The sequence below is a fragment of the Poecilia mexicana genome, unplaced genomic scaffold, assembly GCF_051168715.1.
Source record: "Poecilia mexicana isolate PSO_F unplaced genomic scaffold, ASM5116871v1 scaffold_21, whole genome shotgun sequence".
In the NCBI taxonomy this organism is placed as follows: Eukaryota; Metazoa; Chordata; class Actinopteri; order Cyprinodontiformes; family Poeciliidae; genus Poecilia; species Poecilia mexicana.
Genome location: NW_028263390.1, coordinates 14,613,512 through 14,753,394, shown reverse-complemented (window position 1 = coordinate 14,753,394; position 139,883 = coordinate 14,613,512). Strand labels below are relative to the sequence as shown.

The 139,883-nt window shown below is 38.6% G+C and overlaps 14 protein-coding genes across 23 annotated transcripts in view; 6 read left to right on the top strand and 8 right to left on the bottom strand.

Moving 5' to 3' along the window:
- sesn1 (sestrin 1) overlaps positions 1-33,501 on the bottom strand; it is a 58,164-nt gene extending 24,663 nt beyond the window's left edge. The window contains exons 1-2 of the mRNA XM_014993922.2: positions 33,417-33,501; positions 32,150-32,460 (exon numbers count right to left, since the gene is read on the bottom strand). Of these exons, the coding sequence (XP_014849408.1) occupies positions 32,150-32,422 (273 nt within the window). The 5' untranslated portion in view covers positions 32,423-32,460; positions 33,417-33,501. The remainder of the gene's footprint in view (positions 1-32,149; positions 32,461-33,416) is intronic.
- Positions 33,502-34,825: 1,324 nt separating this feature from the next.
- On the top strand, positions 34,826-39,111 carry cep57l1 (centrosomal protein 57, like 1). The gene is made up of 10 exons (XM_014993924.2): positions 34,826-34,995; positions 35,746-35,911; positions 35,990-36,273; positions 36,424-36,537; positions 37,108-37,185; positions 37,591-37,680; positions 37,762-37,833; positions 37,917-38,164; positions 38,259-38,403; positions 38,671-39,111. Exons 1-10 carry the CDS (start codon positions 34,975-34,977, stop codon positions 38,872-38,874), a joined length of 1,422 nt encoding a protein of 473 aa, XP_014849410.2. The 5' UTR covers positions 34,826-34,974; the 3' UTR covers positions 38,875-39,111.
- A 2,691-nt stretch (positions 39,112-41,802) lies between these two features.
- On the bottom strand, positions 41,803-55,816 carry cd164 (CD164 molecule, sialomucin). Of its 2 annotated transcripts, XM_014993925.2 has the most exons (6): positions 55,573-55,815; positions 54,281-54,349; positions 47,629-47,703; positions 47,246-47,317; positions 46,148-46,225; positions 41,803-45,029 (listed from the first exon to the last, which is right to left on the bottom strand). In XM_014993925.2, the coding sequence occupies exons 1-6, from the start codon at positions 55,634-55,636 to the stop codon at positions 44,875-44,877; spliced, it is 513 nt and encodes a 170-aa protein (XP_014849411.2). In that variant the 5' UTR covers positions 55,637-55,815; the 3' UTR covers positions 41,803-44,874. The 2 variants fall into 2 exon arrangements, with proteins under 2 accessions (XP_014849411.2, XP_014849413.1); XM_014993927.2 differs by lacking the exon at positions 47,246-47,317 and having other exon boundaries at positions 55,573-55,816.
- A 1,212-nt stretch (positions 55,817-57,028) lies between these two features.
- ppil6 (peptidylprolyl isomerase (cyclophilin)-like 6) lies at positions 57,029-61,543 on the bottom strand. Of its 2 annotated transcripts, none has more exons than XM_088001854.1 (8): positions 61,437-61,543; positions 61,267-61,362; positions 59,724-59,912; positions 58,218-58,280; positions 57,937-58,084; positions 57,584-57,643; positions 57,362-57,503; positions 57,029-57,272 (listed from the first exon to the last, which is right to left on the bottom strand). In XM_088001854.1, the coding sequence occupies exons 1-8, from the start codon at positions 61,512-61,514 to the stop codon at positions 57,161-57,163; spliced, it is 888 nt and encodes a 295-aa protein (XP_087857980.1). In that variant the 5' UTR covers positions 61,515-61,543; the 3' UTR covers positions 57,029-57,160. The 2 variants fall into 2 exon arrangements, with proteins under 2 accessions (XP_087857980.1, XP_014849416.2); XM_014993930.2 differs by having other exon boundaries at positions 57,368-57,503.
- A 25-nt stretch (positions 61,544-61,568) lies between these two features.
- Positions 61,569-69,940, top strand: gen1 (GEN1 structure-specific endonuclease). The gene is made up of 14 exons (XM_014993928.2): positions 61,569-61,651; positions 61,932-62,100; positions 63,461-63,659; positions 63,731-63,907; positions 64,283-64,393; positions 64,485-64,558; positions 64,640-64,725; positions 64,856-65,006; positions 65,797-65,833; positions 65,921-66,001; positions 66,093-66,223; positions 66,324-66,385; positions 67,660-67,809; positions 68,490-69,940. The coding sequence occupies exons 2-14, from the start codon at positions 61,940-61,942 to the stop codon at positions 69,731-69,733; spliced, it is 2,664 nt and encodes an 887-aa protein (XP_014849414.2). The 5' UTR covers positions 61,569-61,651; positions 61,932-61,939; the 3' UTR covers positions 69,734-69,940.
- A 7,043-nt stretch (positions 69,941-76,983) lies between these two features.
- msgn1 (mesogenin 1) lies at positions 76,984-78,219 on the top strand. The gene has a single exon (XM_014990811.2). It carries the CDS (start codon positions 77,361-77,363, stop codon positions 77,784-77,786), a length of 426 nt encoding a protein of 141 aa, XP_014846297.1. The 5' UTR covers positions 76,984-77,360; the 3' UTR covers positions 77,787-78,219.
- Positions 78,220-78,949: 730 nt separating this feature from the next.
- LOC106920045 (uncharacterized) lies at positions 78,950-87,326 on the top strand. Of its 2 annotated transcripts, none has more exons than XM_014990816.2 (6): positions 78,950-79,163; positions 81,072-81,148; positions 81,629-81,778; positions 81,921-82,079; positions 82,439-82,564; positions 85,996-87,326. In XM_014990816.2, exons 2-6 carry the CDS (start codon positions 81,072-81,074, stop codon positions 86,078-86,080), a joined length of 597 nt encoding a protein of 198 aa, XP_014846302.2. In that variant the 5' UTR covers positions 78,950-79,163; the 3' UTR covers positions 86,081-87,326. The 2 variants fall into 2 exon arrangements, with proteins under 2 accessions (XP_014846302.2, XP_014846299.2); XM_014990813.2 differs by lacking the exon at positions 85,996-87,326 and adding an exon at positions 83,516-84,565.
- Positions 87,327-87,591: 265 nt separating this feature from the next.
- On the bottom strand, positions 87,592-89,429 carry mrps10 (mitochondrial ribosomal protein S10). The gene is made up of 7 exons (XM_014990812.2): positions 89,303-89,429; positions 89,072-89,124; positions 88,584-88,653; positions 88,342-88,481; positions 88,147-88,255; positions 87,970-88,059; positions 87,592-87,875 (listed from the first exon to the last, which is right to left on the bottom strand). The coding sequence occupies exons 1-7, from the start codon at positions 89,372-89,374 to the stop codon at positions 87,795-87,797; spliced, it is 615 nt and encodes a 204-aa protein (XP_014846298.1). The 5' UTR covers positions 89,375-89,429; the 3' UTR covers positions 87,592-87,794.
- A 1,131-nt stretch (positions 89,430-90,560) lies between these two features.
- tulp4a (TUB like protein 4a) lies at positions 90,561-114,284 on the top strand. Of its 4 annotated transcripts, none has more exons than XM_014990821.2 (15): positions 90,561-90,724; positions 92,142-92,247; positions 92,805-93,819; positions 99,807-99,935; positions 100,338-100,499; positions 101,350-101,530; positions 102,633-102,740; positions 102,876-103,045; positions 105,353-105,577; positions 105,721-105,955; positions 106,396-106,540; positions 107,093-107,237; positions 107,347-107,440; positions 107,524-110,882; positions 111,564-114,284. In XM_014990821.2, the coding sequence occupies exons 3-15, from the start codon at positions 93,568-93,570 to the stop codon at positions 111,678-111,680; spliced, it is 5,322 nt and encodes a 1,773-aa protein (XP_014846307.2). In that variant the 5' UTR covers positions 90,561-90,724; positions 92,142-92,247; positions 92,805-93,567; the 3' UTR covers positions 111,681-114,284. The 4 variants fall into 4 exon arrangements, with proteins under 4 accessions (XP_014846307.2, XP_087857928.1, XP_014846304.2 ...); XM_088001802.1 differs by having other exon boundaries at positions 92,142-92,257; positions 92,802-93,819; XM_014990818.2 differs by lacking the exon at positions 92,142-92,247 and having other exon boundaries at positions 90,563-90,724.
- A 496-nt stretch (positions 114,285-114,780) lies between these two features.
- Positions 114,781-121,170, top strand: tmem181 (transmembrane protein 181). 3 transcript variants are annotated; one of them, XM_014990825.2, is made up of 17 exons: positions 114,781-115,055; positions 115,980-116,083; positions 116,847-116,914; positions 117,394-117,484; positions 117,581-117,699; positions 117,812-117,928; positions 118,028-118,108; positions 118,209-118,308; positions 118,642-118,772; positions 118,859-118,950; positions 119,035-119,092; positions 119,182-119,284; positions 119,375-119,426; positions 119,506-119,588; positions 119,674-119,763; positions 119,846-119,912; positions 119,997-121,170. In XM_014990825.2, exons 1-17 carry the CDS (start codon positions 114,922-114,924, stop codon positions 120,079-120,081), a joined length of 1,575 nt encoding a protein of 524 aa, XP_014846311.1. In that variant the 5' UTR covers positions 114,781-114,921; the 3' UTR covers positions 120,082-121,170. The 3 variants fall into 3 exon arrangements, with proteins under 3 accessions (XP_014846311.1, XP_014846310.1, XP_014846312.1); XM_014990824.2 differs by having other exon boundaries at positions 117,809-117,928; XM_014990826.2 differs by lacking the exon at positions 114,781-115,055 and adding an exon at positions 115,587-115,748 and having other exon boundaries at positions 117,809-117,928.
- dynlt1b (dynein light chain Tctex-type 1b) lies at positions 121,163-123,388 on the bottom strand. The gene is made up of 5 exons (XM_088001718.1): positions 122,545-123,388; positions 122,320-122,361; positions 121,941-122,064; positions 121,789-121,866; positions 121,163-121,356 (listed from the first exon to the last, which is right to left on the bottom strand). The coding sequence occupies exons 1-5, from the start codon at positions 122,569-122,571 to the stop codon at positions 121,286-121,288; spliced, it is 342 nt and encodes a 113-aa protein (XP_087857844.1). The 5' UTR covers positions 122,572-123,388; the 3' UTR covers positions 121,163-121,285.
- Positions 123,389-123,509: 121 nt separating this feature from the next.
- gtf2h5 (general transcription factor IIH, polypeptide 5) lies at positions 123,510-124,830 on the bottom strand. 2 transcript variants are annotated; one of them, XM_014990827.2, is made up of 3 exons: positions 124,699-124,830; positions 124,331-124,423; positions 123,510-124,069 (listed from the first exon to the last, which is right to left on the bottom strand). In XM_014990827.2, exons 2-3 carry the CDS (start codon positions 124,363-124,365, stop codon positions 123,889-123,891), a joined length of 216 nt encoding a protein of 71 aa, XP_014846313.1. In that variant the 5' UTR covers positions 124,366-124,423; positions 124,699-124,830; the 3' UTR covers positions 123,510-123,888. The 2 variants fall into 2 exon arrangements, with proteins under 2 accessions (XP_014846313.1, XP_014846314.1); XM_014990828.2 differs by lacking the exon at positions 124,699-124,830 and adding an exon at positions 124,544-124,653.
- A 227-nt stretch (positions 124,831-125,057) lies between these two features.
- On the bottom strand, positions 125,058-131,763 carry serac1 (serine active site containing 1). The gene is made up of 17 exons (XM_014990822.2): positions 131,629-131,763; positions 131,104-131,214; positions 129,786-129,822; positions 129,541-129,683; positions 129,053-129,142; positions 128,396-128,527; positions 128,191-128,312; positions 127,958-128,086; positions 127,758-127,871; positions 127,489-127,651; positions 127,263-127,413; positions 127,028-127,169; positions 126,734-126,834; positions 126,413-126,510; positions 126,134-126,316; positions 125,905-126,048; positions 125,058-125,830 (listed from the first exon to the last, which is right to left on the bottom strand). Exons 2-17 carry the CDS (start codon positions 131,195-131,197, stop codon positions 125,694-125,696), a joined length of 1,980 nt encoding a protein of 659 aa, XP_014846308.1. The 5' UTR covers positions 131,198-131,214; positions 131,629-131,763; the 3' UTR covers positions 125,058-125,693.
- A 708-nt stretch (positions 131,764-132,471) lies between these two features.
- myct1a (myc target 1a) lies at positions 132,472-135,571 on the bottom strand. Its single transcript, XM_014990830.2, has 2 exons — positions 135,201-135,571; positions 132,472-134,211 (listed from the first exon to the last, which is right to left on the bottom strand). The coding sequence occupies exons 1-2, from the start codon at positions 135,253-135,255 to the stop codon at positions 133,664-133,666; spliced, it is 603 nt and encodes a 200-aa protein (XP_014846316.1). The 5' UTR covers positions 135,256-135,571; the 3' UTR covers positions 132,472-133,663.
- Between the last annotated feature and the right edge of the window lie 4,312 nt (positions 135,572-139,883).

Here is a 139,883-nt window from a genome sequence, read left to right as displayed (position 1 = left end):
TGCAGTGGGACAACGAAAACAAGTAACGAATAAAATAGGAGTTTATGTGGGTCAAGATAAGAAAACTTAGACTAGTTCCTCTGTGCTGCAAGAAAACCAACATTTGAGCAACGATGGAGAGGTCGTAAGCAGACAAACAAAAGCTAGAATCAGTCTGGAGCTGCTGTGAGTGGAGGCCAGCATGAGTGCTGGAGATATCAGGGATGCAGTACAAAGTCTGTTCAGGTGGACCTGATAAGAAAGGTGGAAGGGCAAGGGAAGCAAAGACAAAGTCTAAGTGAACACAGACATGCTGGTTTGTGACAGGAGTTTCACAGGCGCTGACATCACCGCGTGAGAACTGACTCGATGTTCTCTTATCGGTCTCTGACCTCAGGGCTGGATGTCGTGATTGTGCGCACAGACCGTGGATCGCACCAAAACACAGCAGAGGAGGTGCATGCCCTGTTTTCATGTGCTCTCTCAGCACCTGCTTACGTGCTTGTTTCAGGCTTACATGCAAGCTGCAAACACACACATACGCACACGCACGCACACACACGGTAGGTTTTGTGAAGCTGGAAGACATTTAGGAAGCCTGACTGAGATTGTGGCAGGACAGGAAGGAAGTGGAGCACGCCCCTGGCTCTGAACAGGAAGAAGCCAGGAAAGAGGACACACACACACACATACACAGTAAACATACACACACACAGGCATAGAAAGATATAGCACTAATGGTTATAAACCATATCTACTGCATTTCATTCCATTACAGCTACAAACTTCTAAGTATTTTGGGGGATTTTATATGACAGCACAACTGAAAGTAGCAAAAGATGCAAATGGGATGGAAAATTAGACAAAGTTTTCAGCATTTTCATCATCTTTATCAAAGAAAAATATGAAACTAAAGGTGAGGCAACCATTTGTATTTAACCCTTTAGTAAATATTTTGTAGCAACTCCTTTGGGATTTGACTCTAGCAGCTTTTACAAGTCTAGAGAGAGAGTTTTTTTTTTTTTGCCCATTTTTCTTTGCAAAAACACTAAAGGTCATGATTAGATGACAAGCATCAGTTTTTAAACCTTGCCACAGATTCTTAAGACTGAACTTTGATTAGGCCATTCTAAAACATGAATATGCTCTGATCTAAACCCCTCCATTGAAGCTCTAGGTGTAAGTTAAGAGCTGTTCTGTTGAAAGATCAGCCTCGGGCCCTGTCAAACTGTTTCCTACTTCTAACAGGTTTTCTTCCAGCACTTTCTTCAACATGTTTACTCTATCCCTAACATGATTTTATCAAACCCAAAACATCTCAGTTGCATTTCGGTCGCTTGATAATTGCTCCCAGATCATCTAGCACGGCACTAAATTAGTCTATTTCTTGGTTGAACAACTTTTACAATACCTGGAGGTGTGCTTGGGCTCACTGCCCTGAAGAAAAACGAGTCTTAGTCCTACTAATAGTCCTACTAATTTGAACACAGATGGGAAAGCATGCAGCTGCACATTGCCAGCTGGAAAAATGTGCCTTGGATTTTGAAAAAACAATAAATAAATAAAAATCCACTGGAGCATCTCCAGCCAAGCACCACATACAATCACATCTCCTCTTCCATTCTTCACGGTGAGAATCATGTAACTGGAATCAATCAATTCCTATCAAAAAGACATGATGGGTGGAACTATAATCTCTATTTTAGACAGGTCTGATCTTTGTGTCGTCGCCCAGGCAATTCTCTATTTTTACTTCTCTTCCTTTGCATCAGTTTTACCATGACAACCTGATTCACTCTTCTGAATAACAGATTTTGAGGTGTGTTTGCTACTCAGCTGTGGTCAGGCCCCAGTAGAGCCAGTTTCTACGTAGTAAGTCATGGATTTTACGACTGTGCACAAGGAAATCCCTTCATTACTTACCTTCATGGTTAGATCTTCCCATAATATGGATTGTAACAGTAATCACGGGATTATTCACTGAATAGACTTGAGTGCTACTTCTGCACAGCACAGCTGATGGTGTCAAAAAAAATGAAGAGACGAAGATGTATGTGGAATAAGTCTTAACTTAAAAGCTCTCCAGTTGTGTACCTAAATAAAGTGACTGAGAGAATATCTAAAGCATGCAAAGCCGTCATCAAGGTTCACTAAATAATTATAGCTTGGATCTCCTAATTATTAACCCACAATGCAGAAAAAAAAAATAAAAAAATGCGATGTGATGCCACCTTTTGAGAGAATCATCATGTTATAGTAAACAAAAACTTGTTACTTTTGCCATCTACCGTATTTTTTTTTCTTTTTTTTGCATTCAGCTTTGATAATACCACAAATATTTAAAGTGAGTCTGAGCAGGACTGGTGCCCCAGGGGGGGAGTGGTGCCCCACTTCAAAGTGGTTGTTCAAAGTCAAAAAGCATCTCAACCCCCCTGAAGCCAAACCTTTTCCTCATCCTATTTTGGGACACTGCAAAGTCATTTCAAACATTAAGCTTCCTGCATCCATATACAGGGGGGGGAAAAGCAAAAGTCTGAGCAATTAAGTATATTATAACAAAACATTTTTGACAGAAGCTGCACTGAGACCTGTTAACCAATTCAGTTGATGTGTCACAAGTAGAAACATAAGAGCTTAATCATATATATTTTTGAAGTATGTACGGTCTTCTTCACAAAGCACACAACAGCCATAAGACAACTGAGCGTCTTAAATACTCACATTTATTAGAGCAAAAGTGTTCAGTTGCTAATATTTTACAGGTTTGGTTTTTATCAAATGTTTTATTCACCATTCTAAAATAGGAAGAAGTTACTTTACTCATCTCCCAGATAATCCATCCATTTGTTTTTCTTCTCTTTCTCAGCACTGCGGTTATTTGATAATTATGTCTCTAGCCCAACCCTCGTCTTGAACCAATTTAACATCTGAGCTAAATATGATTACGTGACTTGCTTTGACATACTTTACAGCTTATTATGAGTCTTCGTGTGATGAGGAAGCAGAAACATGAGGATCTATCTGTTGAGGCCAGTGTAGAATCTTGCACTGAAGTCTCAAAGTACAGAAATAAAACCCCATGCAGCCGTCATTCTTACCCTGGGGCGGCATAACACCGAGGAACTGCAGTGGGGGTGGAAGGGGCTCATATGACCCTCAGCAGGTTGCACTTTGGGTCATTTACCCTGGTAATAAAGCTTATGATGTCTGCTGGCATTTGTGCAGGGAAGACTAAAGCAGTATGCAGGTTTTCAACTGTTAGCAGTAATCTCTGTCAAACATTTACAAAGTCTTGTCCACTTGCTACAATTGAAGCAGTGACTCATAATCCAAACACACTGCAATGCGTTTTTCAAGGAAAAAAACAAAGAAATAAAACAAATGCACCAACGGAACTGGTTCCAAACACATTTCAAAGACCTGTATAAAGTCCTTTACTTAAATTTAGGTCTTTCCATAAATTAAAAAAACGATATTTGCATACACCAACTAGTTCTAACTAGTTCACAAAATCTATGACTTAATGTTTTGTGACTTTTGACCTAGCTTAGCAACTAACTATTCAAGTTAAGGTTGCTGACTAATAGGTCAGCATGAAGTTGTGATGTTGTTGGGAACATCTCAATTATCTCAGGTACCAACAGATCAAATGTTTCAGGTCAAGTAAATTTAAAACCAATCAAAGAAAACCTGATTAAATACAAAAATCAGTTTTGAAGTGGTCATATATGCAAATAAAGCATAATTGTAAACTATTTGTAATTACTGCCACCCATTATTAGAACCTATCCGACAATAATAATAATAATAAAAAAAAGCTAAATGACTTCAAAAGCAACAAGTTGTGGTTTGAGCTGCAGACATTCAACAAAGTCATTGACATTTATTAATCCGAAAAGGGTTTTAAATCTATTTCTAAGGCTCTGGGAGTATAATTGACTACACTGACAGTCAGAAATGCAGAAAACATGTAACATTAGCTCAACTTCCCAAAGGATAACCAGCCTACCAAGACGACTCCAAAAGAGCACACATGACTCATCCAGGAGGTCACAAACAAGCCCAGAGCATCTAGAGCACGGTAGGCCTCACTTGCCTCAGTTAATGTCAAAGGTCATGATTCAACAATAAATCAGAAAGTTTGCAAAATTCGCATATACAGGAGAAAAAAACTCTCCTTTTGTGACCAAAGCGACACAAAGACCATCTCACATTTGCCAATAATTGCCGTAATGATCACCAAGATCATTGACATCATCACAAATACTAGTGCTCTCGGTTTCATTTCCCATAGTCCTGCATTTCCTGCTCCAGCCCCTCCCGCGCCGACCTGAGGATTAACTGGTGGTCACCCCACTCTATTCCCATTCTTTCTCCCCAACCCTTTCAGCTCTGCCACCTCAGCGTTTGGCCTGTTTGGACAGGAAAGCCCTCCATCAGCTGCCTACAACAACAAGCCGACCTTAGTCACAGTGAGTGGTTCTGAAAGTGTATTTGTGAGTGAGAGAAAAAAAAAAGGAATATCTGTGGGGGGAGAGATGAGTGTGAGAAAGATTAAATCAGAATGAAAGAGTGAAAGTAATGCAGTAAAGCTGATATGTGAAAGGAGATTAAAAATATCTGGATCTGAAAGAGAGAGAAGATAAATGGCATTAGTACGTATTAGGTAGAGAAGGATATCTTGACAGCTTCATCTGTCTACATTTCTGTAAGTAAAACCACAACAGTAAAAGTCAGCCAATTAAATGCACAAACACTTACAAAGATACCTTTGAACGAAGGTATGAATAAATCTGTTTTCTTTCTGCATAACTGAGCAAAATTGTAAGAGGAGATGATTTTAGCTATATTCCCTTCAATTTCAGTTGTGAGTCTTTTAAGGTATGTTTCTAACAGTTTTGCACATAAAACAATATTTTTTGCCTACTTGAAACATTTGAAACAGACTGTATGCAGAGCGTAAGTGAACATTCATTTTTAATTCTCACCACAGGAAGATTGGAGTCCGTTCTGGGCTTTAACTGGGCCATTTTAACGTAAGGTACCCTAGTGTCAAGTGCCACCACCGTGTTTCACTGGGGGAATGGTGTCTTCAGGGCAATGTGCAGTTAGTTTTGTGGCACCTACAGTTACACCTGATTAGAGATTTTTTTTTACCTTGACATAGATTGTATCAAACATAAAACAGGACTTTTGTTCAGATTTATTGAGTGACTATGTCTTGTCATATGCACTTTCTTTCTGCTGTTACACCCCCAAAAATAGAGAAGTATTTTTCTTCTTTATTTTGTGCAACATACCATTATGTTCATGCTAAAATTGGATGAAAACTGAAAACCAATCAGAAAATATGATAATAATGCATAAGCTAAATAACTGAGAAACAGGATTGTTGTTACAGATCATATATGCAAACCCCAGTTCACTATGCACATATAAGGTCATGATAATTGATAGATGTTTAAAAGACCAAAATCAAACACAATGTGAACCCGCTAAATGTTTAAAGAGTTTAGCAGATCTCTAACAGAGCTTTTGAAACCTTGAGGAAACTTCCCCTGTGGGCTCCGACGACCTCTTACCCACTCCATCTACTTCCTGTGTGGGGTATCAAACCATAAGCCTCACTTCCTGCCTGAGACACAAAAACTTTCCCTCCTAAACATTTCTGCAACTCTTTCTCTCTCAGATATTATGCATTGCTTGAGTTTATTTGTAACTGTCAAACCAGTTCCTCTGGCTTTGATATAACTAAATATAATCATAAGTAGCCTAATGTTGACCATAAAATGTTTGTCTTGTCCAAGTTGGTAGCCGCTTCCAGTTGAGCTTAATGTTGATTTGAGGGCAGCGCTTCTGTCGGTGATAGACAACTCATTTCGCTGACCATGAAAAACCATGAAACTTTTCAACCTATTAAAAATATGCAGACTAAGCAAAAGAAAAACTGGTCCGTAACAGGAAACCAAACAATTTAAATGGGATCTATAAATTTAGCCAAGAGGAGAGGTTAAAAGGTCAGCCAGAGTTATGCCAGAAGCCTTTTAATGACTACGAACCGCATGTGGTCAAGCCAATGTGACTTGCTAACCTTCTACAGAATTCCAGAGGGGTTTTATGTACATACTGGAGACTAATGCACAAACTTCTGCTCTATAAATCTATAAAAGTAAGTAGTGAGGTGAATAAAATTGCTTCAAAACAATATTAAAATATGCAAACATTGTATAGAGAAATTTTTCCTCACTCATTGCTGCTAAAGCTACTACATACTACTGTTCACTCGTGGGTTTAGTAGGTGCTGCTTAGTTTAGTATTAGTTAGATATGGACCAGTATGTAAAATATTAAAAAATATTTTATTATTATTACTACTTATTTATTAAATGGATCACAACTGGCAGTAAAAACAGAAATGACAAATTTTCCTTTTAAATTAAAAATTAGCTCCATTTTTAATATGCTAAGTATACTAATATGCTAAGTATACATAGCATATTAATGCATCAGGCCTCAAGGGAAAGGAAAAGTAGAAATTTGCCAGGAAACACCTGAATTGTCTCCTGTGCAGTTTTTGCTCTCTCAGAAAGTGCAACCATTAAATTAAATAATTAGTATGTAAATTTTAACAAAAGTGACAGTGCTTCACCGACATCCTTCATGTTCAGCCAATACAAACCACATGGACCACAGGCCTCTTTGGAGTATGCAAAACCTCCTTGCACAGGGACATGCGTAAACGCACAAGAATAATGGCCTTTACTAACACTTTGTTGCTTTTCCTCAGATTTAACCAACTTTTTTATTACCCTAGGCGGAGATTTAGCTGCACAGTCACACTTACAGAAGCTCTTTAAATTACACATCTTTGTTGCCAATCAGCCAAACAAGCAGATTATTCAATGCTGAACCATGATTTAAAGTATATATCCACATTTCTGTAAAAAAAAAAAAAAAAAAATCAGACAAAAAATGCAGACAAGTGAGTAAGTCACTCACATCTCCACTTTTTTTTTCTTTTTTTTGGTTTTTACTAAGGTTGTTGTCAACAGAACATGTTAAGAAATGAAAAGGAGAATGCAGCATTACAATAACATGTCACAACATGCAACGCTCAGCAAAAACAACCTTTAACTGTCTCCTGCAGGGGTTGATGGGAGGCTGTACGACACCCACAGAGACGCACATGTAACTTGTTTAGTCGGTTGTTTGTCTTTTATGTTATTAAAAGGCTCAGGTGAGCTTTACATAAAGCTTGGAAAACAAAACCCTCCTTATAACAATCTGGATGAAGCTTGTTAGCCAGATTGTTATAATCTGGCTGGAGTAAAGTGCACTTTACCCTATATTTTTTTATATAGAATAAAGTGTACAGGGATTGCTATTTCAAACAGTACTTGATAAATACTGCCGTATGTACATAATAATCTGTCAAGTATTTTCCAGCTATGTCCTGAATGAATAAACACAAACGGGACACATCTCATCAAATCTGAATGGTTAATTTTAACCTTTGTTGTCTAAAAATAAAAGATAATATCATTAACAATATTTGTCTTTCAACACAAGTCTGACACAATATTGTTCATTCCTTTGGAAAGGAATGTTTTGATTAATAGGCCCCAGCCGGGTCATAATTTGTTATTTTTCAGATAATCACTCAGTTGAAACCAGGCTGGCTTTTTGTGTTGTAATTCATTTGAAATCTGACATTTTTGTTTATACATTTTTCAAATTGTTTCAAACCAAGACATATGTGAAAAAGTAATTGCCATCTAACCTAACAACTGTTAGGTTAGATGATTTTCTGCAGATGGCAGTAGGAAGCTTGACTTTTTTTCACAGATTACTTGTCAGGACAAAATGACAGATTTAACAAATATGTAAATAATATATATTTTTTTAATAAAAGCTACATAAAGCATTTTTAAGTTGAACTAAACCGCTGTCAATGTGACTTTTTGTGTCCTCAAAAATAAATCTGTTCTTCTTCGTTACCTGTGCTTGAAATCTTTTAAATACATAAATACATTTCTTATAAAATATCTATAGTAAAACCTGTTTGCACAAATATTTAGAGCACTAATAAATTTAAAAATGCTCTGAAGAAATCTCTCAATATGCGGTAATAAAATGAAAAACGAAACTTATGAATAAGATCAATTTTGATATCAACTTTACAGTAAAAAGAAATGTGATAAAGTACAGCAGCCTGGATCCTGAAGACAAACAACAGTGATGTAAGTGGAGAAGTTGTGACAACTCAACGTTTATCTTATCTGTTGCTTACTGGACGCCACTCTGTTTTTGTCACATGATGTTCAAAAGAATGAATGCAGCCTACGTAAGTGACCCGAGCATTTAGTAACCTTATAGCCTTTGCAGAAGCCATTAATGCCTCGGAGCTCGTCCAGGCACTTCTCATCAAATACTCAGAGTTATGGTGAGACGGTAAACAAGGAAACAGTGGCAAAGTTCCAATCTCTGCTTTCATAACCAGCACAAATAAATGGGCTAACACACAATCTGAATTCAAATAGAATCAATGCAAACACTGTTTTAACCTAATTTCAGTCTCTTCAGTTGTTGATAAGTAGAAGTAGTAGTACAAAATTAAAATGTATATTTTCAAAATGAAAGGCTCTTTGAGTAGCAAAGAATTAATATGTGTCAAACATAGAAAAACAATTGTATTTTGCCCTCTGCTGAAGGAAAGGAGGTGCCCTAGTGGCGAGCAAAGGAGCAACAACATGTTGACTTGATTGAGAGATAAAGATGCCATTTTCTATCTGGGCCAAGAAAGTTTTTTTTTTTTTTTTCTGTAGCTCTCAGTAAACTTTCTGGGAAGCTCATAAATAGTGCAACTACATCAGGCCTGCTTCTGCAGCCCACAAACAGTGTGGGAGAGAAACAAACAAACATCCTAGTTTCCTAGAAGTTTTGGAACAAGCGTCAGTAGATGTTGTCCAGAGAGTACATGTTAAAGCCTCCCTTCTGTTCTTTCAGAAAATCTAACCTCTCGACAACCCCTATTGCAAATTACAACCCCCCACCCTCATATCCCCTTCCTCCATCTATCCACCCTGTGTTGTACTGAACACAAACAGATTCTGGAGGTGTGACCCTCTCAGCCAATAGCAGCCACCTCAGACAGAGCGTCTGGACCAATGAGAGCAGCTGATTGGAGCAGCCGTCTTGCCTTCTGTTAACGGCAGTTGTTGTTTTTCCTCTTCTGCGTTTTCTGAATCTCTAGTTATGGATGGAGGGAATAAAGAGGAGGTCAGGTAATGCTTTAATGGGCTCTGAGTGAAATGTTTGTGAGTGTGTGCGACTGTGAGAGCACAGAGTGTCCAAACAAACACTTTGTTTTTGTCAAAAGTTACATCATTGACAGTTGCGCGCAAGAGTATTCGCACCCATTTCTCGGTGCTGCAGTTGCAAACTTTAACCCGTTTAACATCACACAAAACATACCCAACTCCAAACATAAACAGACACAGCTGGTAATTTTACATAAACGTTGGTTCCTAACACACAGCTTACAGTTTCTGGTGGGGGATGGGAGGTTGCTGACCTGGCAGTAGGGGAGAGATTATCTTCCCAAACAAGCAGAACACCTTCTAAACCAACCGAAAACAGATAGAGACGGATGTATGTGCACCTCCCATATCAGCATCAGGACAAGCTGGTGTGCAGCACGCATAAAACAAGCAACTTTCTAAGAAATTTTAGTCCTGGATCATTAAAAAGATAAAACATATTTCTAGATCCAATCCCTAAAAAAATGTCGACAGTAGACGTAGGCCGGTTACCAGCAACAAGGTATCCCAAGACATTTTAAAGCCACCAAAGAACTACATAAAAAAAACAATCAGGTCTGACCAACAATCAGATCAACAATAGCTGCAGTGTGAATGTAGCCTGAACCCGAGTGTTGCGTTATGATGATCTTAACAAAAGAATATTGCACAATCAGCACTTTAAATTTAGTCGGCAGCACTAGAATATGCATCACAATTTAAACAGGGAGCATAGAGAAAGAGCTGCACAACAACTTTAATCAAATCTCTATTTATTTGTGCGATAGTGTGATCATAAAAAAAAGCTGCTTTGATGCAATATTCTGTAGATTGATATCTTCTCATCCTCTGCAAACCAATGATTTGTTTGAATAAGTCAACAGAATTTTTGATGTAAAAAAGATGTAGATTTTTGCTACCCAGACACTAAAGCTCCTAGAAACAAAGGGGGGAACCATTTAGATGGGAAAGAATGAGAAAACTGAGGATAATTGTTTTAATCTAAATAATTAACAATAACTTCACTGACGGCTATATTTTCTCCTGCAGCTACATTTGTAAATACTATTATAGGTTAAAAAAAACAGTATATATGATCAGTAATAGGATAATCATTGCATATCTGTTTTTAATAAAGCAATGTTACCATGGAAAATAAAGTTATTTTTAGAACTTTATTATACTATGAGAAATTCACACGGTTTTTAGACAAATTTATCATCCACCCATCATTGGAAATTGCATCTGGGGTCGAAAATGTTCTTTCATGCCATCCTTTATAACAGTAAAAGAGCACTATTTATATTTGTAATGTTTCAGTTCTGTTTCTTAGGTCATGCGAAGGCATTTTACAAGAATATTAACAAATCCACTAACTGTTTATCATGCTTTTATGCTTTATGAAATGTGCACATGGTTTTAACATATGCAGTGGTTGTGTATTTTCAGAGAACATGAGGTGAACTGCAGCTCCATTTCATGTTTGGCACAGAAATTATCTGTACAAGAAAAACATTCATGACTTGTTTTTCTCCCTCTTTCCTCCCCTCCTATAGCCAACTTTATGCAATCAGATTGCACAAGGAAGGAACTAAGATGTTTTTCTCAAAACTGCTAACATGTAACATTTCCACAAAAAAAAAAAAAAAATCTAAAAAAAAAAAAAGAAAAGAAAAAAGAAGCCACCCTCTTTAGGTAACATGTTATTGCTCATACCTTCTGAGATTGGCAGGCGTGAATTTGATTTTGCCAAAACATATTTTGCATATTTATGAGTTAAGAACACACTTTTTCCCCCTTGTGCACGTTGGGGTTTAAAAACTTGTGACGTCTTCGCAGTCTTGCATTCAGAAATGGACAGTATGTGTGATATTTCACAGAGATTCTTCAGTTCAACAACACCTACTAACTATTTTTACAAACATGCTGCATAAGCAAGCTCTGAAGATGCATATTTGTACAAAAGACTGTGAAGCTTTGCTTCTTGGAGTATTTCTAAGCTTAAATATTTTAGTTATTAGTGCATCGATTAGAGATTTTTTGGTACAAACAACTCTGTGGTTTCTTGATTGAGCAACAGATGTTGCATATATGTGGCTGTGTTAGAAAGAAGTGAAGCAGAGAGAAAACAAGTGATGTTATCCTGAAAGTATTAAATACAGCTCAGCTAATCATGGACTTTTGATAAGAGTGTAAAACGTCAGCATTATAATCCTTTTTTAAAGTCTAGGCCTTACTTCAGTCTTCTTTCCATCTACATTTCCACAAATAAATCCGAAAGAAAAGTCAGGCAGTCATTGTGGACATTTATCTCAACATTTAAGCTGAAATTACAGATGGAAGTGTATTTTTTCTACTCCACATATTATGCTTGTGAATTTTCAGACAGATAGGACATTTAAAATACAGTGCCATGCAAAAGTATTCACACTCTTTTCCGCAATTTCCGACAATGCAACTGCAAACTTCAACATATTCAACATATTTTGAAGGATGTTATATAGCAATTATATTTACATTTTGGTCTGACTTTCAACAGGGAAAACCAAATATGATTTGGTGTTGGCTGCATGTTTAGGACCATTGATCTCCATTTCTGTCTGATGCTTTCCTATGTTTTCCCACATGATTGCCCTCCAATGAGCTCCATCCATCTTCTACTGAACTCTGATTGGCTTATCTGTCCCCACCACAGCAAAGTAGCTCCACAGCATTATGCTGCCACCATGTTGCAAAATGTTTTCAGAGTGATGAGCACTGTTGGTTTTCCACCACTTGTGTTTTAAATACCAAATGCCAAAAAATTCAGCTTGGATCTCATCTGAGCAGGGCACCTTCTGCTACATGCTTGCTGCGTTTATGATTTTATTCTTCCTCCAATATGGACCAGATTTGTGAAGATAATTCCACCTGAGCTGTGTATTTCTGCAACTCCTCAAGAGTAACTACAGTGAAAATCAGAATTTCATAATTACTAATTAGGAGAAAGATAGAGATGGGAATAGGAATAAAAGAGGCAGAAAATAAAAACCTATTACACTTTTTAGATTTACAATAAAATAAAAACAACACATCATTCTTTATTCACTTTGCAATTATGCCCTACTTTGTGCTGGTAATTCACCTCAAATTCCAGTAGAACAAATTGAGGTTTGTGGCTGTAATATGAAAAATGCGAAAGAAAAAAAAAATTGTAAGGCGCATGAATACTTTTGCAAGGCATACATGCCTTGCAGCACAATTACCTTTTAAAACCACAGAATACGTGACTAAAACAACTTGTTTGTGTCACAGTTTCGATCTAAAGCATGTGACATACCGCCTGACCAGCCGCCAAGCGACTGGCTTCATATATCTCGCTTCACAAACAAGATATAAAGCGCAAACAAACAGGGGCGAAGCGGATTCTGCAGCAAGAGAGCACTGCAAAGAAAAGCCAGCAGAGCATCCAGACGATGATAAGCAAACACACAAGACTGACAAAGAAAATGACAGATGGGCAATACAGAGAGCGCTAAATATGCTGTTGCGTTTGCATATTTGATTACGTTAGCATGCTAACTGATACGGCGGGAATTGCTTATCTGTGCTCCAACTCCAATTTGCAAACTCAGCTTCATGTCGATATTCTGGGATAAGATTCAACCTAAAAGGAGTTAAGTATACAAACCTGTTTAATAAATTTGAATAAAAACCTTATTATTTCAGTCACTTTAAAAATAATTGAACTGCTATGTAGATTAATTACACACAGTTGGAAGTTTGAATGCCTGATTATTATCTGCTTACAGGTTGTGATTTTCAAAAGGTACTTTTAATCTGACAAGCGGGTCTCATCTCAAAAAAACAAAAACAAAAACAAAAAAAATCAAATTTAATGAATATGACCGTACAACAAAAAAATCTTTAGACTCGTCTGACTTGGAGACTTGGTTTAACTCAAAATGGCCGAGCATCAGAACCATGAAACTGTTGTATAAGGTAGTTAATACTGCTTGTTTGCTTTCTGTTCTCGCATCACATTCTGCCCTTTGCTGCGTGAAATTTACGACAAATGGCCCATGTAGATTTCCTTCCTTCCCCTCCTTCAACCTTGACGTCAAATGAAGAGAGTCACACTACTACTCTACTCACTCCGTGTGAACGAGCCAATGAAACTGCGGCGTATTGCTTTCCCAAGGGACACCTTTATACAGAAGAATTGCACAAACAGATAGATTTGAACATCCTGTCTTTAAATTTAAGACTGAAGTTAGGCATTTAGAAACGTGAATATAACACTTTCCTGTTTCATAGCATGAGAGAGGGGGGAAAACAAGCTGACTGAATGACTCAGGGGGGTTTTGTGTATATTTTGAGTTGGTTTGCTGCCAAGCTATACATGCCCTTTTTTTTTTCCTGAGGGCTTCGAAGTGTTTACTTCAACGTGACTGGATGCCTAGAAACCTACAGAGGAACAGACAAGGCATGGCAATCTGCCAGGAACAGACTATTGAGGAACCAGATGGAGAAGTTGATTTTTTTTTTTTTTTTGGTCTCTAATCATCAAACCCCCTTTGGCCAAGATGCTTGTGCTGAGCCAAGCTTGGTCTATATTGCTCTTGTACATCTGGCTTCAATGAAAAGCTGAAAAACACCTCTTATATATACAGCTTTTCTTCTCTAAACTTCTTGGTAATGGACATTTGCTTTTAAACTACGCACAACAGAAATTATTTGCAGTTTGCCTTTGATGCAACGCAATATACATACTTTTTTGTCATTGTCTGCTATAGAGTCTAAACAAGAGACTAAAACGTTCCTGTTTTAGCTCAGAATTACTAGGTTTTGGATTAGGGCTGTTTGGTAAATGCCAGAATACTCACTAAAAACTATAGGGTGACCAAAATGTGTTCCTTCTGCAAGCTTCTCGCAAAAGTTGGCTGAAATTTGGGCCCCTCTCTTCCATGTCCAGAACTGTTGTAACCGAGCTGGGTGTGTATGACTGTCTTCTACCTTTCTTGATTCTGCCTAAAAGATTTCAGTAGGCCTGAGATCAGGGCTTTGTTATGGTCCCCTCAAATCATTGACATTGTTGTTCTTAAGCAACTTTGCAACAAATTTGAAGGTATAATATTTGTGCCAAAGCTTTCACTTCCAGGTTGCTGTCTTGACTTGTTACTTCAGTATTTCAGTTATTTCCTCATGATGCCATATGTTTTGTGAAGTGTAACAATCTCTTTCTACAGCAAAATATGAAGCGTTCCCCTTTTTAGTCAAATGTGATCGTCATAAAGGCCAAAGGTCTGTGTCCATTAATGCATTAAATTTAACCAGTAATTTTGTGAAATAGTGGCTCCTTCTTCCTTGAAGAAGCAACCATTCTTCTTCAGAAACTGATTTATTGATTTGTTTACCTAACAAACGTGCATGTATTAGAAAGGTCAGCCTTTTCAATAGAAAAGCACACAGACTATAATGCAGAGCTGTGTTCTGCAGCCTGGTATTCAGTAACATTTGCTCCCATTTTTGCACTTCAGTCGCATTTCACCGTCCTTTATATACCTTTTCCCCTAATTACTGCTACAGGTAAAGCTCAAAATACAAAAGTGTACCTAAATATTTCAACTTCATTTGATCTGTCTAAGGTGCTTTTCGACCTTAAACTGTTCAATGTGGACTCTAACATTTCTTTGCCTCAGAATTAGTAAGATAAATAAATATAAAAACATATACCAACTGTATTTTTACTTTTATTAACTTGGCTAACAGACAATAACAGGCTTCATAAGTTTACAATTAAGTGCAAAATTGCTTCATAGTGCTTATAGAACAACACTTAAGAAAATTGGAGATCATCTTTGCTATATTTTAGAGGCTGTTGTTAGTGATTCCTGCCTAAAGGGAAGGAATGAAAGTGGAAGTATTGCGTTGTGAAATAGCTGATACAAAAATAAGAACATCTCTATTTACTTGTCCATCTATGTCTCAGTTGCGATCATGTGATTTTGAAGTGACCGGAGGTTTTGTGGTATTCCAACCGGATGAATGGATGGCTGCATCATTTATTGTCCTACGTTTCATTATTGTCTAATCTTGTAAAAAAAAAAAAAAAAAACTATGCAAGATGTAATAACAAGCGTCCTGTCATTCTTAATTAATTTCAGAAAGAGACGCACTCCCATAAAGCTCGATATTGTAGTTTTCGACTAGACTAGGAAAATATTTGGAGACTCGAAGTTTTGCAAATAAATGCCACTACATCCTACATAACACTTTTTGAAATAGTCAGTGCTAACGGTAACAGAAAAACTTTCTGCAGAAGTTTGTTTATGTACGATAATTAGAGAAGAGAAACAACAAACTCATCTGATGACAAAATTGGGTATTGTAATGACTATCTATAATGTAACTAACTAACAATGTAACTCTTTTCCTCTTTCACTTCTGGTCTTAGTTATCAATATGTACGCCCCACTCACACTTTCATAAGGCTGGTGTCAAGTTTCAGTTATGATTCTTTGAGTGCAAAATAAGAAACTGGTTTGCATTCCTTTAAGCAATCTTCCTTAAAGCAAAAACAATTCCTCAGCGGAGCATGATGCGTTGCTTTTGGAGATCTTTTAGTCTTCTTATCTTTTAGCCTAAGAATGTGATTTCTATGTTTTACGGACCAGTCGTCAGAAATTGGTGTGGTTAGTTAAATTACTGTTTACCTTTAATCTGTGATTTAATAAGAAGGGTGATCACTTTTTAACATGGGGCCAGGTTGGTTTGTGCAGCCTTTTCTCTTTATTAAATGAAATGACCATTGAAAACGTATATTTCCTCAAGTTATTCTTGTCTGATATTATTAGTTTGTTGATCTGAAACATCCAAGTGTGATAAAAGATAAAAATAAGAAATATGTATGGGGAAAATCTTTTTTAATAGTAGTGTATGTTAGATCATCTACAAAAAAAACATAAATATTAGAATCAGCATCTTGAATTATTTAAAAAAGGAAGCAGTCGCTATAACTGGCACTAGCACAGAAACACTGACCTCATTGTAGATATACTGAGCTAAATGATTATCTACCAGAATATTGCCTGTTAAACAACATCGTAAAATGTTACAAAACAGTGTGGCTGTTAGGTAATGTGTTTAGAGAATCCCAGGAATGCTAAGTGGCATGACATGAAGATTTGAGTGTCACATTTAGTGTCTGAATGCAGCTGGAGGTCTAATAAACCTCTAAGCTATGATGGGTGGCACATGATGTAACTGTATCTCTTTTATTTACCCTGTGAGGACTTGAAGTACAACTCTGGGAGGACGTAGATAAACAACACTTCTTTGCACCACTGAGCCAGAGTTTCCATTCTTTATTCAGCGGTGAACTTTAAAAACCGTTGAACTGTTAAAAGACCACAAAAAAGGAACATCTTTATTTCCCCTTTGACACGTGAGTCCTCTTTTAGCTCAGACACGAGGACCTGAAGTGACCAAAAACAACCTGCGAAGTTCAGCCACACACTGAGCAGGCACACAAACACTTTCAGGTCTCACCACAGAAACACTGAGACATAAAAGTGTGAGAAAGCCGATCCCGACGAGGGGCAGAGCGCTACAAAAAAAAGATGCAAAGCTGTCATCGCTTCAATTACTGGGTATCATCTTCAACACTCACTCATATTTTTAGAAGATTTGAGAACAAATGTTATTTGCAGCCCTTTAATTTTGCCATTTTCACTCTCAAACGGCAAGTATTTTGGTAAGAAAAGATACTGATTTATGCCAGCCTCTTGACATTTCTAAGCTCTGATTGAGAGGAAGGTGATGATTATATATATATTTTTTTGTGAACCACAAAGCAGATGTTTATGTGTTTATTAATCCGTAGACAGAAACAGCAACAGATTTGCTGCGTAGTCACTCCATTTGAATGGAGGTTAAAATGGCTGAGTTAAATGGTTGGAAAAAATGAATGGAAAAGAACAGGAAGTTTAAATAATAATAATAATAATTTAAAAAAAAAAGAAATCCCACCAAAAAGACTTTAAAATCAAAACTGACAGTATGATGCTCGTTCTCAAAAATGCTAACAGTAAAATATTATAACTGTTGATTCTGTGTTGATGCCTCAGGAGCTAGACGACTTACTGTACTTGACACAAATATGAATTTTGCTCTGCACCAGGAAGTTCTCAAGGAGAATTTCATGTCAACAGGTCAACACCTTAAGCAGATCTAAAAGACAACATCTTAAATGGTTCAAACTAGTCCAACTCAGGCCTTAAATACCCTTATGACACTGTGGTATGAGCTTTAACAGGCCATTCATCCACAAACAACCTCCAATATGGCTCAAATAAAACAATTCTGCAATGAAAAGACGGCCAAAGCTCCTCCACAGCATTATAAAACACATTGCCAGGCATCAGAAATGGTTGTCGGCAGACCGCCATGCTGGTTTGTATAACTTTTTCCTTTAATAAAAAAAATAAATAATTTGAAATCTGTCATTTTTACTCACTTAGGTTATCATTGGTTGTTATTAAAATTTGTTTAATGATCTGAAATATTTAAGTGTGACAAAAAAGACACAGCACTGAGAGATTTGTCAGAAGAAATGACTCACTTTACCTTTACTTTGCAGCAACATCCTAAAGATAAACGGAGGCAGAGTTACTGTGACACTAGTTGAGTTTTTTTGTGAACTTCTTCTCTACATAGCGTATCTCATCAAATTAAATATTCAGATCCACCAATATTCTTAAAAATATGTAGTGTCAAAGAAAGAACTCAGAGTTCTGATCTTGCATGGATTTGTGGAACTATGTGAAAGCTTGAGAAGCAGACACTATTTCCAGCCTATTAGGTAATATATTTTAAATTAAAAAAATATATTTTTTAAAATCTACTTTGGAGAAATACTCCTCATTTAAATAGGTTAGTGATAGGGTTACTTTTTTTCGAAGAGAAGTCCATCAGGCATTAAGCAACTCTGTGCCAGATTTAATGATGGATTAAAAAGCAGAATAATTATTTGCAAAATAAAAAGTAATTACAGTGAAATAAGCAACAAGTAGTATTTGTCTAGAGCCATTTCCATGCCAATTCTAGCAGAAACATGCTATGATGTAATTCATTCCTTTTACCATGGTGTTTCGTAGCAGGAAACCATCAAAAACATGTAGGACACTTTGCACCCAAGGTTGGGAAACACTAAACTGGCTGTCTAAATAGCTTTTGAGGTATGCAGGGGAGCTGTGTTGTAACTTTACATCATACTTCTCAGTTCTGAATAGTTTCTAGTGGCTCACGCTAAGAGGGCAGCATGCACGTGTTCCTGATGTGAACATACGTGCATAAATTATAAACATAAAACATATTCAGAAACCTTTAGACTGAACTTTTTGCAGTCCTGGATAGAATGAGCACACTGTTATCTTGTAATTAAATATTTAGTTAAATTAAAGACTTGATTGATGTAACTCAATTCAATGGAGGATTTAGTTTATTTATCAATAAACATTCCTTAATTATATAGTACTCAAAAGACAACAAAAAGAAAGAAAACAACTTATCTTTTATTGCTCAAAACTGCGTCTTAAGCTAATATTTCTCCCTAAAATCCTCATATCATACTGATGTGGTACAAAATAAAAAATAAAAAAAATTCTTGAGGTGAGTGTTTGTATCCACCAGCAGTTATTTTGTGTCCATAAAATGTGTGGAAGGTGGATCAATAGCAAATGAAGTATCTGAGAACAGCGTGTTATTACACTTACAAATTTAGAAGCTCCACGACAGCTGACTGCAACTTAAAGCCAGAAATGCCATTTAGGTGAGTGCAGCACAACAAATACCATATATGATCAACATAGAGGTCAAACATTTCTTTCAAGCACAAATTAGTTTCAGACAGCAAAAATCTACCCATCCGTTTATCTAATTTAACATTGATAGTAATAATAATGACGATGTCAGAATGTTTCTTCAAATGTTTAAATGTCAAAGGAAACAATTCATTAATTAGCACCAGTACTTATGAAGGTGGTTTGCTGGCTGAATATCTATAAAATTCCAATTTAGAAACCATGGCTGTGTTAACACTTAATGTTACCATGTATCCTGTGTGATCCAATGACAAGTGAACAGGTTAAGGCATGTGCTTATATCTGAGGTTTCAATGGCTACCCCACGAGCCTCCTGAGTGACCACCTGTAACTGGAGCTCTCAAATGAACTGGCTGCCTGTCACATAGTCAGCTGAGCTACAAACAGGACGTCAGCAGGTCATCTGAGGTTGCCGTGAAATCACAAATACCCCATACCATGCTTGGTGATGGAGCCAGTTCTTTACCGTTTCTGTAAGAGACAAATAAGTCAGATCATTACAGATGTCTCGTCCAGTTCATGTTTGATCCTCCTCTTTTATTCTGTTTTTGTGAAGGATTGTAGTGTGGTAGTATAGCTAATTTAGACGCACATATATTATGTATTCTATTATTCCTACAAACAGATGCCTTAGTATGGCTACCTTAGTTCCTTTGAAATGGAGCTGGGTTTCTACCAGTTTTTCAGAGCTGGGACCAGATCTCAGTGGAAACAAAAAAAAACTGGTTCTTTGTAAGCGCATGAACCGGTTTGGTGGCGAATGTCCCTCAGTGACATGATCTATGTTATTATTTAAACACTGACATATTTCATATGGGTCCAAGAAGCATTTTCATAATCTCAGTTGTGTGAAGAGTTGTGAAAAAAAGGCCACAACCATGCACAAGCTGTGTCTTTCAGCAGCTAGAAAAACTAACAGCGCATTGGCAGGCTGTCAGCTGATTTCTACATATTTGATCTGTATTCACAGGTGCTGCTTAGGATGAGTGAACATGTAATATAACATTGGGAACCTGAGATTCTTGACACTTGTTGTTGTAAAGTATGTTGGCGCTACAACGGGAATGGCATTCTGTCAAAAATGCAGCAATAAAAACTAGCCATCTGTAAAAGCCTCCTACTAATCCCCTGACTGACTGATTGTTTCTGGGGGAAAAAAATAACTTTTTTAAGGGCAAGATGTTGGACAAAGAAAAATACTAAGTAAGTAAATGAATCCTCCAGTACTGTCTTTCTAAGCATTTGATACTGTAGCATACAGAATAAATTCTCCAGACAAGGCAGACTTCGAAGGATTTGAATGTGAACATTTCGACGTATGCTGCACGTGTGCACGACTGTACTGACAAAGTTACATTGATCTTATGCAAAGCTTTCAGGAATGTCTTGATGATATCACCTCTTCTCGTGCATTGCTATGCAGACAATGAGCAATGGCTCACCTCTGCATGCTGAATGCTTGGAATGGCTTCACAATGCAGCAGACTCTGCTCCGTCTTCTCATTTATTAAGCTGATAATGACTAAGAGCACTCAGACTGTAAATGACACTAAACGTTCAGCCTAAGATGGCTAGATATTCATCAGCTTGGTCATACACTGCTGAGGGACGGCATCTCATTTTTCAGCCAGCATTTGTGGCAGATCAATGTGACTGAGTTGGTCACTCTAGCATACGCAGCACAGCCAAGCTAATCTCACAAGTGTCCAGTGTGGTTGAGGTCACACTCGATCCTCTCCACGCACAAATTCTAGTAAATAAGTAAACTGTACTGATATAGCACCTTTCATGAACAAAATCACAAAGTGGTTTACAGAGTGCAAAAAAAAAGAACAAGTTAAACTGCTTCTCAAAAACAATAAGAGGTGCATTTAACTAAAAGCTTTTCTAAACAAAGGTGTCATGAGCTGCTTTTTAAAGGATTTAACAAAGTCAGCCATACAGAAAGACAGGGTCAAGGCATCCCACAGCCTAGGGGCACCTGCTTGAAAGGACAGGTCCAACTGAGTTTTAAAAGGGTCTTAGGAGCCTTCAGGAGGTTCTCAAGTGAGAAGACCAGAGGAATTAAAAGGTCTGATGTTTATGGGAGCCTGTCCATGAAGAGCTCTTAAAGACAGGACTAACATTTTAAAAACCAATCCGAAATTTGACAGGTACCCAATGCAGAGGATACAACTGGTGTGTTGTATTATTCAAATAAGAAAACCACTTAAGAACAGTCCCTGAAAATCCTACCTCATTTTCAAGTTGAAGCGACAGATGTTTGTGGTCGACTGTGTAAAAAGCCACGCACCATACTGACCGGAGTCTGCAGCCATCTTTATATCATTACACATCATTAGGACAGCCTTAGTGCATCTTACAGAAACCAAACTGAATCTTATCCAGAGATTGATCTAGTCTACTCAGAAGTGCGTTGGCACCACTCCGACCTCAAACCGTAGATATTCAACAACTTGGATTGTCTTGGCGCAACATGTCCCCCAAAGACAAACCACCAGGCAGCCTGCTGAATATGACATTAGCCAATCAGAACGAGAGATGGTGGAAACATGCAGGGGAATCAAAAATATCCAATATAAAACAATCAGAAAGTCCAAAGTATGTCGGAGTCATTCTTTTGTATTTTTTTTTTCTGTTAAAAGAAGTCCACAAACCATCACCATTCCTTCTTTCTCATCCACCATGTTTATTTACTCTGAACTCAGGTTCGATATTGAGAGATTTTGTCTGGCATCTGAATGTTTGTGAATGAAATCTGTTTGTGTGGTGTGTTGCTGTGTGGCTGAACACCACACACTTTAGGACCCAACTTGTTGTATATCATTTTGTTTAAATCATCATTTGTGGGGTCTTTCAAGTTGTGAAAAATCAACTGAAAATTTTAAAACTGTGCTGTGTGAACCAGGCTTTACACATCCCTATATGCGTCATCAGATAAGAAACAGTGTGATGGCAGCTTAAATTCGCACATATGACTCATGTTGACATGTTTTCTTTTTAAAATATGGCATAAGCTGATGCTTGCATGGAGAAAACATGGATCTACAATTTGTACCAGGATGCATGAATGTTTATATCAAAAACAAATTTTGTGAAAAGCATAAAAAAATTTACTTCTAAATGATAAAACACATCCAGACTACATTCACACATATCATCTTTGATGCATACTAAAATAAAAAGTATGTTTTTTTCTCATGTTTCAGATGCCTTCTTTAAGATACAAAGTGCTAAAAGATTGTGACAACTGATTTGCGACAGTCAGTTGTCACTTCACTGTAAATATGGCTGTCAAAAGTCAGTGCGGTTGTGAAATGGCCCCAAACAACTCCCAACATAAATGTGCCTGTCCAGATTTAGGCCAGACATGTCGGTTGACCTGCAGGAGTGTGTAAACACCACATGTCAATCACATACACAAACATAAAACTCTGAGTCAGCCGGTCTCCACCACGTACGCTCCAACTTAGGAGTAAAAGAGCCGGGGTCAGAGGTGAAGATCTGTGGGAATGCAGACGTCCTGCGGCGCTGGAACTGTCACCGCTCTGAGAAACTGGTCTGCAACATAAATAATCACACAGTGATCAGCCTGGGACAATACTCTCGAGGAGAGAGCACAATACACTCCACCCCAATGCGACCGGGCCTGAAACAATACCACGCAGGCTAAAACAACATCCCAGCCAGTTCTGAGCCGACTCTGGTGTTTGGGTAAGGCCCAAAGCAACAACTGCTCGGTGAGCAGCACCACACAATGACTGCAATGGGAAATGATCCATCAGGGGCTGACGCAGATCAATTCAAGCCTGAAATGTGTGAGGTCTTTCCAAGAGTTTATGGGGTTTATGAATCTTAATGCATCTGTGCATATTTTCAATTTTTGGAACATGTTTTTTTTTTTGCTACCAGTGAAGAATTTACAAACCAGTCTGATGGTACATTACTGACACGGTGGCACTGGGAAGAAAAGAAGCTCCACTAATTTATAGCTAAATAAACTGTCGACTTTAAATGTTGCGAATTTTTTTTTTGCCAGGTTTGCTTGCTGAATGACTTTAAATCTGAGAATTATCGCTATTAATCTATTTCGAGTTAAAGTACACCAGCTCTCAACATGGACCTCTCCATTTTAACACTTGTCTAGGAAAGAGCAAATGCTCACTAATATTTTTGTTTGTGTATTCCAGATGGCTAAGCATGATGTTGAGCCTCTGACTGAGGCCTGGACCGCAGCCACCAGGCTATTCATGCTTTGCGACCTGATCCACAGATGCCCTTTAAATCCTGCATGCTCACTGCTATAAATCTCTCAAGTAGTGTAAACACAGACACACACGTTTAAAACAGACCGTCCGGTACACAAATAAACACACAGGAAAAGTCACATCGCTTACTGGACAGACGCCCGGTGACCAGGGCGAGAGGAAAAAATTATAATCATGCAACGCATTGCATGCATTCAGCTCAGGTTATGGAAAATTCCCAGTTAAGCGCCAACTGGACAGAGAAGCTTGAAGTGGTGCAAAAAAACCGGTGTAGAGCGCCCTCCTGTGACGGAACAGCTGAACTAGGAATGCTGGGTGATGAAATCACTCAACAACCAATTACGCTTCCATGGCGTAAAAGGATCAGCATTAAAGTGGAGAATAAAAGGCAAGTATTGATTTTTTTTCTAAATGATAAATCCACTAGCCAATACCTCTCATAAATCATTTATGACCCCAATCAAATTTGTTCTGAACAGATGGCACTTAAGCTCATAGAAGGAAAGTGTCAGAGACTGATAGACTAATGCAAGTGAGGTTATATAAAGCAGCTTTTATATATTATGTCATTTTATTGGGGGGTTATTGATAAAGGTGTACATCCACATTTAGATAAATAAGTGGTGAAGCATCTCTGATGCAACAGACAACACTCATTAGATTTGTGACAGAAAGTCTACTCAAGGAGATACAAGCAAGATTTGTAAATGTTTAAAACAAATGCAAAAGATTAAAACAGCAGAGGCGAGTGTGGAAATATGGGTCCCTCAGTCACAACCAGAACAACATAGGAAATCCTCCCCATGACACCAGAGTCGAACTGCATTTTCACAGCTAAGTATTGTAAGTACATTATTGTAAAAATGACATCTTTCAGCCATTGGGAACAATATGAATGCACTCAAAATGGTGGTGGAACTCACTGATTTATATAAATGCATGCTGCTTTGCTCACTTCCATCAATGCACGCTGGCAGATCCTTCCATAAATCAAACAAACTAAACACTGGGTCAATTAAATAAACTGGGGCAGGTCCATGTCCACAATCCAACCTTAGTTTTAGTCCAATTGGTTGATTTTTATTTTAGTGTTCATATCCCTAAATATTTCCAGCATTTTATGGCATTAGAACCAGATTCTTCAAGGTACTTAGCAGAGATTATGGATCAACATAAAGTAGTTCCTAATGTTGCAAGAGAAATGCAGCCATTAAATATGTTTAAAGACCATGTACGGTAATCTGATTAAGCAGATTAAAAAAAAAAATGCTGTATTAATCTTATGACTAAAAATAATAATTTTCTTTTGAAACATATCTGCAATGGTTAAGATTCTTTAGTGTATTGAAGAATAATAGCACTGGGTCAGGCAGCTCTTTGTACTTATGGGGTGCTGGTAATTTTCCACTACAGATTACAAACTGGAATACAGTCCAAGACTGAGTTTGTCCCACCCCCACTCCTTTGCTTTTAATGCTTCCATTCATCTAAACCTAATCGCTCTAATAGTTCCAGATTAATAAAATAGAATTTTAAAAATGGGCACATTTATTAACGTGTCATAATGTCTCAATAACTGTTTGATAGCACTTTGATCCAACTGCATAGGCAAGAGCCCCACCTTCCAGTCAGTGCAGTTAGCTGCTGGTTGCACGCTCAAGACAAGAGACGAGGGGGGTGCAAGTGGGAAATGTGCAACTAGGTCACTGTCAATCCTGTTGCAACCATAAATACATGATTTTTTTTTAAAAGCATATTTCTTTCTTTTCTTTTTTTTTAAAGATAAAGCCATAATGTCCTGCTGAGAAACAAACATCAATTTTTCTACCCGTTTCTGTCAGTCAGCATCAACAGTTTTCATTTAACTGAATTATTTATTGTTTGTATTGATCTGTCACAGAAGGAGGGATGACTGGATGTTTGCTGTGAGCGTAAGTATGAAATAAACAGTCGTCATGGTACCAGCGGGATGAGGTGCAATGACGGGGTCTGCTGGCTGGCACTTGGCATGGTAGCTCTTGGGGTGGGGGTGCCGGCTGGCTCTCGATTATTTCTGGCTCTGCTATTCAAGAGCTGAAAGTGGGGGTGGAAAGAAAGGGAAGGAGATGGGAGTGGAAGGAAGTGTAGCAGAGAATGTGACGAAACAAACTGAATTAATAAGGGACACACACACAAAAAAGAAGATGTACACCAATCGGGTCACGTCCAGGACAACAACCTCTATTTTTCACGTGCGGTTAAAGGTTAAAGGTTAAAGATTACACGTGGAGCTCCACTGGGAAAGCGGCAGTAAAATCAGCTGAAAGGCCAACGCTGAAATCATTCAAATTATGAACATCCTAGACGGTACACAGACACAATGCCAGACAAATCTGACAACCACCCACCAAGCTCCAATCATCACTCTGTTCAACCTCCCTACCCGGCTGGCAGGCAGCAGAAAATCCGCAGCTTTATTCCTCTATCATGTCCTCCATGTCTTTAGAGCGCTTCACTGTAACGTCACTGTGCTAAAGGTCACTGCTGCTGCTGCTTTCTGCCCTGTTCTCACCATACAGTCTGTCTGTCCTGGGACATCCAGATACAGCAGTGCATGCATCATCTTCTTTTTCATTTTTACTACTTATTTAAGGCAAGGTGAAGTTGACTTATTTCTTGTCTCAGTTTCAATGTTCCAGCAAAACCAAAAGTCTGAATCAAAATAGAATCTATTGCAAAGTTATAATTTAATAGAATAATTGTGTTAAAAACGTATACATGCAGGGTAAAACTAACAAGTATACATATTGCATCAAAACATTTCCATGCAAGTCCAATAATTCAAATACTGAGATTGGAGACGAGTCTTGAGATTTGATTTACTGTGCAACTATGATCTCTAAAAATAAAAATGTACAGGACTGAACATGAAAAGTTAGTAAAAGTTGTGAATTTACACCTACCTATTATACAAACTAAATGTTTGAAAAGAGAAAAATATGTCACAAGAAACCATTTTTACACAAATACTGTTTTAACAGTGAAGCTCAGCTTAGACATGAATATATTTGTAGTGATTTTATTGTAGTGCTTAAAGTGGTTCAGATCCTGCTTCACCGGTTAACAGCCCATTGAACGAGGGTGTTTTACCTACACACTGTAGGTCTTCAGCACTTTTCCCCAATACTGTATTTTTATCTTTAAAAAGTAAACAGCAGCCCTGAAGGAGTGAAAAGAAACTGTTGGTCTGTCCAGACCAAAAAGATTGTGAAGGTGCAGATATTAAACTCATAATTTATGTATAATTACTAATTAAAAATACTAACATTTACATGTTTTGACTAAAACAGCTCTAATAATAAAAATACAAGACTCAAAATTAATAAACCTTCTTCTTTTTTCTTATAAATAATGTAGAGAAACAATGCTGAACCAACACGTGCCAAATCTTTAAAAAGATTTTCATTTACAGTCATAGATTTCAAGTGTGTATATTTATTTATACATTTAGATGTATTTTTTTCAGATTCCACTTCCGATTTCCATCTGCTTACCTCCTGCTTATTTTATAGACAAACAAAACTAATGTTTAGAACTCCACAGCCTAAAACGTGCAAACACAGTGAGCTTCCAATCCCCGTGTTCATCAGGTCAGAGTTCACGGTTAAAAATCGCTGCTGAACTCGCTGAAGCAGATATATGAAGGAATTCACACCAACCGGAACAAACAGTGCACAAGCAAAGTCAAAGGTAGAAACTTGGAATGTTTGCATTTGTGCTTAGCAGCAAGTCATAAAGAAAAACTAGGTTTTCCGTCACTGTCGGGGTAAACAAGCGCTTAAACTGTTCTCTAAACAAATGATGCGCTTTACGAGTGGACTCTGATCCTGCCTTCGCAGAAAAGCCATTCTGCATCTGCCCGCACTCCTGTCTGTCAAGTCAGGTTTATTTGTGCAGCCTCAAAACAGATATAACATCGACTGTTCCAGAAATCAAAGTGCAGGAAATCAAACTAATCCACATCTAATCGAACCTTATGCAACAGAGTCAAAGAATCCAGTCGGCTGTAAGCTACCAAACAACACTAACGCTAAAGGTTGTCAACCGGGTGCTCGAAGAGCGGGAACATGAAGAGTGCTCAATCATACATATTTCAGTCCTAACACCCAAGTTCAAAGGCAGGGCATGCCCTTTAAATCACTTATGACAGATGCCTCGTTTTTCATCTTCCATAAATAAGTCAGACATTTAAAAAATATTTTTTTAAAAAGTCATCCGTATGTGATGTAAGCTCAGAGAGCCTGGAGGTTCACATGTGTTCTGGGCTATTCTGGGAAGAGGTCAAATTCAGCCGACCAATTCACTTTATTTATTGCTGGGACTTGCTTAGTCATTATTAATAACTTCAATTAGTCGAATATGTTTTTCTTATGTGTTGATAAGAATGCGTGAGGTTGAGAGTTTTAGTCTTGAAAAACAAACTCAAAACTCCGCATTTGCACACTACACTGAAAGTGAAGTTATGTTAAAGTTACTGAAAACAAAATCTAAATTATGTAAATGTACCTTATTTTCCCATATAGGTATCCCAAAAACTCTTGATGTATTTCTAGCTTTTTGTCATCGCAAATATCTCTTTTGTGCCCTAACAAAAAGCACTGAGATGTAACTCTACACCTTTGGTTCATCTTATTTACACAAACTGAATGTGCAAATCAGCCCCACCTCTATCTAGTCTTCAACTCTGCACAGCACTCAAAACTCTTCAGCCTGAAAAGGTTAGAAAACAGCTGACGATGTGCTGTGATGCCAATCTGTCCTCTTGAAAAGCTTCACTTTCAGGTTCACGATGTTTCCCTGCAACAATTGGTTCTAGGATCTAACTGGGTGCTGTTATGCTAAGTAAGTACAGATAATAAGAAAAAGGATTAGGGTAAAGAATGACCCCAGAAAGAGAGTCTCAAAGTACTACTTATGACCCCAAGCTAATATTTTCACTGGCGGATTTACTCCTTCTGGCTCCATGTGCAGCCAAAACTTAAAGTCTGTCATGGAAAGTCTAGTACAGTTCACGTTACCAGAAAATATGCACCAAACACGAGTCTGAACTGGGATTACTAACACAAGAAATTAAAGCAAATGTTTAGTATGATCCTTTCGAAAAGCTCCATGTCATCGGTTTACAGTAATATCATGTAGTACCCCAACTGAGCTCTGTTTTTGTGGGCAAATTTATACCCAAAGTATTTGTTTTTTAACCTCTGTATGATATGAAAACTGAATAGCAGTAAAGAATGGTCCAGAAAACTTCCGTGGCTCCTGAAAAAAATTATATGGGAAAAGAAATATGTGGCAAAATACTTTCTTAACTCCATCTGCCAATTTTCCTGATCTCCTTATTCCTGAAATGTCGATGTGGAAAAGAGTTTGGGAATTAGAAAAATGCAAGGAAACAGGATGGATTTTGGAAGGCATCTCTTACTTTAAGTACAGGCGAATTGGTAGACACACCATCACATACGCTCCCGTATGAACCCGATGAGTTAGGCTCAGTAAAGAGCCTGACACTAACAGCATCTCTTTGCGCTCACCATACTTGTTAAACTGCACTGATAAGCAATTTTGACCCTTGTTCCTTTCAGCAGACCCTCACACTTCGGCAGTTTATGGAGAACCTGACCCCTTGTTAAACACACAACAACCCTATTTCTGAATCTGACCCTGTGAACCCTGACCTCTGTTACTCAGCAACATTACAGCAACACAGCATTTCAAACTTTAAAGCCTCCAGAGCCAATGCAATGAAGCAGTTGTACTATAATGTATTTTAGATATAAATAAATAATACTTACTTTTTCAATATTTTTAATGAAAATGACATGTGAGAAGCATGCCATGCCCCTAAAACAACAATCTGCTTTCAGAAGTTGCATAATTCTTAAACAGACTTCAACTGTTTGCAATTTATTTTCATTATAAATAAATGTGTTCTGTGAAAGCTTCGTGGGTTTGGTAGAGAACATTAGTTGCAAAAATATACATGTACCGTCTTGTGTTTACTACCTCATGTTCTTACTGCAACCTTGCAATTTCCACGATGTTAAATCTCTCAAAATGAGCCTTTTCTTAGATGTTTTTCCACCTCCACTAATGTAAAAAGACATTAGCTTTTTCCACAGTTGATAGAACACATTAAGGAGCGAGAAATAGCAGAAAATTGCTTGAAGCCTAAGTTTTATGAGCTAAGTACATTACTCTCACCTAGCAGGGGGCCTTCCTGTGCTAGAGGACATCAAGGAAAAGCCTTTTTTTTTTTCCTTTTGATTTTGTCTTCAATATAGGATCTGCTGGAATTTGAGTCACTTATAATTCATTAAAGTGTGAGAACGGTGCATGGTTTGTGTGTACGTGGAAAAGGTATTAATGCATGAAAATCACAGCAACACTGAGATGTATTTCCACTACGCTCATAAATGCACTCTTTGGCAAGCGTCGTGCAAACGCAGCTTAGCATAATTCAAAAATACCAGACGGCATGTACTGTGGCGCACCGCTAAAACCCTCAAAGCAGCTTTCTCCCCATCTTTCAGCTCTCTGCCCCTCTCCTCCGTCTTCAGAAAACACTTCCGCGTAAACAGGAATCCTGCCACAGTCGAACGGCCTATTTCCTATGAAAAACAAACATGCCCCGGCCACCTAAAGGTAGGGTTTGTTTGCTGCTGGAGGACTCATTCATTAGAACAGAATGAAACAAACTTAACCCGGGATTCAGAATAAAAAATAAATAAATGATTTCAATTAAAACCTTTAATTGTAGAGCTTCTAGGGATCAGAAGACAGCTGAACTCAAGGATGTGACACAAACAATATCTCTTTCAGCAATGGTCAAAAAAAGAAAACCCACTCATGGCCATTTTGCATGGCTATGACATTTTTGTAATTTGATACAGTCCTAAGCATTTGGTGCTTTCCATTTAACCTGGCGCACCAGCAGGTCTGTAACACTGACACACGAGGAATGTTCTTCGTAGAAACTTTGTTTTAAAAGAGGAATGCAGTTTAAGCAAATAGTATCAAAAGTGACAGATTGGAGAATTACAAGCAAAAAGTAACCAGTCAAATTAGTCAGTGAAAAATTGCTCCCTGTGTGAACTCTTACTGCAGCATAAGCCAGTAAGTACAAGGCAAGGCATGTGTATAGCGCCATTCATACAAAGATTTAGAAAAAAAATCCTTTGCAACACAAAGGGTCACATAAAACCAAAAAAGATAAGACATAATCGCATCAAACAAAACATTAAAATGATAACAATCAAATCACCAAGTAAGACTAAAATATGATACAGACAATAAAGAAATCTTTTACTTCTACGGTTAAGTTGCTGTAAACAGTAACGAACACTAACTGGTCTGAACATTTTTGTTTTGCCTGCAAACACGCAGCATGAAGCCAAGCAAGTTGAATTCACACATGAATGCGAACTTGCAAGAATGCAGCAGCTTTACAAAGTAAGACTACATCCGCTGTGTGACAATAAAAGCAAAATACAAGAAGTAAGATACAAAAAAAAGATCATTTTGGGAGATGTGCTGATAAATGATATTTTAGTGAATATAATTCTCTTTACAGATTCAGTTTAATGACTTTTACTGGTAGAAAATCCTACATAGACTTATGCATACAATTTGTGGCACACCATCAGTTCTGTCTAAGTTCACCCAAAACGAGACTTAGTTCTGAGTTCAGTTCAAACAGCCTAAAACTATGTTTAATATGTTATAATCCCATGTTGAATTAGCCTACAGATTATGATATCAGTGTTTACAAGCTGGTCTTCAGTTTCTATTCATCTGTGCAATGTGTTTTTATTCTCTAATATGGGTAATTTTTCCATATCACTGCCCTCATTAACATATTTAATTATAAAAATCTGAACATAAAATAAAGTTCCAACTAAACACAAAACGGAAAAGTTTATATTTTTAACTGTGACAATTTTAAATGCGCTAACACAAAGCTTCTGATTAAATCCAGATTAAATCACATTTGAGGGTAAATATTGTGTCTCCTAAAACAGCAAAACTGTTTCTAAGTTTACACTTGTCATTCACTCTTGACTAAAGTGCTGTCATTTCAATCAAGAGTGACACTTCAAGTGTTTTATGTAAAACAGGCGAGTTTGAAGCAATCAAAACATTTTAACTCGTGAATGTGGTCTTTTGTACCCGGCCATGGACAAACTCTGCCACTGTATGCAATGTATGCAAACCACCTCAAATGTTGGCACTGTCAGCACCTTCTTTTGTTACACTTTTGCTCTCCAAGTCAATATAGCTATTTAATTTTCTTTTTACAAAACTACATTAAACAAAATACTACATACTAAACCTAGAGCAAGTAGTATTTATTTTCTTTCCAGGCAAAGATCATTGACTGGAGTAGTTTTTTTTTTTTTTCTTCTTTTTTTTCTGGTGTTGTGGTTTGTTTAATTTAAATTGTGGATATGCTCTGGTGCACCAAAATACTCACCTCTTGAGAAGATTAGAGAATAAGAGGAAAACGGTGCTTTGTAGTGCTACTGAAAACATCGACAAATCTCACAAAAACATACTGTAGTCTTGCAGAGTGTTGAGTAAACCACAATGTTTGCAATGCTTATTAAGAGGTGAGGAAAGGAGGATGACAGGTGGCAGCAGCAGCAACAGTAAAGCAAACACTGCACAATAATAAAAAAGCTCATCAGGCTCGTCATATCTCTTACCTGGATGTCTCGCAGGAGCTGAGTGCAGCGCCCTCTGACATCTTCAAACGGGCACCGTCTGGAGAGCATGAGAAGGTGAACCAGGATGTCGTTCAGGTCGCTGTTGGGAGAGCTTCCTAGGGCAGGGGTTGCGGCCTTTTTGGGTTCGATAGCTTCCACTTTCCTCATGACCTCCTGGCAGATGAACTCCATCGCTTCAGCTCTGGAGGAGGCATCCCGGCTGCTCAGCCCATCCCATCTCCCCAAAGACTCCTGATGCTGCATCTCCATCATTTAATATAGGACTACTGCTTTTGCTGCCTTACAACGGGCTGAAAAAAAAGATATTAGACGTGTTTATATTTATTTGTTTGTTAATTATTAGTATCAATAATATAACATTTGATTAGTTCTATTTCTCAGTGTAAGCATGAATAAAAAAATAAATCAATCAAAGTAAAATATGTTAGTTGGTTCATTGGTCTGACTATCTAGGGATAGGCAGTGCTCCATTACCTTTCACAACATTAACATGTTTTGTGACTGGAAATATTTTAAATCAGCCAAATTTGTATTTACAGTAAGTAAGGGGAAGGATAGAAGCCGTCTATTTAGCTAGCTGATTGGCAGTGTCCAGCAACAGGTCAGTGAGGGGCAGCACTGTGCACTGTGGCAACTTATTACTTCAAACAGTAGGAGCAGCGTATGGGAACCCTTAGTGTACTTAGTATATACATGCCCAAACATGCGAAACATTTTTTGTTCAGTGTTAGTATTTCACGGTCCTTCAAGTTAACATAAAGTGAGACTCTCTTACTGGCCTGAACCTAATTAATGAAGCATCATAAAATAATTTATTAGATGTTTATCACCATTTGGTCCATAATAAAAAATCTCGGTCAAAATTCTTCAACGGGCTGTTTTAGACGAAGAAGATTACACAACAAAAACATAACAGGAATTATACCTGTCTGCATAATAACAAAGACCATCATCAATCATGTTGCAAATCTTTCATCAGTGCTGCATTTTAATTTAAACAGATAATTTAAAATCATAATTTATACAAAACTATGCATTTCATCCCAATATTTTTTTCTCATTTTCGCGTATTATTCGGGTCCATTTAGTCTGTCTGGGTGTCTGCCATTCATGTCAGTGTTTTCAAGCTGACCGTTAACAAAAACAACCAGTAAAGTACAACAAAAACTGCGGTGAGGTAAAATACCCCATGTACTAAACCGTCACCGGGAGTCAAAAAGAAATAGTGTCAGTAACAAATACTCACTTTGTACACATTCTTCGGTGCAGCTTTACCGCTACTTTACGCCTTGCCTGTCAGCACTGACCAGACTCCCAGGGCAGAAACGATAAGAGGTAGCAACTTGAAGGGGAGGGACGCCTGGGCTGGAAATTTGACAGGCGGAAGATTTCAACCAATCAGCGCACGTGTACACCATTCTAGGGCGTTATCTTTAGGATCCTAGAAAGTGATTGGTTAGTGTGAAATCACTTTGACAGTTGGTAAAGGGTGTACGGGAGTTGAAGTTTCTTTTTTGTTGCCTCTATTGGCTGGGTCCTTTTATAAACTACATATCCCATCATGCATTTTGCTAAGAACAGTTACCACCATAGACACCATCCCCCTTGTCACTTGTTTATCAAAAATTACAGGCAGCAAAAAAAAACAGAGGGGAGAGGAAAGAAAGGTGGGAATGTTGTACATTTCCTCTCAAGTTGTTTTCTGTTTAACCTCAATGATATTTAATAGCGTGTCTACAAAAAGTCATCCATAGATAGAGATAACTTAAAGTAGTCTGTTTGACATTAAGATTGTATGATAATAATTTGTAGATACAATACTTGTACGTTGCCGAACGAGCTCTTTTCTGCAATTCACGCTATTTAAATATCCTTTTGCTGTGTTGACAGCTTATTATTACTTTGGATGTTAAATTTATTATCCAAAGACTCAAAAAGCTTAAGTGTAGGAAAATCCACACGAATTTCTCTATGCATCTCATTTAACCATTAGTTGAATATAAAAAGCTAATTATATCACAATTAAGGCCACTGCAGTGGTTTAGTTAATAGTAATTGTATTTGATATAAAACTATATCATTTGGTGTCTTACACTTTTGTTAATATTTTTTAAGCAAATGTGTTCTTAATTATTCTTTCTAGAGCTCATTACACATCTGGGTATGATGATAAAAGTATGTGTCGACTTTGTATTGTCTATACCCTTTGAAATATAACCTAAACTGTTAATATTATATTAATATTATCCGTGAAGATTATTTTAAGTCTTGCTGCAGATTCTCACCTGGATCTGGCTGTCATTCTAACATATGAATATGTTTTGATCAAATTTCAGTGCTTCATAATATATTACAACCTCTTGGCAGATTTTCCTCCACGATTGCTATGTTTTTAGTTCCATTCATTTTTCATAAACTCTGACCTGTTAAAATGTTTTGGCTGGACAAAAGCATACCCACAGCATGTGTCTCCATGGAAAGACTTTGCTTTGGATTATGCTTTTAGGAACCAGTTATCGTGATTATTTATTTATTTGCTTGTTTAGAGTTGTGTAAAACATTTATTACTTTTAAAAAACCGTCTTGTGGGTGTGTGCCCGAAAGATCTAGTATGTCTAGAATAGTCCACGAAATAGGAACCATAGCGAGCGGAACAACTTAATGGAGGGAAATTTAAAAAGGGCGGACCGCTCGTCTGTTGTCTGTTGTTGACAACTAGTGAAAGAAAGACGTCAACTTTGAGTGAGAAAGCAGAGTGTTACTTGTATATAACTATCTAAGAAATTTGCTTTCATTGTTACAAAATGGAAACACATCACGACGAGGTAACGTTACAAAATAACCGTTAGGCGTAAATGTGGTTAGCTAGCGTTAGCTTGAATTTGTTTACTCTTAGAAAATATCGTCAGCTCTTTGTGTTTTGGGTCATTTATCTCGATCGCTCCTTAGTTTAAACAGTTCTGGTATGTGCTTTGTAAGAGGTTTCTTTAGTGAGCTTATAAATATGTTTGCTTGCAAACGGAAGCAGACAATTTTTACGTAGTTTAAAACAGACATATGAGACATTTACATTTTTTCTTACATTTGGTTAGAAGGTTAAAAAAAATTGTTTCTTGTTTTTGTGGTGTCCCTGAGGTTGAATAACCTATTTACGAAAGACCACAATATGTAAAGAGTTCAGCTTTTGATCGATGAAATATAATGTCCCTTCAGCGCTTAGCCATATTATCGCAGTAAAATGTTGATGAAATGGATAAAATTTCTACTGACTGAACTGAAGAGTCAAATCTTAAGCTTCTTTTTATTTTCTAAAGCTGGGAGTTGTTTAAAGTAAGTGGTCTACAGCATCAAATGTGGCAGCAAGTAAATGTTTCTTTGCATCAAATCGATGCAAAAACTTTCACCAAATAATCCTGTACTAGTGCAAAGTACATTATGACAAAGAGATGGCACGAGGATCTCCTGTCCTCAATTTGCTGTGAAAATATTTTGGATAATCTTTTGTTTTATCTTATGGACCACAAAATATGGTTCTGCCTTTTATAGTCTCTAAGTGAAGACCCTGTTGTGTTCAGATTTTAGACACACCTTCCAAAAACAGTTACATTGGGAGCTACTACCGGCCTCCAGACAGGATTTCATTAGTACCAAAACATCTGGAGTCTCCTCCTGTTTCACCTCTCAACATGGACCAGACCACCAGCAGTCTGTCTTGGACCACACATAGTATAGACAACAAAGGTATGGCACAACTTTTTGTCTTAAACTACACGACAGTTTTCTTTTGCTCGACTGTTTTTCTTTAATTACCTCTCTCAGGCGTTGCAGACGCACTGAGGACCCTCCAGGAAAAAATCAGGAGGCTGGAACTGGAGCGGAGACAAGCGGAGAGTAGTTACACTCATTTCTTTCAGGATGCTCGTAAGCGTCAGCAGGACTTCACATCACAGAGTCGGACTGAAGCCACCCTGCCTGGGACAGTGGTGGACCAGAAGCTGCAGTCTGCAGAAGCTCGCTGCAAAGTTCTTGAGAAGCAGCTGGAATACATGAAGAAAATGGTCGCAAATGTCAAGAAGGAGAGAAACGTTCTGATGGAAAATGAGGTAAAATGGTAACCATCCAAAAGACCAGACTTGTAAAAACAGCTTGATGACTGAAAATATATTCAAGGTTCATTTCTAGGAAACTTTGATATGTAGTGATATGATTTCATTTTTGGTATTCTTGTTTGTTTGGGGGGGGGTTCACTCTAGGCTTCACTGCAGAAGCAACAGCTGAACAGCCCAAACAACCAATATCAGCAGGAGAAGCTGGAGAAACTCGAATTGGAGTATCTCAAATTAAGTAAAACCCAAACACTCGCAGAGGTAAAATATTTTCTATTTTATGATAAAGACAACTCTGTCCGGCTCTGTACTTCTTAGTTTTCTATCAGCTACTAACACTGATTCTTTTCTGACACCACTCAGATGTAATGATTCTGAGCCACTACATTAGCTAAAGCGGCCCAATATGTGGGGTCATGAACAATTACAAATGGAACAATCAAGCAGTCGCGTCATAAATGCAAATTTTCTGAAATCTGTAGATCGGATATCGAAAAATGTTAATGTTTTTTCCATATTCATTGTATGAAAACTAAGAATTCCTACTATTTCCTCTCTTTAATCGCCTCGACCTGGAGCATGTACTTTCTTTTTAATTGCTAAAAATTAGATAATTTAGGGAAATGTCTGTTGACGCACAAATTATTCCGTTGATTTCTAAACTATTTTGTCTAAGCTCATATTACACACTATACTCTATTAGGTCAAAGTACTCCAAACATGTTGCAGCATGTAATACTAAAATACTCTTAATCTTAAATTGTCACTTGAAGATAAAAATCATTAAAGGCTGAGCTTAAGTTATTGTCACGATTGTGTGTTTACTTTCAGATGAAGCTTTCCATCCTGGAGCAGAAGCTGCTGAATGAAGAGCATGAACGTAAACTTGTGCAGGAGAAAGCAGATGAGGTCAGTCAGCCTCTTCAGATAAACCTTATTGAGGCGATTTTCAGATTCCGTTTCTCCACAGTCAGTAGACTTTTTTCGTGCATGGGTTCTGTACTTGCTCGGTTTTGCAATGTTTAAGGACAAACTGAACTGTGCCTGCGAGGATTCTGGCTAACATCAGTTTCTGAATCACCTTAAATGGATTCATCTTCAGAATGGAGAAAAAAATATGGGACTGTTGTGAAATGATCCTTCTAAATATCCGGAAAGTCTTTCAGAGTTGAGCTCAAGTGGCCATTAGAGGAATTGAGTTTTCCTGTACTTGTGTGTTGACTTCATTCTTAGTTTAAATATGATGTTGAACAACAGCTGGCAAGTCTCCGATGTATTTTTTTGTTTTAATAATTTATGTTTTTCACGCCACAGCTGCAGAGGGAGTTGGATATAAACCTTCGTTTGTCTGTTCCACCTACTGAAGAAACGAGGCCCAAGAAGAAAACCAAAAAGGCAAACAAGGTGTAATAAACTGCTGGTGCGCGCATTATCTGAAAGATTTATATACATCACAGTGCTAAACAATCTGACTTCTTTTTCAAGAAAACCCTGAAACGGAATGAGCTGGCAGCAAACAGCCTGGGGCACAAAAAGATGCCTTTTGTTATAGGAACAGTAAGTCACCTCATGTTGTGCACAGATCATCTTCTTTCATGACTTACTCAGTCTTAACTTCTGCTTGCTGTTACCCGTCATAGTCGACAAGCCCGAGCCATTCAGTGCACGCCAACGTTCAGAGCATCCTCCACATGATGAAGCACCACCAGCCTCAGCTGTGTGAGCGAGTGAGCGCCCTGAAGACGTGTGGATGCAGCGTCAAGAAAAACCTTCACACAGACTTCTCTGATAGCGTCCCAAAGCCTGGCAGTCCACCTGCAGATCAGTCACTGACTTTACTGTCCGACCTGCTGCTGGCCCTGCAGGATGAGCTCGGACAGATGAGCTTGTGAGTAATTATTTTATTTTGTGTGTGTGTGTGTGTTTTTTTTTTTTGTTTTTTATTTATTTATTTATTTTCTTTTTGCAAATGTTTTTGTCAGTGACTATCAGGAATTGGAGCGTCAGATGGAAGCAACCCGAGAACCGGAGCAGCGTGAGAACCTGCAGAAAGAACTGGAAAGACTCACTACCAAGATGGAGGAGAAGGGAGCCCAGATCACCAAACTCCGCAAACATCAGCAGATGGTACTTGACTTAAAAAGTTCAGATCATCATGGCAGATTTGCTCTTAATTCAATTAATTGGTTATTTATTAAGAAACCAACTTCTGCATCATATTTTCATAATTTGTGCAACACGATAAATACTTATTTTCTAATCAAATATTCAGAATGTTTCAAAAACCTTCCCAAAAGAAAATCTAGAAGTATTAAGTTTTGAAATGTAAAGTTATCTTGAATCCTGGAAATAAGTTTATTATTCTTTTTTGTTGTTGTTGTTGTTTTTTTGCAGGTTCATAAGTTGTCCCGGCAACGTTCGGAGGAACCGTCGGTCAGGAAGACGCCTGGGATCAAGCTGCCTGTTCCCTCACCTGTTCAAGACAAACGGAGAGCGGGAAGAAAAGGCGTTGCGGGTCAAAACAACCTGCAGCTCCTCAGAGAGACCCAGAAGTTCAGAAACGGCCTAAAGCAAGACGACCTGTCCTGGGAAACATGAGTCTCTTTCTTTGTCCTGCTTTTGATACTTCAGCTTAGTGGAAGACGAAGATTTCTTCTTGTTCCTGTCACAGACTTTTATCGGTATAGAAGATGCTTTACGCCGGACTCAATGGATTATTATGACACCAACAATAGTCTGCAGTTCTGAACGTCTCTCACCTCAAATAGAAATGAGTTAGATTATGTTTTAATGATCACTATATTTTAATAAAGCTTATTCGTGAATAGCTTGTAATGATTTGTTCGTATTTTAAATGCACACGTTGACTTTTTTTTTTTTTTCAGAACTTCATAGCAGGCACCACTAGATGGCAGTCCTGCAGGACAAATTTGAAGATTTTTTTTCTTTTTTCCACTGTGAAATCATGCAGTTGCATGATTTAATATAGAATTTGTTCTGTGCAGATTTTGATTCAGTAGTTATTTTTATTTATCAGTGAAAAGCTTTAAAATATTTTGATAATCAGGAAACTGTGACCATAGTTTTTGTTAACTTAAGCAGGAAGAATTGGTTTTTAACCTCAGTCTTTTTTTTTTACTTTGAATGTGAAAAAGCCATCAGCTCCTGGCTTGATGCTGGCCACATGATTATTTTTTTCTCTCACATTTCCAACAGCTTTACATTCATCTAGGCTGGTCAGTCGCCATTTATGGGCTGAAGAACAACATGTCCAACTCCCTCATAACATTTCCAGATTTATCTCCCTTGTTTAATGTGTCATCAGGTTTCCACTTTGACCCTGCTGTTACAGTACAGCAAGGAAAGAAAAAGGCCCAGGGATTTCTGCTTGTTGTGCAACAGCTGACATTTACTGGTCCTGGTATTCTTGGCTTGATCAGGAGTCGATTGCATGACCAACAGAGACTGAACGTAATCCATTGTTTTTCTATATTAGATTACAGAGCGTGGCTGGAGACGACAATCAGGTTAGTGGAGTCGAGATCCCTCATTGCCCCTCGTATGTAGCGTCCATTCCTCTCCTGACCACGCAACTTTGATACCTTGTGACTGAACTTCCAAGTTTTTGTCTGAATGGCAGCGGTGTGTCTTGACAAAACAAAAATCCACAGCATTTTTGGTGAAAGTATTTTTTCAGTGCGGACAGGAGCAAAATGATAACTCAAGGGATCTTTTTTTGAATAAAGTGGAAACATCTGTCCACAGTTTAATTCTTTAAGATAGAATTTCCTTGAGAGAAAAGCTTACTGGAGATGTCCTTGAGAGAGGAACGAGAGATCTACTGAGGACCAAACATAAACTCACAATTCCTTTAAGAGACACATGAAGAACAAGAGTATCAGCATAACTAAAGGAAAACAGGCTGGAGGACAAGAAGTTCAACAAACAGGTAAGATGCCGCACACATATCCTCTCTACTGTTTCCATCAGTACAGAGCAGAACATTGCCGGGTCACAGAAAGTGTCCTATTTGGAGGTGCTTACATTTTTTTTTTTTTTAAACAACTGGTTTTTGTGGATTTTAAAGTTTTCTATCTAGTTTGAGGGTGGTAAGCTTTGCACTTTTTAGCTTTTCAAAGCCCGTTTATTGTGAGCAGATAATGGTATCACTGTACAGATGACCTGAAGGTAGATTAATGGCTAAAAGCCAATGAAACCCCTAAATTCAGGAGGGTGGGGGGCTTATTATAAGGCATAGAGAGGATTTTTAATAAAACATTGTTTTGACCACGTTAAACTTGGAGAGGGTCACTGACGTCAAGTAGTCATTAGCATCGTCTACAGGGATAAGTTACAAAATAAGCCGGCTTTCCAATGTGCCAACTATATTAATGGAAGGTTTAGTGGAAGGAAAAAGTGCAGAAGAAAAAAGGTACAATCGCAACAACTGTAACTGGGGAAGTTCTTTAAGCTCATTCAACAATATATGGGAGAAGATTTATGAGGTTCGGTCTGCAGATGCAGTTCTTCCACAGACAGTGCACAGCTAAGACAACAGATTAACTGGGTAATGTCACTCCTATACCGCAGAAAATGTCAGAATGGTTTTTATTTCATCATCTGAGGTTAATCTACTGATTTATTAAGTAAAGAATCACATGGGCCATACTGAAAAAGTTTAGAACATTTCATAATGGAGGGGGGGGAGAGGCATATTTCTTTTGGTAAAAAGTTCCTGATTCCCAAGATTTTTTTTAATACAAATATTAATATTTTGTAGCAGCAGTTCAAAGAACCAATATGCAGTCAAACAGTGTTGAAAGTGTGATGGTCCGGGGTTGTTTTGCTGCATCAGAACCTGGAAAACTTCCCATCTTTAACAGAGCCATGAATTCTGCTCTCTACTTGAAAATCCTGAGGAAGAAAAATCACTTGTGAAACAACAAATGAGGCTTTTGGCACAGCCTACTCAAAGTCTGGACTTAAAGCTGATTAAGATGCAGTGGCTTGACCTTAAAAAAATAAAATAAAATAAAAAATTGTTCATGCCCAAAACCCACTCAATTTGGCTAAATGAAAAATTCTGCAAAAAAAAAAAATTGACCAAAGTTCTTCCAGAGGCATTAAAGACAAGTTACCACAAACACTTGTGTTAAATGTTTATACTTGAATAGCTTCTTTCAGCTCAGATCATTTGAAATCTCCATCGTCTCGCTCGGGTTCTCTTTTTCCGACATGCAAATTTGTTAGTTGATCTAAAACGCGTAAAGAAAAGCAGGATGCAAACAACTTTTCCACAGCGCAGAATATTGCAGACTCACTTCCTCTGCTCCCGGCGAATCTGTTGGGTCAGTATTAAGTTGCACTAAAGACAAAGAATCAGTAGAACTTGATACGACACCTTTCATCATCAGGGCAGCTGTAACCACAACAGTGAATGCATCCTTGTCCCACTTAGGTAAACTACACACACACACACACACACACACACACTCACAGGTTTCATATGAAGAGTAAACGCAGAGATTTGTTTAACGATATTCAAACTTTATTGGTTTAACATTGTAAAACTAAAGGCAACACCAGAAAACAAGGCCAAAAATAAAAACCCCAAAAACAAAAAAAAACAAAAACACAACAGAGGCACAAAAAAAAAAGTTGGGTGGCACAAAAAGAAGCAAAGACCATTCAAGGGGAGGCATTGTGGCACCGTTCAGTGTCTACATATGGCTATATACGTTTCTGTGTTAAGAGTGGTGAGAGAGAAAAGCCAGAAGTTGTACCAACAAGACAAATGGACAGTGAAAGACACAGCGCTACAATGTGTGTGTGCAATTAGCAATAAAGCGACAAGGCAAAGAAGGCCAACACTGCCTGGTTGAAAACTGAATTGTGATCAGATGAATCTTAATGTGTCGCACTTTGAAATCCTTCACGACAGAAAACGTCAGCAGGTTACAACTGAAGTGGAGTTCAAGTCATCGTGTAAAGGGGTGGAGGGCATGTTGAAATAGAGAACACCAGGCCCGTCTGTGGTTACTTCACCACTGTGTTTCATCACAAATAGCTGCCGAGAAGCTGTTCAGGCTACAGCCACACTGCTTCAGCCGAAATATACGACTTACTTGACGTTTCTCCATCCTGACAAAAGCAGCGTTTAAGCTTACACCGAAACAGAAAGTAGCCTACGCGTGTTGCCTGAACAGCTTGTCACCTTGCATCAGCTCTGTGGGACTTGATCGGAAAGATTAAGGCTGAGAGCAACAAACGTACGCAGAACACGGGAGAGCACTTCACAGGAGCCTTAAAGTGACGAGTCGGGCTGACGTTCGAGTCACCGTGACATCTCGTTTCACAACAGATGGAAATGGATGATAACTGAATAAGGCACTTTTGCTCGAGACGCGGGCACGTCGGGACGTCGACGTGCCGTTCGCAGAAAGCGGAGCGTGCTCAGCGGCACTCGAAAATATTTCTCTTCACTTGTGCAAATGGACTCGGCATGCAGCAGAGAGGGAGACCGAAGCGGCGCAGCAGCGCTGGGAACGTTGCCGGCTCGTGACGTTAAAGCAAAAGAGAGACCATGCAACCTCAAAATATACAAGCATAAAACAAACATCTGCATTCATTAACTGCTGTGTGGTCATAATTGGAAATATTTCAAACAAGCCTCTGATTTTATTTGTGAGCTAAACCTGAAACCATTTACCAAAAAAAAAAAAGGGAGGAAAAAAAAACAAAAAAAAATAGGGTTACAAAACATGCCAAAAACTGAGGGCTTTGGCTTCATGTACACGGTTTCAAGGCATCCTTCCATTAGCATATGGACTCATCACAAATAATCAAGTGGTTTTTGAATGTGTCTAAGGTACTAGTTGCATATGCAATGAGAACAGCATCCAGCATGCATTAACCGGGGCGGAAGAAAGCCATTTATACAAAATTAGTAGAGCCACCGCAAAGCTAAACGCTCCGACCAACATTTTGCTTCTCTTTCAGCAGGACAGAAACGGGACGTGGATATTTACAGGTTGGACAAAAGCTGAGAAATCCAAAGGAAAAAAAGAAGTTAGCAGCTAGCTAGTAAGAAGACTAGGCTCCAACATGGCCACTCGGCTGATATTCTGAACTTTACACTACAAATCGATTAAATAGAAGTGAAATCCTTAACCAGGTCTACCTTTTTTTGTCTCTTCTAGACACTCATCTTGAAAGATAAAGTCCAATATTTTCACAATCTTTTTGTATAAAGTACACACCATCATGCTCGTTCGCCTATATCAAAATATTTTCCTGCCAGCTCACTTGGATTTGAACCATGATGTAGCAAAGTGGAAGGAAACTCTGTTTAAATTATTCACTCCAAAAGTCTGTAGTAGCGTGATCTTGCAGTCGTCCTGCCGCATTTGATCTTTCTGCCGCACCTACGAACCAAACGGCGGCCCTTCAAGGACAAAAAAAAGAAACAAATCCTGTTTTCTTCAACAACAAAAGGCTCTTCAGTCCAGCTGGGACATTACAGCTCTAAGCAATATCAGCGCAGCGATACTGTTACTTCTCACAATATGGAAATAAAAAGAGAAAACAAAAAAAAAAAATATATATAAACCCTTTACTTGCTTTCACTCACACTGGACATCAAAGGCACTTCACTGTCCACATCAAGAAAGGCGCGCGCCACACCTCGTCCTCTTCTGCACAGTAAAACTAAATAATTTGAAAATATTCTAAAAATAATTCACTTTGACCCGGTTTAAACACCAAAGCAAACGACAAGGACGAGTCACCTGCGGGGTTTTAACGATCAGAAAAGGAAAAGATACGGGAGATTCGTGGTTCTGAAATTAGCTCTATACATTATTTATTGCGGCGGGCTGCTCTTCTGGCAGTTGGCGTTTGACATTTTTAAACATCTTGTACTGGGAGAGAGGTTTCCAAAAGGTGGGGTGGGGGGTGGGAACCGAACAGCAGAAACACTCCACACTCAAATAAGACTTATTTTCCTCCTGTTTGACGTCAGATGATTAATTGTCACTTTTTTTTTTCTCCCTGATGGATCAGATGTGTGGAGGGAGAAAAACATTTCACAAGCTAAAAGCAATCCTTAATCATCTGTTGCCACATTTAACACGAGCTCAAACAGTGTTTCCAAATCAGGTAAAAAAAAAATAAAAAAAATTATAATATAGATATTCAAGCCTCAGCAGGAAAAAGCTACTCCGTATACATGGCTAATTGTTTTTCTCTCATGTGGTGCATTTAATTGGGGAAGGCATAAGAAGAGGGGCTGTAAATAACTCAAGCCCACTCAATTCGCTGGAAAACGCTCTATGCAGGATGACTAATGGCACGATGGAGGTGGGGGTAGCTGCTTGCTTATGTAATCTACATGCTTCAGACCTAAATGCATGTTGGAGGAGATTCACTTTGAAATGAAATGACTCGTTCAGTCATGCAGGTCTAAACATTTAAAGAAAAAGAAACAGGACAAAAAAAAAAAAACTGTATGGAAACGCTGTTTGAGTCCACCCCCCCTATGAGTGTGTGCTGAGGGATCGAAATCGGTGAGGACGGCTTGGATCCTAAAGTGCGGCCGCTTCAGAGGGTGTGGTAGTTACGGTCTTTGGATTTGCAGAACTTGTAGAGGAAGAAGATGACGGCCTGAAGGCCCAGGACGAGCACTATTCCACCGATGAAGCTCGCGGCGTCAAACGTCGAGTTCTTGTGGGGGGCCACCGTTGTGGTATTCGGTGCTTTGAAGGGAACATAAAAGAAAATGTGGTATTTAAAAAAAAATAAAATGTATAAACGGAGCTCCATTTATTTTGATTTCCTTAAGTTTTAGCTTTAAGAAGTCAAAAATCTTCCAAAAATAATTTTCAAAGATTTTTTGTCTTTCGTTCATTTTTTTCCCCCCCAGATTTCATGATGAACCAAGTAAGATCTCATTATGGCACTGAGGAATAAAACACTACTCCTGATATTCAGATGGCTTCAGTCTTATTATTTTATACATGACAAATTTATTTCACAGAAACTTAGAACCTGCTGTAGGGAGCCAGACAACAGCACAAGGCTGGACTAGATCAAGTTTGTCGTGTGGAGTATCACAGGGTGCTGTGCTTTGGCAACAATCATTTAACATCTCTGGCAAACTTAAGTTTAAGGCAAGTTTTTAAATTTGGCCAAAATGTTTCTTCTAAATGGAAGAAATACGAATGTTTCAAAGTTTCCAGCAACATTCCTGACTTGAAACTAATAAAGACGCAATGAAGGGAGTTAAAAATGAGGGGGAAAACCTCAAAGACGGAGCTCAATGTCAAAAGACAACTTTTTAAAACACATGTGGAAATGCTGGCATATTCAATAAATTAGAATAAAAGTCTAGATGAGTCTTCTCAGATTAAAAGCAGCTCCTAAAAATAACATTTAGGTATTAAGCCCACATTTTTGTTCTTAAATACCTATACAATGTGTTTTCATGCAGCCCTTTTAATATTATATTTTCTCAATATTCAACTCCAATTTCCATTCACAGTGGTTCTGATTCACTCTTTGGGCCCGTCAGCTTTTATTAAATATGAAATTATGGCCCTGATCAAACTAAAATAAGAATGAGTCACTTCCTATAATTTATAGGAGTCACATAACCTCATTGCTTTACAAGTTGACTGAGTAGATTAAAAAAAAATGCTGTAAATCAAGAGGCAGGATGAAACGCCCCAGGTGGGTAAAAAAAAAAAAAAAAAACAATAAATAAATAAAAAAAATCATCCAGAGGCGTGAGGAATAAAAAATTAGAAACCTTTCTGTATGCTAAAGTGAGCTACAAGACCACCGAGACGCCTGCTATTGTAAATGTCAGACCTACCCAAGGTGGAGGCTGGAGTTGTAGTGGTGGAGCTGTTGCCACGGTGAGTCGGCGTCACGGTTACCGTCGTTGAATTCACTGAAATGGGGTCACAGCAAGAACAAACCCTTAACAAATATAAACAACCGTAATTCTTGCAAAACTGTTCATTTGGCACGTTTAAGCACATAAGCTATATATATATATATATAAGCTATCGAGCATTTATTCAAGATAAAAATCGACGTCGGTTACTCTCCACCTCACAGGATTCACAGTTTCACTCACAACCACAAAAGCGGCAGAGAAGAGTGAATGTTAAACTGTTGAAGAGCTGAAGGTGTCAAGCATGTGCTTCACACCTCGCTCTCCTTTTAAGAGTCACTTCTGGCCTCTACCTCACAGCAAAAGCTCCCTCGTGTTTCATTGACTTACAGTTTCTAGAATAAAGCAGGTTTGTGCACTTTAACTTAAACATATTTAAAAGTGAGGGCAATCGGATAAAGAATTTGATATTTAAAGGACAGATTATAAGTATCCGCTTAATAAAAGCTACATTCTGCTACTATTGAAGGTACAATTTATATTTAGCTTCTACCCTCCCAAATAATTCGCTTGTATAGGCAGCGATAGATTTCCGCAGGTTTCGTTCTACCTTTCCATTCTGTCTGGTGGGCCATGAACTAACCGCTGAACATCGCTGAGCGAATACATAATATCACCTAGTCTTTAAAATAACAGTAAAACCCTACTTTACAGCTACTTTTGTAACACAGTGCAGTAATGTTACAAAGCTAGCTAAAATATTTTAGGGTTGTTCTTATAACATTTTATACTGTATTTAAGAGAAATCACAAATTGGAATCCTAGATCAAAACATCAGCAAAACCAGTTTAAATCCAGCTTAAAGCAGTTTTAACTAAATAAATCACCACTTAATGACTGAGATGGCATTGTATATCTATTGCACTTTTCTTTAAGTGGATGTGGGACCTTACTACCCTAAGCCTGATAAAATACTTCTGATAACACAAAAAAAACAGAAAACGTCTGTTAATAAAACCAGAGAAAAATGGACTCCACAGACTAGATAGAGCTCGGGTATTAGGCAGTGGTTACCTGTCGTATGGGTGGTGGGGGCAACAGATGAATGTTTGGAAGTAGGTGCAGCCGAGGGTGTAGGAGTAGGAGCTGGACAAAGAACCAACCAGCACACAACATACAAAAGAAAGCCAGACAAAACACCAAAACATCTGGATTATAGACAACAGACAAGAGGAAAAACACCCAAATAGCCCTGACTGACCATTAATTAATATTTTAGTAAGACAATAATTAGACCCATCAAGAATCTACAGAAAAATAAGAGTCTAATCATGAAGAAATACATCATTTGTAAAAAACAATAAGTGTCTGCTGATTCTCTTGGGTCTAAAATGTTATGTTAATGCCAGAAGAATACAACTGTTATTCATTTAGCTCTAATATGCAGTCAAACTTACTTGAACAGGTTGCGTTGCTGCAGTTGCCTTTATCCACCAGGGTAACACTGACACAGGAAACATTCGCTGGAGAAGCTAATAATAATAATAATAATAAAAAAATAAAAAAAAAATCAGCAATTTAAGTCTTCAGGATTTACAAAAACATCATAAATTTGCCAAACATCAGAGTACATAACAAATTCTTCCAACTAATGGTCCAAGATGGAAGTGATTCACAAATATACAGAAGCATGTTTATAGAAAGCAGCACCACGCTGAATCAGGGCGCACAGCTTGATACGCAGGCGAGCCACTCTGTTCTCGCCTCCTCCCTACAGGAAGGTAGGATCAGCTGCTCACACAGACCTACATCCTACTTCCGCTTCCTGCAGAGGGAGGATGAACCCTCTCTATCCTGCCTGCCCCATCGGGCCACCTCATTACTGTGCCCTATAGCTGACATTTAGTTTTAGCAAAGAGCTCTTGATACTTCTTTATTTTCAAATGGTAGAAATGAACATTTTAGGAATCCAATTATAGTTAAAAAAAAAACTGAGCTATGATCATTTACATAGATTACTGCTACTCTGCGTGTCTTTCATTAAAAGATTAAATATGCCACAAAAAAAAACTCCAGTTGTGTAACTAGCTTGTTTTTTGTTGTTGTTGTTGTTGTTGTTGTTTTAAATACACTGGTTTTGTGCTTATATCTAATTCTGAATTTGATAGTCTAATGTAAGTGAACAAGGTCTCATCTGCACATGCACTGCCCATGGAAAGCATTTGGATGTTTTAGATTTGCCCCTGCTCCAAAACATACCCCTACCTATTTATTTTTTCTCTTTTTTGCTAGACGTACAAGTTCCTCACAAGCACAGACTAGAGGTCATCAGCCATTTCTTTCGCAGGGGAACAAGGACTTCATTGACAACCGCAAACACTGAAACTGCTTTTGGCATGGATTTTCTTTTACCGAGCCAAATGTGACCCTGTTCGCCGCATTTATACCAAACCTACTCTGTTATCATTCGACACCCAGGATATGAGCAGCAAGTTTTATCACACATTACCAAACAGGAGCCGAACAGCGAAACATTACCATAAATGATAGGACAGGATTTTAATGCAAGTAGCGTCTACAAGTGTTAAATTAACACACTGGAAATATTGGTATCGTTTTTTTCTGTAAAATTAAAAAGGAAAAAAATGGGAGTGTAATATTTAGTTATAATCACTTAGGTGCATTGTTTATTATTGTGCAGTCTAATCATTTATTAACCATGAGAAAGGTGAACTTTGCCCTGTCGTCAAGCCTGATCTTGGCTATGCTTCATATTAAGGTCAACAGAGAAAAATGCTCCGTTTTACACCCAGAATCTACAATAATTCTGATTTTTCACTGATTTTCGACACGTTCCTGGCTTTGGTCATGGTGGAGAAAAGAAAGACAATAAGTGATTGTGATAGCAATAATTTTGTGACTATGCATTCCCCTCCACACCCATTTATTGTCCTATCTACGCGTAACAGTTGTTGTTAAAGTTTAACCATGAAACAAAAGCAAACAATTACATAAGATGTTTTCCAGACATAAAAAAAAAATCCTCAAACTTTATAATTACTACATTTTGATTAAAGAAACCCAAGCTTAAGCTGATGAGCTGCTGCTGCAGAAATGTGCTTTACCATGTTGAGGTGTGATTCAACTGGGGAAAAAAATTAATAAAAATGTTTGACGTAGGTGAGAAATGTCACAGTGACATCCATGTGGTTGTCAGGACGAATGCTTCATACAGGAAGCGGGTTGCGTTGTTGTTTTAACACTATAGCTCCTTTGTGCGATGGACTGCTTTCGATAGGCTTCATTCAATGCTTTAGGAGTGGAAGAAATATTTCTAATTAAACATACATCAGCTGTTAAATCTGATTGCAGAGACGTTCAATGCAGAACAGAAACGCTCCTTAATGTGTTTTACTTAAAACCTGTGGAGATGTTATGAATCTGAAATGCACAGAGAACGGAACAGGTCTCTTTAAGGGCGATCAAACCATTCCAGATGGACTCCCATAAATTATATTAAAAAAAAAAAAAACACCAGGTTTGCCAAAGTAAGTTTTCAGCCTCACTAGCTTTAGCCTGTATGAGATTTTCCACCGCTCTGCAGCAGATTATACATTAATCAGGCACAAAGTTTTAAAAAACAAGTAACTCCCAAACAGCTTTTGAGGTGTAATTATCAGTTTGTGGAGCTCATGATGCAGCAGGAGTCTTTTGAGAGTTTGCCACTTTGCTGTTGGTTCAGTTATGCGAGGCATTCGGTAGCTATTCACTTAGACGTCAGCGGCTGTCATAAAGCACAGCGCTGCCACTCTGCAGCTTTTCTCTGACACGTTTTCAAACTAATTGCCCCGCTGAATAACATGATTTAGCAGCATTTCTCTAACTGGTCAGAAAAGAAAACTAGAAAGGAGGAAAAATCTACAACAAAAATGTAGCTTTAGACTTTGCCAGCAGTGATTTACATTAATAAAAAAAAGAAGGTACATTCAAATGTTAGAATAACACTGAAAAGTTCATGTATTTTAGTCATTTGATGCAAAAAGAAAAACGCATGTAGATGAATCACACACAGTGACGTACACAAACACTTTAGTTCTACTGATTTTGTGAATATGCCTTATAGCTAGTTAAAACTAATTTTCTCAAAAGCACTTAAATAAAAGATTTAAATGCATTTGTGATACAGATATGTTGGTGAAAATAATGTCCACGAGCTTTTCGGTTAATGTACTCAGTACTTGGTTGGGCCTCATTTTGCATGAACGTAATCATTAATGCGGCACGGCACGGAGGTGATCAAACTGTGGCTCCGGTGAGGCGTTGAGGAAAATTAAATCAGCATTTGCATAAAGCTCATCAGCAGCGGGAAGCAGGAAGTGCTCGAAGATTGCCTGTTTGAAGGCTGAGATGACATAGTGAACCAACAACACCGGGGAATGACATGGCTCCCCCAAATCATCAATTAATGCAAACCTCACTCTGGGCTTCTAAAACTACCCTCCTCCTCCAGAGTCTGGGACTTTAATTTTTCCAATATCGTTTTCTAATATTTTCAGATTGAAGTAAATTTTGGACTTATCCGCTTAGCATGTTCAATACAATGCTCAGTGGCGTATTTGTGCAGATTCATGTGGACAAAAACTTTTCTGAAGCCAGTCCCATATGTATGATTTCTTTGTTTTTTTATTTTTAATGATGTGGCAGAGATAACAACTGTGCTACGTGTGTACAAGGCCCGAAACACTGCCTCCACCCTAAAAAACACTCGAGGAATCGACTCTGAAAACCTCAACTTTACAATTTATGCAACTTCTTCAGAGATTTTTTCCTTCCACTCAACTTTCCATCAATAAACTTGTAAAGTGAACTGCCAGCTTATTAGCAATTACACTTATTGTGATGTGTATGACACACATTTTTAGGCAATACTCTGTGGAGAATGACCTGTTCTCCATGCTGAATCCTTGATGTATGAGCTTGCAGAAGAGTCAGTGAGTTGAATTCATGAATTCCATTTATTAATACCAAAATACAGCTGGTCCATTCTGAGCCAACAGTCAAAATGGCATCCCAGAAGAGGCTCCCATTCCCTTTGTCTCTCTGAGCTACGCCCCAAAGTGGGCGTTACCTAGTGTGCCATCCCATACCCCCGCTCTCATTTACATTTCCTAACATGTGATTTCCTTTAGGTTCAGCTTAGCTTTAGCTTAGCAACCAGCTAAAAGAGAGCGAAGGAAAACACAGAATTATTTATTCTCAACAACTCTTAGTTTTTGTTAGCAGCAAGTTAAAAAATAGAATAAATATCCTAACCAACAGAAATAAAACACTTTAAATATATCCCTGTGGATGAAATAAGTTTTATTTTACCAAATAAATTATGTTTTTGTTGATATTCTAATCTATTGAGATGTGCATGTAAATTTGATTAAAAAAAAAAAAAAGTATAATAGACTTTTTTCCCCCCCTACAACTTTTATGTAACCTGATACTGTAGTCTGTGTATGTTTTTCCTTCTCCGTGTAGGTCAGAAGGATGTTATGTCACATGCAGCTGCAAAAGGTAGGACCCACTCCCACACTTTGCCAAGATGGTGACATTATTATCAGTGTGCTGAACAGCCTCGTGGTCCTGAGAGTCAGCGCTCCCAGCAGGCTCCGTCACAGTCTGCACTTAAAGCTCCTGAGCGCTCACAATGTACACGTGTAAGCTTTGGGAGCGTTAAAGCCGGAGACAGCAGGGAAACATGTTCTTGGTGCAGAGAGTGCTTGTTTACAGAAAATCCCTAAAACCAAAAGTAAACCTGGTGATAATGTGGCGCTGAGTCGCTGCCCGCAGCGTGCGGATACCCCTCATTACAGAGCAGCCGTCTTAGTGGACACGGCTGGCGTTCCAGCTGCCTGCTCTGTTCATTTTCAAATGGGTGACCCCTTCCTGAACATGGTCGGGTTTTATTTTCAGAGAAAATCCCTCTCAGGATTCCTTCATGTCGAGCAGGCACACGTGCTGGATTTTCAGGGTCATTCTTTCGAAAGAAAACAACGAGGCTTTACTTTATATAAAACGCAAGAAAAATGTGTTTAAAAGTCTTGTTTCGATACCACAATTGTACAGACTAAATACTGACTGAATCCACGCTGGTGTAATTGTTTCAAAGTTATCGTTTTTGTGGGTGGCAAGCTGCCATTTCCTACTGAGCACAAAATGTAACAGTAAACCGGGTCAAGCTTCTCCCTTGGCTAAAACAACAAAAACCGAACCATCTAGTCTTGCAGCGCCCCGAAAAGGAGGCAGACACGTGTTGTTCTACCTGTCCTGCTGAACCTCTGGATGAATCACTCAGCAATGCATTATCAGAGAACCTTTTTAACAGTCATTGTCAAAGCAGGTGGAGGGCGCGGTGTCGCGAAATCTCAATATAGTCTAGCCCGGGAAAGAATCAAAGCCGCAAATACATGAGGTTGTCAAACAGGTCGGCTATCGTGACGGTTTAAACACCTGCGGCTTGCGGGTCTGTTGAGGGAATTTGGATTGTTCAAGTTTCCTGGAGCTGCTTCTAACAAATTCCTGAGATCCAATATTCCGATATTCAAGTGTGATTTACCAGATATTTTGCGTCTTGAGCTACAGCCAAAAGCTCAATCCAGTAATTGACAATCGTAAAGCAGATCTTTTATCCTCTCAGCACACTTTCCTCAGACTTGTGTCATTATCTTCTCCTTCCTTTCATTTAACCTGCTTGGGAATATTGCCTGCTTCCTGCCACACATCCCTTCACTCACTTCCTCTGCTGTTTTCTTCATCTTCAAAATGACTAGAGGCGTGCATCATGTCAAACTGAACTTTGAAGCCTTCCAAAAGGCGCGTTTAACAAGATCTCTTGACTTACTCACAAAAGAAAAGAAAAAAACCTCCATAGTCAAAAAAAGATTATGCAATATTTTGGAAAAAACAAGAAGCTGAGCCGTTGAGTTAAAAAGAAAATCCCCAAATCGTAAGAGGAAACGTTTTAACCAAATAACCGTTGGTTGACTCTGGAGACAATTTATCATCCACATTTCCTTCGGCAAGCATCTAACTGAATGAGGCGTAACTGAAATAACCACAACAGCCAGAAGACTGTGAAACATGCTTTAAAAAGTCACTGCAACCACATTGCTACCTACAATTTTTATACTGCAGAAATTGTAAATCTCATTTAGAGGGAACTGATGTTTTGGGGAAATCCAACTTGTTATTCGCAGTTAACTTGTGGTTGCAAAAGTAAAGAGTTCATTCATTGGTCAATTTGGAAACATGTTGATGTCTTTCTGTATTTTTGTGGTAAGAGATCTTGAATATTGATATTTGCTACATTTATGTTGACTCACATGAGACAAGCTGTAAAAGTTTTAGTTACAATTAAATCCAGGAAGATAGGGGAAAAAAAAAAAAAGGTCAAGGCAGTCCTTATTAGAATTTATGTGATCTGAGCTCAACCTCAATCCAAAGAGAACGCAGAGAATACAAAGGAAATCTGGTGGGAAAATGGTGATGAATTAAAACATTGGCTAGCTGAATATCGACAGGTTAGCAGGAAACAATTTCAACAATTGAAATATTTATTAAAGATGCACAGAGAATTTGAATTTGGAATCGGGCTATTTTCAGCTTGCACATACACTAAAGTCCCTTTAAAGTCATTTGTTCCAAGTCAGGCAGCCCTGTAGATAACAATAAATAAATGATAGAAATTAATTGTGCAAAATTTAGGTGAAAATTTTACATAAGCCATCAATGCACTCATGATATATATATATTTTTATTTTTTTTTTTTATTTTTTTTTTCTGAGTCCCCAACTCGCAAATGTGAGCAGGCCTCCAATCATCTGCCTAATTCATTCCAGCCTTATCTTGTTTCCATAATTTACTGCTTAACGCTGGCCCTGAGCTGGCCAGTGTCGACACAAGACTATGGTTTAGCTCGGGCTTTTTGAGAAGCCAAAATGAGCCCTTCCTCCACGGCAAGGAATCCAACTTCCAATAAGTTCAGCTGTCTGCACAATTAAGGGCACAAAGGCCAACCTGTGCTCCTTGGTTCCACAACCTGCCACATACTGAGACACTTACTTGTGCAGTTGGCCCACGCGCATTGAGGGTTTTTGACACACACTTCACATGTCATAGAGGTACAGCCATCTGGAAGGAATTCAGAAATGCAGCTTAGTTATGGTTATTTGAACATGAATGACTTCTAAGATATAGATTTTTATCTACATCTTTGTAGCATTAACACAGACAGCAAGAAATGAACTTAAAATAAATGCGGAGTGTCATAGAAAGGCAATGCAACAAATAATTTGTCAAAGACATATTTACCTATGAAAAAATGTTGTAAATGCACTGAATTTTATATATAAAAGTCTTATAGAAATGTGTCAACTGATTAAATATGCCTTACAGCATAAATCTTACAGACTAGTCAGACCTGGCCTGGATTATCTCATAATAATCAATAACATCCTAAAAATATTTAACATTTGTTTAAATTGTGTTAGGGGAAGGCCAACACATTTGTATTAGGGGAAGGCGTTTATGGAAGGCTAGGCCCAAAAAATTGCCTTTTTTTCCCCCTAGCCTACCATAAACGCAGTTCCATACAAATCTCACAATCCTTTGTTTGGTCAGATTAAGACTGGATTATCCTAAAATAAATAATTGTTTAAAACACAAGTTTTATCTTTGAAAACTTCATAATTATTGCGTAAATGGATAAAACTATAATTTCAGTGCGCTTACATCATCCTAGATCAGGTTCTACACAAACCTCAATATTAAACTAGTCAAACTTGGACTGGTGCGTTTATGAAGCTTTTGAAAATTGGAAATTTGGGGAAAGGTAGATCGACTTGAACATAGTAGCCTTTCTAAACTTTTTTAAATATTTGTGAAAATCGAAAAAGGTAAACATGGTTTGTTTAAAGTGTGACTGTACTACGACAACCTCTTCCGGATTCTCAAATCATCATGTCTGCTTCCGATTATATTTTTACAATCCATAACCGTGTTATCAGATAATTAACATTATGACACAAACATCGCACTGATCGTTACACAATACCAGTGTAATTCCAGGTCGCAGTGCTTATTAACAAGCTAAAGCGCTAGCATTTTCTGGAAGCACGACTTCCTCTCGCCAACGTGGATATAAAACTGGTAAGTTCCCAGAAACTGGATAAATAATTTATATAAACCAGAACATTGATGTGGTAACTATCAAACTAAAGAAGCGAGACACCTAGCGGGTGTCGCAGTAAGCAGATATGAACGGACGATGTTTTAAAAAGTCTTGTTTTTGCCGGGGGGGTTTCTGGCTGCAATTAGCCGCTAGCTGTGCTCGGTGAAGAGGTCGTGAAACTTACCTTCGGCGGCTGCGGCGCCAATCATCGCCAGAGCTGCGGCGAAAAACACCACCTTTACGTACATGACTGCGGCCGATTTACAGCTCGGTCTGGTTCACACAGAGGCAGGTTATCTTCACGGAAACGTCGAGAATGTGAAATCGGAATTTCGCGGCTCCCTTCTCGTCTCTTCCGAGGACTGCTGCTTCTACTGCTGTTGATGTCCGCTAGCTCGACACTTCCTACTCGGCAGGTCATGTGGCGCTTCTTAGGGGAGGGGTGAGAAAAATCAAGCAAGTGGGCAGGAAACACGGAAGAGTCTAATGATCGGAACCAGAGAGGGACTTTTACCCAGAAATGCGGCTTTAAACGCGCGCTTGTAACACAAAAACAAGTCGCCTGGGCTACTTCATCCCAGTTCATTTTAATGCTGTAATTCTTAAAACTAGAATTGAATTATTCTACAACAAAAACTAGATATTTAAACAAGTAAAGTCATTATTTAGCGATTTACTGAAATTCTAAAACGGATAATTATTGTTATTTGGTTTCCTAAGCCACCTTGTAATTTTGCTTGTTTTATCAAAACAGATCTCTTAAATGAGGTATTAATATTAAATAAAAATAGTTATTCAAAATAAAAACACATATGATTAAATTGACACATTCTTTAAATATAACATTTTATTTCTCTTTCTTTTTTCCCATCTAACCTTAAATCGAGTCATATAGAAAAGCAGTGCAATACCACAGGTCTGCACAAACATAAACTGGAACCTCATATCAAATTTATTTGTATTTTCCCCCTTTTTATATCAATATTTATTTAATTGCTGACACCCAGACTACATTAGATTAGGTTCTGTACAAGACCTGTAACATTCTGGTTGTAGGATCATCTACTGGTTTAGATTATCCTACAATAAATATAGTGTAAAGGGGACATTTTTAAATATTTCATTGCTTTCATTTTGACCCCAGACTACTTTGGGTTTCTTCAATTTTCTACTCAAAGTCCCTTTTAATTGTTTTTATCTCTTCGACCACCTGGAATCATTTACAGAAATAACTTTTCTTAGCTGAAGTAGAGTTTGCTCTTTAATGAAAGAGCAGCACAGAGCCACATGTTCTCTATTTTTAATGTGAAATAAGGATCCACATCCATTTAACATAATGAAGTAAAAAATAACCAAAGTTAAACTTGCAACACTGTTGGAAAATGTGCTGACAAGATTTTTTTTTCTTTTTTTTTTCATCTCTGAGAATAGCACAAATATTCCAAAAATGCTGAGATAAATGTCCTGAGAACAATTAGTCTTCTACATGTTAAAAGGTGTGATAACAATACCACCACCCCCAACAACAAAAAATATCGCCAATACACCCAATTTGTTACTCAAGCTGTGTCCTACTCTTAGATACAGACTACAAGTTTTCTACAGTACTCTGATTCTCACAAGTCAAATAAAGCAAAATAATAGAATTACGGTACATTTAAAGGGTTTTGTCTGAGCAAGAAAGTACGGATAAACACAGAAGTGAGTTTCTCCTTGAATTTACTCCATCAAAAAGAGATAAAATACTAAATAAAGTGAGTAATTAATGGGCACTACATTGGTAACACTCCACAAGCTGACACTCTACATTCATATTTGGGTCTTTCATTGGAAGTCTTACTTTCTTCTAATTTCTTCAGGACTTCTACACCTTCAATCACTCGACTAAAAAGTAGAAAAAAGAAATTTAATCAGAGATAATATATATCATCACTTGGTGATTCACTTAATGACTACTGAAACAAGTTTGTGACACAAACCCAAAGGCAACATAGGTTTTGTCCATCCAGGGTGCCGGCTGCAAGGTGATGTAGAACTGGGATCCATTGGTGTGGGGACCCTTGTTGGCCATTCCCAGAGTGCCCCGTTTTGAGTGGGAAATAGCAAAACTTTCATCTGACAGGTGAGATGGTCACATGTTGAGGTGGTACAAACTATATGAAGTCACTAATTCCATCTTCAGGAATTGTTGGTACCTTCAAAAGTTGGTCCATAGATTGACTCGCCCCCATCACCTCTACTATTAGGAGAAATATCTGCAGAGTAAAATGGAAAGTTAGACAAAGCCAGTGACATTGGACACACTCATGTCAAATATATTTTAATCCCAGAAGTAAATTGAACATTTTATGCATTTTATTTTTCTTTGTGCCACAAATCCTAAAATCAGACACCCATGTTAAAAGGTATTCATTGCATAAATAGATCTACATCATTTAACTTCCTGCATGTAAATGAGTTTCTGAATTATGTAATCCTGTTATACATGTCCTGAATATTAACGAGGCACTTGAAAAGTAAGAGGTGACAGAGTCGGCTCTTAGAGCACCTCCACCTTGCACCCAGCCGTTGGGCACAATGCGATGAAACAGAGAGCCCTTGTAGTGGAGTGGGAGGCCACTCTCCGACAGTCCCCGTTCTCCTGTGCACAGAGCCTCAAAGTTCTCTGATGTCTTTGGACACACATCGGAGAACAGCTGAGGAGAGACGACGCAACATGCTGTTCTGTATTAGTCACTTCGTTTTCTTATATTTACATTCTAAATTGTTCAATAATGTTAAACGATAAGGTTCGTCTTTAAAAGTAAAATTTGATCGAAAAGGTTTTACCTCAAAACATATCCTCCCAGGATCCTCTCCTGCTACAACAACATCCAGGAAGACAAACTTGTGCTAAAATGAAAAGAATGGAAGTTTGACTAACAACAACAGCAATCGCAGTTTTAACTTTTAAACAAACTCTTCAGATTTATGTTAGGGGAATTTGCCACCTTGAAATCTTAGGTATGGCAATAATTCACACATTGTCTGAACTCAATACTAAGCACAAAATTTCTATGCAAGGATGATATACTCGAACAAGTGCTAGTAGCAATGAAGAACAACAGATAAAGACATGATACTCACTCTGAACACTGATTACTTGTATTATTTTAGAAATGCAAAACCAACCAACCATCCATTGATATGTAATCAGTCATGCACTGACTTTACTGCATAAAAAGGAGCTGAATTGGTTCCAATTTTGTTTTCACTGTTCAACATACACTGATGAAAAACTAAGAGTCCTACGCTATCAACAATCTTTTTTTTAAACATCAGATATGTCTAAAGGCGATAAGGCATTCACTAAATAACTTTCAGTCAGGGTTTCAAAGCTTCTTATCTTATCAGTTGGTTTTGCAACCATAATACCATTAAGTCCTCTTCAGTACTAAAAATAAACTCAGCATGAGAAATACTGAAACATTTGAACAGATACTGAAAGGACCATAAACGAGGTGAAAAAGTTAAGGAAGTGACCTGTAGCAACCTGGAATGGTGGGTTTATGATCCACCAGCAACAGCATATAAAGCCAAGCAGGGTTACACATAATAATAGTAAATAATAACAGTGTCTGTTTCTCAGAATAAAGTACAAAACAATGAAGGAACTCATATTTACAATTTATTACTTCAGCAGTATTGTGGAGAGAATGAAGATTGGAATAACGGGTTGGAATACTGCTAACGTTATTATATTTTATTAAAATATAATTTAGATTGAAAATCTACTTTTCAAGAGATGGAGAAGTTCTTCAAGAGATAGTCACAAACTTACAGAAGTAGTATCTTAAAAACACTCAAACCGCACACAAACAAAAAGGATTTTTAATGATTCCATCTGAAAGCCAAAGACATTTCTGATCTTTGATTGCTAAACAGTTCCTGGAAACATGAACTTCATCTCAATGCATTAATTACTGTGCCTAAATCTACCAGCAGATGCTAACAACAATTCTCTAGAAGCAGGCTTCCTGTAGCCACGTATTACTGAAAAGTGAAACTGATTGTCTCAGTACACTTTATGTCTTCATGTTTCTCTACTGTGAGTCTTCTTCTTTTAGTGGCTCATTTATTTTAATGTTCTACTCTGAGACAAAATTTAGAAGTGACAATATATAGGATCAGATGCGAGCCACTTGCTTGCAGACAGCATATTTCTTGCCTACAAAACAGCATAAATAAATTAGCATGCATGTTTTTAGATGGCAATTTAAAAACATCTAAAAACATGCTTTTTTTTTAGATGCCTATATTTGTTTATGAGTTCTTGTAACTGTGGTGTCAGCCTACTCCAGTTTTCTGAAGGTGTTTGGCATAGTACTCCTCGGTGATAGCCGTATAGAAATCCTCTGGATGAGCGAGGGTGAAATTCCACTGATTCTCTGCCCAGCTGGCGAGTTGTTTTTCATTACCGAGGAGAACGCCATTAAGGAAGCATATCACATTGCTGGGATACTCCCACACATCACCACGCAGCTCCTGAAATCACAAGTTCACAACAATAGCCGTGTTGTGAATCAGCATTTTAGAATAACAATGGCGTCAAACTGCAGCGAGATCATATCTGTGGTAGGGGTGCAGGATCACAGTCGCAAGCTTTGTCCACGCTCAGTTGTGTGTTATTTATAACAATATTTTTCATCACATACACTGGCATTAGAAATGTAGACAGTAAACAGTTTAATTTCTAAGAAGTGATAACACTTTTTAATCATGCTATATTTGAGAAATAGTGTTTTTCTTTTATTAATCACAGGGTTTGAAATGCTTAGCTTGTTTTACCAGTCTTTGAGTGGTTTGAAATGTCTGATGAGTTGCTTATTGTGCCATATTTCATCCATGATTTTCATAGAAAATCTGTTGGAAGTAATTGACCAGCAAGAGGATATTGAGGGGAGTTGAAAGGATCATTAGAGTTGACCTACTTTCTCCCAAGGATCTGTTTCAGATCCACTGCAGTAATATTGCACTCGAGATTCTCAGAAACTCCCCACACCTTCTCCAAGAACTTTGTGAACTTCTTTCAAAGCACTATTTTATATTATTGCACATATTTTATATTTTTATTTGTTTTGTTGTTTAACTGGTTCATTTTAACTTACGCTGATCTGTTCAAGTTCGTATTTATTGTATATTATTACTGATTTTTATCAGTAATAACTGTATTAATCATTTTTGCAATGATTTGTACAGTTCCTTCATATTTAAAATGTTCACTATTGCATTTCTCAATGCCCACAGGTATTTTTTTTACAATATGTTTCTTCCAGCTTTCCACAGGGAGATTGAAACTTTTATCCATTCTTCTTATTAAAATAGATCAATCTCAGTCAGACTGAATGAAGAGTATCTATGAATACCAATTTTGACTGTCATAATGAACACATGAATATGCTTCAATTTAAACTACCACATTGCAGCTCTCCCTATATCTGCAGAGGCAGTTTCCTACTGGAAGCCTCTAACACACTGTCTTTCAGATTTGACTTGTATTTAGCTCCATCCATTTTCAATTCTGACCAGCTTCCCTTTGGCTCCTGAAGAGAAGAATACCCAAGACATGATGCTGCCACCACCATGTTCCACAATCAGCTTATTGCTTTATAATACAATCCTGCTCCGTATACAGTCTCAGACCCGACCTTTCTGGTGTGTTTCTTGGCCTCCACGATGCTGGCTGCACTGGATTAAGGGAATTAAGAGGATTGAAAGACTGCATGCCATACTTTTCACATGAGATTTTTTAAGATTTATTTATCGTTTTCTTTTCGGTCGACAGTTTTTACTTTAGCTTGTGTTCTTTCTGAATAATTTGCTGAATGAAATAACCTACCCGTTTCTTCTTGCATAGGTATTCATGCCAGTCAAATTCAAGAAGTGGCACAATTACTGGATCCAAAAGATCATCAGGAAACTGTTGTTTGAGTCCCTACAATGACAGAGGTGGAACTTTAAAATAATTATTTAATCAACAGGAGGAACATAATACACGTGTCATTTTACCTCGGCTATACTTCTGGCAGCATGGAAATTTGGGTCTTTAATTACGCCAATGATTTCTATTTGCGTTTGTGAGGCCATTGATAAACTCCTCAGCGCATAAACAAACTCTGAGTATCCATAGCAACAATCTGTGAAGGCGCATGAAAATGACGTCTCGCTGTTTGAAAGTCAGGCTTCGATCTACTTTGTGGCTATCTTTCCTACTCTCCCACAAGGTTCGTATGAAAGCTTTAATAACCACAATATTCCGAAGAGGGATTTATATTTAATCATTTTATTAAATTGATATATTGCATATAGTCTATGTAAGATGTAAAGACAGTTGTCACTACAGAAAAGAAGCGTATGAAAACAAATTGGGACGCAGCCTAACGGAGGCGGCGCCAGTGTTTGAAAACTTCGACTTGCCAAGCTGTTCCGTGTTCCTTTTTTATTATTATTTTTTTTTATTTTTATAATTTTGTTTATCTTCTTAACTTGATTCCATTTTACAAGCATTAATCATGGGTGTTCACGACTTGTGGTCCATCGTTGAGCCCGTCCGAGAGGCAGTGCCGTTGTACAGTTTGAGCGGAAAGACTCTGGCGGTAGACCTGAGCTTATGGGTCTGTGAGGCTCAGCACGTCCAGGCCATGATGGGCAGAGTCACGAAGCCACATCTAAGGTAAATGTTCATGTATTGTTCTTAAAAGAAAAAAAAGAAAATTAGAATATTTTGTTTGACAGACCATAGCAGCTTATTTTACCCACTCTGATTCCTCACAGGCGTTTCGATTTGCAGTTTTTTTTTTTTTTTTTTTTTTTAAAGAGACCATGCATTTTTTTCACACTGAGTATAAAAGTACATCTGGGTAATGAATTATGTTCCACTCAAGAATCTCTCAAATTATAAATGGATTGAAAAAAAAAAAACCCAAAAAGATGTACTGAAAGAAACCCCCCAGAAAGTTCAGCTTTGTGTGTACTTGTCTTGATGACATCACAAGAGGCATAATAATTGAGCTGATCAGATGACATTAGAAAACACTCTTAACGAAAGACAGTCTGGGAAGATATTCCACTGTAGATTTTGCAACATTTGAATTTCCATGCCTGAGTTTGAGGACAAAAATTAAAGTACAGCCACATCGTAAGAAGTGAGTTGAGGGATGATTGGTTCCATATACTTATATACTTAAATAGTAATATCTATTAACATTGTGTATCTATTTTTTGTCTTATGTTTGTGTATTTAGGATTTAAGATTTTGTTTTTCATTTTTATATCAGCCTGTTTTTACTAGATGTGCAGCACCTTGGTCAACCTTGCATTGTTTTTAAAAGGCTGTATAGATAAACATGATATGGTACGGTAATGTAATTTGACCCTATAGTGACACTGCATTCAAACTGAAGTAGGCACGGTCACTATAACATTCTCATAGTATATAATAGGTTTGAGATAATAGGTTTGAGTAAAAACACCACAGTACCACTGTATGTACACAAACTTAAACTGTAAATGTATAAAAATGATCTAATAGCTTTTAATTTAAGCAGAAAAGATACAGTATTTTTTATTGTATTTACCAGAAACCTTTCCAAGCCGATTGACTTTTGTTGTGAGGGAGAAGTGTAGCAACTTTTTCCTAATTTTACTATAGCTTCTTCAACAAATTTTCTTGAGAGCTATGCAGTGATCCCATATGTGGTTTTAACATTTTGCTGCACAAATATGTAACTAAAAGAAACACATTTTAACTAGGAATTTTGATGAACTATGTACCAGTTATGTGGGAAAAAAACAAGAAAATTACAAATGGCTATTTTTTTTGTCAGTTGCCTTATGTGATGTCACCAGGAATGTGTGCATTGAAGTTTGATTTTAGAAAGGTAGATTTTATCCTGATGCAACAAAATGACAAACAAAAACAAATTATAACTTGATCTGTAGCTATCAAACTAATACAAAATGTGAGTTTTATTAATTTAACAGAAAACTCTGTGTTATAAGTAAAAACCAACGCAATGCTGTTTAATGTGCAGGAATTTATTTTTCCGAGTGTCGTCGCTCACACTGATGGGGGTGAAGCTCGTCTTTGTCATGGAGGGAGAAGCTCCCAAACTTAAGTCAGAAACGATGAGCAAAAGGACAGAAATGAGATTCGGAGGATCCAGGAAAGCCCATTCCTCAAAGTCATCCACAACTACCAGCAGAGGGCGCTTTAATGCTGTGCTACGAGAGGTGAGTCTTTCTAATAACCGACTGTAAATAATTCCCCCCCAGCTCTTTGTCAACCTCTGTGTTTCCTACAGTGTGCAGAGATGTTGGACTACCTGGGTGTGCCATGGGTGACAGCAGCTGGGGAAGCAGAGGCCATGTGTGCTTACCTGGACTCAGCAGGGCTGGTTGATGGCTGCATCACCAACGATGGAGATGCATTCTTGTATGGGGCTAGGACGGTCTACAGGAACTTCAATATGAACAGTAAAGTATGTTTCTGGAAGTTAAGAGAAAACCGTGGCACACGTTGGGGCTAAGATCTCAATAAGACTACACTGAATACTAATAATGTTCTGCTTTTGACAAAATCAATACATGCCAGTTTGACATAATAAGTCAGCTAATAGATTAATCATATATTATTTATTTGCAGTTAGTGTGGAGTATTAACAAAAAGATCAATTAACATCACCAAATACATGATTTTGTGTCATTCTTGTGGTTACAAAATTCTCATTTGCCGCTTCATTTTGTAGACAGTAAGAGATTCCTCATTATTGTAGAAAATACCCTGTCATTTACACTCCTAATCCTAATCCAGATGGAACTGATGTGTCAATTTTTGACTTTATTTGTTCTCCCAGGACCCTCAGGTCGATTGCTACCAGACGTCTCGAGTGCAAACTGAGCTACACCTGTCAAGAGAGAATCTTGTTGGCTTGGCCATTCTCCTCGGTTGTGATTATATTCCTAAGGTAGAGAAGACACAGCTTAAAATAGTTACTTCAGAATAATATTTCTAATTAAATTTCTATTTCTTAATGTACATTTTAATGGTTCCCTCAGGGTATACCTGGTGTTGGCAGAGAGCAGGCCTTGAGGCTTATGCAGACCCTGAGAGGACAGTCACTTCTACAGAGGTCCTACTCATATGGTTGCTAATATGTATTACATTAACTAGGGTTGTAGATCCTCAGGAAATCTTATTCTTGTCACTAAAGGTTCACCCAGTGGGAGCAGGAGAGTCCTGACGTGCCCGTCGGAGTTGCAAAGAAAGTTCCTCACTGCAACTTATGTCGACATCCTGGTGAGTAAACCAAAGCGGCAGTGACTTGTCTCACACGTTGCTGAATGAAAGCTATTTAATCTGCCATGTTAAAATATGCACATATGTGAGAAATTTCAGGAATCAACACTGGTTTCTCTTTGGCTCTCAGGCTCAGCTAAGGCACACGAGCGTGGCGGCTGCGTGCTCTGTGGCAGTCGGCGATTCTGCCAACCTCAGGACTTCGATTATCGGTGTCCGTGTGACTGGCACTGCTACGAACAGAGCCGCCAGGCATCGTCTCTGGAGGCAAACGTCAGGAAGTACGCGTAGTTTCAAAAAGCTGGTCGAAACCATGAAAATCTAAATGTTGATTAAAAAAATAAATAAAAATTAACAGGACTGAAAAAATGCAAATAGGAGAAGAGAAATCATAAAGTGAACATGTTGACTGGATTAAACGAACATTTACATACAACAGTCTGTCAGAAAAGGTGCATGAAGAATTGAAAAGGGCTTGATCTTTGCCATATAAGCCACCTACCTTAATTCAGTCACACATTTTCCCACAGCAAAGGGAAATTTATGAAAATTTCAGACTTAAAATATTTGAATTGAGAACTTTATCCAACAAAGACACATTTTACGCACAAACAATAAGATCAATTATTATGACAACAATATTTTAACATTCATAAACTGAAAGTACTTTTGACTCGTGAATTTAAATTTTCCCAAATGTTTATTTATTTTTTTAACATAGTGACATAATTTAGTGGTGTACTTTGAGTCAAAGTAAAACACTGTGTAATTGTGAGAAAAATGAAAATTGATGCATGATATGTCTTTATTTTTTACATTTAGCCTCCTTTATGTTGATACCCCTAAATAAAACCGAGTTCAATCAACTGAATTTGGCTCACAAACACCACAGTTGGTCGAAGATAAACTTATTGGTTCTTGTGCATCTAGATTCACAAACTGTAATAGATTTAAAACAAGATTTTATGTGCTAGACTAGTATGAATGTTTACAAATATAAATCTAAAAAGTTTGGCTGTTGGGGGGAAACGAAGGTTTAAAATGTCTATGATCTTTTCTTTTATATTTTAGAAAAACTCTGGCAAGTCAGCAGTTCCCATTTACAGAGGTTTGTGTATTTTTAGTTTTAGTTTTTTTTTAGTTTTTCTTCTGCTTTCAGTAACACCTGAAATAATACTTGAACGTTTTATTCTAGATCATAAACGAATTTCTGGTTTCCAAGGATAAACCTGTGGCACATTTTAAGAGGAGACAGCCAAATATTCTGCTGATGCAGGTAAAGTGTTTTTACATTTTTCGTTAATTTAAGCGCCTCTTGCTGCCTTTTGTGGACGTGAATTAGAAAGCTTGCGTCTGGTTTTCTGTAGAAATTCGCTTGCGAGAAGATGGAGTGGCCAAAACACTACACGAGTGAAAAGGTCTTGGTCCTGATGACCTACACTGAGCTGATGAACAGAAAATACGGAAGAGACGTGCCCTCTCAAATCATGCCTATCCGGTAGTCTTATGACACTTTTTAAAAGCTGAAAAGCTGCATTATTGTGATAATATTGCTGTTTATGTGCTTTTCTTTAAAATAACGTATTTTTCGGTAAAAGAATACTGAAACCAAGGGTGAGGAACGCTGCTGCTTGCTTTGAAGTCATCTGGAACACTCCAGGTCAGTTACAATCTTCACTTCTTACCTGAATAAATGACCCCTTGTGTTTAATTGGTCCTCTTCGTGGCTCGTTATATGCTCGGGGAGTGAACCCCCCCCCCCCCCCCGCCCCCCGCTGGATTTGTGAGCTGGTGACACGACTGCAGCGCTAAGTTGGGGTGCAGGGCGTTTGTCACCGGGTTGTCTGTTAGTGACTGGCTGTGAGGTGGGGCTCAGAGGTGACAGATCAGTCACAACAGCTTCTAGGTGCTAAACCGGCTTCCTCTCTGAGCTGGGAAGTCTGTCAAATCAAAGCAGACGTCACTAACAAGCCCGTTTGACATCACTTACCTGAGAAAGTCTCAACGAACTGACTCAGGTTGCAGATTTTTATCGTGTGTAACAGAATACTTTTAAATACAAATATAAGTTGTGTTATTTGAATTGTGGTCAGATTGTGGCAGGTATGTCTGAATTACACAGACTAATTATGCAAGTCTATGACCAAATCAGGGAAGTGGCCCCAATGTTAGATTCCATTTAGTTTATAAAAGAAATGTAAATAAATAAAGGGCCATTTTAAATAAGATATTTTAGGTTTTTTAAACAGAACTTCTTAAATATACTTGTGACAAATCTTCAGATATGCAAACAGACATGATAATTTATACGTATGGCAGGTTTGAAGTAGTTTTTCTTTTGCAGTATTCTGATTATTTGTTCACAATTCAAGGAAATTGAGACCATATTTGCTGATTTCACTTTCCTGTTTCCTCGGTAATCTGGGGGTTTGGTTGAAGTGATGCAAAAATAATAAAATAAATGTTGTGAGGTGAATTTTATTGTGTTTTCTGCTTTGGGTCTTTCATATGTTATTGACTAACATTTTAAAATGTATTTTTTAGTCATTATTGCAGCAATTTGATTTCTGTTTTCAATTTAAGATTTAATTTCTTGGCATTGAACCTCTTCAAAATTTCATGCTTTATTGTTGTTGTTTTTTTCCTGGTGAAGATATGTTTCCTTGGACTGTAAAGCTATCACTTTGCATATGTAGAATGTTTTTTTTTCCTTAAAAAAAGACTTGCAACATTAAAACTGACATTTATTGAGGAAAAATATTAGAAAATACATGAGTAGTTGTAATCTCTGGTGAGGGATGAAGATAACAATTGAGATTCATAACAAAAAAAAAATTAAAACTAAAGACACAAGAAAGGACCATAGCTCTGAGTTTAGTTAGCCAGACATAAGACTAACATGTCCTAAGCTAAATTTCTTCCTGTTTTCTGCAGAACATTTTGTGTTTCCAGAGGAACGACCCGCAGAGGACCAACATGAGGTGAGGACGGTGGAGGAAGAGTCGTTGTTCCGTGTGGCTTTCCCGGAGATCGTTGAAAGCTACACAAGAAGCAAAGCTCTGCTTGAAGAGAACAAAACTAAACGTAAGACACCTATTTTCACCTTAAATAGATCCTACTTCATGTTGTTCTCAGTGAAATAGTTATTTAATAAGGCACTTGCATTATCTCATTTTCCATAAAAAGCTCCCCTGCTGATTTGACAAACTTCCCAGTCGATCAAAGCTGTTTGAAGGTTTTACATGTGTTTTTAAGGCTCTCGCTTACAGCAGCTCTAACACCTGAAAATGTAGAGTTAGCAGCTCAATCACTTCACACCAGAACCTTTAATGCAGCCAAAAAGTGTCTGCCTCACAGGATTTGCTTACTTACTTTCTTTTCTTTTTTTTTTTCTTTTTTTTGCCACCACAGTAATCATATGTGTTTATTTGCTTTTATCCCAGATTTTAAATTAAATTTGATATGTCTACATAATGACAGTTACAATTCCTGGTCAACCTTTTATTGTAGAGACAAAATGAGACAAATACATAATGGACATGAGCAAATGTATAAAATATACTGCTACAGGAAACAGGTGGCAGTCACAGTAAATGAACTGTTTGTTCATATCTCACACTCAGTGGTCCGTTTTTAAAATTCAGTAATTGAGAAATGTTTATTGAGAGTGTCAGAAATATCCAATTGTGGCCGGTTAAACAGAAACACCAGGAAAGTCCTCTGACATTCCTGTCTCTCTGTCTCTCTTTTTTTTTTTCTTACAGAGAAGAAAGCGAGACGGAAAAAGGAGAAACCATCTGATGTTTCTGCTGGTGTCGCAGATCTCTTGGCTCGGGTGACGCTTCAGACGTCCTCAGAGAACAGGTCCACTCAGCCACAAACTCATCTCCCTTCCGACTCAAGCTCCGAAAAAACAGAACTGATCATTTTAGACTCTCCGGCGAACCGTAAGCAACACAGGAAAGAAAAAGAAGACGGTCAAGTCCACGAAACTCTGCCTGACGTCGAACCAGAGAGCGCTTCACCTTCTGTCTCTGCCGTCATTGACGCTCTGCATCTCAGCGATATCGACTGGGATGCGTTGTCTTTCACTTCCTCGCCTTCCTCACCGGCGGTCCAGGGTGCAGAGCCTGGGAAAACTGATGAAACGCAAGGTGCAACCAAACGGCCAGAGCTCTGCTACACCGAGTGTCCTCTGAGAGACAGAGTCCTCATGAGGAACGCAGACAAATCTCTGAAAGCTGCAGCTGAGGTTTCAAAACATCTGAACTGTGAGTTGGTCATTTCTCACGGAAAGCAAACTGGGGAAATGTCCAGTGGAAGTAGCAGTGAGGGCATCGCGTTGACTGGCAATGAAAAGGAGCCACTAACAAACAAAATCCAATGTATGTTAAAAGAAAGTCTTCAAAGATCAAAAGAGCCAAAAATTCTGCCATGTGATTCTCAAAGTAAGACAAAGGAGGAATCTAACGGACATGAAAAGCCTCCTCCGAAATCTAAATTTGTCAGAGCTGCTTTGTCTTTGTCCTCTGCTCCACCACAGAGATGCCACTCTGACCCAGGACAAAGAGACAAAAAGAGCAGCAGCAAGAAGACCGTCTGCATGAGCGCGTGCTCATCCAGCGAGGACAGCGACGTTGAAAACCGGCAATCTGGACCTCAACGTCGACCAAAACTAAAACCGGCAGACAAAAGTATAAGAAGCTTAATATCCGACTTCCCTCTAAAGCCAGCCTGCAATCAGGTTAAAGCTGCTAATCCAAAGTCTTCTCAAACGCTTCAATTAACTGGACCAAAGTCACAGAGCCATGGGGAAAATGTTGAAAATGAAACACCTGCATCGACGAAAAACAGCCGTCAGGATGTTCAAACAGCTAAAGTCAGTGATGATGAGATTCTCCAGACTCCTGCTTCCCCCGTCATCGTGGTAGACGGTGATGATTCAGTGATTTGTAGTGACAGTCCCCTGCCACTGGCTGAGAGACTGAGACTAAAATTTCTGAAGTGAGCATCCGGTTTTGTTGTTTTGAAGGGTTTTTTTTTTTATATTTTATTCACATCCTATTTTTTTGTAAGTAAATAATTTCTTTCAGGTTTTTTTGCTTTTTGAAAAGCAAAATGTCAGAGGGTAGGCTCAGAATACTGTGACCCGGTTTGAGTTTTATTTGTGCGTTGTGTTTGAAAATAAACTTAGATTTATTTGTATTTTGAAAAAGTCTGGAAATTGATTTATTCCATATTCATTGTATAAAGCACTCATCCATAAAGTCAACCTGCCCGAACTCATGCATGTTCAAAAATACATCTCTTGGGGAAAAAAAAAAAATAAGCAAAGTTACAAATCTTGCTCTAATTATGTTTAATGCATAAATCTAAAATCACTGCCTAAAAACATGATTCTAATGCATTCTGTAAAAGCATCAGTTATGATTTTCCAGATCAGGATACATGTGGAAAAATATTAGGATTTCTTTCAGACCTTTTTCCTGCCCCATTGTCTAAATCCACCCATGCATCTCTTTTGTTCTTCCATTCATCACTTGACTTCTGTGAATGTATCATCCACTATTTTTCATAATTTCTGTATCATTTTTACTTTGAAAAACTGAAATGTGAACCATAGTAACTTGAATGTGGGGTTCGGAGAGGAAACAATTCAAGCTGAAAGACTGTTTTTTTCCTCTATAAAACATATTTTGTCCAAAGACATGTAATAGTTGCTCATCTTGTTTTCTTTCTCTGACTGCTCTTTATGGAAGTAAATATGTGCCATCAGAATTTGAATAAAAAATGCATCCGAATTCAATTTTTAAAAAAATTCAGTGTCATTATTTGTACATGTTTGCAATTTTCATATGTTAAAAAAATTCACATTCCTATTTCAAAGATAAAATTTTCAATATATATTTTTTCAGTGTTAAAAAAAATTCAGCATATAAAAAAATTCAACTTTTAAAAATTCAAATGCAATATTTTCAGTGTCCTAAAAATTCAACTTGCTCAAATTCGCCGTCTCAAATTCAGCGTCTAAAAATTCGCTGTACAAAAATGGCAAGGTTACTTCAGGTCACAGACATTAGCAATCGTTGTCAGATTTCAACACCCAGCCAATCACATGACGCAGGTGTCATAGTGAAGAAATACCAGCATCACCGAGGCTAGCGACCATGGAGGCGAATGCAAACCCAACCCCAACGGTGAGTCTATGCTTTCATATTTCTGTGGTATATTTTATTTTGCGCATGAGGTTTGATACATTATCTTAAAACTTGATTTAAAACACGGGTTTGGGCCGTTGTTAATCTTACACCATGTAATGCTAGCATATTAGTTCTCGCTACCTCCTAGAGACCCCAGTCCCTCCCCCCTTCTCCTTCTCTTGGATGTCCCACACCCAATGTTCCCGTGTTTTATTTCAAAAAGAAATACCACTTGCGCCAAGTCTAGAATCTTTTAAGATAACTGATGGATGGCGACTTTCCGGGTTTTGTTTGTATGCTGTCTTAGTAAAGTCGTAATTTTCCGGGAGATGCTACCGCTAATGACCGCAGTGAAGTTAGTTTCAAGTTGGATATTCGATATTCGAGCTCCGGGGAGTAAGCGGCGTTTAGCTCAAGGTTGATCCGATTTATGAACGCTACTGTCGGCCAGCGGTTCTCCACCGCTCCCGGCCGCAGCGCCCGAAGGTTGACTTAGGGACTGTCAACAAATTACCGAACCAAACATTCCTGTCAAAGAAACGTTAATAAATGCCTTGAATTGTAACCAACGAACTAATTGTCAGTGCTAATTCAGGCTTTTACATGAGCCAAAATAGCATCTATAAAATTTTAAATTCAATATTTTCAATAATTTTAATATTAAATAATATAATGGTTTCTTCAATAGCTTCCAGGTCATGTGACCTAATGACTCAGAATCACTTTGAAATAATTATACTAGTCTCTTTAGATGAGGCACATTTGTTTTCCATTTTAACATATTTTTTTTTATCTTTTAGCAATTTGTTTTGTCAATATTTAGTATTTTTATTCAATAGCTTCAAGGTCTTGTGACCTATTGACCCAGAATCAGTGTGAAATTGTTCTAGTATCCTGTATAGATGAGGCACAGTCATTTGTTTCATATTTAAATTTTTTTTTTATTTTTAGCAATTTTATTTGTCAAAATTTAGTATGTTTTTGCAATAGCTTCCAAGACGTGTCCTATTGATTCAAAACCACTTTGAAATTGTTTTACAAATCATTAGAGATGAGGCACCCACATTTTTCCCCATTTTAGATCTTTATCAATGTTTTACATAATTTAAATTTACTAATTTAAAAAAAAAAGATTGGTGTTTAATAGCTTAAATTTCATGTGACCCACTGACAAGGAATAAAAAGGGCTAAATGGAATAAAAATGAGTGTGCCCCACCTATCCAGTCTAGTAGAATAATTTCACATTGATTTTGATTAACTTATGGGTCTTATGACCCATAAGCTATTGAAGAAAAATCAATCAATCAATCAATCATCTTCCCCTTGTCTGCAGTCGGGTTGCGGGGTCAGCAGAGGCCCAGACTTCCCTCCCCAGCCACTTGTTCCAGCTCCTCCAGGGGAACCCCAAGGCGTTCCCAGGCCAGCCGAGAAACATCGTCCCTCCAGCGTGTCCTGGGTCTTCCTGTGGGCCTCCTCGTGGTGGGACGTGCCCAGAAGACCTCACTAGGGAGGCGTCAAGGAAGCATCCTAATCTGATGCCTGACCCACCTCAGCTGGCTCCTCTCAAAGTGAAAAATCAGCAGCTCTACTCTCTGTCCCTCCTAGATGACTGAGCTTCTCATCCTATCACTAAGGGAGAGCCCAGACACCTTATGGAAAAAACTAATTTTGGCCGTTAGTTTGTGATTTTGTTCTTTCAGTCAAGACCTTTAAGCCTATGCCATAGATGAAGGTAGGGACGTAGATCGACTGGCAAATCAAGAACTTTGCTTTTTGATCCAGCTGTCTCTTCACCACGACAGACTGGTACAGCGCCCACTTTACTGCACCAATCCTTCTATTGATCTCCTGTCCATTTTGCCCTCATTCTTATGGATTCTGTATTTTCCTCCATCTCTTTTAGCCTCTTAACACGCTGCAGCATACATAACCATGTTTATATGTGACTGCTGACATGTAAACAGACTGAAACTGATTAGAGTACCGTTTAGGGAGGGTACAGACTGCAGAGATGAATAAAAAGCTAAACTTGCTACAATCTTTGCCTCACTTGGCCCAACGCTGGACGGTGAATGTAACATAAGAAGCATGAAGTTCCATTTGGATGATAAGTATGGCTTGTGGAATTTGATCATCTTTTAGCATTAAAGCTTGTTTTTATATATAACCAAATCTGATTATTTCTCAAGGTCATTTACGATGAGTGGTTCTGGTCGGGTCCTGAAACTGGTTAACGGACATGGGTGGTGAACAGAGACAGAAATGAATGAACTCCAACAGTGAACAAGATCCTAAGATGCTTAAACTCCTCCACTTGGGTCAGGACAATCTTCCCTGACCCAAATAAGGCGCTCTACCCTTTTCCAGCTCAAGACCATGGCCTTGGATCTGGAGGTACTGATCCTCCTCCCGGCCGCTTCACACTCATCTGCATACTGCTCCAGTAAAGCTGTAGATCACGACCTGATGAAGCCAGTAGGGCCACATCATCTGCCAAAAGCAGAGGTGTGATCCCAAGGCCACCAAAATGGATCCCTTCAGAACCCCGGTTGTGCAGAAGGTGGCCTCGGACAGAAAACACCCAAATCCAAAAATCTAATCAAATTTTATTTATATATCACATTTCAACAACAAGGCATTTCAAAGAGCTTTACACCATAAAAACACAAACATACAAAGTCATAGAAACACGACCAACAACTGAAACATTACATTTTCTCACTACATATCAGATTGTTTATTAATGTTCCATTAATTAGCGCATGGCTCTCATCTCGGGTCATGATGAGATGAGACTATTTCTAGTTAGAACCTCTCAACCTCACACACCAGCTCAGGCTCCCACCAGAGAGGTGATGCCCACTGATAAAAAGTCTTATCACCCAGGGTCAGATGGCCAAGGTCCCCTCCCTCGGCCTTCTAACATCCCACATTGCACCCAGCCCTTTTGGCCCACAGTTGGTGAGCCCTTGGGAAGGTGAACCCACTGTTGGCTGAGCCTGGCCAGACTCCATGTGTTTTGGCACCAGATGCTTGCCACGGAGCACCAACTCCAGGCCCGGCTCCAGGGTGGTGCCCTGGTGACCTGCGTCCAGGTGAGGGGACACTGTATCCATTAACTGTGCTCTTCATAAAGGGTCTTGGGCTGCTCTTTGTCTGGTTCATCACCTCTAGCATTGGGTGACCCTACAAGGGGTATGAAACCCCTGACAGCATAACTCCTAGAGTCACTTCAGCACTCAAACCCTTTCATCACGATAAGGTGGCAGCCTATGGAGGTGAAGAGAAAATAGGAAATATATTTTTTAAATACAAAATTGCCTAAAAAATAATAAAATGGGTCAAAATGAATTAAAAATGAGCGTACCTCATTGTTCCAGTCTACTAAAACAATTTTACACTGATTTCGAGTAATTGGGTGAAAGTTTAGTGAGAACTCCTGCTCGGGTTCTCACTAAAACCAGGAACATAGATCACATAACACCAGTTTTAAAGTCCCTACACTGACTCCCTGTAGCTCATAGACTAGAATAGAAAAATACTGTTGTTAGTTTATAAATCACTGAACGGTTTAGTACCTCAATACATTACAGATCTGCTGTTGCATCAACCTTCCAGACCCCTCAGGTCTTCTGGTTCTGGTTCTGGTCTGCTCTGCATCCAGAACCAGAACCAAACAAGGAGAAGCAGCATTCAGCTTCCATGCACCACAAATTTGGAACAAACGTACAGAAAACTGTAAAACAGCTGAAACACTGAGTGCCTTTAAATCTCGACTAAAAACCCACCTGTTTAGAGCTGTATTTGAAACGTAATCAATTACGAATTTAATGACAGTTCTTAACTTAATTTCTTTGATTGTTGCATGACTCTGTGTTTTCATATTTTTATTATGTAAAGCACTTTGAAATGCCTTGGTGCTGAAATGTGCTGTTCAAATAAAATTTGATTGATTGATTGATTGATGACCTAGAAGCCAATATAAAAATACCTACAAATTATAAAAAGGACTCAAATCGAATATAAATGACTGTGCCTCATCTATACAGACTGGTAGAATTATTTCAAAGTGATTTTGAGTCATTAGGTGACATGACCTGGAAGCTATTGAATAAAAACCCTCAATTTTGGTGAAAAAAATTCCTAAAAAATGGAAAATTATTTAAAATGGGAAAAAAAATGACTGTGCCTCATCTATAGAGACTAGTAAAACAATTTCAAAGTGATTTTGAATCAATAGGTCCCATGACCTGGAAGATATTGAAGAAAAACCCTAAATTTTGACGAAAAAAATTAATAAAAAATGGAAAATGGCTAAAAATGGAAAACAAATGTGCCTCATCTAAAGAGACTAGTATAATTATTTCAAAGTGATTCTGAGTCATTAGGTCACATGACCTGGAAGCTATTGAAGAAAACACATTATTTAATATTAAAATTATTGAAAATATTGAATTTAAAATTTTATAGATGCTATTTTGGCTCATGTAAAAGCCTGAATTAGTACTGACAATTAGTTCGTTGGTTACAATTCAAGGCATTTATTAACGTTTCTTTGACAGGAATGTTTGGTTCGGTAATTTGTTGACAGTCCCTAAGTCAACCTTCGGGCGCTGCGGCCGGGAGCGGTGGAGAACCGCTGGCCGACAGTAGCGTTCATAAATCGGATCAACCTTGAGCTAAACGCCGCTTACTCCCCGGAGCTCGAATATCGAATATCCAACTTGAAACTAACTTCACTGCGGTCATTAGCGGTAGCATCTCCCGGAAAATTACGACTTTACTAAGACTGCCTGTCTCGGTCTCACCTAAGACAGCATACAAACAAAACCCGGAAAGTCGCCATCCATCAGTTATCTTAAAAGATTCTAGACTTGGCGCAAGTGGTATTTCTTTTTGAAATAAAACACGGGAACATTGGGTGTGGGACATCCAAGAGAAGGAGAAGGGGGGAGGGACTGGGGTCTCTAGGAGGTAGCGAGAACTAATATGCTAGCATTACATGGTGTAAGATTAACAACGGCCCAAACCCGTGTTTTAAATCAAGTTTTAAGATAATGTATCAAACCTCATGCGCAAAATAAAATATACCACAGAAATATGAAAGCATAGACTCACCGTTGGGGTTGGGTTTGCATTCGCCTCCATGGTCGCTAGCCTCGGTGATGCTGGTATTTCTTCACTATGACACCTGCGTCATGTGATTGGCTGGGTGTTGAAATCTGACAACGATTGCTAATGTCTGTGACCTGAAGTAACCTTGCCATTTTTGTACAGCGAATTTTTAGACGCTGAATTTGAGACGGCGAATTTGAGCAAGTTGAATTTTTAGGACACTGAAAATATTGCATTTGAATTTTTAAAAGTTGAATTTTTTTATATGCTGAATTTTTTTTAACACTGAAAAAATATATATTGAAAATTTTATCTTTGAAATAGGAATGTGAATTTTTTTAACATATGAAAATTGCAAACATGTACAAATAATGACACTGAATTTTTAAAAAAATTGAATTCAGATGCATTTTTTATTCAAATTCTGATGGCACATATTTACTTCCATAGCTCTTGTTTTTTTGTTGTTGTTGTTGTTGTTTTTCCCCCAGCTGAAGGAAGCAGGGACAGAAGATGCTGAAGCCACTGTTTTTAAAACAACACGGCAGTGTTGTGTCCCCTTGATCCTGAGTGAGGGCTCACACCTTCTCAGACATGAAAGGTCTGGCAGAAGTTCTGGTGACAGCTGCATCCTCTGCCCAAATAACATCCCGGCAAAAAGAGTCTTACAGATTTCAACTCAATTCCCTTGGAATCAAAGTTTTAGAATAAGTAAGAACGACTGTCATCTTAAACAATATCCACATTTTAGAAAACGGCACACTTCAAGGTAACTTTTCAAAAAAAAAAAAATTTTTTTTAGGTTTCTACACAAGGACAATAATTGGACCGTAGCTGTTTATCTATCCTGGAGAATTAAACTTTCACGAATAAAGTGATGAGCTCCAACGTGGTGTTTGTTTGTGTAGTGAGGACACACGCAGGGCTGGCTTGTCAGAGCGGTGTGAATGCGTCAGGTGAAACGGCAGTCTTCATTAAGACACATCACATCAAACTGATAATTGTCGCTGTGCAGACTTTAGAGTAATTTCCCACAGAAGGAATCTAATTATTTTTCTTTCGATCACATTAACCGCCTGTTTGGCCTTGTTCACACCACGGTGATAACGAACCACGTCCCTTCGGGAAGGTCTCATTTTGGCACTTTAGTTGTTCTTTGAACTTTTTTTTTTTTTCTGAAGTTGTGAACCCATAAAGGTCCGGAGATCTGCTTCTATATAAAACGCGTTTGGCGAGGAAAAAAAAAGAAGAAGAAGAAGCTCACATTCTCTCAAGCCGCCTGTCATCCTCCTCGCTGTGCAGTAGTCTGGATTTCTAACATGGACCTGGAAGATGTCACGGCTTCTATTCTATCTGATTGGGAGATCCTTGAGAGTGCCTCTGGAGAAAATCCGGAGTCCGTCTGTCCGGAGTCCCCCCTGGATTCTTCGCTGTGCTCCTCACCGGAGATTTGCTTCCCCATCTCCAAAGAGGAGATTAAGGATTTATCCTTTGGCTGCGCCGGACGCAAAGAGACTCCGCCGGGGCAAAGGCAGAGCAAAACAAAGATGTCCGTGAAAAGGCGCATGAAGGCCAGCGAGAGGGAGAAGATGCGGATGAGAAGCTTGGCAGAGGCTCTGCACCAGCTCCGCGACTACCTTCCGCCGGATTACAGCAAGAGAGGCCAGCCCTTGACCAAGATCCAGACGCTTAAATACACCATCGAGTACATCAACAAGCTTTCTGACATCCTGAGCCATGCGTAATGGACGCACCGTGGAGCGCTTTTACGCAACATGCCATCGCTCATCTGGACCCCTTTTTGAACTTAGATGTTTCACTTTTCATCATAATAACTTTGAGGTCTGTCTTACTTGACAGTCTTTTGGGGTTTTTTTCTTTACTGTAAATATTGCTTGGGCACTTGGAAAGTATTTGTATATGAGGCTGCCCCTTTTCTGGAATTGTGAATTCAGTTTTTAGTTTACAGTCTAGGCTATTTAGTTGTTACTAGAATAGAATGAGCTTGGCCAAATTATTTGCTATTATTATTTTTTTGCTGAACAGATATAAGAGAGAACATATTTTTCCAATGATTTGAATCCCTTAATTGTGTTTTGTTCTAATGTTCACGTTTTCTTGTTTGCAAAGCCATTAGTTTGTGTTTGTGTGAATAACAAGGCTGTTCAAAGTATTTGAGTCACACAACAGTTTTTTGTGTTCACCCTTTCTTCCTTGTTTGTTGATAAGTTTTAAATAAAAATAATTTGTTGAAATTGTGGTTCAGTTCAGTTATCCAGACGTCATTATGAACTCGGGATCTGTCTTAGTTTGATCATTTTTCCATTCTCAGTTTTTGTGATTTTTATGTAAATATTGTTTGGTAATATTTCTGTAAATATTATGGCAAGTTCTTTTTAGACAAATATGTTTCTCATTTTCCTCCTCAGATTTGATAGAGCTGTAGATGGTATAAAAAACAACGTTGCTATTTTTGAAAGAAAATTTTGCTCACCGGATTTAAGAAAAAAAAAAACCATAATTTTCAAATCCTGATTTAATCCCTTATTTTTTCTTTTTAATGACAGAAATAGTGTAAAAGATGTTAAATATTGTGTTGCTATGAAGTGCAAATATATAAGCTGAGTTCAGGTTAACAATTTCTAAATGCTTCTGAAACAGAGAGGACACCTTCATTTTGAGCCGATCCTCTGTAAGTATTTTTTGTATTTTTCCCCTGTTTCTAAAATAATTAATTTTCGAAATATTCAATGAAAATATCTATTCAATTTGTGATTCAATGTGATTCAGTATTATACAGGGAGACAATTGCTTTCACGTCAGAAAATTCTGCCAATCAAAATAAAAATATTTGGAAGGCAGGTGGCGATCAGCCAATCAAAATCAATTCTTATCCCAATGGGCGGGACTCTAACCCTGACGTCTCTCACACAAAGAAATCTCAACCTAGGATGTCTGGCGAAGCCGCCATTTCAAAACGCTTAGGAATTATAGGACCTGTTGGAAATTTTCTATACCTATATTTTTATTTTTCTACCATATTTTTATTTTGACTAGCAAGTAGAACATTTAATACCCTTTTTAAAAAAAAGAAATATATCTTTCCTGTACGACCAATAGGGGTAAGTAATGTCTCCTATTTTCATTTGCCCGAAGCAGTAGAAATAATTAGAAATAACAGAAACGCCCCTTTTCTGCTTAGCTTTAATTGTGCTCATTACACACACAGTGTTTATTTTTTATTTTTAATTGGGGCTATTGTTCATAAAATGTTTAGAAATTTGCTCCATAACCTAGAAGACATTGACTTACTTAGTTAGGGATTTTAGCTAATTCCAGGAATTAGCCAGAGCCTTTCAACGTTTTTTGGACAGTTTAATCCAACCTCTTCTGACCAGGTGATGGTATTATATGTTGCCAAATATTGTGAGGTATTGTGTAGCATATTAGCTGAATCCAAGTCGTATTAGTTGCTGCAGGATAAATATTACAGGCTAATACTGCACCAGCTGCCCGTTAAGATCAAGATAAGAATGCTTCCATTACGTTCGAGGTGTCCTCTTGCCATAGTTACTCTACTTAAAGGTTACATTTTTATGTCATGTATTTTTATTAGCCAAAAACCAACTAATAACAGCGGCGTTTAACACTTGAATCTAACATACCAGGCGTATTAGCTCATAGATATAGACAACGAGAAATATTCTTGTTTGCTATTAAAAAAAGAGCAACAGTTAAGTGTTTCCCTTAATCTGGAAGTAAAAACTATAAATTTGTCGTGTGTTCTGTGTACCATAAAGCAAGGCTCAAGACTTCAGAAACTGTACCGTACATTGTGTACAGTAGAAGCCCATTTAGGTCCTGGAATAATGTTATTCCTGAAGTATTCAACAATACTTCTATAAAAAAAGATGTGAAATAAAATGGGCTTATAATAATTTCTGGTATGTTGTTTTTAAATGTGTAAATCTATGTGTTGTATTGCATTTCGTTGATAGTGCTGAGCAGTAGGGGGTTCTCTTTGTCAGATGATATTTGAATAGGGTTCAGAGACATTCTGGGAAAGTATGGAATCTGATTTCCATGTCCATTTTCCAGTATGGGATACAAATATTGAATACAAGTAGATACTTTTAGATTTTTTTTCCCCTGTCCTGTTGTCTAACCACACATCTATCAGTAATGCTTCCTCTCTCCATCCATTTGTCCATCTTGGTATTCATAATTTAAATTAACTAAAACAATAACAATGATAACTCTTGAAATTTGAGTTTGGAAAATGTGTAGGAAATTGTTTCAAATAAAGACAGCCACTCCCTAATCTTCCTCATCCATTATTTTTGTTATCAAACATCGAGGCTCTTTCCTGCTGAAATACAAACAAAGTTATTGTAATTCAGCCTCAGTTTGTTATCTGGTTGAGGTTCTTGTGGACAACCAACCTCTCAGATTACAGGATCATCTGGTCACACTGGTCCACTTTGGATCAGGAGTCACCCTGATGATATATTTATACATTATCTCTACAGTAAGTCTGCCAAAGAAAGCATATTTTATCAGATTGTTTTTGGGGTTATTGCTCATTTTATAGTAATCTCTGAATATAAGTTTAATGATGACCTCTATTTTTTATGATATATGCATAAAAGTGGCCCATTTTTTCACTTATTTTAATAGTTCTCTGCTACTCTAGCCAGCACATGCCACAGCAAATTTATGAGCACTTCCTCATCACTATCTAACAAAAATGTTATTAAAAAAAATAATAAATCAGTAAAATTAAACGTTATCTGTCTGTATCCTGCTTGATTACCTTGTAGCTGCAGGGGACATCCAGAAATTAGATGGATGATTACCTTTTCTTTTGTTCTAGACTTTAATTATGAGGCATAAAGTGTTCTTGAACAGTAGGTGTATTGTTTTAGATTATTGTGGCTTACTTATCTTTATTCATCTATCTGATATTAACATTCAAATTAAGATAAATAATCACCTTTGTAATGGTAATTGTCCTGTCTGACTGTTTTCAGATGGATTCAGACCCTGAACAGAATCCCAAAATGTCTAAGAATGAATCCCAGAGAGGTTCAGGTGACTTCAATTCCAGGTCTGTCCTGTGACGTCTTTTAGACTTCTGCTATAGTTGTGAAGACAACATGATCAGCTAGTGAGACCTTACAGCTATCTAGAAGTACATGTGTGAATGCACAAAATGGCATTGCTTTCTGTAGCATTTAACACACACTAAAGTATCCTATTCTGATGTGAGCACCGTCATCTGTAATATCTGACATGGTTGATATTCAGCAAAAATACTCTACAAATTCGTTTTACAAGCTACACTGAGCAAGCATTACTCATCAGTGGTCTTTTTATCTATAAATGGATCACTGCATAACAACGCTCAATGCCTCAAAAATAAAAATCTTTCTCGTCATACAAAACTTTACCATTTTCAAACCAAAGGACAGCTTTTTCTGTTATGATTAAAAAGAAAACATGTAGCTGTTAACTATAAACGTTTGTTGTAAATATGAAGCACTATATAATCTGAACTGGAGGAGTGGCTTCTGTCTTCCTGTCGCAGGGGACAAGGATCCAAAGGCCGTGGTCGTGGGGGCCGTATGGGCCGAGGCGGTATGCGAGGGGGCCGAGGCGTAGTCAAAGCTTTTGGTCCACCAGGACGTGGGAGAGGCCGAGGGAAAGATGGAGCCATGAATGGATTTGGACCCATGAGGTATTAATTTGGATACGTTTACAAGTGTGCCCAGAGTTTTGTACCATGTACTCTCTCCAGGTGTTAGTGGACTGTTTAACTCTTTTTGTTTGATACGTTCCATGAGGGGAGTAGTAGTTGACCCTATGCCTTTCTGTTGCAGAGGAATGGGGAGGATGCGACCTTATCCAGACCTCAGAGGCCACCGTGGGAGGGGAGGACCAATGGGTATGGGTCCTCCACCTCCTCTCCCTCCCCCTCCCCGTCCTCCTCCGCTTCCTCCCCCTATGCACTTCCGAGCCCCCTTTCCACCCATGCCAAGGTAACTTCCTGACACTGTTTTATACAGTACATAAATGTAGTTCAGCTTATGTTTTAGTGTCGATTCACATCATCATCTTCAGGTACATTCCAGACAGATGGGTCCAACTCATAACTTTAATCCAAGTTTTTCTTTTTTTAGATGACTCTCCAGAATCTTTGTATTATTTCTTTTCAAGCTATTTTTTGGCAAATTATAGAAATATCACACACTCCTCTGTTGTTGCTCGTTCACTTTTTTATAGTAAAAGTTTTCGTTTTAAGTGAGCTTAGATTTGTTTCCACAATGAACAGCTTCAAGAAATGATCTTATTTGTTCACCGAAACATTAATGGTTTTGCTTGTTCTGTTTTTTTAAAGGCATGGACCACCTCCACTCCCACCTCCATGTCACCCTGGTTTCAGAGGGCGCCCACCACACCCACGAGGCAGAGGCATGCCACCACCTGGCCCTCCACGCCACTTCCTCCCTCGCGGACCAAGAGGGTAAGACTTGTTTCAGCTCTAATTTACACCTTAACTCGTCGCTTTACATTTATTCCCTTTTTGTTGTCACACTTATGAGATCCTTTACTCCCTGTGGGACCTTTTCCTCCCAACCTGTTCCAGTGCTTAACTGGTGCTAAAGCATGCTAAGTTTATTGTGCTTCCACTGGCACAGTCAGGCAGTGGACTTTAAAAATTGGGAGCTTCAGTTTTGTTTTGTTGTTGATTGGTCAAATTAAAAAGAGTAAAATACACAAAGTATTCACCAACAGTGCAGAGGTAGTGATGCTAGGGCATCTTTTTGCGAGGATCCTGGGATAAATAACATTAGTGGTTAACACTGTGATTCCACTATGTAAAAACATAATAAAACGGGAAGAATCAAACTTTAACTGGATGAGACGTCTATAAAGACATATTGACACAACTGTGATTTGGCTCTGCGGTGGTGGAGAAGTGAAGCTGCTTTTTTACAACCCCAGTTAAGAACTGGCTGTAGCACCAGCCATCCTTTTCAACTGGAACCTGTTTGGTGGAAAAGCCCTGAGTAAAGATTCTAACGTCTTCTTTTTCTCTTAAACCTGCTTTATTTATAAATTTAACTTGCCCAAATCTTTTTTTTTAAATTTGATCATATACTATAAAAAAATGACAGCATTATTATATATATATATATATATATATATTATATTATTATATTATATATATATTATGACAACAAACCTCCAGCTAGTTGTTAATTGAGTCTTTAAAAAGAAACAGAAATTTATTACCATCATGAAGCCAAGCTATTTTACCAGTGCATGACTGACGGAACTGAAAAACGCATCTTTTGCTTCTCACATGTACAGAGTTGATTGAGAATAGTTTAGAGATGGCTGCTCTTACCAGAGTTTGCCCCCTATTGGCCAAAGCCAAGTATCCAATGTGTGATTTTATCCTTTTACACAGCTACCACAATGGACCGGTCTCTCCTCCGCCTCACCCCCCACCTGGCAGAGGCCAGAGGTGGCCAGGCCCCCCTGGTGGCCACCGATTTTAACACAGTCTGAACTAAAATCTATAGAATGACTACCTGTTATTGCAGGACTGACCTAAAATGGAGGAGGGAATGAATCGTCCCTGAACTATGTGTCATACAGCATTGAATATCTATAAAACAGTCTGTGGCCAAGTATCATTGGTATTGTTTTCTGGCGAAGAAAGGAAACTTACTTGTTCCACATAACATGATGCATAACTTGGCAATGTGAAAGCATTAACACATTGTGTTGCTCATAAATAATGTTGGCACTGCAGAGACTTTGATATTGTCAAAAGCTGTTCGTAGTTGAACTCGTTGTTCTCAAAGAGGAAAAAAAAAATGTTTCGTAAATGTTCTGTTATTCTTGTCACCTGTTAGCCTTAACATTTTTCCTGATTTCTAAATAAAGACTTAAAAAAATGGTGACACTGTATATTTAAAGGTGGGAGAAGAGGGAGAAAAAAGTGCTGTACCCTCAAGGATTAATGTTACACCCTGGACCTCCCTTGTATTTCCTTTTGTTACATCAAGATAGTTATGTATTATGTCTCAAAATAGTGCAACAGATATTGTTAAACACTTGCTCATTTTGTCAAGTGACAAGACAACATTGAATTTGTCAAGTATTCGTGAATATTTACTTTTATAATATCTTAAATGTGCAGCTATTTTAAGTTATGAGTACTGCTATTTGAAAGATTCATGTTGTTTCCAGCAATCTATTGTGAAATGACACTAAAGCATTATACATAAATAGTATACTGAAGAAATTTATACAGTAATTCCATTTTATTTATATTCACTCTAGTTAAGTAGAAGTTACTCTTTACTCTGTTTTAGTTTTTGAGGTGTTACTTCACTATTCATTGTAATTAACATCACTTTTGTGAACCTGTGAATGTGTTTTATGAAAACGTTTCAGATATGAGATAGTCGTGAAAGAAAACAAAAATAAAACAAAAAATTAATAAACTCTACTTCTGCTTATTTGTTATTCACAAACAGGTTTGAGAGTTTGAGGCGATTTTCTTGTCAGTGCCTTGCAAAAGTCTGTCACGTTGCAACCACATACTCCAATGAACATTATTGGGATTTTGTGTGGTAGACAAACTCTAGGTAGCATACAATTGTGAACTGGAAAACAATGCTTGATTTTCAAACTTTTTAACAAATAAAAATCTGAAAAATGTGGATGTCCAGTAGTTTTCACCCCTCATCTGAATAAACCCATTTTCACTGGAACTGCAGTCTTTTATGGTACGCTCCCACCGTTTTTATTTTTTTCCCACTTTCTACTTCACAATTATGTGCTACTGTTTGTTGGTGTGGCATAAAATACTACATATACTTCAGAATTTATCACAAATATGAAAGATACAAATTTCTTTGCAAGACAAAATGAGTCACATTTTCAGTGCGAGCCTATATTTTATACTTACTTGAATATATTTTATCCATGTAACTTCAGAGATGAACTTTATGAATGCTTAGATGGAAATATTTTATTCACTTTTCCGGTAGGGAAAAAGATTGTATGTAATGTAGCACATACATGTATTATATCATCACATCTGTTTATGTGGTTCAGCTTAAGTTACAGTTACGGGCAAAATAAAAAAGAGAATCAAATATGTCTATATATGCTATCTGGAGAGTTTTATAAGAGGTGTGTTTTTGAATGCTAATGTTACTGGAGGACGAAGGACCGCTTCAATATCAAGGCTTTGAAATGCTCATGTCATGATACAAGAATCAGTGGTAGCATGTCTAAAAGGAGGATATCATCCCGAAAGGATAAACTCACTGAGATGAGTAAGCACTATACATTTTCTGGCTGTTTTAAGAAAAAAAAGATATGCTGTTACATTCATGTATGCTGTAAATGTGATCAGGGTCCTTAGATGATATCAGCACTGTAATAGCTCTGGTCTTATTTCTCACTCAGTCGCTTTTGAAGTTTTGGCATCTAGTTGTATCAACAAATTACTAAAATAAGTGAAAATATATTTGGTTATCAGAATGTCACATATACAACATAAGCTCTTTATCTCTGTTCATCTCTGAGCCCTATTTAGGATGGCTAATTTCTTCAAATAAGACAAGCATTGCTCAATTGAAATCATATGATTTATTTAATCCAAACAAGGACTTTTAATCCTCTTCTAGATGAGTGTTTTTATACTTCCAACCATAGAGATGCTGCAGAATGATTAACTTCTTCTGCAGACCCAAGGGCGGTATCAAATCCAGGTGCAGCCCCCTCCCATCATCTGTTTATCTCCATCTCTTCAGCTCTTTCAGCAGTTTTTTTTTAATTTTTTTTGCTCTTTCTTCCACCTCTGCAGTCCCCTCTCATGTCTCTAACTGTGGTTGATTATAACAGACTGACTGTTGTTGTCTCCTGAAGGGGGGCACACAGTACAGTTAACCTCCCTGGCCCCAGGAGCCCAGACCCTCCCTCACATCCCTCCTCTCCTTCACCAGCAGCGTGACACCTGAGAAAACGCGACGCCTCAATTGACAAGGTGAGCCTCGTCTTTTGTCTTTAATGCCTCTCCGACAAAGAGAGATTTTTTTTTCTTTCTCAACTATATTTGAGTTTCATCACATATGGAAAGATGCTAAGTATTTATGGGTTAAACTCCTATGCTTCAGTGCCTTTTTTTATGAAATAAAGAGGCATCCCAGTAAAGAAAAGCGCACTGATGGCTTTAAGCTTTATGGAGCTGCACAGAATATCAAATTCTAATTGTCATCTCATTGTGTGCAGTATTGTAACTACAAAATGCTGTTTAGATGTAATATTTGGAATGGGCGTATTTTAAGTGCCATGCATGCAAATTCTGCATTTCAGGAAAATGCAGGTTGATCGTGTAAAACAATACTATAGCAATTATATGCTTTTCTGATATACACACACCGTATTTTCCGCACTATAAGGCGCACCTACAAACCTTAAATTTCCTCAAAAGCCGACAGTGCGCCTTATAATCCGGTGCGCCTTATATATGGACCAATATTGAGCCACAACAGGTCTAGCAACTATGGTAAGCAGCCGCCAACTTCATTTTCGCCCATAGAAGAAGAAGCGTGTGGTGCATGCTGGGATAGTTGTCAGAATGCTGGTTTGTTAATAAAGTTTTACTGACCTATCTACCTACCGACAGTCTAGAATCAGGTCGTCTGCAGGTCATTTAGCACCACTTTCTCCATGAACATGCTGTGTGCGAACTGAGAAGGGTGACCATCGTCTGGCCACGCCCCGGTCCAGTCGCAGGAGGCTCTCCTAACCGACCGGAGTCGGACTGTTTTGTTGACATTCACCTTAGTGCAGCTCTATCTAGTGGATGCATAACGTAACTCCAGCCTCTACTGTAGGGTCTATTCTATGCGCCTTATAATGCGGTGCGCCTTATATATGAAAAAAGTTTTAAAATAAGGCCATTCATTGAAGGTGCGCCTTACAATCCGGTGCGCCTTATAGTGCGGAAAATAAGGTATGTAAAGTTAACATGATCTACAAAGGTGACCCATTCAAGAAAAAGCTGATGACCATATTGCACTTATGTGCCACTTAAAATGGGCATTAAAAGTTGGGAAAGGTTTATATACACAGGTGTTCATAAATCCAGCATTTATCATTTTATTTATTTCAAATTTATAAATCCCACTTTACATCATCTAACCAGTTGTCCAAACTAAAAATGTTGACACTTTGCATGTTTAACATAGATAATAAGCAAGTTATGTTTTAATTCTCTCATGTAATGTCAGTTATTTAAAGTGTGCATGTTATTTTTCATTACTGCTAAAAGCTGCATATTTAGAACTTTGTACTGTGATGTCTGTGTGCCAAGAATTTAATAAACACACACAAAAAAATAAATGTGTGCAGGTCTTTTTTTGTATGAGAGTATGATATAAAGAAAAATTAACAACTTCAACAACAAATAATCAATGTATTATATCAACATCATAACTAATAAAAAAACACGCTTCCATGTAAGATTTGATTCAGAATTTTACTTAGAAATGAATGTTTACACACAGAAATGAACCAAACAACAATAACGTGTTTAACACATTAATAAATGGGTACAAAATATGAAGCTAAGGTTCAGTAATCTGCTATGTTTAGAAATATTACAGCATTACCTGCGTACAACCAGTTACACTTTTTCCAGTAAAGAAAATGCATTAGATGACCTATTTACTGGATTTGTCATCAATAGGGTGATCTTTCCACATGGGTTCAAGGATATGATCTGGAATCTTCTCCATAGCGGTCTGAAATGTGAACAGAGGAAAATAATTAAATATCATGCATAAATGATTAAGTCTTCGTAAACGATGCTGTTCTACTGGTTCTTCACTTCCTTACCTTTGTCACCTCCATGGCCACACCCTCAGGGAGGTTCCTCTGGATGTATTCAAGGTACACTTGTGCTGTGCAGCCTGTAACATGCAGTAGCTAAGAAGATGAACACAATAGTTATTAAAATCACTGCATTTTGTCACCGTTCATGATTGAATTTTGCTTAACAACTGAAGCCTCCACCTCAATAGAACGGTAGTGTGTCCTCATCTCATACTGAACCCTGTGCTTCTTGTAGATGTGCACTGACTTCAGCAATGTCAGTCTCTCTATATCCTTGGGAGGCTCAAAACTGGTAGAAAAGAGGAGTAAAAATCTTGATGTTACAAGGTGTATAATACTTGAATGAGCTTTTGATGTCCTGCCACTGAGACTCACACTTTGCCCATAGTGATGCCCAGCTCTTTAGCCGCCATCGTGGCAAAGAACTCATAGCTGTCCAGCACGGCTCTGTCATGAGCCTTGACCAGAACAACCACCTTCTGGAAGAGAGTGTCGGGCTCGTCTGTGACAGTGATCTGCATAGAAGACCACAAATTACAAATTTAACACCATCACTCTTTGGTAGAAATATTTTTATAATTAAGTTTGATGTTAAAATACAGAAAAATGCCACTTACTGTAAAAGGTGTTGAAGATAAATATGCGGCTGTGTGGAAGAAAGTGTTGGGTCTCTGTTGCAATTCGAACCTGCAGAGTGAAATATTACAGCTATATTAATTATAGAGGCCTGATTAAAATCTCAGAACTAGTATTGATTTTAAAGCTGCACTAAATAGGCACATCAAATGTGTTTTGAATTTTACTGACCTTGATTTAAGTTAAGATAACTCTTCAATACAGTTTTCAGGTATTGCTGCAGATTCATATCTGTTCTTTTCATCTATTTCTTTTGCCTAAATATTGAATACTTGTTTTCATAGTAATGCTTCATAATTTTCCCTTTATTTCTCATTTCCAATGTCCTTAAAACCTGAGAAATGTATACAACTTAACAAAAGAAGCTACTCAAAACTTTAATATAACGATAATTGCGTTTTAAACTGTTAAAATGTAGTAACATTACTCATTACTGTCTGAAAGCCAGCACAGAGTAAAATAAACTTACCGAGTTTGACTGCATTTCCTGTGATTGGAACAAGGTCCCAAACCTCTCGGTCCCTGTGAACAATAAAGTTAATTAGGTGCAAATGTATATATTGACATTCATGATGTTGAAGGAGCCAAGAGTGACCGAAATGGGGGATTCGAGGACCATTTTTATCAATCCAACGAACAATAATGTTTCTTAATTATTCAAACAGGATATTAAAAACAAGAAATGTTATCGTTAACATACCAACTGTGAAATTCCACCTAATATTTTAACTAAAGAGAATAATTCCCGTCTGACTACCAAGGGCGCAGCCATGTTTAGTAAGTAGTAAAAAAAAAAACCCTGCTTTTTTTTTTCTTTCTGCACTGCCCCCTTGTGTAGTGGAGCATACACTACATCGCCTGATTGACAAAAAATAAACAAAAAAACTTGTCAATGCCATCTTCATTTTTAGCAACAATTTTATGAGCATTACTTTATTCAGAACATGATTCATACAATTGAATAAATTAAAAATTTCAAAAGCTACTATCATCAATATTTGGATTATATTTTCTAACATTCAGTTTTAGCTCATTAAATTGATGAATAAAGTGATCATTTTAATAGTGTATTGCTTGAAAAAAATGCTATATTCTATAAATCACTTTACTGAAGAAGTGATACAAGGTTTACTTCATCAACCTTGTAAATAACCATAAGTGTTTTATTATTGCAGCAAATTTTAATATGTTTTATTTTGCCATAAAAACATAAAAAATCAACATAAAATGCAAGCCAAAATCAATGGTTAGTAGCTGATAATAAAATAAATTAAAACTTATATCTGCAAGAAAAATGTACCCACTGTATGAGCTAAATAATAAAGTAATGTGGATGAGATGTTTACTCAAATGTAATTAATAAATGAGACAGAAAGTGGACATAATGAAACAAATAATGTAATATTTGTTACAATTAATATTGAAAATATGAATAATTAAGAACTAAAATAGAAGACACAGATACAATGTCTGCTTGCCTAAATAACAAATAGAAAATGATAATTAACTTCAACTACTGAACAATACGCTTTCTTGCTTGCTTTTAGAAACGTCCACAATCAGTTTATTTTATTTACAGTTGTGGTTCATTTACAACGTATATGTAATTATTAATTATTAATATGTCATTATTTTTTTCCCCAAAATGTGTAAGATCTTTATTGAAGAAGTTCATTGAGCTGATTGTGTATCCATCTGTTTGTATTCATGATAATTCGAATAATAGTTGTAGCATGAGGTGGTAATAGTAATTAGTAAACGATGCAAATTATTTGTATCAGTTTTATTTAGTTTGACCCTCTTCTTCCAGTTCATTGCCTGTTTTCCATATCAGTCAGGCAGGCTGCGGACGCTGTTTCTGGAATAGTCAGCGAAGCAGTGACAACAAATGAAGCGTGTCTCCTCTGACAATAAAGAGCTTGTATTTTTATCCACACGCGGCGAAAGATCAAAGTTAAACCGCTACCGTTGTTGGTATAAATAATTCAGTCGGCTTGGGTCACGTGTCCGTCACGTGTCCCAGCTGTCGGGGCCCTGCCAGTGTACAGTAGCTCTGAGGCTGCAGGCGGAGGAAGCGGCGGCAGCAGCAGGAGCAGCAGCAACAGCAACACACCGAGCCAAGGTAAGCTCCCCTCGCCCACTGGTGCTTCTGTGGCTTTGTTCACGGCGGGGCTGGGTTTATTCTCACTCTTTGTTCACTACACCAATTATCTGCCGTTGTGTTCCAAAGCTGTCTTTAAATATTGAATAAACACTAGAGTAAACGGTTCTGTTAGCCGTAGCCGTGTTAGCGACAGTGCCAACGGCGGATGGACGGTTAAAGTCTCCGCTGAAAATGGGGCTTCGGGTTCGGCTTCGGCTAGCTGTTCGGCTAGCCAGCCCAGCGTTCACTGGTTGTTTTCTTTTGTTACCCTCCGACACTCCATACTTTGGTAGCTGTATTCTTGATAATCTGCTGAGATGTTTTGGTTTTTGGAGCCAGCAGCTCGACCCCCAACATCCAACATCCAACTGTTGGCTAGCTGTTGTTAGCAGGCAGTTAAAGGCTGTTTTTGAATCATCTAATAAACAAAAAAAAGTTAGTTTAATTAAATGTATTATTGCGTGTCATTGTGTCTTTTTCTATTGTGCAAGAAACAGTTTGACCAGCATCTATTAATATTATTACACTGCAATTTGTTAATGTAAAACTGTTGTTATAACGAACTCTCGTGTATTGAATTGATTTTACATGTATTTCGATTTCAGTCAACTAGGAGGGTGTCGTTTTATTGTCAGTGAGCGACAAAAAACGTCTTCAAATGTTAAGACCCAGTTTTTGTCCCTGTGTTTTTTACCCAGACTGCTTTAATGCAAGTTAATCAATCAAGTAAGTCAATCAAGCCTTATTTGTGTTGAATCCTTTTTGCAACTTCATGCAGCTCAAGCTGCTTTAGAAAAATAAAAACAACTCTCCCCTTTTTTTGGCTACACCAGTCAGTCAAAAAAAAAATCAAGACTGTTTTCCCTCTGTTCAATAGGCAAAATACTGAAAAATCTGATGAAGATTGAAAGTAAAAATTGTGAAATAAAATTAAACAAAATAAAAGACACAATTAAGAAACGGATCAATACAATAAAATTACAATTATCAGAGGTACACCAGTTTTCCATCGATTGGCTCTTTATTTGTGATCAGCATGTCAAAGGCACGCTTTCCAATTCATCAATTGCATCAAGCTGACAACGACTCCTAAAATTTTGGCGTATAGAGCATCAACAAAAAGATGCATAAATTAGGATAATCTTGTAATTCCATAATAATAAGAAAAACAAATCAATCTATTGCACACATTTTTAAAACTATTTTTTGTGGTGTAAGCTTCAGAAGAAAAGAAAACCCAGCAATTGCGACATCAAACCTTAACGATAAATTGGCATCAGCCTGAAAAAAAAAAAAAAATCAACTTTTTTTATTTATCGTATCGGTCCAGTAAGTAAAACCAGGTTGATACGAACAACCTACGTTTATTTCTGTCTTGTTTTTGTTTGTGTTTCAGGAGGAGAAGAGGGAGGGTTGGCCATGTGGTATTTGTTTGGTCATGTCAAAGTGAAAGTGATGCACCGTAGGACTGTGGGAGTGTTAAACTGAAGCAGAGAAGCAGTGTAGGTGGTGGTATGTAGGAAAATATGCAGAATATTGGTTATTGGCCATAACAGCAGGATTAATATTGGATAGCAATACTACTTTAGCCCAAATGTTCATACTAGTGCATAGTTTTCAGGATGGACAAGAATAGAAAATGGAGGCCTTGCTGTATGTTTTAGTTCTGGCTTTTTTTTCTTTTTCACTTTTAAACCTGCTACCAGAAGAGTTGAGGATGCTGGAGGGTTCCTACAATAAAATGGCCGTTAAATAAAATGGACTACTTCTATTAGAAGTCTTCCTGCAAGAGGAAACCTTATTATAGCATTATATTGAAATAAAACAGAAGCTTAAATGATGAATTGTTTTTCTAAAATAGATAAGTCTCTAATTAAACATGCTTCCGCTGAGCAGCAGAGTGCTTGAACTATTTTCGGTGGGCACATGAATATTTCAGTCGGTGGCTATGGGCGGCAGGTGAGGGATTTCACCGCCTTTTTACGTGGGCTGGGTTTTGTTTTTGTTTCATCTGATCATTTCTGCGTGATGACATTTGTTGCTCTGTGTCGCCCAGCAGCCCTCTCCAGAGTCCCCGAGGCAGCTTAAAGAAGCAGACAGGCTGACGTGATGAGGTTCCCGGGAGAAGCTGCTCCCCTGCGGGCTGACAGCTGATAGAGGAGGAGACCCTTCTCCTCCTCTCGCACGCGCACTCGGGGACAAACGAGGAGGACCATGAACGTCGAAACCAGACCCGTTTGAAGAAAAACGTCACTCGGACCAACTGGAGGCGCCGCCTGGTTGAACATGCTTGTTTTTGGGTGTGGAAGATGCAGCTCGTTTTTGATGTCTCTTTTTGCTCTGCTGCTGACATGAGAGGCGTGGCTTTTGCTACATTAAATGTCTAAGTATTTCTTCTTTTTTATTTTCACATCGCTGGCTTTTGTTGCCTTGTCCTTGAAACTGCATCAGCCAGGCTGTTCAAAAACATCACAATGACTTGAGTGCCTTTTGATTTTTTTGATTTTTTTTTTTTGCAACCCACTTGGCTAAGTGACACAGTTAATTCAGCAATGCTAACGTCCACAGTTTTCTGATCCTGTTTCTTAGTTTCGGGGAAGTTTTGATTGATCACCTTTACTCACTGTCGCAGATAGCCAAAGGAAAGCATAAGTACTATGCACCGTAGTTGCTCACGCAGATCCTATACAAAACCATTAACCTCACAGGAAGAGAGGCAGTCGTAACACCACCCAAACCCGGACGAAGAACCTCTCCCCTCTCTCTGTGTAGTCGTTTTTTTAAACATTTTTTTTATTGAGGGGATTCTGAGAGCCGCAGGGATGTTTGCTTCCGTGGAGCATGGCCCGGTGCTCTGTAGCGACTCCAACATCCTGTGTCTGTCCTGGAAGGGCCGAGTGCCCAAGAGCGAGAAGGAGAAGCCGGTGTGCAGGAAGCGGTACTACGAGGAGGGCTGGCTCGCTACCGGGAACAGCCGGGGGGTCGTCGGGGTCACGTTCACGTCCAGCCACTGCAGACGGGACCGGGCCACACCGCAGAGAGTCAACTTCAACCTCAGAGGACACAACAGTGAGGTAATTGAGGAGGAATGATTTTTTATTTATTTATTTTTTGACTATAAACTGCTGATTTAATATCTATCTAATTTGTTTATGTTAAAATCACAGTCCAGCTGAGCAATTTTGGGTATAATATCCGAGTTAGTGGAACTGCAGCTATTGAAGTTTTCAGAATTTTTTTTTTTTGCTTTATCAAGTCTGCATATGTATGGAAAAATTAAAATTGTGTGGGGGAAAAAAGGTTAATTTTCTTTCTTTTTTTGACATTGTGTCTTCTTCCAACCTTCCAAAGATAAAAATCAGCTTTTCTGGAGCATGAAAGGTGTTTCACATTGATTTATATTCAAATTATGACTTTTATTTTCGGTTTACCATATTACAATTTGGGTTTTTGTCAAACAGAGTGATCATTTTTGTTTTTGCGCTTACTGACATGTACTGCACAGTCATTTAAAAATAAACAAAGCCCATTTTATATCATTTGTATTTTCTTTTACTCTAGATCCATTGGCTCCTTGGTTTTAAACTGGACCCAAGTTTCTTGAACTAGGCTCAGTTTAGATGCCAAGCAAAACTTAAAAAAAAAAAAAAATCCTATTTTTTATATGTCAGGAAAAAGCTTTACTGATTGCCAGCTGGGATTTAAAGAGACATATTTCATATTGGTTACATATATCCCGATTCTTCTATTATATACCTCATTATAGATTTCAGGTAGTGCACAGCTTTCTATCTTGCTGTTGAATTAATGGGGTAGAAATATTGCAGTTCTCAATTTTAAGTTTTTTTTTTTTTGTATTTGAAGCTCTGACCTGCTGATGCATGCGGATTCTGTTACATTTTCTATTATTACTGAGTTGGCATCTTAAGTTACGTTAAATGTCACCAGTTAGAACGTTTAGCACAGTTATCACTGCTTATTGTCACATCGGTCGCTCTCTGTATTTTCCACTTGGTAAATCGAGCCCATGTAGGGTTGAGGTTTTCTCCACTGCCTGTAAACATTTTCTAATCCAACATGTTTCATGACAGATGGAGGTTTAAAGCACAAAAGGATAAAATAGGAACTTTTTAATTTTTTTCCTGTAAGCTGTGTTCAGCCTTCTTACTATGTGTTGCATTCAGTTTTTCTCTGAAGTCGGAGTGAGAATTCAACATGAGATCACCAAATGTACACTTCTTCCATTTGACAAAAACATAAAGAATATATTTGGAGCTTTTATTTATACTTTATAAATCTTTAAAAAAACAAAAGATAAAGTGTCCTGTTGATTCCTTTCCTTCTAAGGTGGATGATGTCATTCTGTTTTCCAACACAGAAGTATCTACCTTTGTTTAGTTTAATTGGAGCACTAGATTTTATAAAGGCACAACCAGTGGGAGTTTGTGGGGGTGGAATCATTTAATAGATGTATTTATTTTTTTGGGTTGTGGTTAGAGGCAAGACTTCTCCCTGACTCATGCTTTGACAGTCTTACATCAGATCTCCCTGCTGCTCCCAGTCACAACATTGCAGCGCTCCAGTCTCTGTTGTTGCTCTCGAGTCTCAGCGTGGTTAAGCTCTCGAAAAGCTTCCCACTACCAGCGCAAATGAGGCCGCAGCGCTCCATCAGAAACATGAAATGACTAAATCCTGAGTCTAATAGCTGCTGTGTGTGGTGGTGGTGGGGGGGGAGGAGAGTGATAGTTGCCGTCAGCATACAACGGAGCTGGCACCGATGAGACCGCACACAGGTTGCAGCTTTGCGTTCTGTGGGTGGAGCTGCTGGTCAGATGGAGCATGGTGCTGTGTCAGCATTCCATAAGGCAGCTGAGGGGAGAGTGGATGGATCCCAACACGGAGGGACTGAGCCAGAGCGAAAATGTCATTTAGCTCTGCCCACTTGGACTCGGTCCAAACACTTATTCACTTCGGTTGAAATGTCCCTTCTGTTGTTTTTCTGTAATTAGTGTGTCGGAGAGCAAATTTAAGTCATTTTTTTTTCTTTTTCATTTGTTTATGCTAAATTTGACCGATGTGTTCACAATGGTGCATAAAACGATCATAGTATTCGTCAGAAGAGGCGTTTAATTGCAACCGACTTGCAATTAATTAAATGCTTGTTTGTCTGCATTTTATTTCATATACCTGACGATAAACTCCACCGAGACAAATTGGTTAGATTTTTAAATTGACTCGGAGAAAAATTCCTGTTCATCTTTTCTCGTCCCAGAAACATTAAGACGAAAGCCTCATAATGTGACCTTTAGTTATGATTTAAAGCCAGTAGATAAAGGGAATTAAAAACTATCTTTTTCTCATGGGTGTAAGTTTCACACTTAGGCTTTTTTCAGTCAGACAGCTGCATTTATTTTGGTGAAAGACTATCGCTCTTGCAGAGATTTAGAAAGGTATTTATGCTGATATTTCTTGCATTTTGATAAAAAATCAGCAATCTCTTCATTGTCTGCTTGGTGTAAAATAAAAAAATAAAAAAAGTTGGACGAAGTATAATCGCAAAACACCAACCTTTTACAGAAGCTGCCTGACGTGTTAAAGGATTGATTTTCAAGATTTTATTTCTGTTTTCAGGAGTCTGAATGCGCTACCTCCTCTCTGTATAAAGGGTGTCTTATCCATCATTTAGCTCCAGTCAGAATGCAGAGAAGAGCAAACAAGAAGCTCTCAGATGTTCTAAGATTAAGAAGCCATTTTGAAACCATTCACAAGAGACTTCTTGGTGGCTTCTTACCCAGAGGCAGGAGTCCCTGAAGGTCCGATCCAGAGTTTTCTCTCTGACAAAGAGAGATAAGTATCTTAGGTCCCTAAGATAATCCAACAGAGACCTGTGACCTCAGGGCATAAAGTAATGTTTACCACTGTACTGTTTTTGATTTGTCTCGCTGTGCAGCTTTGCCTCGGGTGGCCTAGATATTAATCCACGTTGTGACTTTAGTTTGATCGCACATTATTAGTGCAACTGTTTGGGTTTAGATTTCTTTCCATTCTTCTCCGAATGCTGAAGTTTTAATTGAGATCATAAATGTTGTTTTCTTTCACAAAGCAACCCAGTGCGGATTAAAATACTTGCTTCTAATAATTTCTTAAGAATGAATCGGTACATTTTGCAGAGGTGAATCCACAATGTACGCTTCTTGTAAATTGACAGGAAAGAGGGATTAAACATTTGTTGTACACCACCAGGATTAATGACAGTGTTGTTTTGTGACCAATGTCAAGAAATATATCGATAATGCAAGTTCGTCCCTCTCGAAGACAAATAAACGTACATTTTGTAAAGAACACTTAACACTGGAACTGAAATATCCTATGTATGTAAAGGTATATATTTTAGATTTTTATCAATGCAGCCAACATGTAGTTTATCCAATTACTTTGCAAATTTTCTAATTCTTCACCAACTCGTGTCATTTCACACACACTGCCCTCTCCGACCTCTCAGACCACTTGACTCTAGACATCCTGTACAGGCTTGAATCCTTCTTGACCCCTTAACTGCATTAAAATGGTCTCGCCAAATGTGCTTAGTTCAGATGTCTGTGCTGTGGTAATCCATCCTGGGAGAGAACATGTTGCATAACTCCTGGGGCTCAGCTGCAACCCCAGGTTCTCTGCTCTTCCTCCAGAGTTGCCAACAGAGATGGCGTGGCCTCCGCACTGCTAATATATACCCACAGAAGCAGCTATGCAACTCGCTATTAAATCGGGTTTTATTACATACAAGGCAGACTCATAAACATCTCAGGTTGTACCTCCCCTCCCTGAAAGTCCCGTCCTGTTACCGCTCTGTGGCATCGCAAATCATTCCACGCGGCTTTGCTCATTCAGACTTCCTTGCCTTTGAATCAGCACAGCGCAGTGCTTTTCTTTAATTGAGTTTTGTGTCTGACTTAAAATCTTGTCAAAGCAGGGTCGGAAGGGCAACAACCGAGGAGGGGAAGCGGACATTCACATTTAGCTGTGACTTTCAAAAGTGAAATATCAGCGGGCAATATTTGTATTTACTTCTTAGAAATGTATTTGTTTTTATTGGGAATGTTATTTGATAAAACTGAATTTTGAAGTCGTAGAATAAAAAGAAACTGTCTTGAACTCATCTTTTTATTTTTGTAGCTTAAACAGTAGGACCACAGTGAAAATGATCAGCGGAGATGTTGGCAACTGTCTTAAGAGCTCCAATCGTTTTTAGTTTCTTGGGTTTCTTAATGGTTGAAGGGCTGGTGCTCACTTTGCTGCATGTTGTGTTACATCGCCTGTTGAAAACAATTCCTCTCTGTTCGACCATAAAACACACAATCGTGCTTAATAACAAGTCTTCGTCATGCATCTGCAGGAGGTTGTGTGTTTGCACGTGACTGTATTCTCTCCGTCTCTTTGGTGTCGAGTGCTTTCTCATGCCTGTCGCCATGTGACGTCTGATCTCCCTGATCGTTGCGTCACAGCGAGGTGCTCAGGTGGGATCCCCTCACCATCTTACACTAATCTCCACTCCGAGCTAAATTTACATCAATTCACAGTTTATTGTCGCCTCTGTGGAAGTGCAAGTACACGTGATGTATGAAATGTGTGAAAATTGGGTTCAGTTATTTATTTATTTTTCTCACTCTCGCTTATTATACTCATGAATATGAGAAAGATGGTAGAACATTCCGACTATGATACATGTGTAATATGAAGGTTCAGTCTGAATTTGTACGCCAACTAAAATGTCCACTTCCTTGGTAATTCTATGACTTGATTGATTGGTATTAATGTAAAAACCGTAATTGATCCAGAACCTACACTATAGCTTCCCAGTACCATCATATTCATCGCGCCCAATAATAAAAAATAGCACTTGATTGATTTTTTATTTTTTTTTAGCTGCTATTTGTTTTTACTAGAGGAATTCACAAAACTCAAAGTTTCATTATAGCCTAAATGTGTTTAGTTATAACCTTTAAATCACAATATAAATTATTTTAATGAACCATTCTTGGTATTCAGAAATGTATAACTTCGATTTTTTTTGTCATCTTAAAATGAGTAAAAGGCAAATTTTCACGCGCAGTTTCCTTATTACTCTCATTAGATGATTATCGCAGAAAATAATAAAATTGTCATAAATTGATCTTATGAAATATGCTTTGGTTTCCCAAAGGGGTATTCCTGTTTACATTTTTAGTTACTCTTTTTGGCATCTTGATTCCCAGTTTAAGGATAGACTCTGTATTGATTTATTTTCTTTTTTTTCTTTTTCCAACTTTCATTGACTGATCTGTCGGAGTGACACTTATCTGAGTGCCTAAGCCGAACTAAAACCTTGGCCTGTGTTGTGTATTTGAGCGTGCAAAGCCCACGTGCTCTGCTCGGTGAAAGCAGAGCTGCTCTTTTCTTAGGATTACTGCCTTGGGAATCGGCTGAGTCACCGTGCACAAGACCAGAGAGAAGACCGGGAGAGCACAGAGCAATGTAGTCGGACCGATGACGACGTCAGAGAAGCTGGTCGTTAACAGTTTGGACTGTGCTGCGTTTAATGCCTTCCTCCTCTGCTTCTCACACCTGAGGGCTATGACAACACATGTGCAATCACTCAGAGGGAAACCACAAACCCGTTCACGTTTGAGTTGCTGATGCCGGACTTTATGTGCTACAGCATTACTTTGTTTCTAAGCAGAATATGGTCAGAAATGTATGAAGTCATATTGTCTGCAATATGTAGGATGTTAGCAGCTCCTTCGTGACTTTCTCCAAATGAGGTTAACCTACTTTTTCTATTTCCGTCTAACATGAAGCTAAATTTAGATCATTAAATGGTTTGAAAATCAATATGACTTTTTAGCTTTTTTTAGGCTTCAACTGATGCTTATTTGGAGCACATTTTTCATCTGTCAGTGTTTTGATCATAGCAGCTTTGTTGTTCATTTATCTACACAAAGCTCTGTCACAAAGGAAAATCATTTCCATATCAAAACAACTCTGTCGTCTGTTTTAACTTGAGCTGCTTTTCTTTGTTTTATAGGTGGTATTGGTGCGGTGGAATGAGCCTTTCCAGAAACTGGCCACATGTGACACAGACGGAGGGATTTTTGTATGGATTCAGTACGAGGGCCGCTGGTCCGTGGAGCTCGTCAACGACCGTGGAGCTCAGGTTAGGATCGTGACCGATGTGTAGAGGAACAGATAAATTAACAGGAGATGAGAAGGTTTCTGAAGTGCCCTCTGCCTGTGTCAGTATAACAGATGTGTAAAAAGGCTAAAAATAAATCGCAGTTGCTAAAATTGCAAAACAACTTTTGAGATGAGCTTGGATTGAGCACTCCAAGTAGGTCTGATAATACACCATAAAAATAAAAAAAATCAATCAATCAAAAGATGAATATTTGGTAGCATATTAAACACAGAAACTGGCATCGCTTTCTAACAAAACAGCTGTAACAGAGAAACTCTCTACAAACTCAGAGTTTATTGCTCTTTTTTTTTTTTGCCTTTTTTTCAATAGAACTCCTAGCAACATTTTACAATTTATATTACTACATAATGATCCCTGTAGGTGAGTGACTTCACCTGGTCGCATGATGGAACGCAGGCTCTCATCTCGTACCGTGACGGCTTTGTCCTGGTGGGCTCTGTCAGCGGACAGAGACACTGGTCTTCTGAGATAAACTTGGAAAGTCAGATTACCTGTGGAATCTGGACTCCTGATGACCAGCAGGTAAGTCACACGCCTAACAGACGAGTCAACTACATTTTCTGTCTCGATCTGTTCAAGCTGATTTTTTTATTTATTTTTTTTAATCTGATCCTTCTTATTCCTTTTAACCTTGTGGGACTTGTTTATCTTTTAATTGCCCTTTTGAAAATCCATTGATCACCTTTTTTCTAGTGCCTTTGATACTGAATTTTAGAAATGATGAAAAATCTGTTTTTCACACTTGAAAGGGAATTTGCTTCCGTGGAGATTGAATGAGTTTTAACATCACTGTGAAGGGATTTTGGTCCACTTTTCTTTACAAAAAACTGTTCATTAAGCCACATATGAGGTTTATAATTATAAATGGCCTGTTTAAGGTTATGCAATTGCCTCTCAATCAAATTTGTAGTCTTTCACTAGGCCATTCCAGATGTTTCATCTGTTAGTCAGAGGTGATATTAAGGCCATCATCCTGTTGCATTACCTAAGTGTACTTGAGCTTTAGGGCACCAACAGAAGACTGAAACTCGAAAGATTTAATATTACAACTCTGCACTATGCCATCCCAGTGGATAGATGTTGAAATTTTGACTTTTATTTGCCAGACTGCGTTTTTGCTTTTGGTATCCAGACAGATGAGAAATTATTTTTAAATGGCAGCAAATTTGGTTCTTTTCAAACATGTTTGTGTTGGCTGACTTTAATCAACTTTGTGTTTGTCCTGTAACTTTGTTTCTGTGCAGCATATAAAAGTTATCTTTTACTTGGTTTCTTTCAGGTTTCATTTAGGTCTGTCCCCTCTCTCTCCTCTTACTCCTTCCTTTTTTTTCTTTAATTTTCTTAAAAGTAGTTGTGGTCGTTCTCTCCTCAGGTGTTGTTCGGCACAGCAGATGGACAGGTCATAGTCATGGACTGCCACGGGCGTATGTTGGCCCATATTCTCCTCCATGAGTCCGATGGCATTGTTGGCATGTCATGGAACTACCCCAGCTTCCTGGTGGAGGACAGTAGTGAGAGTGACACGGACTCCGATGATTACACTCCACCCAAAGGTATTCTTCTCAAACTTTTACCTGGACAGCAAACTGAACCATGACTGTACTGAAGCTGCTCATCTTCAACCCTAACTTGTTTGAGGGAGAGAAACGGGATGCACCCCTGGAATTATTTCACTGTCATAGACAAAGAAAAACCTAAGAAAGCATAATTTTACATGCAATTTTTGACTTCTGAAACAACAGTTAATTTCTTTGAACAAATGAAAAAGATGAAAAATGCAGAATTAAAAAAGACATGAGAAATTATACCGTAATGCTTTTGAAAATATTCTGTTAAGGTGCATAAGAAGTATTGGGAAACATCTGTGCTTGATCATGGAATAACTAAACTTCACTCATGCGATTAAATATTTTATTTGACAGCCATATTGAATGCATAATTAAAGTCACCTCCTAAAAACTGGACACCAAAATTCCCTTTGTCTCATTGTTTTAACTTTGGGTTAAAACCGGCAGTCAGACTTTAGCATTTTCTTTTTAGCTTATGCTGTTTACTGAAGTCAGAGAAATAAGACAAATATTCACTTACAGATAAAAATAAGAAAAAAATCACTCTTTATAAGCTTTCATGAAGTATTACAGCAAGAAATAAGTTTATTTTAATTGGTGCCCGTTTTGTTGTCTCCTTTTATCTTCACCCTAATTACTCCCAGTTTCCAATGTTGTTTTGTTCTTGGCCTGTCTTCCTCCCACTTTGCTATTTGTTCTTCTCCTCCCTTCACCACAGGCCAAGTGGTTAAGCTGAGAAGTGCTTACCTCATCAGAAAGGCTGGCTGTGCTCTAACTCACTAATTAAACCGTTCAGTAGAAATTGATTGGCTCACATAGAAATTATCTCTCAAGTTGACAACCGGACCGAGACACCGTTCCTCATCAATCTTTTCTTTGCAAAAGTCTTTGTCATACAGTATTTCAATAAGCCATTAATACTGAGCTAAATTTCATTTAAAGGTGCATTTTCTGTCTAGTTGAGTGATTTTTGTCTTTTTTCTCCATAACATCAGCAGTTCTTGCAGTATTAAGCACCATAAGCATGCTTTAAAAAATGTCTCGCCTCTTTCCTAACAGACCATTGTTGTCCTTTATGTCCTCTCAGTGCACAGTCAGAAACCACTGCTGACAGTCAGCTTCACCTCTGGAGACATCAGCCTGATGAATAGTTACGATGACCTCTCACCCACACTGATCCGAAGCGGTTTGAAAGGTGTGTGGGTCTCCCAGGAGTTAGATTACTGCTTCCCTATCTTACCATCTCTTGTTGTCACACACTTCAATGTCTTAACGATTTAAGGTCATGTTAAAAGATCGAATGCTTATTTTCGTTCCCCCTGTGCTACAGATGTTGTAGTCCAGTGGTGCTCTCAGGGCGACCTTTTGGCAGTGGCAGGGATGGAGAGAACAGTCCTCCTGTCCTCCGACGCTCCATGTTCTCCACCCACCAAGAACGCCATTGTCAAGTTCTACAATGTTAGAGGGGATCACATCTACACACTAGACACACCAGCACAGGTGAGGACTTGGAGCTGAGACATGGAAGCTGTTTTATGGAATTTTAAATCAGGGTCGAAGGAGATCGGCGGCAATAACGAAACCAAACGCTGTTTCTGCTAGAATTAAATGTGCTCGATTTATTTCCCCACAGATTACAGCAAAATAACATGCATCAAACACTGTTACTGCTAGAACAAATATGCTCGATTTATTCCCCACAGAATACAGTACAAAACACTCTATGACTAAACTCGTGATGCTCGATTCATTCAAGTTGTCAGCGCTTACCTCGTGAAAACCGGAGAGCCTTCGGCCTAGAGACAAGCAGCAGCATCAACGTAGCTGGGCATTCGAACGCGATCCACAGCAGACTCTGACTCAAACCGCGGGCTTTTTCGTATTTTATCTCTTAAACAAAGGGATGCCTGCGTGCAAAGGGGGAATGGCCATTTCCATCCTTGCAGTCGAGCCATCCAATCAGAGGTAGCCGCTCTCTGACCATGAGCCAATCATGGGCTGAGAGCGTGAACCAGCGGACCAATCAGAGCCCAACCCAAGTCATCCAGAGCTAAGCACGCCCTGTTCATGTGATCCGCATGAGCTTGCAGCATGATCAATTTGCACAATAACCCTGAGCAGAATACGTTTTATCAAACAAAGAAAGATCAAATTATAAAGAACAATACCCTGAGCAGTTTTATCAAAGAATGAATAATAGAATAATAAATGAATGATTATCAAAGAACATAAAAGATAATAAAAAGATAAAAATACAAAATACCAGATCATTCCACCCCTTGGTCTTTGATAATCACTTTAGTCGCAAAGTAACTTTAATGAATAGAATAATAGAATAATAAATGAATAAAAAGATAATAATAAAAAGATAAAAATACCAGATCAGAAGCCGAGTTGAGATGTCTTCAATCTTATTTTCCTTCATCTTTCTGGTCAGAAGCAGTTTTTAACTTGGTGGTCTTTTGCCTCATTTCCACTGAGCGCTACAGCATTGGTCTGTTTCTATCGTAAAACCAGGACCATAAAATAGCATACCAACCCACTCAGTGGACACAAGGCATTCCTTTCTGTTAAGTGAATGTCAGCAAAGGTGTCCCTCAGAGCTGTGTATTAGGCTCAAAGCTTCCTCTAGATTACATTAATAACATGGGCCAGAAACATCTCTTTGGTTCTTAAGTGTTGTAAATACACAATAGCCCTGGGGTTTGCAGGTTGACATAATGCAGCCGACCGTGACTAAACACTGGAAAGACACACAAAAAGAAAACCTCCATAGTATTTACATACATTTACAATATTGGATTTGTGGATTTTCATAAATATCTTGGTATTTTATTTGATGGAAACTTTTACTATATTGAACATCTGAAGTGCAGCAGATAAATAAGCACTCTTTTTCACTTGACATGAAAAACCACTTGGTACAGCCACCTTCTCACCACACAAGTCATTATAGTGACAGTATTTGTATAGATATTCCTATTGGCTGGTCTTTGTCTAGGAATACGGAGATTTATAACAGGATGTAAACCTCTGACCCCACCTCTCACTCTGACTTCACTTTATAGTTTTTGGCACCAATGTTTACATGCAGACTATTGCACTAGTATATTTTCGTTTTCAAATCGATAACTGGCTTACCACTACCACTGTTTCTAGCTTCCTGTATGCAACAGAGAGAGGCTACAGCATCCTGTGGAATTCAGTGTCATTTTTGCCTGAATAAGCAGAGGTAAAGCTAAGTTTGCTGGTAGCAAAGTTAAATTCTAAGAAAATCTGTCTGTAATATTACTGATTCTACCTTATTCTAACATAAACACAATTTTGAGAAGGGTTAGGATTAGGGTTAGACTCAGTATTGTGAAATTTTCCAAACTTCAAACCCAAACACTATGATGCTGAATTTAGTTTAGAGCTTGCCATGAACGTCTAATAACAAGTACCTAAAAAAAAAAAAGTACTGCCCTGGTTATAAGTGGAGAGCAGCCAGACTTTCTTTTTTACTTTTTTGTATTTCTGCTTCTTTTTTTTTTCTTTTTTTTTTTAAGAAGAAAATGTCTTTACTTTCTCTGTATGTTTGCAATGAGAATACAGTGCAGAAAATGGTGGTTTAATGCTTTCATTGCTGGAACTCATCAATCTGACACTGCTGACTCAGCTTTTCCCAAACCATTATCCATTTGAAATGGGTAAAATTAAATTATTGCCATGTTTTGTTCAAATGTGCCTGAGCTACAACTAGACCAATAAACGGAGTTAGCTGGAAGGAGGCTGAACTTTGTCCCCTTCTTCTCCTTCACACTGCAGCGCCCCATCACTACGCTCTGTTGGGGTCACAGAGACTCGCGTCTGTTCTTGGCGTCAGGCCCGGCGCTCTATGCAGTTCGAGTGGATCACCGGGTTGCTGCGCTACAGCTTCTCTGCCAGCAGGTCATCGCCACAGCCGTGAAGGAGGAGAAAGATGTCGCCAAGCTCACCATGCCTTCCCGGCTCTGTACATACGTCACTGCTGCTTTCGCCCCCACCATCAAGGTAACACGCGGCGGAGGATCCAATTAGCTCAGTGGGAGAGTAGTAAAAGGCTGAAACTAAATGTAACCGATAGTCTAATAGTGATGAACTCAACAAAACCAAGTGTGGTAACAATTGTTGCATGACGAACTTTGTGTTTCCAGCCGCCCATCCCAGATCCCAACAACATGCGGGACTTTGTGAGCTACCCGACATCCGGGAACGAGCGACTGCACTGCACCATGAAGCGCACGGAGGATAACCCGGAGGTGGGCGGGCCGTGCTACACGCTGTACCTGGAGTACTTGGGTGGTCTGGTGCCCATCCTGAAGGGTCGACGGATAAGTAAGCTGCGCCCCGAGTTTGTCATTATGGACCCCAAAACGGATGGAAAAACAGGTGGGCCTGCATTTCTTCTTGGTTCAGTAACTTTAAAGAACTCATAGGAAATACGTAAAGAACAGAAAGATTTCTAGCATCCTCTAGAAGTTTTACAAATTTAATAATAAAGTGATTTATTATTAAATTTATTATTAAATATTGGACTCATATTCATAAAAAAGATTTTTTTTAAATGGAGAAACATTGAAGAAAATAATAAAAATAAAAATCGTTTGAGTAGAATATTAGTAAATGTTTTATTTTTTTAAATTTTAAAAAGCTTTTTATGGTTGAAAAAAAAAAACTCTCCATGACTTTTTAACCAACAACAATTTTATGTTTAATGTTCTCTTTACTGCCAGAAGCAGCATCAACATACTCATTGATTGAACTTTTTATTTGTGTTTTGAGAGCTGCACATTTAATAAACTGTGACTTCTCATCTTTTGTTTCGTCAGATGAGATATACAGCAACAGTCTGATATCAGCCATGATAGACAGCTGTAACTGCTCAGACTCCAGTGATATTGAGCTCAACGACGACTGGGTTGGCAAGAAATCTCCAAAGATATCCAGAGGAAGCAAATCTCCTAAACTTCCCAGGTAACTCAATAAGAGACTTCACGTGAATGGTTTTGCAAAATAATATTCATCAGACCAAAACCTACAAAGAGGTGGTTAGATTCTTTTTCTCACATTTTGTCAGAGTTGTCTTATAAAGCCTCAAAAAGTCTGCAGTAGAATAGAAAAATATTTTTTTTAGTATTTAGTAAATCTTAAGTAGGGGGGAAAAATAGAATGTCCTTACTTTAATTCTTTTTCTTTCTATTTTCTGAAAGATTATTTGAATTTCTGTGCACACAATTTTTTAGTCAAATGTTTTTAGTTTTCCACTCCACAACTTGAAATTTTGTCCAACCTATTGATCATTTTGGTTTTTGAAGCTTGGGATAAGATTTTAAAATCCCAGTAAAATACATTGAAGTTTATGGCTGTAATGTAATAAATTTGTAAAAGCTCAAGTGAAATTATTAATTACGTGATGAAAACATTTTAGTGGAATGTCTCTGTTTTTTGTTTTTCTTGCATGCCTAAACCTTCTTTTTTTATTTGCTACCTTCTCTGTAGAGACTTAGTTTGTCCCTTTACCAACAGGATAAATATTGACCCCAGAAAATCACCCAAGCTGTCCCGAGCAACACAAGAAATCTCTAGGTCGCCACGGTTACCCATAAGAAAACCCTCGATTGGTTCACCGAGTCTCTCACGGAGAGAATTCCCTCTGGAGGACATCAATCAGGTAACTAGAAGATCGTGTAAATGTTGCAGGGCTCACTAAGGGAGCTCGTTTTGGTTCATGTCACCATATTTGGTTTCTTTTCATAATTTTTTTTTTTTATGTTTTACAGCAAAATTACCTCGCTCAGGTCACATCCAATATTTGGGGAACAAAGTTTAAGATAGTGGGACTGGCCGCATTTTTACCTACCAATCTCGGTGCAGGTAACTCATCCACAGCCTCTCAATGAACTGGTATTATCAGCGTTCTTTCTTTTCTCATTTCACTCTTTTTGTTTCTTTCTTAGTTATCTATAAGACCAGCCTCCTCCATCTGCAGCCCAGACAAATGACCATCTACCTGCCTGAGGTGCGCAAAATCTCCATGGAATACATCAACCTGCCCGTTTTCAGCCCCAATGTCTTCAGTGAGGACGAGGACGACCTTCCTGTCTCGGGCCCTGCTGGAAGCACTGACGACAACCCCCCCTGTACTGTAAACATCCCCATCGCCCCCATCCACAGCCCTGCCCAGGCCATGTCCCCTGCCCAAAGCATCGGCCTGGTCCAGTCTCTGCTAGCCAATCAGAACGTTCAGCTTGATGTCCTTAGTAATACGACAGCAGCTCCTTCCGGAGCATCGGCTAGCAGTTCGGACCAAAGCCAGGACGCCATATTGTCGGCTCAGTACACCGTGCCCACCAGGTATTCCAGTCCGGGTCAGGTCATTTTTGGGGGGCTGGACGTAGGTCGGCTAATGGTTGGACCACCGCCGACCCATCATCCATCGCAACAACAACAACAACAACAACAGAGTCAGCAGCAGCAGCAGCTTCTACAACATCAACAAATCCAGCACCACCAACAACAGCAGCAGCAGCAAATACTCCAGCAGCAGCATCATCTACAGCAGCAGCAGCAGCACATTCAACAGCAGCTGCAGCAGCAGCAGCAGCAGCACATTCAACAGCAGCTGCAGCAGCAGCAGCAGCAGCACATTCAACAGCAGCTGCAGCAGCAGCTTCAGCAACACATACAGATGCAGCAGCATCAACAAATGCAGTTACAGCAACAGCAGCAGATGCATCACCAGCTGCAGTCTCAGCAGCACCATCTTCAGCAGCAGCTTCAGATCCAGATCCCTGCCCCGTCCCTGTCACCGGGGCAACCTTCGGGAACGGCCCTGCACCAGCTGCAGCCGGGGGCCCTGCAAATACAAATCCCCCACCAGCCGGCTGAGTTAGTTGTTGACAGAACGGCAGGCGGGGAGCACGAACACCTGCTGAAGATCAAAACCACTCGGTCAACGCCACAGCTAGCTGACGCCGATACAGTGGTGTTCAGCGCTCCTTTGGAGCTCAGCAAAATGAACCCGCCGCCTCCTTACCCCGGGACCGTGGCCACGGCGGTTGCTGCTGCTGCAGCTGCTGCTGCTTCACCGTCGGCGTCCAACGCAGCTTCCAGCTCCTCGTCTGGAACAGAAGGGGGCGCTAGTGGAACTCCTCCCCCTAGCGAGCTCTGCGTGAAGAAGGGTGACTTCAAACTTTATCCTCCAGGTCAGCAGCAAATACAGTACCCCACGCCTCTGGGCTACGAGAGGATAACGACGTTTGACAGCAGCGGGAACGTGGAAGAAGTGTGTCGCCCTCGAACACGCCTCGTCTGCAACCAGAATGTGTACACGCTCCAGGGACCTGGCAACTCTGCCACGCTCAGGGTCACTTCCTCTTCATCGTCGTCTGCAGCTGACAAGAAAATCCAGCTGCCCTACACCTCTGCTACACTCAACAGACTCACCGCACCCCGCTACTCCATACCAAGCGGAGACCCACCCCCTTACCCCGATTCGGCCAATCAGAGCGGAGCCGCCGGGAGGAATCCGAACCAGCGACTCGACAGCAGCTTGATCCACGCCACCCTCAGGAGGAACAGCCGAGAGGCCGCGCTTAAAGTCTCCCAGATGCTGGAACCGCCACGACCGCTTCCTCCGAAGGCTAAAAACAGTCCACTAGCGCCCTCCTTCCAGCAGAGGGTGCCAACAGCCTTATACACGTGCAGCCAGTGCAGCAGTGGATCAAGTGTTGGCGGTAGTGCTCCAGGGAGCGCTAATGGGATAGCAGGGGGAACGATTATCAGGCAAGATTTCCCTCCAGGGAACGGCGCTCCACACAGCACAGTGATAGTTCACTCCAGCAGCGCCGCTGCTCTGGCCTCCCAGTCCTCATACAGCCTGATGAGCTCACTGGAGGGGTCCGGGAGTGCAGCGGGAGCAGGAGGGAACAGAGACCGGGCTGAGTATGTTAACTCAGCTTTTACTGAGGATGAAACACTCAACCAGTCGCTGAGGCATTTGGTAATTGCAGGAAATGATGCATCAGGGCTTGTCATCAAACGCCCACCTCCCTACCAGTGGGACCCGACTGGCACAGAGGAGGTGTGGATACCTCAAGAGAGGACAGCAAATGCCCCCCCTGGAGCGCACAAGCCTCCGCCCCTCATTCTCAGCCCGACTCAGCACTTGGATGTTACCAGACTGCCTTTTGTTCTTTCTCCAAAGTCTCCCACCAGCCCTGGCGCTGCATCATTCCAGGCTGCAGCAGCAGCAGCTGCAGCTACAGGCTACCAAATCTCTCTGCAGTACCCCCCAGCAGCAGCCTATGCCGGAGCTCAGCTCCAACCCATCCCAGGGTCGCCGCGCCCCTGCGCCTCCCCTAAGGAAGTTGTGGCACCCGTGGCCCTCTCACAGCAGGACGCGACCCTTGTCTTGTCGCCGGGTTACTCTCCAAACATAGCAAACCTCGCCTGCTGTCCCCTTCCTCCCTTGTATCCCGGAGGAAGTTCCTGTGCTGGAATCCCCATCCCTCCCATCGCCCTTCACACACCGTGGGGAACGTACAACCCTTGTCCGCCTATGCCCAGTCCTGCAGTGCCACTACCACCCAAAGCCTCCCACATATCAGCAGACAAAAATGTTCTCTCACCTCCTCCTCCACCTCCTCCACAGCCTCCACCACCAGCAGCAGACCCACAGAGCCACGGGGCGTTACAGGAGACAATGGCAGAGCCAGGGGACGTTTACCAGGAGGTGTTGTCTTTGACTGAGAGCCCTGTACCACAGCGGTCCGAGAAGTTCAGCAAGAAGAACCGCAAGCGGATGGACGGCCGGGCAGAAGAGGCTAACGTGTCTCAGTTAGCCGAAGGCAGCAAGTCGAAGAAGGAGGGCAGGGCTCTGGGGGATTTCAACTCGCTGATCTCCAGCCCTCGACTGGGAGGAAGAGACAAGAAGAAGCTGAAGGGGCAGAAGGAGCAGCAAATGAAGGCGAAGAAGCTGAGTAAGGCCACAACCAACAGTGAGTTCCAGGACAGTTCAGAAAGCGAGCCGGAGCTTTTCATCAGCGGCGATGAGCTCCTTAATCAGTGCCAGAGCGGGAAAAAGGGCTGGAAGAGTAAAAGGAACCTGAGGGCTGCTAGCGAGCTTGATGAAATAAAGTGCCGGAAAGCCAATGAGAAGGAAGACAGAGGACTGGGCAGCCAAGGGTTTGTGTACGTGATGGCCAACAAGCAGCCTCTGTGGAATGAAGCCACACAGGTCTACCAGCTGGACTTCGGAGGCCGAGTCACGCAAGAGTCGGCCAAGAACTTTCAAATCGAACTGGAGGGCCGGCAGGTGAGTTTGGTTCAATATTTATTTCAGAACCTCAGACGATATGTTCTCTCTGTGCAGATCTTTGTTTTTTTTTTTTTTTTTTTTTTTTTTTTTTTCAGATTTCAGATTTTCAGACATTTACATTTCTTATGGTAAATTAAATACGTGCAGAGTTATAAATATGGCTTAAATAGTAAAGAAAGCAATCTGTTTTTTGTTTGTAAAAAACATAAATGAAGCACACCAGAAACTATAAATCAATATTACAATACATTGAGTCAATTATTATTGGTATTAAATTACAAACTAGAATGAAGTGGCATCCTTTGTATGTGCTTTATTGCTATTCATTTTCCATAAGCATTCTAAATTATTTCCACCAAATTTTTCCCATTTATCCCAGTGTTTGGAAAATAGGTCTGTCTTTAAATTGACTGTGACTGTCATGTTTTCCATTTTGTAAATATCTACTACTGTCTGAGGCCACTCTTGGGCGGTTGGTTCTTTTTGTACCATCCATTTTTGTATAGTTACCTTTTCTTCTGAACTCGTCCCAGAAACATAGTTTTGAAATTTGGCTGAATTTACATGCGCAATATATGGTTAACCCCGTTGTTTTTGTTAATCCAGTATTTTTGGAGAATATTGCATTCCTATTTCCTTGTGTCTGTGCAAATCTTAATGTGTGCTTTAACGTCCTAGGTGATGCAGTTTGGTAGGATTGATGGCAATGCCTACATCCTGGACTTCCAGTACCCCTTCTCTGCGGTTCAGGCTTTCGCAGTGGCTTTGGCCAACGTCACCCAACGCCTCAAATGAGACGTCCCCTCCCAGCACACCCCGACTCATCCCATGATTTTAAATGCAGCCTGCTGAAGGAGCACAGTTGTTTGCTTTGGAGATTCATACACTATAATAAACTCAGTGGATTTTGGAGAGAAAAAAAAAAGACTGAAATCAACTGTGGTCAATAGATGGAAATGCAATCACACTGCACTACGCAATGCTGCCACTAGACATGGTGCAATAAGCATTGTTGACTGCGTTTTTTTTTTTTTTTTTTGAACGCCATTAGATCTGCTCCGTTCTGAATTCGGTGGCGCCCTCCAAGCACGTAGGGCCAAAGAGCTGAGCTTGGGTTATCATCATGCAAATAAATGCTGCTTTGGGTAGAAGAGGCTTTCTTAGAGAGACAGATTGTCAAGGTGCAGTTAAAGAAAATAAAAAATAAAAACAAGCAGCAGTAATACTTGAAAACCACACTCTGGAGGTTAAATTACTTTTTCCAGAGCGCACAGGTACTACTGGGCACTGAAATCCATTGCTGTACAAAACTTTAGTGAAACAGTTACTACTTTATTAAACTGCTTTTGCTTATAGTTTATTAAATGAGGTTACTTAGTGGAGGTTTTTGTTCTATACCATTCCTGTTGTTTCTATCTCAGTCAGTTTCGACTGGATTTAAGGCTGATATATGCATCATTTAGGAGCACTACTAAAAGTTACGACTTTTCACTGTTTCTGGAAGGAAATATCGGTCTTTATCAAATCTGCGTTTGAAGGATGAAAACTGTCACCCTGCTACACTTAATAATTTATATGTACATGTTGTTTATCTTTCCAGATACGGATTTTTTAAGAAAATATTGTTATTGTTGAAGATGTACAACCCTCATACTTTTTCATCCCAGTTTTTCTTACCGACTTTATTTGGGGAGGCTGAATTTAAATATTGCTGTACACTCGGAGAATTCAGGTGGGAGCGGTTTACAGAATAGCTTTGGCTGACATATCCTGTGATTGGATATCTACATACGGTGACACTGGCGCCAAAGACGTCGCCAAGGCCTCAATTGAACAACTTAACCTCTGGCATGAAGTGATAATGTCACCTGCTGTCACTTCTGTGAAGTGAGTACGTATTTGGGGGCAGTCCTTGCTCTTTAGGACCACACTAAAACATGTAAGCATGGTACAGGAAATATTTTTGTATATTTCACCTATGCCATTTCATATTCTTCTCAGAAGGCATGTAAATAAATCGGAGGTGTAAATGTGGTAAAGAGACTTCGGCGGCTCTGACAAGTTTACACCTCGGCTTCACTGTGTTTAATTTCAGGTGTGGAGGGAAGCTGTAACACCGTAAAATTACTGTTAAGCTAAATCATTCGTCGTCACTCAGTTTAATAAGACTACATTGAAGAATGAAGCTCCACTTCATAAGCTGACTGTGCAAACTGAGAGACGGGTAAAGCTGTTTTAAGTGTTAGCAAGGATCGTGGGCGGAGATAAAGTGCAAAGGACATATATGCATTAATTTCTGTTTAAGTACAACATCAGCTAAAATCACCAGAAGCGTTTAGGCCTAATAAAACGGTGAAGGTGCTGCAGGACTAAACTCTTAATTCGTGCCAAAATATCTACTCACAATTTTACGACAGATGCAGTCCAAAGGGGAAGAACCAACTCTATTTTGACCATTGAATTGATGATTTTGTTACTTTTAATAAGTGTGATCTTTCCTGATCTCAAAGATGCATGTTGGTCATCGGTTGTAGAAAGATGGACCAAATGAAGATATTTCAAACCCTATTATTAAAAAACACACACACAAAAAAAACAAAAAAAAAAAACAAGCATGTCATGACAAAACCCTTTTTGTGTTAGCTGTGCAATATTTTGTAGGAGAAAATAATGTTTTTTGTTGCTTTCAACCATGTTTTGATACCGTTCTTTTAGTTCAATATCTAAGATTGCTGGTTTGTGCATTTACTTTTTTTTTTTATTTATGAGATTATTTCCTGAAAGAAGGAACATATCTATACATACTGTATATTGTGGAGTTTTCCCAAACTTTTTTTTTTGTGTGTTAAATCTGTAAAGAGTGTAGCCCAGGTTGTGGGGGTTGGCGATGAGAACAGGCATCCTAATTTGAAGTTTGCTTTGGATGGAAAAAAATAAATAAATAAAGATGTGAATGAGCAAGTGCCCAGTTTAATGTAGTTGGTAGACTAGTGTAAGTGTTAAGTCGAGGTGTGTTTGTGTTCAGCTGTGCAGTCTACCAATCCCATCAGTGTTAAATCTATTATATTTAAATGTGTTCATGGCTTCTACACATTCAAACACATTCTTCACTGAGTTGATGTTCAGCATTACTTATGGACTCGGTTAGGGATTCACTTTAAACCGATGACGAGCTGTTTGTAGACATTGTAGGATTTGACTTTTCTTTAGAAAAGATCTGTGCTTTGTATTTGCAGGTGTAGACTTAACTGACAAAAACACTTGAAAAAAAAATAAGAGTCTGATGAGTATGGTGACTGAACGTTCATAGTGGATGGATAGTAAGGCATGCCATGTAAATTATTTTAGAACTGTATATGTCACTCATCTTTTTAATAAAACTGTCATTGTTTGAGAAAATACCAAGTTGTGTTTCTTAAAATTACAAGTTGATTAATTTCAGTATGATGTGTTTCAGACAGACTGAGGTACTTTGTATAAAAAACATATTAAATGCAGTTGCTTTTTTTAAATATGATTTTTAAAACAATTGTTCTAGTAGTTCAGTGTCAAAATGGTTTTTGTTAAATTACACGAAAAATGTTTTTTTTTTCGTAACTGGGTATGTTTATATGAAATGGCTAGATTTTAAATATTCATGTGATGCACACATCAAAGGATTAAAGTGACAGGATAAACGGCATACAAAGCAAACATAATAAATATACAGGTTTTATTATGTCGATTTTTGTACGCTGGAACCTGTAAATCTTTCATTATCGTTACTTCCCGTCCCTGTCCGTGGTGCTGAACTCTGATCACGTGACCCCCCCACCCCCACCCCCCTCTATGGCTGCGTGTTTCCGCCCCCTTTTCATTTTAACACCTTTCCTTTCTTTGTCTTTTCATGAAGCGACACAAACAGAACAGCTTCGGCTGCACTTTTAAATAAACGTCACCACAATACTGTATAGACAGGTCTATGTGAGCTATTTGTTGAAGGCCGCGGATTGTGTTCTCATCGCCATTTTCAGCCGTCAGACACCTCGGTGGAATAATGGACACAGACTACTCCTCCGGCTTGGAAAACCCTCTTTACAGCGAGCTCAAATACTTCTGCAGGAAAATACAGGAGGCCTATCAGGACCTGAAGGAGGATTTAACACCTTATCGTGATGATCGATTTTACAGGTGAATCTGTTCTCAACGAATCTGCCGAAATATATGATAAAGGATTTGTTTTGTAATCAAAATGATTCTGAAAGGTAAAGGGAAATTTGCTAGATATCAGATTATTATGAGGGCTGTTAATTATACTTTTTTTTTTTTTTACACGTTACACATTTTGCTGATATCCTGATAAACACTTGATGAAAGATATTCAAATAATTAGTAGGTCTTGTTAAACAGCAACTAAAACATAAAGGCGTATTGATTATTGGCAACAAAAGCAACAAGTTGCCATGTTTTTAAACACCGTTTTACATTAGTGAGAAAAACATGTCTTGAAATACTAATCCTAAAATAAGGCAGAAGTTGACATACCGCCACGCAAACCAGTAATTAATAAATTAATAAATACTGTTTGTAATTCAAGGTATAGACCTGATGTAGAAACAGAGAATGCCCTGTGATTTCTGTAGCTCAAATTACAAAAAGGTGCAGGCAGAAAAGGACGCATGCTACATAGGCTTCCTGATTCTTAAGGCCCCTTCGAAGTTCCCCTCCCTCGGTTCTGCTGTCACGTGACTTCCAGACTCCTCCCATTCGATGACGTTGCCCCTCTGCACTAGCAGCTTGATGTTGATACACGGATGTGGATTCACGACGAAAATCTACCAGTTTTTCGCTCCGCCGAGACTGTACACCGGATTAAATGGAGCTGTAAGTGTCCTTTACGTCCAGGGAGCTTAGTAAAAACGTGTATTTGACGCAAAAAGTTGTGAGAATTGGCGTTTAAAAACCACATCTGTCAGTACTGTTAGCTTAAACTAGCATGGATGCTGTTGTGTTGACATCCGGCTCAAACCAAAGCGGCATTAAACTTGGAGCAAATACAACGTTTTTGTCGATTTTGTGTGTGCTTTATCATTAATTGCCATCTTCTCGTGACAGGCTGGCACCCATGCGGCTCTACACCTTGTCTAAAAGACATTTTGTCCTGGTCTTTGTGGTGTTCCTGATATGCTTTGGACTCACAGTCTTCATTGGGATTGCAGGTACGTGACGACGCCATATGAAGCTTAAAAGTGTTAGGTTTACGAGAAATGAGTCTTTCCACCTTCCTGTTACTCATTGCGTTTACGTGAACCACAAAATCATTCTCATTTGCGTTGAATGCAGCATGTGAGACTAAAAAGCTTAAATGCGCAGGTCAAATTTGAGAATCCTCACTGCTTCCCCTTCAAGGATATCCTGGTATCTTGTTCACAAGTGATGGTGGGATAAAGCTTGGGATGTATAGATATATTGGCGATCATCTTCTGTTCCTCTGGTCTTTTAGTTAATTGGCAGATTATTAGTTCACCTTGAATGATGGCATACACTTTTTCTGTTACAACCACACATTTTTAAATTTGTCTGCTGCATTTATATGTGGGCCCCCTTTACTTTTATAGCCCTAAATAAAACCATCTGTATTTTTTTTTCCTGCTTTCCATTAATGCACAATCATTTCTAAACCTATCACCTAAAATCCTAATAAAATTAAGGTTTGTTTGTAAAGTCACAAAATGACTTTTTCAGTCATCTCCATAGCAACATAACTCAGTTCAGGTTATGAACTTCCAGGCTCGGAGCTAGCGTCACGATTGTATACGTTTTCATAATTCTTTACAACAAGCTGCATCTTTTCGCAATAAAACTGCTCAGCAGCATTGGTTCAATTGAATCTCTGTCTTCCTGCCTGACACATCTTATGTGTTTTTCTTCGTGGGGTTTTGATTTGAGATAAATAATTTCTGTGTTTGTTTACTTTTTTAGGTCCAAGGATTATCGCTGAGCAGGAGCATAATGCTGATCAGTTAAAAAACATAAATAGTTCAATAAAGGTGAGACATTTCTAGAACAAAGGAGCGTATATTGCCAAAACATTTCACAATACTTTTAATAGTTACCTGTCTATTTCATTTGGTTTGTTACCTGTCTACACATAAAGCATATTTGATCTAAACCAACAATATTGTTTGTATTGTTGTTATTTTAAAACTCAGACTCTCAGACGGTTCGAGGCCTATTACAAAGATGTGAAGCAATAAACCATTAACCAAATTTTTTTATTTATTTTTTTTTTTTTTCTGGACCTGGTAGCAGAAATATTAGTACTGTTTGACAAAAGAGTTCAAATATTTGGAAGAAAATAATTTTTCAAACAAATACGTGATTTTTCACGAAGGTCCAAAGTAGCGATGAAACCATCAATAAAAAAACACAAATTCTCCCCAACACAACCCAAATAAAGATATCCTGTGGAATTTGTCACATTTTGTAATTATTTAATCTTAATTTGTTGTGTCATTGATGCTTTCAGACTGGACCATTTAGTTTAGATTCTCCAACTCTCACCACCTACAACCAGCAGCTGTGGCTCACCTGTGTGATGCAGGCTGGAAACAGCAACAGTACGTCACTTTTGCCTTCACATCTGAATGCGCTCTGAAACCTGCGCTATCGATCTTTTTACATGCCTAATAAAGCCAAACTTCTGTCTGCAACAGTGAAAGACTTCAAGCAGAACTTTGAGATCAACGTCGATCTTAAAGGAACGATCCAAGACGCCAGTGTGGCGCACATCAAGAGCGTGCAGCAGAAATCACGGATGCTGCACTGTGGCGCTGTAAGTCAACACACAAGATCAGAGTGTCGCGCAAGAACTTGATGACTTTTTTTTTTTTTTTTTTGGCGTTCAGTAAAGTTATGCAGTTTTCCGTTTTTCGCCTATGAAGCAGAAATGTGACGAGATCATTGTGCTGCACCTGGGTTACCTGAACTACACTCGGTATTGGGTTGCAGTCAGCTTCCAAGGCCTTGAAAACATCTCTTATGAAATCAAGGTTAAATTTGTGGTGAGTGGAAGTCACAGACTTTTCTTTTCTTTTGATGTTTTTAATCGCTTCTCTGTTTGATGTCTTTTCCCATTCTCTTGAATTTATTTCCACCCATAGTGGAAAACGTACAACCCCACCTTCTCTCAAGTGGAAATTTGGTTCCGCTTTGTCTTTGTGGTTTTGACTTTCATGGTAACGGTAAGAAAGTTTGCTTCCAAGGTTTGAAATATTTTAAGGTTGCCAGCTCAGTCTGAACATAGCAAAGTGCGACAGTAACAATATCCCTTTTATTTTCTAGTGTTTGTTTGCACACTCTCTGAGGAAGTTTTCCATGAGGGATTGGGGTATTGAGCAGAAGTGGATGTCGATTCTGCTTCCTTTGTTGCTGCTCTACAATGGTGAGTTTCCATTTTCTATCAAATTTCACACCTGGGTGAAGATGGCCTCCCAACCTTCTTCAAATTAAACTAAATTTTTGTCTAATGATTGCGCTTGTTTATGCCGCTATCATTTTGAATGGTTTCTAGAGGTCATCAGATGTTAGACGTGAACCGATGCTTAATTAAAATGCTCTTTAACTGTAGCAATTTAATCAAAGTGACATCTCAAGAGGTAACAGAATGACATATGAAGCTAAAAATCTGATTGTTTGTTCAACTTTGCAGCAGATGTGAGTACAAAAGGGAAATGCTAGAGTTTTAAGAGGTTCTGTATTTTTGTTGTTTTTCCAGATCCGTTCTTCCCGTTGTCATTCCTGGTGAACAGCTGGTTTCCAGGGACCTTGGATGCTTTTTTCCAGGCTCTCTTCCTGTGCTCCCTGCTCCTCTTCTGGCTCTGTGTCTACCACGGCATCAGGGTTCAGGTGGGTGCAGCCGCTCTTTGCATTAGTCCACTAAATGTTCCCTTATTTGCTACCGATTGCCGATTCTGTTATTGTTCCTTTTTCAGGGCGAGAGGAAATTCCTCACCTTCTACCTGCCCAAGCTGATCATCGTGGGTCTGCTGTGGCTCTCTGCCGTCACGCTTGGCGTATGGCAGACGTAAGCGGGAATCGCCAAATATTCTCAGCTTCTTTCAAACTGTGACTTCTAACAGAACTGAAGAGCTCTACTTCTCGTTTTCAGCGTTAACGAGCTCCAGGATCCCACCTTTAACTACAAACTGGACATTGTGAACTTCCAGGTAAAACTGGTGCCTTTACCAAATTTTAAACAACTTTTTATGACAAAATTCTATAGTGTAGTAAACAATCTCCTCTCATCCTTCATCAGGGCATGAAGGTGTTCTTCCTGATCGTTGTTGCCTTCTACATCCTGTACCTGATATTCCTAATTGTCCGAGCTTGTTCTGAACTGAAGAACATGCCTTACTCAGGTATCCCAGAATCCCTCACTTCTCTGTTTTTTGTTTCAGTGTTGGGTTTTAGCCCAACACTGAAATAAACGGTACCTCTTTTATCTCTAGATCTTCGGCTTAAGTTTTTGACAGCGCTGACGTTTGTGGTTCTTGTTATAAGGTACGTTCAAGTTAGGCTGCTTTTTTAATTTAAAAAAAAGTAAAAATCTTTTTTTTTTAATAATCTTTCTTTCTTCCAGCATGGTCATTCTGTACCTGAGGTTTGGTGCCAAGGCTCTTCAGGATAATTTTGTGGCTGAATTATCTACCCATTACCAGAACTATATCCTTTGTATTTTGTTAAAATATGCAAAATCTTTTGGAAAACTCCATGGAGGTATTGTATTTGTCCTTAATTCCAGATATACCAGCTGAATTTTTATCCTTTTATGGCCTGCTCAACTTTTATTTATACACGTTAGCATTTGTGTATTCTCCCTCAAAAAATGCCCTTTATGGTAAGTGATACCTCATGATAAACTGGAGCATCTTTTGGGTTGTAGGACATTTTAAATTGATTCATTAATCCAACTTTCCCAGACTCGCAGCTGAAGGATAACCCTGCTTTCTCCATGCTGAACGACTCAGACGATGAAGTAATTTATGGGTAAATGTTTTCCAGAATGTTTTCTTCCCTTTTCCAGGTGCGTGATAAGACGCAATCCTAACAGATCTGTGTGTGTTTATGCAGGAGTGATTATGAGGAGATGCCTTTGCAGAATGGACGCGCCAACAAAGTAACGACAAAGTACCAGGACGACAGCGACAGCGACTGATGCATCCGTTGGCAGATCACTTCTCTTGTCTCTTCGGGGTTGGAAACCGCGAGGATTCAGGGATTATCATTTGTGTGCATCTGCTCTTATGAAGTTAAACAAAACAAAAAAACTGTACATAAATATATATATTTTTAAAAGAAGATAAATTACATCTTTGCTGAATGTACTGTACTTTTGAAAGGTGAGTAAACCAACTCACACAAAAGCAACACGTATGTATAACAGTTTTTACTGGTGTTATAAGCACTCATGTGTGACTTCAAATCCTGATTAATTGAAGCAAACAGGAAAGGTGTCATAGAGTTGGAGTTCCGATTTGAAACATTTTAAAGCTTTATTTCAAATCACTGTCTGTCTGACTACTTTATATCATTCCTTTTTTGCCTTTTGGCACTCTGACAGTAAGAAACCACTGCAAGATGCAACTCACTAACATCATAGTTTAGGTAGGAAGTAAATTATGCTTCAGGGAATCCAATCATAAAACCTCTTTAACCTCAGATAAAGGGGATGTTATAAAAGAGCCTTAATTTCAACAGGTACCACTACTATTACCACTTTAGAAAAGCAGCTGTAAATGTGCACTTTTCAAGTTTTATTTAATTTGCCAAAAAGTGATTTGATACTGTTTTGTAGGATAAGTTGTGGAAGATCATCTTCCAACCAGCTAGTTACTCAATTCTTATCCCAGCATGTACAGAACAGTGGCCCAAACATTTTTTGCCTTCCTTGAACCTTTTTTTTTTTAATTCAGAACTTTACTGATATTGCCAATGTTCTTCTTGTTGCTCTCTTCTGTTTTAAGAGTCAGGAGCTTATGGACAAAAACAACCAAAATAAATGTATTTCTGTTCAATATGGATGTGTTTTAAACAAGTTGGTGCCTTGTCTTTACTCCTTTTCTCTTGTAAATGGGCTCCAATCTCAGATCTCTAAATGTAAATAAGTGGAATTCCTTGTAAATGTCGGTTATGTTGGCTAAACATGGTTGTTTTTTCAAACGTTATTAGTTTGATTTTGTTGACGCAAGGCTGTAAATATGGCAGTGTTATGTGATGTGGAAATAAAGCAAAGTGGATACAGACATATTAAGGTTGTTTAATTGCACTTAACATACAAATAACATTTCATAAAATTTCATCCAACATTCTACTTTGTGTAAAACAAGAAAATTTAACGGAGTTTTAATTATGCTTTAGTTTTAGATGGCCAGCCCAAAGATGCTGATGATGACATACATAGTGTCGTTTTCCCATCTCACTGTGCAGCTTCCTGTTGGATACAAATATGCAAAAAAGTGCTGTAAAATGCGTTTGCTGCTTATGGACTTCTCTTTTTGTTAAATGTTTCAGATCATATGTTAGAATCAGAAATGGATAACTTGGGTACCATCAAAAAGGCATTTTCAAAGAATTTCATTTATTAAAGGACATAAGTTATCTAACCTGATCCTGTGTGGGGAAAAGGTAATTGCTTTCTAAACTTAACTAATTATGGCAGTCCTGGTGTTTAAAAAAATAATTTGTCATTTAAAAATAAAATTGACATCATTTGTACGATTTTAAACCATGTTACTTGTTTATAAAAGCTTGCGGAAAATCTTTTATAAACAAGTGTTTAGTGTTTCAAATTTGAAACACTAAAGCTGCTACTAAATAATATTCATAAGCTGTATGATTTGAAGAAAAAGAGAAGTGCGTTTACCATCAGTAGTGTTGTCCCAGAAGCAGGTGCTGGCTGTTTGCAGCCCTGCTCCATTCTTTTGCATGATGATGCAGTTTACTGAAGCAAACACAAACGGTGTTCAGAAACACAAGAACTAGAAATGCCATTCTTAAATCAGGAGGTCTACATACCGATGAACTTGAACGGCTTATCCAGCTTGCTGAGCTGAATGAGGCACTGCTCCACCACGCTGGTGGTCCACTGGTTCACTCTGCCGTGCTTGTAGGAGTTTTCTCCTATCACCGTTTCTATAGACTGCACAGGACCAGACAATGTTCACCGATCTTATAAACACCTAGAAAACGTTAGTTAATGGAGAAGTTCTGCTTCCGGTGTATGTTTTGGCCCCTACCAATGAAAAGGAGAATAAAAACGGTGCCTAGCAACCGTTAGTGTCCTTAGCAACCAGGTATCGCTAATCACAAATTTCGCAGGAAAAGGGTTGAAAAGTTCCTTTAAATAACACTGTCAGATTTTATTAACAATTACAAATACGGATGTTTCTCTTACATCTTTTATGATCTTGCTCACTTCTTCGACAATGAACGTGGTCTGCAAAAAAACAAAACAGTTTAACAAGCTAGCCAACCGACGGAGCTACTCAGAGGGACAAGTGCCCTTTGTAGCATCAAATACTGCGCATATTTAAACATGTACATTATACAAATATAGTATTTATCAGATTTATTAAAGTTTTCACTCCAGTAAGAGACGAATATTGAGAACACAACATACCTTATCTTCACTCATAAAATCGTCCATCGTTGCTAATGTTTCAGAAACCGGAACTAGAATCACTATAAAATTATCTTCAAAATAAAACAAATGGACACGTCTTGGACAAATTAAATCCTCCCCCGTAAATACGTTTTTAATTGGGACCACTGATAATTTAAATATAACTATAAAAAAAAGAGAAACATGTAGAAACGAGATGGGCACAAATGCAACAAAAAAAAAAACAGGCTTTTTACGACTCTCAAAGGAGATGATCACTTTTATTGTGTACGCATTCTAAATGTTTTAAATTAGAGCGGCAGAAATGTTTTTGATGGAAGCTGTAAGAAAACTCATAGTTGCAAACTACTAGTAATCTTATTTTTGAAAATAACCGGAACTCTAGAATAGTTTATCGCCGCAAACTTTCAGCAGTCGTTTTAGCTTCTGTCCCTTGATAAAAACGAGGCTTTCAAAATGTTGTTTGGCTCCCCCTTTAGGCAACGGCTCAAACTGCACCATAATCATTAAACAAAACTGCAGAACGACTCGGAAAAAAACCCCAAAAACGGTAACCTGAAGTACTCATTCATGAGCTGAACCAAAACCAGACAGTCTTACTAAGGTAAACTTAAAAGCCTGTTTTTGAGCAGGTCAAAGTTTCAGAAATACAGATGAGTAGAAGCCAATACAAAGTCAAGAAACATAAAATGAATAAATGTGATCAATGAGGCATGAGCACAATGCTGGTATGTCTAAATGCCCTCCAGGGGACATGAGGGAGGAAAAAAATCCTCATGTCCCCAGGAGGGCTCCGTAAAAAAACAAACTATAGCTTTGTTTTTATTTTTAAACAATATCTGGTTAGAAAAAAAAAATAAAGACAGAGACCTTATACAACAAAATTGGGAAATAATTTTTTTTGGGGGGGAGAAAGGGGGAGGAAATGCTTGTACATTATATTTCCCATGAAAAGAGAAGGCTTTGTCTCCAGGTGGAGCAATTTTATTTAGAAACAACTTTTGAAAAATAAAATAAATCAATGTTACTGCCAATTTCTGGTTCTTTTCTTGGGTTTAATTACCATCTCCAAATGTTCTGTCAGGGATCACCTCCAAAGAAGCATTATTGTGAAGTTTTGTCTCTTTTCCTTTAAGAATTATTTCTATGCAACACTTAGCGGCTTTAGATAATCCAACACAATAAAGAGAAACTTACTGAGCAGCTACAACGTAAATGAGTTTTCACAGAAATAATCAGCAGCTCTTCCAGTTGAGCAAATGGCTGCAAACCAACTAAAAAAACCCCAAAACAATGCCAACCAGTCCATAGTACAGGAGTTTTTTTTTCTTCTATAGATTGTTATTTTTGTGTGATGGGGAATGAATTCTGGTCCATTAATTCGCCGACTCTTTCCTGCAGGATTTGAACCACCTCTGCCAGGATGAAAACATGTGTGTCATCAAGATCTTTTAAGATGAACTTCTTTCCCAAAGCCATCGTTTCGTCGAGGTAGAGGAGGAACTGTTTCATGGCAGGATCGCTGGTAGAGAAGAAACGAAAGAGTTCATTTACAAAAAAAAAAAAACTAAGTAGTTGTTCAGATGGCAGAATTTAAAATATATAGTGCTAAAGTCATGCACGTAGCTGGTAAGGAAACCATGGTACTGGGCTGACATTTTTTGTATTACAAACATTATTGTTTTGGTTTTGTGTTTAAAATACTAAATGTAATTCTTTCAAATTGTGTATTTTCCAGTATTACTTTCAGACTTCTGCAAGAAGATTTGAGGTTCACACTTACCATTCAACAAGGACTCCTTTGTGGACGTTTACCATGTTGACACACGTAGAGGTGATCAACAACGCACTTCCTCAGCCGCAGCCAACTAATGGGCTAAATAATCGGCAGCACAAAGGAAATACGACATTAATCACAGTTCATAGTTAGCAGTTTGATTGTTATATAAATCAAGGAAATTAATTTGAATGTAACCAATGAAACAGGAGAACATACAGAGAACCAAAGTTATTCTTTTACGAAACATCTGTTGTCTGATCTTAGCTAACCTTGCTAACGCTAAGTAAATGCATCATTTGGCGAGATTTGTTCGGCTAAACAACTGCTTTAAATGTCTAACGTATCAATTAACTCATCATACATCCACGTACCTGATTATATTACAGATTTCTGTACAATTACGGTAATTGACTCCTCTCTGAGCAGCTGGTAGTAACCACTCCAACTTTCAGTGACAAATGTACGGCGTGCGACAAAGGACAACTGTTGTTCATTCGCATTTGAGAAACCCTTCATCCGTTTCACCCGATTAGATATAGTTTACAAGAGATCATTTCTAAGGATATGTTAATAATTTTCTTTATAACCCATTTTGATGCATAATATTTATTATTCTTCATCTGCTGTTATCCCCAAAGAAAAGAGTTGATAGGTTTCTCATATAATTTTACTGTGCAACACAAAACAATGAATAAGTGATGTCAAAAAAGAAGAAAAAACCCCACTAACGTTCTCCAGTTTTACTCATTTGTTGGATTTATTGTCATCAAACAGCATTTATATTAGGTTTTAAGCCAGAAAATCAATTATATCAGCAAAAATATTTCTACTGCTCGATTAATCTTCAAGATAAAATAAGTGAGCTGATGTAATATTAATTCAGAGCCCTCTGAGGTCAGGCTCAGAAAGGAACACATTTTGGCACAAAAATCTGTACAATTTATAAATATAAAAATAAAGCTCAACACCAACACTCTGGTCCAAACTACTGAGGAGTATTTTACAGACTAAAAAGAACTTGTTATATTCTATGTGCAAGGATAAGCTTAATCGTAAACATGGTAATGGTGACGTGTGAAAACTAAAATGATGGAAATGTGTCTGATTTGCAGGAAATGCCTATCTAAAAAATAATCCCAACATTTTTTTAAATCACAGTTGACACATATCCACAGACATTAATGGGTAAAGCAAAATTCATTTGTCTTATTCAATTGGTATTTCACTTCTCACATAATGATTAGTGCCCATGTTAATGTGTGATAAGCTGGTAAGGTGTCGTTTCAGGTTTGATTTAAGGGTGTAGGGTGATGGTCAGTTTCAAGTAGTAGGTTGCATCATTGTTATTTGTGCTTCTGAAGTTGCATCACTGGCTGATGAAATGCTGCAGTGCTTCTTGGATGAACTGCAGGCTGCGTCTGTACAGAAACGAGTCTTTCTTCTCTGGCTTGCAGATGTTGAGATGATCGACATCCACCTTAATAAGCTCCCCAAGGCCGAGATCTAAAACAAAACGAAAGCGCACTCAAAATGAGAAATGGAAGGACACGTGTCGCGTAGCGTCAAGAGTTACACACCTGCTGACTGCGTTGGTACCACCACAACCTTGATCATGGGACTGATGTTTGTAGGCTGGGTCTCTGCAAAGCTCAGCACCTTGATTTCATTTTCTTTGGCAATATTGAGGAAGCCCTCATTTAGACTGCGGAGATCTGGTGAGTCTTTAGACACGCAGATATTTGACTTTTTAGAGGCTGAACTAAACCCAGAGAGTTACGCAGGTCAAAATGACAACAGGAGATTCACCTTTGCAGAGTTCCCTGACTTCTATAGAGGGAAACAGGAGATATCTGACATTGACAGAGTACTCTGCCATGAAGGTGCCATGGTGAGGAACACTATAGAACATAATCCCCTTAGTGTTCTTTAACAATCCCTGCAGATCTGGGTCATCAGCTGCATCCAGCAGCATTTTCTTCACAAGTAAACCTAACAGAAAAATCAAACACAAGAGGGCATTAAAGTAAAACATACATTCTTAAACTGAACTGAAGGAATAGGAAGAGAGGTTTTGTGGCAAAATACCTCCCATACTGTGAGCTACCCACACCACAGGCCTCTCCCCAACTCCTGCAAGCTTTAATTTGTTTAGCAGCTCTCGACTTCTGTACGCCAACGACTTCCTGACGAGACAAACGTAGAAAAAAAAAGAGAAAACTCTAAATAACTGCAAACTCGTTGGTCTGGAACAAAAATGCTGTTTTTCTCACTGGTGACGTCACATTAAAACGCCCATGTGAACGATGTTTCCTTTTCAGCAAAAAGCAACATGACCACTTCAAGTACTTTGGTGCATTCAACCTGAGCCAATCACAAATGTACATGAGATGAAAACAGATTTTTCACCTTTGATTGTCAGCAGGACAATTAGCCATCCAGTCACTGAGATGACTGTCATACTCCACTGACAGCACTCTCAGGTTTGGACAGTCAGCCGCCAGCCACGACTGCCAAAAAAATTAAATTAAATTAAAAACAGAACAGTAAGTGGTAACGTTTGTTTACTCAAAAATCATTAAAAACTCCAGAGATTAAACAATTTCTAGTCACTTTTAGAGCCAGAGAGGCAACATTTTATCGCATTTCTTTTAAACACGTTGAAGATCCTTATGTTTTTAAGGTGACATGAATAATTGTCACCTTTGGCCAGCACTCTGTGTAGTCATCTTCACTTTCAGCTTCCCTCTCTTCTTCTAATGTGCTGCGGTCCTTCTGCCTCCATGTTTTAAAAGCTGCTCCTAGAATCCCATGGATGAACAGCACATCTGCTTTGCTTGACTGGCTGAAAATAGACAAAGTCAAAAAGTGACTGTTCAGTTGTATTTAGAAAATAAATGAAGCTAATTTTAGCATAAAACTATAACCATCTTCCTACTCAACACGTGTTTGTGGGTGGAGGATGTAGACGCCATCTTGGTATTTCTCCCTCACCGCCTCCCTGTCCAGGTTGGCCAGAGCCCGAGCCGCATGAGACGCCTCCATCACATGAGGAGACTTCATCGTCTCGGCCAGCACAGACACCCAACCTAAAGACAGGCAAGTACCGTTAAGTTAGTAATGCCTGGATAGAAAAACATGTCTCGAAATGGGAACTGACTTACCGGACTGGACTATAGCCTGGTGAATGCTTTCGTTTAGTGCCAGGTTTCCTATTACCCGCACAATGTTCCTTTGGATCTTCAGGGACTCCCTTCGAAGCTGATAAAGTCTCTGAAGAATCTGCAGACCTCCATTTTCAACGATGCGGTCACAGTGGCTCTGCACCTGCAGAGCACACAGTCAAGTTTCTGTGATTTACAACAAGGCATCAGTCACAGTCTGGGAGACTTCTCCACTGAACTGAATTCACATGCCGTCTATGGGTAATTACCTTTGAGTGCTGTACGAGTGCTTGCAGACAGAAGGACTCGGCTTTTTCTGAGGGAACAGAGGTGAGGCTCTGGGCGTAGGGAAGCCCATTACCCCCAAAACACCACAGACCACCCTGCAACACCAATCAATGCAACTGTTTTCTAACTTTTCCCAGCCATTAAATCCCCAAAAGCTTGTGCATTGATTTGTTGACGATACCCTTTGTGCCGCCATAGACTGATTGCTCTCCCTGAGTGCCAGCGAGGTGAAGTACTGCACACATCTGTCGACCTCAGACAGAGGCAGAGACGCCAAGAGCTGCCGCAGACCATCCTCTGCTGACACACCCTAAGCAGACAAAAGCGCTGTTGGTAGCCGTTGGCAGCACATCTTTCCATGGTATGGAAATGTGTACTTAGAAAAGGATTATACTGTTTTATAGAAATGCATACATCTTCTAAATCAGGCAGTGCAGGCGGCTGTCGGAAGAATCGCAGGTCTACTTGAGGCGTTCGGGCCAGGCCCACTGCTGTTCGCTGGTCGATTACTTGGGCTGCTGTCTGATACTGGTAGTCTGCATTGTTCGAGACATTTGAACTCTAATGCCAAATGAGTTGATGCAAATTAAATGTAGAAGACCACCAATTGTGTTTTTACCTTGCCAGTGGGAATTTTCTGCAAGCTCCTGGACGGCCTGAAGTCTTACGGCCTTTTTAGGTGACTGTGTCCTCTTAAGAAGCAGCCATAGTGCAACCTCGTGTGGGTCTGCATCCACATGACTAAAGTGCTCTTAGACACAGAGACAATAAATCAATTTACTAACTTAACACAATATCGATACATCAAAGTGAAATTGTGTTGCTAAGACAGCTAAGTGCACAAAAGAACTAAACCCAGTCTATGTCTAATAATCTTAATCTACAATACTGCTTTTAGATTAAAACAACGTCTGGGGAGTTCCATCACAAACCTCGTAGCGAGAAAAACTGTCTCGTCGCCTTGGCAGCTTACAATTAGCAAAAGTTCAAATGTTAACATTTTGTCCTTGAACACTAGTTCATAAAAACTAGAAACTCAAAAAAGTGTCAACTAAGGATTACACACATTGATGTATGATACAAAAAGGTACGTATGACACAAAAACAGGATGTCCATGTCTAAGGCAGGTGTTTCCTTTGTCCTAATATAAACAGACAGCCACAATGACAAATAAATGCGCCTTTCTGCTTCTTTAGGCAGCAATATCACATTTCTTCCTTCAAATTAAAGACAGAATTTTCCTACATAACCCTGAAGCATCGTTGATTTTCTTACCGTCTAGTGACTGTAGGAAAAGCTTAGAGGAGATTTCCAGAAACCTTCTGGCTGCTTTGTGAAGTTCCCTCCTTGCTATTTGTGTGAGCTCTGTGAAAGAGTAACTTCACACAATAAGTGAAAACTTGGAAAACTTGAGTACAGCAATTAGTGTCAGTGTCAGTTTGTTTTGAGCCTTTTGTCCCAAAATGTTGACCTTGAATTATAAAAAATGAGATCATAGAACAGACTGACCCAGAAATTTCATACAGGAAATAGAGTAGAAGGAGGAAGGAAAGAGAGAGGGAAATGGCACCAGATGTTATGGTCCACCTGGATATGGAAACACAACTAATCATGTCCAAAATACATAAGGACACTCAGCCAGGACTAATCCTGCTACTCCAGACAATATCACACGTCTAACAACATCTAAGACACATCTACAAAAACAGTTTACAGGTTTTGCTTATGTGGCACGAAAATCTCTATAAATGAAAAATCATTACCTGCAGTCAGATTCTCCCTTTCGGTAGAGGATGTGGCACTGAGATAAATGTACGACTTGTATTTCTCCTGAAGGATTGCACTGGTGTCGATGGTCACAGACTTATCTAAGGCAAATACCTCATAAGTGATGAACAGACAACCCCTGCAGAGAAGGATGAAGAAAAACAACGTCTCAGAGACAACTTGTCTTACACAAACGACAAACTTTAAGTGTTGAAATCGGCATGGCGATACGGCAACTTACCCAAAGACAACTGCGCTAGTTACTTTAGCTATTTTTCCTAAATTTTGTGGGAAAAGAAAGTTAATATTAGTGAACAGTTTAAACAGACCCCAACTTAAGCATTAATTAATTAATTTATTTACTATGAGCATAACTCAGTGTCCAATGAACAATCAAATTCTGTTGAAACTGGGAAGCAGAATGGAGGATTATGTATTTAACATGACAAAAAAGAAAAATAATTTTCAGACAGTGATTTTTTTTAAAATTGTAAAAAATGAAGAAACATTAGAATTTAATGGGAGCTAAATTACCTGGCAATTAGGTCTAAATGTTTTTTAGAGGTACTGAAACTTTTCATAGCAAAACTGATGAGTTCACCACTCAGAGGTTTAAAAACCAAAATGTCTTCTGAATACATATTCAGAAGACATTTTGGTAAATATACAGTAAATATACAAAAATAAAGGAATAAAAAAATCATTACAAATATTTTTACCGTCAAGGCAGTCCTTTGTATACAAGGAGCAAGGAAAAAACCAGTAATCACTATTTTCTAGGCTTTAAAGCAACACTGAAAATGAGTAGACCAAAGGGGGAAATCATCAAAAAAAAGCACAAATTTCAGTGCATTTTATGATAGATCAACTTTTAAATTCTGCCATGTTGAACCAATACTTTGTAGAACCACCTCTCAATACAGCTTCAGATCTTTTGTGTCATGTCTATCTCAGCTTAGCACATCCAGAGAATCAAACTTTTGTCTTTTCTCCTTTGCAAAAGAGAACACTTTTTAAGTTTTGCCACAGATTCTGCATTGAATTTAGGTCTGCACTTTGACTGGGTAGTTCTAATGTAATTTGTAACAATGTTTGTTGTGTTTTAAGGTCTTTGTGATGACAGGTGAATCAGGTGAGTCATCCTCTACCCGCATGCATAGAGGTTTATTCAGAGGCGTCTCAATAAAAATGCATGCAACACTTTTAGATTTTCACTTGTAAGACGTCCTGGAAATGGTGTACACTTTTACCTCCAATTCACAGTTAAATGCTACTTTTTGCTTGGAAAAAAATAAAATCTCAACATAATAAAGGTAAAGGGAAGTAAATAATGTTTCAAAGTGATGCGTGCTGTTTTGGAAGAATAGGATATAAAATACCAGGCAAGACTCGGTCTCAAAACAACAAAAAACTGTTCTCAGTTTTAAGAGAAACATAATTCCCAGGTCCAACATAAATTTAGAGATCACAACGATTTGCACATGAATGTATTAAATGTTAGCTCCCATTTTTAGCTGGGGATTACCAATGTGGTAGGTCATTATTGTGTGATGTCTTACTTAAATGTTTCCACAGGAACACTTTATTCACACCAGGTGGCCCAGCTGTGCTCAATCTTCTACAGTGGATCAAACGGAGAGCTGCTACAGACATCCTCCACCTCTCTGCCTCTACATCAGTCCAACCAAAACAAACAAAGAAACCGATAGATTTCACAAACCAGGTGTATTAATGGGTGTCGAACGTTTGATGTGTTAAATAAACTATATAAATTGCATTAGGACAGTCAACACCAGTCCTAGCTAACTGTAGCTTGTATAGCGTTGCTTCATATAGGCTTATTCACCTGAAGCACACGGTCAAACATGCTTCACTTTGTGACACACAAATAAAACACCAAAAAGTGACATCTTTTGGAAAGCTAACACACCGAAACGCAGCAGTAATCTAACGAAAGCAAGCTACATTAACGGCTAGCTAGCTAGCTGTTACAGCTCGCACTAATAGTTAAATCAGAGGTGGCATTCAAAGCTAACCAGCGAATAAGTTGTGGGTTCATTTTAACAACTAGATAGTATAGTTACCTTAAGTATTACAGGTTAACCTTTAGAAGAAATAATGTATTTATTGTCTTCTTCGGCTGCAGCTGGTGTTTATTAGAATCTTCGTCTCACAAATAATACGTCGTCGACCGCTAATGATGTCACCTAGGATCATCAGGTGAGCAAACATTTATAGAGTTTGATAATAAATACCCTGAACGGCTTTTTAGTTATTAGTGTGAAGGCTGTAGGCGTTCACACACTCTTGAGTTCCTATATTTTTTCCGTACACTTTTCGCCAGTTAACTACTAATGGATACTTTGTGCTATTTTAACCATTCAAATTTTACCATATTCTGTTCTGCGCATTCAAAACACTACGGCTATTGTTTTTTTTTTACGGCTTTGGTATTGACAACTTTTAAGCCTTATGAAATACTCAGCTTTTTGTGATCATCTTGGGCCCCATTGAAATGAATGCAACATCCCATAGTTTCTGAAAAATTCTGGGAACGCCATTTAAACTTTAAAATGCTGTCATATTCTTCTGTTTCTGTTTATCTCAACATTTTCACATCTTTTACAGAGTTCATAAAATCCCTCTTCATGTTGCTCAATCTTTAGAAAAAAATTTAACCCTCCCAAACCCTCCACCCTTTGGGCGGTCTAATTGATGCATGTTTACTCTGGAAAAAAAAACAAAAATATTTTGTTGCAGAAAAGCCTTTATGATTTGGTCAAAACTATCAAGGCTATAAAACTGACTGTCAGCCTCCTATCTAGATATGTCTTAATATACACAAAGAACATGACACCAAATATTATAGAAACTATACCAAGCTTATATGATGTTATCCAGTTATTGAAACACACCAGAAACAAATATGGATGGATGTATAGGTGATTTATTCAAATTCTCCTGTTGTGGTGTCGGGTTTGAGGATTTGGTCAGAGGTTCGGCTATCAAATCACTGATGTCATAACATTTCCTATTTGTTATCGACAAGAAATCCAACACATTGAAACACTTCACATCCTGTAGGATTGCAAATTTCTTTTGAGACCTGTGAAATACTGTGTTTTTGAATAATTCATTTGTAAAGAAAAACTATTGGTACTGCAAACCCTTGACAAAGTCTGGCATGGCTCATATCAAGCCACCTTAGAAAAGTATTTTTATAAACAGGGACTTTTGGTTTTTCATTATAGAACATAAAGTAATGTACCTTATGTGCTCCAACATTTGCCATATTTTGTCTTTATGCCAAACTTTTTTAGGTAATATAGATAAAAACTGAATCCGCAACACTTCTCCCAATTAATTAATACTAATTATTGCTTGAGTAATCCACGAAGTGAGGGCGTAGTTGCTAAAAATCTATTGTTTTATTATAGTCAATGATCAATTATCTCTTACAAATTTGCAATCTCACATATACACAGATTTAAAAAAAAAAAAAAAATTGGCATCTGTAGCAATAACACTTCCAAAACTTGTCCTCTTAGACAACCTCTATATCTTTAGTCATCCTACAAGTATTTATAAATATATATGCACTCAATGATCATGGTAATCCAAACCCACAAATATTAGGATTTTTCATAAACACCCACTGAGACTGACAGTAAGAACATGAAGGGCAAAAAAAAATACTCATACAAATGACTATTTGGCCGATCTAACCCTGTCTTAAGTGCCATTTTGCATAGTTTCTTGCTCTTCCTTCATTTGAGTTTCATGTGTATTTCTTACAATAATAATGCTTCAGGTTTCTACATTTTGAGTATAAACTAAAATAACCTCCCATGAAAACATTTCTAACTCTGAATCAAATCTAAATATAAGCTAAGCATCTTTATGAATGATTTATTTTTTACATAGTAAACAGTCAGTTTCACATGTATTATCTATTTAATCAGTAATGACAATTAATTAAAGAAATGAAGAGATGCAGAAATGACACTGCAAAAAACTCGAGCAGGTTTTTAGATCCTCGCTGTTTATCTCATCATCCAAGTCAGAAAAAGCACTTAATTAATCCATTAGGGCTTAGTTATTTAAGTCTCCTCACTCCTCTCAGGTACATGTTTCTTGATAAGCCCTGATAATGCTCTCATAAGCTGGAGGAGGGGTCTGCGTCACACCCAAACCCCTCAGACCATTGTTCCCCCAAAACGACTCTGGTCTTGAGTGGTTGACCGCTGGCTCTGCAGCGGTTTGCGCCGATCCAGCTGAGGTGGTCAGAGGTGGCGTACGAGGCAGCGTGGTCTGACTCCCCTCCTCAGCCTCCCTCGCAATCTGACTGCACTGAATAAGGGGATGGAAGGTGGAGGCCCTGAAGCTGGATTTATGCCCCACTGCATCCAGGTGATCCGGGGAGGAAGTCGGGCGATGGAAGCTGAAGGCGGCGCTTATCAAGCTGTTGTTGCTGCGACGTTCGTAGCTGCTGCTGCGGTTGAACCCTGGGCGACTGCGAGGGGAGTTCTGGGAGCGGCGGGGTGGACGGCGGGTGATGCTGGCAGAGCCTGCCTTGCGTCGGGACATCCAGGTTAGGATCAAGTAAACCGTGGCACCCAACAGTAGGCCCACAGCGATGGATACACAGAACGCTATAATTAAAGGAGCTGTGAAAATAAAATAAAATAAAAAAAATCCTTGTTTAAAAAAAAAAAAAAATGTATTGCATTATACAATAAAGACCAGAGAAGTTGAAAGGACATTTTGTTTATAATAATCTAAATTGTGTGTTTGCATCCACTCCACTTCACTACAATACAACTCAACAAAATCCAGTGCAACATGTTGTCTTCAGAAATCACTTCATTAGCAGACGAAGTCCACCTGTAATCTCTGCATTAATCAGCTGTTCTGTGAAGGCTTCAGACGTTTGTTAGCGAACGTAAGTGAAAGTTGTGGAGAACTTTAAAGCACAAGCTTTGGCACAACTGCAAACATAGCCAGACATGGCAGCCTACTGAACTGCTTGAATGAGCAAGGAGAGCATTTATCAGAGAAGCAGCCAAAAAGTCTATGGCAACAAAGTATTAGTTTAGAGAAGCTAAATAATCTCACTGTACATTATATATCTTAATACTTCACAACTATGTGCCGTTTTGTACTGGTCTACTAAATTGCTATAAAATGCATTGGCATTTGAGGTTGTGATGTGATAAAATAGAATAACTTTAAGCAGCCTCAATTATCCATCTAAAAACATAACACTTTTAAAACAATACCTTTCAAGACGATCCCACTTGCTGAAAAGAAAAACTTTTCTGTTTCATGTTTAGTAGAATCACTGGCTTTTTTTCCCCTCTCATTTTGCACAGAGAAAAGCCGACAAGTTAAAACACTATCTGCAAATCGTATTTGAGGAAAAATACAACTTTTAACACAATAAAACATTTTAAACTGTGACGATAATGAACATGGTAGTTTTTGAAAGCAAACTGTTTATTCACAAGGAACCCGGGCAAACATATTGTACCCATTTTAGCAGTGATTAAAGCTTCAGATTCTTGAGTTAAAAAAAAAAGCGCCAACCAAGGAGACCACATCAAATGAAGCGATGGAAGGGGAAGGAAAAGTTTTAAAAAAAAAGAAAAAAACTCACCAGCATCAAAGGACTTCAGTATGTCCAGAATGACATTTGTGTTGTTTTCAGCCATGACAAGAAAAGAAACTGATCCCCCGTGCAGCCGGTCTTATAAACTCCTGTTCCCCCACTTCTCCCCTGCAACCTCTTTGTCAGTGTTTCCCCTCTTCTGATGGGTTTTCCTGTCTTTTTCAGCCTTGTCCCTTTTCCTGTTTTCCTACTTTCTCTCTCTCTGCTGCTTCACTCACTTTCTCTGAGACTCTTTCCGAGAGAGGCTTGTACTCAGAGGCACGCAGGACCGACGGCGAACCCTGGCAGTCATCTTGTTTATGGAAGCGGAAAACTACACTGTCACATTTCCTGCTTTTCTGCTTGAAATTAGCAACAGGAGTGGCTTATCTAAGCAGGACAGAGATCCTGGAGGTGGGGAGACAGGGTGTTTCTGTAATCACTTCCTCTCCCATCACTTCCTTAAGGTTGATTAATGGGGGTGGAAAAAAGTTATCACAACATAACCCAGGGATATTAAATGTTTCTGCTCAATATTTCTGCCTCGTACAAAAAAGACATCATTTTTCAATTCTAGAAGTGCCATTTTCTTTGAAGTGAGGAGATTTCTGTTTCTTGAATTTTAGTGGTGCACATTTGAAACTACTGTGGTACATTCCTAACGGCCTGTCAGCATTTGGATATCTGCAGAAATTCCAGCATTTTTGTTGGTAAGCGCAGTCTTTCCGCAGCGTCTGCCAGGGCAGCGGCGTCTGGATTGAAGGGTCATGTGCTCCAGTAAAAACATTAGTAGTTGTTTGATAAGCAAACTTATGCTCTTTTCAATTTAATGTTTGTTTATTTAACAAGCCATGCCTTCTCGGATCCCCTCATACTGGACTTACTCTTTCTATAAAGCAAGTCAATGCACAATTAGAATAAGTCAGCCCATTTGCCCCGTCATCGTCTCCTAAAACAACTTCTAAAGTTTAATGGTCTTCTAACTTTACCTTCTACATCAGTCGAATTATGCTTAACATACACATTGTATGAAAATGCATAGATGGAATTTCTTCAAGAAGCTAAAAAAGCCTAAATCTACTTTACTGCCTCGGAGAGAAAGAAAAAGGGCCACTGCTTGAACTTCCTTGAATTGTTGGCTCAGCTGTGAGACCTGTACAAAATATCCAGCAACCACCCACAACACTGTGTGAATTGGTATGCATGGTTATTGTTTTATTCAATACAGAAAGTGAAGGTTTCTGTTCCGTTTATAATCAAACACATTCTTTTAGCTTTATGGCTAAAAGAATGTAAAGGCTAATTACTGTAAAAGACTTCCTTTTACAGTAATTAGCAGTCTTTCAACCTGTGCTGAAGGATGTATTGTATTTTTGTCTCTTGTATTATAAAATAACATCAAAAATCCTCAACCTACAGTGGAAACCAGATGTTTACATGTTTTGTGTGAAAAGACACATTTTTTGAGTTCAAGTTTCTGATTAAATTATTTTTGATTGCTAAATGTTAAAAAATTGAGCAAGTCGTTTTGTTTTTTTAAAGACTAACTAAACCCAAAATCAACTTATTTTTTTCAGATAAACTGTATAATTTGGACCTTAAAGTGCTGCCTTTAAATTCTGACTTTTTTTTGTGAAAACCTGTTTTAATTCTAATATTTTTCCCTAAAACCATCTGAATGCTGCCCCCTATGGGTTGAAAGGTGGCTACTGCAGTTGAATTTTTCCATTGGTTATAATGGTTCATCTTGATCGATATCGATGTCAGAACCCCACATTTGGACTTAAAACCATCTCACTCAGACACAAACCCCCTGTGGCGAGTTAAAAGTCAGAATTGTGAGCAATGTGTGTTTTCCAGCTTTCCACAAATGTGATTCAGTTGCAGTGTAGAAATTAATCAGGAAGCCACAAAACCCATGTTCTTCCTAAAAGCACTGTTGGATTTTAGTGTGATTCTACAGAAACTCTATATTTCCAGACATTATTTGAGCATTGAAAATTCCCCCAAATAATCTTTGACCCTAATGTTATTATTTAGATTTATTAGTAGTGATTTTCTCCTGAACATTGGTGAAATACTGCTTATTGTGCTAGAGATTACAAATATGGATTTTTTTTTTTTTTTTTTTGCTTAATCAAAACCGTATTTCGAGTAATGTGTGTATTTTATAGTTGCTCCTCGTGTTTCCTTTGACACAGTTCTTCGAGGATAAAATGGATTTGCTGAGCAGCATTTCCTTCATGCTTCTGTGTTGATTTTGACATGCAGGTTAGCAGCAAACTTTCTAATGAGGTTTTAGAAAAGTGCTGACTGAGAATTAAAGAGATTACCACTCTGGCAGTCTCGGTCCCAGCTCTCTGCTTGTGCAGTGATTAGATAAGAAAACGGATCTTAAAAGGGTTGGGATTTATTTATTTTATTTTCATTTTTTTGCAACTGCTGGAAGATTTTGTATTGACCCACGAGCTTTGTCTCTGCTCTCTTCTGCTGCATTCTCCGCTCGCTCTCGTGCTGAATGCGTTTGCTCCTGAGGGACTCTGAGCCGTGGAGGTCACCCCAAGCCTCGCTGCGTGAAAATGCAGGGATCAGCAGTCCGCCGCTGTTGCTGCTGCAGTTGCTGCTGCAGAGTGCTCTGCCAATCTTGCAACACAAACTGCAGATTCTGACATATGTACATGTATTGTGATAAAGAGCTGACATGGGTAATTCGGATTGGTGGTTAAAGATAAATCGCACTCCCCAGGCACAGACAGACAGGTCTGTACATTAGATGGACACATTCAGCCATTTATTATTATTAGTAAGTGGGGAAAGTATGGACCTCGTTTATTTTGTTTTGTCCTGAATTTTGTTTTTCACAGCCGCAATACTTAGAAACTTAGAGATTAAACGTAGTTTCACAAAAACATTTTTATTAAGCTTCCTGGAGGCTGCAAAAAAAAAAAAAAGAAGAAAATCTGGTAACTCAAGTGTTCTTCTCTGAGCTGCCTAGTGATTCCCTTCGTTATACCCACCTCATTAGCCTGCTGCAAGTCATCTGCCAAAGCTGCAGGATCTCCAGTTAATGCTAATTTAATAGTTGTTGTGTTTCATGTGGTTTCTTCCTTTATTGAATGACACTGTTGGCCAGAACTCTGCAGCAGCGCTTTCAGGTCCTTTAAGAAGTCTCCGGAGAGGATGATGAAAGGTCTGGTCTAATGGGATTACACATGGCGATAAGTGCTCAGAGCCCGGTGGTTCATCACACCTCCCTCCTGCCTTTCAAAGACGGGCATTGATCTGTTGTGGTGACACAGGACATCTAGGAGAATATATTCTGAGAGATCTTTATTGACAAAAGTGTGTTTTTGTCTTTGTTGGTGATTATTTATTTATTCTGACTGCTCATTTTTAAAAAGGCATTTGCCTGGTCCATTGGTGCACCTCTATTGAGTGGATTAGAAAAAAAACAAACATTCAAACTTGTTCACTTAAGCTTTTTGAATAATCATCAATGCTGATTAAAATCAATGTACAGATTTTAATAAGTAATCACCCAAATTTAACCCTGTAGATTGGATTCTATTATTTTAGTGATGGGTCAAAAGCCGGGAGCAATCAGTTTACCTGCATAAATAAGAATATGTTCTTGCCTTGGAATTTAGAAAACAAAGATCTCAAGCCATTTGTTTAACTCTATTTTTTAAATTACACAGAGGTAGTAACTTACTGTGTGTATTTATGAGTTAACCAAAATGTCCATATGACTAAAAGCTGCATTTATGTTGCATGATTAAGGCAGAAATTATGCTATCACATTATTTGCTTTAATTAATGCAAACCAAATCTTCACCTCGTGTTGTTTTTAATAAAACAAAGGCAGTAAATATGACAAATTCACTTTCCACCTGCTTCCTTTGTTATATCTTAAATACATTTTGTTGTTGCTCCAAATTAAATCTATTTTAAATGCTGCTTTTCATATTTAAATCAGTGATTTTTTTTTTTTTTAAATCCTGGTCCTCTGAGGCCCACTGTCCTTCATGTCTTTCTGCTTCAGTACACCTGATTCAGGTGAATATATTGCCTCCACAACCTGTGATAAATGCTGTAGAAGCCTGTTAATTGATTCTGTTGAGCATGGTTAAGAACTACTGGTCTGAATTGAGTTTCATTTCTCTGCTTTTTGACCAGTGGTAAATAAGCACTGATGAAATTATATAGTCAAAATGGTGCTGCTCACTGATTTGACTGTGTCTTGAGGCAGCCCTCTGATGTACTGAGAAGCGTTTCTGAACGTTTCCTCATCTGTGTCTATTTTCTGGAAGATGTTTTTTTGCGGGATGCTCCTTTGGCTCCAACAAAGATTTAATTTCAAACTAATTGTGCCATAATTTTAGGACACTGTAAGCTTTTAACCTGACTATAACAATAAAATATAGACTAAAATTGATTTTGTTTTCCATTTTCAGCTAATATATTTTTTTCTGTTTTATCTATTGACAGAATGCAGCAAGTGCGTCATGTGGACACCAGGTGGCAGTGTGCCTTCAAACCAAGGAGCACGTCTGGTCTGCAGAAGTATCAGACTCAGGCGAGGGAGGGAGGCTTTAAGATGTGTACTACACACACATACATGCTCGCATACACATGCAGCATGCACTTACATCATCGCTGTCAGGGGAGGAGCTTTGCTGAGTGTGAGGATTG

Coding starts and splice junctions, on each gene's coding strand:
- cep57l1 (XM_014993924.2), top strand. CDS start 34,975: ATGGAAACACATCACGACGAG. Junction 36,274..36,423: donor ACGTTCTGATGGAAAATGAG/GTAAAATGGTAA, acceptor GGTTCACTCTAG/GCTTCACTGCAGAAGCAACA. Junction 37,681..37,761: donor AAACCAAAAAGGCAAACAAG/GTGTAATAAACT, acceptor TTCTTTTTCAAG/AAAACCCTGAAACGGAATGA.
- cd164 (XM_014993925.2), bottom strand. CDS start 55,636: ATGTACGTAAAGGTGGTGTTTTTCGCCGCAGCTCTGGCGATGATTGGC. Junction 47,318..47,628: donor CAGCAACGCAACCTGTTCAA/GTAAGTTTGACT, acceptor TTCTTTGTCCAG/CTCCTACTCCTACACCCTCG. Junction 46,226..47,245: donor CCCCACCACCCATACGACAG/GTAACCACTGCC, acceptor ACCCCATTTCAG/TGAATTCAACGACGGTAACC.
- ppil6 (XM_088001854.1), bottom strand. CDS start 61,514: ATGGCCTCACAAACGCAAATAGAAATCATTGGCGTAATTAAAGACCCA. Junction 57,644..57,936: donor CGGCTGGGTGCAAGGTGGAG/GTGCTCTAAGAG, acceptor TTTACTCTGCAG/ATATTTCTCCTAATAGTAGA. Junction 57,273..57,361: donor TATGTTGCCTTTGGGTTTGT/GTCACAAACTTG, acceptor TCTACTTTTTAG/TCGAGTGATTGAAGGTGTAG.
- gen1 (XM_014993928.2), top strand. CDS start 61,940: ATGGGTGTTCACGACTTGTGGTCCATCGTTGAGCCCGTCCGAGAGGCA. Junction 63,660..63,730: donor TTAATGCTGTGCTACGAGAG/GTGAGTCTTTCT, acceptor TGTTTCCTACAG/TGTGCAGAGATGTTGGACTA. Junction 64,394..64,484: donor GTTGTGATTATATTCCTAAG/GTAGAGAAGACA, acceptor TGGTTCCCTCAG/GGTATACCTGGTGTTGGCAG.
- msgn1 (XM_014990811.2), top strand. CDS start 77,361: ATGGACCTGGAAGATGTCACGGCTTCTATTCTATCTGATTGGGAGATC.
- LOC106920045 (XM_014990813.2), top strand. CDS start 81,072: ATGGATTCAGACCCTGAACAGAATCCCAAAATGTCTAAGAATGAATCC. Junction 81,149..81,628: donor TCAGGTGACTTCAATTCCAG/GTCTGTCCTGTG, acceptor TTCCTGTCGCAG/GGGACAAGGATCCAAAGGCC. Junction 82,080..82,438: donor CCCTTTCCACCCATGCCAAG/GTAACTTCCTGA, acceptor GTTTTTTTAAAG/GCATGGACCACCTCCACTCC.
- mrps10 (XM_014990812.2), bottom strand. CDS start 89,374: ATGGCTGCGCCCTTGGTAGTCAGACGGGAATTATTCTCTTTAGTTAAA. Junction 88,654..89,071: donor AGGAAATGCAGTCAAACTCG/GTAAGTTTATTT, acceptor TTCACTCTGCAG/GTTCGAATTGCAACAGAGAC. Junction 87,876..87,969: donor TGGCCATGGAGGTGACAAAG/GTAAGGAAGTGA, acceptor TTCACATTTCAG/ACCGCTATGGAGAAGATTCC.
- tulp4a (XM_014990821.2), top strand. CDS start 93,568: ATGTTTGCTTCCGTGGAGCATGGCCCGGTGCTCTGTAGCGACTCCAAC. Junction 105,956..106,395: donor CAAAACGGATGGAAAAACAG/GTGGGCCTGCAT, acceptor TTGTTTCGTCAG/ATGAGATATACAGCAACAGT. Junction 107,238..107,346: donor CTCTGGAGGACATCAATCAG/GTAACTAGAAGA, acceptor TATGTTTTACAG/CAAAATTACCTCGCTCAGGT.
- tmem181 (XM_014990824.2), top strand. CDS start 114,922: ATGGACACAGACTACTCCTCCGGCTTGGAAAACCCTCTTTACAGCGAG. Junction 115,056..115,979: donor CGTGATGATCGATTTTACAG/GTGAATCTGTTC, acceptor TTCTCGTGACAG/GCTGGCACCCATGCGGCTCT. Junction 117,700..117,808: donor GGATGCTGCACTGTGGCGCT/GTAAGTCAACAC, acceptor TCGCCTATGAAG/CAGAAATGTGACGAGATCAT.
- dynlt1b (XM_088001718.1), bottom strand. CDS start 122,571: ATGGACGATTTTATGAGTGAAGATAAG. Junction 122,362..122,544: donor ATTTTATGAGTGAAGATAAG/GTATGTTGTGTT, acceptor GTTTTTTTGCAG/ACCACGTTCATTGTCGAAGA. Junction 122,065..122,319: donor TGAGCAAGATCATAAAAGAT/GTAAGAGAAACA, acceptor GGTCCTGTGCAG/TCTATAGAAACGGTGATAGG.
- gtf2h5 (XM_014990827.2), bottom strand. CDS start 124,365: ATGGTAAACGTCCACAAAGGAGTCCTTGTTGAATG. Junction 124,070..124,330: donor AAAGGAGTCCTTGTTGAATG/GTAAGTGTGAAC, acceptor CTTCTCTACCAG/CGATCCTGCCATGAAACAGT.
- serac1 (XM_014990822.2), bottom strand. CDS start 131,197: ATGTCTGTAGCAGCTCTCCGTTTGATCCACTGTAGAAGATTGAGCACA. Junction 126,511..126,733: donor TGTCCTGCTGACAATCAAAG/GTGAAAAATCTG, acceptor TTGTCTCGTCAG/GAAGTCGTTGGCGTACAGAA. Junction 126,049..126,133: donor AGTCAGGGAACTCTGCAAAG/GTGAATCTCCTG, acceptor GCGTGTCTAAAG/ACTCACCAGATCTCCGCAGT.
- myct1a (XM_014990830.2), bottom strand. CDS start 135,255: ATGGCTGAAAACAACACAAATGTCATTCTGGACATACTGAAGTCCTTT. Junction 134,212..135,200: donor ACTGAAGTCCTTTGATGCTG/GTGAGTTTTTTT, acceptor TTATTTTCACAG/CTCCTTTAATTATAGCGTTC.